Here is a 114,616-nt window from a genome sequence, read left to right as displayed (position 1 = left end):
AGTTTGAAAGCTGAGGGTTTTACTGGATTCTATTACATTTAGTAAGTTATACTGATTGCTGAGCACTCAGCCACTTTCATAAGGGTTGGAGTTTTCTTTTTTCTAGTTAGAGTAGGCAGATCCTCTAGTTTTAGAACTCACTTCTAAATAATACGGTTCATTCAGCAAATATGTGCATGCTAGTATGTTTAAGGGTATTAGGTAATCTTTTGGAAGCTGGCAATCAAAAACACCCTTAGCTGTCTTACAACCCTGCTGTGACAGTTTGGCTAACATAAAGGGGCCCTGCCTATATAAAGCTTAAAGCTTTGGATCTCAGTATAGATCCCACTTACAAGAGCTGGCTGGGGATCTGCTCTGACTTGCCCACCGTCTATTTCTCTTTGCGCACCAGGGACAAAACCTTTCCCCATTCTTCTTCAGGACACCCTGAAGATAGAGCTCATTACTGTCTACCTGTCTGATTTGTCTGTCTTAATTTGAGGAAATTGAACTTGATGGCCCACTCACCACCAGCTCACAGTGAGAAGAGTTATCCTTGCTTGTCCACTGACTAGTGCTGACTAGTCCCCACACCAGACCTTTAACTCTCTGAAAGAACTGTTATTTAGTAACCTGGGTTAATCAGACACTACACAGGAAAAAAAAAAAAAAAAAGATTAAATACCAGTCACTGGACACAGGAATCAAGAGCCAGCTAGAGGGACCAAGCAGGCCGACCAAATGATGTATTGAAAAAAATGAATGAATAAGAGTTTTACAACTATATCCTCAAGTATGAAATTGCATTGTATTGATAGAGTGAGAACAAGTGCTGTGCAAAGAGTAATTTGAGATTAAAATTCTTTGAAATAAACATGACTGTGAAAACAAAATGCAACAGACAAAACAGAATGGACACTGCCAGAATTTTAATGTATTGCTGAGTAATCCATTATATGAGTATCCTGCAATCTGTCTATGCACCTCCTGATGTATAGGTTGTTTCCAGGATTTCACTATTATAAGGCAAGCTGCTGCGAAACTTTGTCTTTCGAAAATAGTTTGACATTTCTTATAAAATTAATTATGTGCTTAACATACAACCCATCAATTTCATTAATATTTATTCAGGAAGAATGAAGACCTATTTCTAAAGCAGTTTATACCATTTTACACTGCCAGCAGTGTATGAGAGTTCAGGTTGCCACAATCTAACACTTCATTTTGTTCTTTCATTATAACCATTCTGGACAGAGAGGGCATGTAGTCTCTGTAGGAGACAAGAGTGGGTTGAAAATTTAGTGACCAGAACGACTGTAGTAGTCATTTGTACTTTTCACCAGGTATTTCTGGCTCAAGTGCACGTGTTAGGATTATACATCCCAACCTCCTTGTGCTTGGCCAGGGCCATGTGACCAGCTGGTCAGTTAGTTGTAACAAATGCTATGTGTCACTTCTGAGCAGAGCATTTCATTGCCCTCCAGAGTTTTCTTTCCCCTTCCATGGAGACCAGTAGCATCTAAATAGAGCTTTTCTATCAGAGTGGGGTCCCCAGCCAACTTGTGATGTACATGCAACGTGAGTGTGAAGTAAATTTTAAGAGCATAAGGTTTTTGAGTTGCTAACACATGATCCAGGCTTTCCTGACTGATAGCATTCCTAAATTCCTCAGCCTGCCAGTAGACATGAAATTGAATTTAATTGATCTTTTTAATACTTTGGAACTAGAACGTCTACTGTTTCTAAACTGACTTCTTTACTATCCAAATTAATTGACAAAGCTACTGATAAATTGGTTGGTGGCATGGTAGGCAACCACTAAGATGGTCCCCAGTGATCTCTACCTCCTGGGCTTCGTGCCCTGTTGTAATCTACTCTCTGTGAGTGTGGGCTGGAATACTTTCATTCTACTCATGTAATGTAGTGAATAGAAGTGATGGGATGTCACTTCCAAAGTGAGATACTGTGGCTTCCACTTGGGCACCCTCTCTTGCTCATTCTGAGAGAAGCTAGCTGGCATGTTTTGAGCTACCTTCTAGAGAGGCTCTTGTGGCAAGAAACTGATGTCTCCACCCAACAGCCAGTAAGATCCTGAAGCCAGAGGAGGTGAGTATGGAACTGGATTCTCCCCTAGTCAAGGCTTGAGCCTCCATGCTTTCTGTTAAGAAGTATCCTGTTGGGCTTCCCTGGTGGCGCAGTGGTTAAGAATCCACCTGCCAATGCAGGAGAGAGCGGTTCGAGCCCTGGTCCGGGAAGATCGCACATGTCGCGGAGCAGCTAAGCCCGTGTGCCACAACTACTGAGCCTGCGTTCCACAATTACTGAAGCCCACGTGCCTAGAGCCCGTGCTCCACAACAAGAGAAGCCACCTCAATGAGAAGCCCGCACACCGCAACGAAGAGTAGTCCCCGCTTGCCGCAACTAGAGAAAGCCTGCACTCAGCAATGAAGACCCAATGCAGCCAAAAATAAATAAATAAAAATTAAAAAAAATATATCCTGTTATTCATATTGTTCTTCCCCTATGGGTAATGTGGTGTTTTTCTCTAGCCTCTTTAAAGATTTTTTTTTTGTCTTTAATTTTCAGAAGTTCAATTATGATGCGACTGAGCATGAGTTTCTTTAGGTCTGTCTTGTTTTGGGTCCATTCAGCTTCTTGAGTCTAGATTATATCTTCTGTCAAATTTGGAAACTTTGCAGCCATTTTTTCTTCAAATGTGATTTCAGCCCTGTACTTTTTCTTCTCTCCTTCAGAACTTTAATGCCATGAATGTTCATTTTGTTGTTGTCCCACAAGTCTCTGAGATTCTGTTCATTTTTACTCACTTTATAGTCTCTATCATTCAGATTAGATTAATTCTTAGTGATCTGCAGGTCCACTGATAATTTCCTCTGCCATCTATATTCTGCTATTGAGCCCATCCAGTAAGTTTTTTCTATTTTGGTTATTGTATTTTTCAGTTCTAAAATTTGTTTGGGTCTTCCGCATATCTCTTACTCAAGTTTATATGATGAGTAATTTTGTACTGGACCCTGGACATTTTGAGTAGTATGAGAATCTTATTCCTATTTAAATCTTCTATTTTATAAGGCCAACTGTTTAGGTTCAGTGGGGTTCAGGCCACATTTATGGTTCAGTGTCAATTTTCAAAGCCTCTGCATTGCTATTCTGGTCCACCTCCACTTGGATGCTACCCAGAAACCAATCTGAAACCTCAGCAGTAGTCCACCCATAGTTCACTTTGCCATGTTGATTATGGTCAGTTTCATGCGTGGTCTGCTTGAGGGTCTGCCCAAGACTTCATTAACAGATTTAAAGGAACCCTTTCTCCAGCTTCTTTCTCTCTGTAATCCTCCCTCAACCTCTAGTTGGGATGGTTAAGATGCTGCCTCTTTGCAGCTGGTCACTCAGTACAGGGCAAGGATGGTCCACAGGGCTCCTCCCCACAGTCTTGGCCACATCTAGTGAGTAGGGGGATGGGTGTTCACTTGGAATGGGGCAGGTATAATCAAACGGATTTTTTATACAGGTCACCCTTTTCCCATCCTTTGGCTTATGAGAGCAGGCTTTTTGTTTTCTTCATCTGTACCCATTGATGTTTTCAGGTTTTACGTTTTTCTTGCACCCAAATCAGGAAAGTAAAAAGGTGGCAAAAGAAAAACCCCAGGAAACTTCCAGGTCATTCCTCAAGTTCCAAAGTGCCTACCCAGGCTACCACCTTTTTTCCACCTTTCAGAGCCTTTTGATAGTTGCTTTATATATTTTGTCCAGGGTTTTTGGTTATATTTAGCAGCAGGAATGAGGTGAAATATATTTACTCCATCTTGTGTGGTACTCAAAGTCCTCCAAGTAGCCTTTCAAAAACGGGTAAAATACTATAAACAAAGCAGACATACTTTCGTCAGTCACCCTGCCCATTCCCCTCCCCCTCCCAAGAAATTATGAGTTCAGTGTTGCCTTTTCAGTTTACTTTTAAACTTAGGTATTCATAAACAAAATACAGTATTTCAAATGTTAAAATCTGCAACTTTTATTTCATTGGACTTTATGCTTTAAGATAGTCTTCTCTTTTAATAGGTAAACTTAGTCTCTTTATGTGTGTTATACTGGAATGTTTATTCCTATCATTGCAGTTTGTTTATTGTTACGGAGGAGGCAGGAGTAATTCTTACCTTTCCTCCGTATTCTCATAAATGAAGAGGATTTGATCCTCCCCGCCCCACCCCTGCCACACACACATGCTGGACTGAAAGGTAATGTTTCTATCATTTTGTGATCATCCTTAATCTTTCAACTTAACTTTAGAGCATATTGATATGATTGATATTTATAAAATGGTCAATAGCTCAGTTTTTTTCTGAATAAAACAAATATATTTTTGTTTCCCTTCAGATTACCTTTTCTGACCTATTAATGTTTAGTATTCGTTATAACTTATTTTTTAAAACTCAAGTTATTTTAAATATGACTTGCTGTTTTACTTGACAAGTTTTGTCTGTTTACTCACTTTCTTGTTGAATACTTCAAGATTTTTTTTACCATGGACTTTTCAGTGAAAGTCTATGAACAGTAAATTTTATCAATCTTTGTGGGTCTGAAAATGTTTTTTTTCACACTGATTTTAGAAAGATAAATTGGCTGGGTTTAGAATTCTAGGTTGCTAGTTATTCTTTCTGTAGCATCCTGTAGCTTTCCATTGTGTTCTGGCATCTTTTATTGCTGAAAAAAGTTGGATGTCATTTTGATTATTTCTTTGAAGGATATATGTTTTTCCCCCCAATAACTTTGGAGTTTCACTAAAATCTATCTAGGTGTGGATTAATTGCTGTTTGCTTTGCTTGGGATTCATTGTACTCCTTTAAATTGAAAATGCAGTTCTGGAATTTTAAATTTTTCTTTTAAAAATAATTGTTCCTCCCATTTTTTTCTATCTCCTTCTTGACCTCCTAGAAGTTTGTAGCAGTCTACCCTCCATACCTTAGTATCTGTTACATCTTTCATCTCTTTACCCACTCTGTGCTATGGTCTAAGTGATTTCCTTATATCTTCCAATTCACTGAATTTTCTCTTTGAGTCTAGCCCACTTTTTAACTAAACCAGTTGTTAATTTTGTTGAATGGGACTCTTTCACCATGCAACTAGTAATGAATTTGGCTTCTGCATTCACATGTAGCAAAGATTCTTGTTAGTGACTTTGTTTCCACCCGTGGCCTGGAAGGGAAAGCTTGTTTTCCTGCTGCGACCCTGAGCTAGAAATACCAGTTTTTCAGTCCTGGTATTGGAACAGAACTTTCCCAATTCTAAGCATACCCCATTCCTGCTTCTTACTATACATTATAACTGCAGCCTCGATTCCTAACATCTCTTCCCTGGCATCTTTGGAATCCCAATTCCTAAGACACATATCCAGTCCAGCCACCTCCATGGGCCTCGTAGTGTCAGGTCCTTTGGGTTCCCTCTTCATTTCTGCCACCTGGAGATTTCCTTTTCTTCCTTCAGAACCTATGTGTGTTTTTTAATGGGGGGAAGAGAAGTATTTCACTGGCGTATCCATGTCTTTGTAGCAGGGATAGCAACAGTTCCCGTATATGTTCATTCTGTGTCCAAAAAGAATTGAGTACCGTTGGTATTTTTCATACCAACTTACTACTTACTACTCGCACACCCTGTGAGGTAAATGCCATCATCTCCATTTTACTGGAGATAAGAGAGTTACTCATCCTAAGTCACTAATGGCAGTCAGGAGCAGATTTAGAATTTAAGCTCAAGGCTGTGTTACTTTCCACTACTTTTTCTGCTTCACTATGTTGTTTGATTATTTACTCCAGTATTTTTGTATTACATCCTTTTGCTCTTTGAAAACCAGGTTTGGACACTATTTTAAAGAGAACCAGCGTGTAACCTGACTGAATTTCATCTGAAAATGTCTGAATGGTTGTTGCATGGCACCTGTTTCTTTTTAGAGACTCTTCTCGTTTTCATAGTGTAAAAACCATGGGCTTCATTCCTAAACGCAACCCGTTTATGGGAAATAATGAAGTTGCTTAAGGATGATACTGAGCCTGCCTAACTGGCTCCTTTCAGCCTCTCATCCCCAAACTGCCCCTTGTTCAGGAGCATTAGACCTCAGACTGACAGCACTGGTGTGAATGGCAGACGCTGTCCCAGGCTAAAGGCTGTCTTTCTGACAAAATGCAGAAATAGTGCTGACTCTCCTCTCTACCCCCCACTCCTCCCCCCCCCGCCCCCCCCCCGCCAACATGGCTGGCACCACACACTATACTCACTCCTTTGCTATTTGCAAGTTTATGTAACAGCCTACCCAACTGTCTCCTTCCATGGAAAGTATTTTCTTCATTGTCTTTTGGAATGCATTGAAGCTGCTTCTCTTAACCAATAAAAACATCTAGTTCTTCTATTTTGGGGAACTTTAATATTCCTATGCAGTTCACGTTGGATAAAATGTCTTGAATGCAAGCAAGTTATCTTTTTCCATTCTTTATGCCAGACTTTTAAGAAAGAATCTGTTTGTAATCTAATTCTACTTTGGCTGCTTCCTACTGCAGTGAGTAGCAATTTTGGATCAAGTTCCCAGTGGCAGCACTGGGGGAAATTCTGCATTTTTTTAGGATGACTGATATCACTCCTGGTGCTGTTGGATTCCACCCTGTTTTCTGGGAATTTATAACTTCGGCTGTTACTTAAAGCACTTAAATCTTATGAATCTCACCAAGTTTTTTGTTTTATTTTTTTCAAATGATCTTTAGAAGTGCTTTTGTAGGAAATTGAAAATGTCATACCCCAAACTATACAAACGCTTTTACTAGTGCTTTTACAGTGCAATAGACAGATCAAAATCACACTAAAATTCTCTTGCATTGGTTCTGAAAACCCTAGACCTCTATAAGAGATCCAGACCCCCAGAGAGTCATGTAGGTCCATTTAAAAAAATAATTTGTAGTTGATTTTTTTTCAACCTTCCGTTGTCCATTGATTCTCTTGAATTCAGGAGAAATTATAGGCAATCTCCAACCTGCATTTCAGAACTTAATTCGTAAAAGAATGATGGCCATAATCTGTGATTTAATGTAGGTTGAAAATGAAATCTCTTCTATGAATTAGTACAAATATTTCCCATAGGAACAGTGATACAGAGGAAAGAGGTAGATTTCCAGGTTAGCCTTCAAAAGCCTCTTAAACCCTAATTGAGCAGCACTGCTTTTACGGAAAAGGTATCCAGTAACCCTTCCCAGTTGCAGGCACCAGAGACTGCCCCCTCCCCTAGATAGACTACATGTTCCAAAACAAACTACGGGGTGGGTGATCTGACAGCAGAGATTGTAGCTTCTTTAATATCAGGGACTTATTCCCCATCCTGAGGAAGTTATATATATGAGAGGTGGGGAGAAGACATGGGAAAAGCTCCAGATGGACAATGTGTACGAAGGCTGGGAAGTTAGTTGGCAAGGTAAAGCTACAGCTGGGAGGCCCCCCCGGAACAGGGAGGGCTAGGAGAGGGGGGAAGGGGGAGATCAAGTACTCAATGAAGCAAGTGATAAGAATTACATATGAACAGGAGAAGGAAGAAAGAGGAAAAAGAACATCATAACTCACCCGCACAGACCACACATCTTTGTTAGTCGTACACAGCAGGGTCCCTGCCTGCTTCTGTGGCCAGTAATAAGCAGGCGGGTCCTCCAGCCCCTAAGGCTCCCTTCCTGGGAGGTTTCCACCCGCCCTGTCCTCAGGGCTTTGCTGCTCTCTGGACTCAGTTTTCAACTTCACAGACATCCTAACCCTGAGGTAGTCACCCCCCTGCCTCTTACTTCCTTACCTCTGGCCTCAGGTTTGGCTCCTGTATGGTTCCCTCAGTTCAGAACTCTTGCCGCCTAGTTGGTTTCTAAGAAAAACTTCCGTGTCCTTCCTCTTCTCTCAGGGTCCTCCCCTCCCACACACATTTCCCTCCGAATCATGGGGTCCTCCCTCTACCCCTTTATTGAGAGGCCTTCCCACTCCACTATGTCTGGTGCCCCCCTCCCAGCCTCTTTCTCATCCAGGGAACTTGGACCCTAGGTCTCTTCTTCCACTCGCCACCCCCGCCTCCACCCAACACTGCTTCTCTCCTCTTCCTCCACCTGCTTACTGCTGGCCTGCCTCCCTCCCAAGCTTGGGCTTCCTCCTGCCCTCCACCCTTTCCTTTTGTCAGACCCTGTGCTCTCAAGTCAACTTCTTAACCATCCCCCTTCCCCATTCTCTTGATTTCTCTCCTCTTCCTAATTTGAGGGAGTTCTCTCCTGCCTCCTTATTTGGGCCAATTGTTCATGCGCTTGACTCCCTTCTCTTCCTTCTCACCCTGGAGAACTTTCTTCCACCTCCCCTACCCCCCCATCTGCCTTTTCTTTCCCCCCAGTATTTCCTTCATCTGCCTTGTCACTGAGCTAATGATGTTCTTTCCTCTTCCGCATCTGAATCCTCCCCATCCCTACCACAGACCCCTACCACCTCCTCCCCCATTTCCTTCCTGTTCCTAACCTGCACCTTCTTCCCACTTTCAGTTCTCTTCCCTCCCTCCTTCCCCAATTACAAATCCTTCCCTCCCTTCCTGACCCAAGGACCGCCCCCCCTCCCCAATATCTTTTCTCCTTTTCCCTCAAAGCCCTCCATCCTGAGCCGGGGTCCCGTTTTTCCTCTCTGGACCCTATTTTCTTCCCTATGATCTCGACTCTAGGCTCAAACCCCTCCTCCCCCTTCTTGACTCCAGAAAGATTCGGACACCTTTCTTCAACCCCAGTGTTTATTCCTCATCTTCTTTCTTCCTTCCCTATTTCCCAGAGATTCTTAAAACCCTTTGCATATGAGATTGAAAATAACCAAATGCTAAATAAGATGGAGAATACAGATACTAAGGCCTTCAAATATGCTTCTCCCTCTTCCTGAACACCCCCTTCGCCCCTTCTCCACTTCTAGTCATGGCTGGCTTCTTTTTGTTCAGATTTTAGCCTGAAAGTCACCTTGTAAGAGAATCATTCCCTGGTCACCTAATATAAAGGATTCCCAAACACCACCCACCCACAGACCATATCGGTTTTTGTTTTCTAAAGAACATTTAATACTGTGAAGTCTTGATGTGTTCGTCCATCTAGAATTGACGTCCCATGAAAGGCCTTAACTTTCTTGTTCATCTTGTATGTCTGTCATTTAGAATGGTGCCTGGTACATAATGGCTCAGTCAGTTTGCTGAATAAGTTAGTGATTTCTAGGTACCAGACACTATGCCAAGTGCTCACGCTGTCTTGTTTAATCCTTACAACAAGGCTGACTGAGGTAAGTACTTTTATTATTGCTATTTTATACCGTAAGTAACTGAAGTGCACAAAGGATAAGTGAATTTGCCTGTTGTCTCAAAACAGTTGGTATATCTGAGAACTTAATCCAGATCCGTATGAAGTCACAGCTCATGTTCCTCCCACTTTCTCTGGTGGTCCAGAGGAAAAGGGCCGTTAGGAATGGAAAGGGAAAGAAGATGGATCTGAATGCAAGGTAAGTCAAACTGGAGTCAGGACTCCTGTGCTGGGACAGGGAGTGCAGGATGTATAGAATAGGACACTAGATCCTAAGTGAAGATGAGGATAATAACAGGAGCTAACACTTAGGAGCACTTACTTTGTGCCAGGTTCCAAACAATATATCGAATTCTGTCTCACCTAGGAGTGGTAATGTCATCTTACAGATAAGGAGACTGAGGCTCAGAGATGCTAATTATCTTCTCTGAGGCCATACAGGTACGATACAGGGGAGCTGGGATACCACCCCAGGCAGTCTGACTACAAAGCAAGTACTCTGGTTGCTATCCTGCACTACACGCAGCAGGAAAATAAACAGACTTACGAGAGTAGTATGCTCTGTGTTGGGCACCAACTCCTGCTTCCTGGATTCTTATCTTCTGGACATTCTGGAATGACCTCAGCTGATGTAACACTCCTGCCTCATGGCTTACCTCTTACTGCTCTCCACAGAGGAGGTGATTGATGATGAACCCACGTTACTCCACTAGCACTGGGGAAGCCCCCCCCTTTTTATCTCCCCCCTTCACCTGGGATCAGCACAGGGCAGCAATTCTGGATTAGCTCTACAGACTGTATCTGCTCTACAGACTCAAGCTTTTTTCTTGAGTGAGGTGTCCCCGGGCTTAGATTGCTGAAGCATGGGGGTAAAAATGGAGAAGCAAGCCCTTCCAGCTAGAGATCTAAAACCACAGTCTCCAATTGGCTTCTTACTGATAATAAAGCTGATTTGTTTTCCAAATGGCAGGAGCGAGCCTAGCAGGCCAGACAAGGCGGAAGCACAGGTGGCATCGGCTCTAGGACAGTCTGCTCCAGTCATAGAGGGATTTTCCTCTCAAAATGGTAAGATTTGCATAAAAAATGCAAGGTTGACTAAGTCCAGCCTCTTCCTCACCCCTACCTGCCTCCCCAGACCCATCCCTTAAAGGCTTAGAGTTCTGGAAATGTCCCTGAAATGTGAACAAAGAAAGCTGAGAGGCAACAAAACCTGGGACTTGTTAGAAATGCAAATTCTCTGGCCCTGCCCCAGACGTACTGACTCAGAAATGGGTCAGGGCTCAGCATTCTGTTGTCTGTAAGCCCTTCTGGTGATCTAGACACACTCAGGTTTGAAAACCACTGCCCTAGGTAACATCCCTAACCCTGGCTGATGTCTGAGCCAAACGTTCTGTCCCAGAGCCCTGCAAACCTCTCAAAGTGCTAACATCTCAACTTCCAAACTGCTTGTCCCAGATGGCTTCTTGCACCCAAAACTGGCACCTACATCCTTTATTTGGATAAAAGGCACCAGTTTGGTCATTGGAAAACACGTTCCCTATATGTATCTAGAGGGTTCATGGTTTGTTTTTGTTTTTTTTAAATTATTATTATTTATTTATTTTTGGCTGCATTGGGTCTTCATTGCTGCGCATGGGCTTTCTCCAGTTGCAGCGAGCGGGGGCTACTCTTCGTTGCGGTGTGCGGGCTTCTCATTGCGGTGGCTTCTCTTGTTGCGCCGCACGGGTCCTAGGTGTGTGGGCTCAGTAGTTGTGGCACGCGGGCTTCAGTAGTTGTGGCTCGCGGGCTCTAGAGTGCAGGCTCAGTAGTTGTGGCACACGGGCTTACTTGCTCCGTGGTATGTGGGATCTTCCGGGACCAGGGCTCGAACCCGTGTCCCCTGCATTGGCAGGTGGATTCTTAACCACTGCACCACCAGGGAAATCCTTCATGGGGTTTTCAGACTGAGCTGGGGCCCTTCCCCTCTATGACACACAGCTGCAAGGCGAGGGTTGTTCCAGGAGTGCCCTGTGGCCTAGCCCAGGGCTGTGAGAAGGCCAAGGGGATGCCCGATTCACAGGATGTATGTGTGTGTCTACATCAGACTCCTCATCTTCAGAAGTGCTCAAAAGGTATATTCTCCATAACATTTTGTAGGTACTTAATGCCCCTGAATTGAATAATTTAAAATGGTAAATTTTATCACAAGGTGGGGGTGAGGGGGAACTACACAAAGCCTGTCCAGAGGCTTGTCTCCAAGGCCTGGCATTTTGTACTTAGCTTTAATAGAACCCTCACAGCATGCATTGGGAATACTGGTTTCCATGGCAGTGTCCCTCTTTGAGATCAAGGATCATTCCTTCATTCATTCAATTTATATTTGTTTGTTGAACACATACGATGTGGAAGACCCCAGCTCAGCACAGGTAATCCAATGATGAATGAGATGTGGTCCCTGCTCTCAGAAAACTTAGTCTAATGAGGCAGACAAAAACCAAGTAAACAGAATAATTACTAACTGTGCAAAAGAGTGTAGGATAACAAACTGAGTGCCAAGCTAGAAAATAAGAGAGCCCATTTCATGGAGATGTGCAGAAGACCTCCTGAAGAGATGCTGAAACATGAAGAACAAACGGGAGCCAGCAAAGCAAAGGTGATGGGGACAAGTGCTCCAGGTGGAGGATACCACACGGGCAAAGACCCAGAGCAGGGAAAGATGGCACAAGCCTCAGGTGAATGCATGAGCGACTTAATAGTGAAGACAAACAGTTTACTTCAACTCTCTAAATCACCTGCTTTTGCCCCTAACAAACATATTCCAGGGCAAGCAGTGGATGACCAGCTGTGGAAACAACTTGGGCACTCGACCATTAACACTTTACAGTCTGATAAGAAAGAAAAGACTTGCTGTTCACTCTGGTGGTTTGTTTACACATGCTTGTCCTTCCTCAGAAGGGGCTACTCCATTTCCTGATGGTCAGTCTGTGTTGAGAGCCTGGTTTCCAGCTCAGGAAGGGCAGAGTCTCCAGGTGTGTGGTGACCACGGCAGTGTGGTACCCAGTTTACACCGGTAGGAACTGGAGTTGTTCAGCCTGGGTTCAAATTCTGGCTGTTCTTTCTCATCAGCTGTGTGACCTTGGGCATCTCTCCATACCTTCCCCCTCGTATAAAAGTGGAATGTTGTGAGGCTCCAATGAAATAATAAACACTTAGAATAGTACCTGAGAAGTACTCAACAGATATTAATCATTTAATTATTATGTAAAAAAGGAACCATGGATCCCATCACTTCGCTACTGCTTAGTTAGGCTGAAATGAACAGTTCTACAAACTTTTAAGTGTGAGAATGAGTAGACCGCTTGCAGAGCATTCAATAGAGCACGCAGACCTTTCGTCCATGTCACTATCATAATAGCTTGAATAATGGTTGGTTGAGTAACAAACAAGGAACCAAGTAGTCAGGGTTAGAGCAGATGCTCCATAACTTTTGGGGAAGAACATATGAAGCATTTGCTATTTCTAGGGAAAAGTTACTTGTGGCAGGCCTGCTAGTTGCCTACCTGAAACTCATTCTTCTCCTTTTCTTCAGTTAACAAACTTCTGGTTTTCTTTGGGGCAGTAACATGCCCAGGTAAAAGACCTTCTCATACTCCCTTGCAGCTAGGAGTGGCAATTTGAAACAAGCCTGGCCAGTTAAAAGTAAGCAGAAGTTACTGGGTGGAACCTCTGGGAAAGCATTTCAAAAGCAGCTGACTTGGATGGAATCTGCCTTTTGTTTTTCCTCCTTTTTCCTGCCTAGAATGGGTATGTGATGCCCAGGTATGCAGTAGCCATCTTAAGACCGTGAGGATGAAGACTATATGCAAAGGGGGCAGAACAGGAAGACTGAAGACTACCCCTTGGCTTATTACCTCTGGACTTACTGTTAAATGAGGAAAAATGAACTATTTAATTAAACTGCTGTGGTTGTTTTTCAGTTATGTGCAGCCAAACACAATTCTATCAGAAAGGGCTAAAGTGGCATTCACTGCTAACCGAGACATACAAACTGTTTCTTTAGCCAAAGACACAACTAATAATGTAACGGTTCTGCTGGGTTGGGTATTCTCATTATCCTTCGAACGCCTCTGAAACTAGGGTACATGGGAGTTAACAATGGAAAGTGGACCAAGAAGGCATTCTTCAAATTGCAATGCTTTTATTAGAATATTATTAATTGCAGATTTTTAAAAAACTACACACATGGAAAAAGGAGAACACTCAGAAATACTATTACAGATTAGGCAAATTAGTAGGATGAAAAAGATTTCTTCAGTGTATACAAAATGTAAACATTTGCCCTGGGATTTCCCACAGATGGCACAGTCCACAAGGACTTATTTGGAATAAAAATATGTCTATCGGATCTCCAGTGTAGTCTCTATACTGCAAACTTGCTACATTGAAGTTAAAGTTACTAGCACACCCCAAATTTTCTACGCAAAAAACTAAGTGGTCCCGATCAAGGCAACTTGAACATCAACTGCTACATGTGAAAGCAGAGGCACCAAAGCAAATCAATCTTCCAACAATGAGCTTCCACTCACTATGCTAATTGTATTTACATTTACCTTGAGAGATATTACAAAAATATACACAGTATATAAAACCCCTACTTGAGTCTGTGGTGGAAAGTGAAACATTTCTTTATCAGGCATTCTAAAGCCATTAAATCAGTCACTTGAACTTAGGGAGAGAAGACTAAGAAGAGGCCCTCTTCTGTTCAGAAAATGGGGACTCGTAAACATCCATGGGTGGGCAGGTACAAACCAGGTGCTGATCTCCATAGATGTCATCAATCCGGGCAATGGTTGGCCAGAATTTGTTTTCTGGTTTCACGAAGGGCTGCAAGGGACAAAAGACAGAAATCTTCCGGGATATTCTGAGAGGTTTCTCTCGGTGGGGAAGAGGAAACTGCAATGATATTCCCACGGCCTGAGGTACCATTAGCCCAACAAGTACTCAAAAAGTATAAAAAGCTAAAATCCAACCTCCTTCATCACTGTCCATCCAAAACCCCCTGTCCCTACTCTGCCGAGCATACCACAGAGCACCTTCACCTAAGAATCAAAGGGGAGAAAGACTGCATTTGGGGCCATCTCTCTGTTGGATGATGGTAGAAAACATCGATCCACTTGACAGGGACTCCCATTTGGTCTTCCTGCACTGTGCACCCTGAGGATTCCCAGGCCCCTGGATGGCATTCTGACTCTGACCTCAAGAGCTCTGAAAGCCAATTCCTGTGTTCTGCATTGTTCTGCAAAGGTGTCCTACATGTGGTCACTATGGTGAGGAGACAGCAAGAGTGGGAGCCCCACAGAGTAGGTGATGGCCCCTCATACACACATGAACGTGGACCAGCTGGCACATCCAGTTTCAGAGGAGAACTTACGAGTGGGAATGCTGCCACCTCTCTGGAATACGGCCGATCCCAGTGGGAGGACGTGACGCAGGTCAACGAGTGTGGAGACATCTGAGACAGAGACATGGATGGGAGATGGGGTCAGAGCAGAACACTGCCTTTTCCTTCCGCACGTCACATCAACCAGTGAGGTGATGGAAGCCCATGGATGGAGGGTGGTGGTTTTGTTTCAGTTTGGGGGGAAGGAAATTTTGGTAGGAAAATTTTTATTTGGAAACATTTTAAATATCAGAAAGTTATAGTAATAAAATAAGCACCCAACATAAATCAACATTTTTGTCATATTTCTTAACCTTTTAAAACAAGAAACATTACAGATACAGTTGAAGCTGCCTGCATATCCCCTTTCCATCTTATTGCTGGCCCTCCTCCCCAGCGATAACCACTACCTTGAATTCGGTTGTCACAATTCTCATCATGTTTTTATACTATTACTGCATATATTAATAAACTGCATAGAGCCTAGTTTGGTACACTTTTAAACCTTATATCATCCTGTGAGTATTACCCTCCACTTGCTTTTTTTTTTTAATTTTTATTTATTTATTTATTTATGGCTGTGTTGAGTCTTCGTTTCTGTGCGAGGGCCTTCTCTAGTTGCGGCAAGTGGGGGCCACTCTTCATCGCGGTGCGCGGGCCTCTCACTGTCGCGGCCTCTCTTGTTGCGGAGCACAGGCTCCAGACGCGCAGGCTCAGCAATTGTGGCTCACAGGCCCAGGTGCTCCGCGGCATGTGGGATCCTCCCAGACCAGGGCTCGAGCCCGTGTCCCCTGCATTGGCAGGCGGATGCTCAACCACTGCGCCACCAGGGAAGCCCCCTCCACTTGCTTTTGTATCTCAGTATTGTATTCTTTAGATGTCTATTGCTATTTTTTAAAAAACTGCCTAAACCCTGAAAGAATCCAGAGAAAAGAGAAATAATAATGAGAGCAAATCATATTATATTCCTCCACTACCCTGTCAAACTCACACTGAGCACGGTGCTGGCCTTCTCCCGCCAGCCATTGGCCCCAGCCCTCCACCTTCAGCTGGGCAGCTCTGGAACTTGTCTGAGCTCCCCTGAACATCTCATACTCCTCTGGCTTGAAGCCATAACAACAGAACCACAGCCTTCGAGGTATACTCAATTCATGATCCCTCAGCTTAATAATGTCTGGACCTAATGCAGAACTTAGAGCTCCGATCAGATATAAAAGGAACATATTTTGGAAGAGGCGAAGTAATGCCTAACAATTTTTTTTCCAGTGTAGGCCATAAACATGGTAAAACATTCAGGCCAAGTACCATTCTGGTTGTTCTAAGAGATAACGACTCTAATAAAAGAATATCTTTATCCAGAGTTTATAAGGTAAATAATCTCAGTAGAGTGCATCAAACAGAGACACAGAATGATAAGATTTCTTCAACTATATAGGGTCCTTCAGCCTCTGCTCCCTCCTTTGGAAGCCAACTGGGTCCTTGTGGGGTAAATAGCTCCCGCAACCACCAAACGTATACATAAAGTTAAAACATATCAGAAATAACCACATTCGGGGCTTCCCTGTGGTTAAGACTTTGCCTTCCAATGCAGGGTGTTGCGGGTTCCATCCCTGGTCAGGGAGCTAAGATCCCACATGCCTCGTGGCCAAAAAACAGAAACAAAACAGAAGCAATATTGTAACAAATTCAGTAAAGACTTTAAAAATGGTCCACGTCAAAAATATCTTTTTAAAAAAAAAAAAAAAGAAAGAAAGAAAAGAAATAACCACATTATACTTGAGTAACCACTGTTGTGTTGATTCAAGAAGATTTAAACTTCCAGGTAATGAACGTATGGTCTGCTCAGAAGAATGGCCTTATCCTAGGCAAGAATATCATCTTCCAGTAAGACTTCAGAGGTTGCCGGCACACCATCCAGACACTGTTTTCTACTCTCTGAGATATTTTAGATAAAGTACCAGTGCCTACGTACCTTCAGTGGATTGACCCTGGGGTCGATGCGGCCCTCCTCAATGTCGGCGATTTCCTGCCGAATGCTGATCATGGCATCGCAGAACCTATCCAGCTCTGCCTTGTCTTCCGACTCAGTGGGCTCAATCATGAGAGTGCCTGCCACTGGCCAGGACATGGTAGGGGCATGAAATCCTGCAAAGGAGATGGAGGAACTTGTGTCACTAACTTTAACCTCCCCAATTTGGAAGACGAGACCCTCCCCATCTTATAGTTTATCCCAAGGAAAATAATCTGATAAATTTGCTACGGTATATATCTAGGGATACATTTTAGCACTATTTATGGAAGAAAAGCTTAGGAAATAACCTAACATCCAACGATAGAGGATTGGTTAGGCAAATTTTACTGGGCTTCCATACAATAAATATGCAACCATTCTTAGTATTTAAATGTATATTTGTTAATATTTTTGAATGTTTACCCAACTTAAGTGAAAAAGACAAGCTACCTAATGATACTGTCTCGTTTCTATTTTTAAAATGACAAAAGTATTTATATATATACACATTTATATATGTGTGTATGTGTATATATATACATACACTTTATATATGTATGTATATTTTAGGAGGGAAGCTGCTTTGAAGAATAAATACTAAAATTTTAACAGGGTTATTGCCAGAAAATGAGACTAGGGTTTTTATTTCACTTTGTTTTAGAATCTTTTTATAATGTTCATGTATTACTTTCAGTTAAGAGAAATTAAAATATTATAGCCTACCAAAAGGTAAATAATGATGTAACAAGCATTAAGGAGGCTGGGGTGAGTGTTACTGTCCCTATTTTACAGATGAGGAAACTGAGGCTTGCCCAGGATGTAGAAAGTCTTCACCTTTACACTGAATACAGCTGAAGGTATTTCTATGTTTCCAAAAGCTTTCACATGTTAAGATGAATCGACAAGACACATGGTCAAGGGAGAGATTTCATGGTCAAGAGAGAGATTTCCTGGACAAAAGCCAAAAACAACTTTTTCCCAATTCTTACACTTTTTCCTGTGAAACTTTAAAAGATGAAGAACAGCTCCCAGGTTGATATTTCTGTCAACTAAGTTGGCCCTGGAGGGCAATGGTTCCCAATTCTGGTGTGCATCATTACGTGGAGTCCTTTATAGAGTCATGCCTGCATTCTTTAAGGGATTGTCTTCTCAACATTTTATTATAAAATTGTTCAAATATACCGATAAGTTGAAAGGACTGTAGAGTGAACACCCATACACATTCTACCTAGAATCTACAATGACGCTCTGTTTGCTTTAATCACATAATCTAGTTATCTATTCCTATCACATATCTAAGGCATCCGTCTTAGTTTTGATGCATTTCCAAGCATGTTGCAGTCATCAGTACACTTCCCCCTTAAACACTTCAGCATGCATATTATTAGCTAGAATTCAATATCTGAATTCAATATCTGTCCCCATATTTTTGTGATAGTTTACTTATTGCGAAATACACAAATCTTAAGTGTACAATTTAATGAATTTTGACAAATGCCTACAACTGTGTCACCCAAATCAGAAAGGGATTTCTTTTTTAAACAACAAGCTGATCTCATTACCCATTAAGTCTGACCTCAATTCCATGTGTGAGCAAATGCAGCCCAGTATTTTCTGCTGTAGTGGTTCCCATATCTGGAACCATCTGAGTTGTCATGGAAACATGGATTCCTGGATTTTAACCCTGATTCAGGAAATCCAAGGTATGAGCCTTTAAAAACTCATATCAGAATCAGGTTAAGTTTGGAAATCTCTGCCGTATGGCAGCATGCCCCACACTCACCTGATAGGACTCATCCATAGAGTGCTTGTAAACACAGATTACTAGGCCTCACCCCTAGTATAATCAGTAATTCTGATTCAGTAGGTGATTTAGACCCAGAATCTGTGCTGTCATTTTCACTGTTGTTTTTTTTTACTTAGCCATTCATTCATTCTCTCACTTATTAAGCACAATTGTTCTGAGTGCCTCCTATGTGCCAGGCACCTGGACAATTCTGGGCTTAGGGCAAGCGTAGCCATCACTCTATCAAACATCAAAATATCAAGGTTGTAGGTAGAGCAGAACTTGGAAATACTGGGCAGTAACCTCAAATACCACTTCCCTCCTACCTCCATCCCCCAGCTCCCTCCCTGCAAATGCTGCTGCAGTCAGATGCGGGATACAGGCCACACATCTCAGAAGGGAAGCCTTAACCTGAATCAGCCATCACTCAGCCATTGCCTGGGAAGTTAAGTCAGGTCATAGGAGCAGCCAACAGGAGATTCTGAGGTAATTGCTAATTTCATTAATGAAAACTGTCTCCGGTTTTCCCATTTATTATCAGTGTAACTCTACATAATAAGATCATTCACGAGAGAAGTGAGTCACACACGTGGGACTCCCGTTATGATACAGTAGTAAAACTATTATTAAAGTTCCTTATTAAAAGAAGTCATTCAAATCATCTTAAAATTCAGATAGGACTCCACATCCATCAAAAGGCAAAGTTCTCCCCAACTTAGCCTTCCTGAGAATTGAAGGTTCTGTGATGTTATTAATAATGTCACTAAGAAAATGTATTTTAATAAGGGCTGTGCTGAGTGAACATCCACTAACAACACACAGATAAAAGACTTCACAGAAAATCACATCATCTCTGTGAAAACAAGGTGCACCTATTCCTTCATCTCTATAAGCAGCTGAAACAGCTATGCCACGACTGAGGTGGCTATAAAACTCAAATGCCACTCATCTTTCTAACACTCCTACAGGATGCCTGCTTCACTTCCTTCACTTTCATGGACCTCTCTGTTTACCAGGAGTCGGGTAGGTGGAAGGATTTACCAGAAACATGGGCAGAGAGCAGCAATCATTTTCTTTGGGATTTTTAACTTTGTTAACTATAAAGACTTCCTTACCTAGCTGTTGATGGATTCAAGATGCATGATTTAATATCTTTTGAAGGACGGTACCAATGGAGTCATGGGGAAAGTTTTTTCTCTATCCACAGCCCCCAGATCCCCATTTAGCCTGTGGATCAGTTTACTATGGTACCTGCACATTCAGTCTGTGGTCCATAGCCAGCATGGGCAGCTACATGAATGTCAAAAACCCAAGTTCCCCTACAAGGGGTCACTCCCGGGAGACCGCTCACCATAATCCTGAAGCCTCTTGGCCACATCGACAGCCTCAATATTTGCAGACTTTTTGAAGGGTCTTGTATCCAAAATAAACTCATGAGCCACATAACCTGTTGAGGAAAATTATTTCAGCTCAAGATTAACATCAGCTTGTTGTTTTACCCAAGCAAATGAACAAATAAACCAGCTTTTTAATGCATATCGTTGAGGACCAAGAAACCATGGGCATTTGGTAAGTTTACAGTTGACAACAAAGATTTCATCTGCTCTTATTACGTATAAAAATTGTTAACATGTTGGGCCAATATGTCCAGTCCTCGGTGCTCAACACACCCATGAGCCAGGAGGCTGGTGGGAGGTGGAACAGGAGCTGGAAGACTTGCTGAGATCCCTGGGGATGAGACCATTTCTACTCAAAGGACCTAAAATCTACTTGCAACAGTTAAACATGTCATCATGGGCCTGATCCTTTTATATAAAGTATTTCTAGAGTTAGAGGTACATTGACACCCTTTTCAACAGCATTGCTCCCAACATCAAATAACGGTTTCTTCTGTGTGTGTGTGTAAATACATACTAAACATATCCATAAGACACAGAATTTTATTTGATTCTTCAAAGGGGCTTTTGAGGTTTTGGTTTCAGGCTTCAGGCTGAGAATTAGAAATAAGGGCTGTCAAACAGCACACCATAAGTGGCAAGGAGCTGATGAGGCCGAAGGCTTGTGGGGGTCAGTTCACTTTGTTCTAATTTGTAAACCAATTGCCTCTCTAGCCTCAGGCTGCCATCTCCCCAGCATGACTTGTTGACCACCCATCCAACATCTAGAATAAACCACAGAGTAAGTCAGCATTTTCTTAAATAGAACAACATTCCCGGGAGCTTCCCAAATTCCATGGCCCACACAACTGATGAATTTCCTTCAAAGAAAGTATCTACTCAGGTGAAAATAACGTACTCCTTCTTAACCCGCTATCCTGACCCTCAGCAAACAGTGAATCTACTTACAGATACTTGGAGCAGACATAACTCCTCGAGCCTGAGAAGAAAAGCTCCAGTCATTAACAGCCCCTGAAGATCTAGTATGTGAACTGCTCTGCTTCTTGTGTGATGAATACATATGAAGGGATTGGCTTTGTTTGAAAACAAAAGTATGAGAACCTGAGACTTTGAATATACTGTCACCGCATATTTTTAAAACAAGCTTTCTAACCGTGATGAGGATTCAATTGTAAGGAGTGTGGTTCAAAAGTAGAAAGGTGTATTCAGAGGTAGATAAACTTAGACCAAAAAAAAGTGCCTAAAAGAAATGACCAGCTGGAATGTTCAGGGGGAAAATCATGACATTATTTAAATCCTCATCAACTATTAATTTCAGGAATGCTAAATGCCCTACGACACTACCCCATTTGGGGAGCCCAACCTCAAGCTTCGACCTTTCTTTTCTGAGGCTCTGGCAGCCATCCCAGCACCATGACAATGACTCAGAGAAGAAGGCTCATGGAGCTCACTGCTCTGAAGAACACTCAGCCATCAGGAGGGGAGGAGGAGACGGACACACAGTGGGGAGGAGTCTCTTGCTGGCGGGCAGACAGCACAGTCTTTCAAGCAGAGGTTCAGTAATAGCTGAAAGGCCGCATCAAGCCAAGCCCAGCCCAGTGCTGCTAAAGCAAGACTTCATCTGCAGAGGCCCTGCCACAGCCAAGTGGTTTGGGAAGAGCTCCATTTTCAAAATGAGGTTCAGATGTTATTTTCTAAGTCCATCTTCTAATACGTTCAAATGGAAACTGTAGTGGGATTTCAGCATCTCTCTCTCTCTCTCTCTCTCTCTCTCTCTCTTTACTTGAGGCTGAAAAGGGGTGAAATTTAAACTTGGTTGTTCTTGGAGGCCAGATCCCAAGATGTTCATCTTTGTTTGCAGTTTTTAAGGAGAAAAGATATACAAATATATGGCATATGGTGAGTCAGAGTAATCTGAAGTAGAAATTGTATAAACTGATCAGTGCAAGTTTTAATTTTCAGTGAGTATGTGTTTCCTCTGGGCCTAACCATGACTGTAGCTGAGAGTCTGAAATGATAAGTTGAAGGAGCAAGGAAAGAAGAGGGGTCGGGGGGATGATAGAAGAGCAAAATAAAAGTGGCTTAGCTCTAGACAGTATGGTACTGGCACAACAACAGAAATACAGATCAGTGGTACAGGATAGAAAGCCCAGAGATAACCCACACACCTGTGGTCACCTAATCTATGACAAAGGAGGCCAGAATATACAATGGAGAAAAAACAGCCTCTTCAATAAGTGGTGCTGGGAAAACTGGACAGCTACATGTAAGAGAATGAAATTAGAACACTCCCTAAACACCATACACGAAAATAAACTCAAAATGGATTAAAGACCTAAATGTAAGGCCAGACAATATAAAACGCTTAGAGGAAAACATAAGCAAAACACTCTTTGACATAAATTACAGCAAGATCTTTTTTGACCCACCTCCTAGAGAAATGGAAATAAAAACAAAAATAAACAAGTGGGACCTCATGAAACTTAAAAGCTTTTGCACAGCAAAGGAAACTATAAACAAGATGAAAAGACAACCCTCAGAATGGGAGAAAATATTTGCAAATGAAGCAACTGACTGACAAAGGATTAATCTCCAAAATATACAAACAGCTCATGCAGCTCAATATCAAAAAAAACAAACAACCCAATCCCAAAATGGGCAGAAGACCTAAATAGACATTTCTCCAAAGAAAATATACAGATGGTCAACAAACATTTGAAAAGATGCTCAACATCACTAATTATTAGAGAAATGCAAATCAAAACTACAATGAGGTATCACCTCACACCGGTCAGAATGGCCATCATCCACAAACAATAAATGCTGGAGAGGGTGTGGAGAAAAGGGAACCCTCATGCATTGTTGGTGGGAACGTAAATTGATACGGTCACTATGGAGAACAGTATGGAGGTTCCTTAAAAACTAAAAATAGAACTATCATCTAGCAATTCCACTCCTGGGTATATATCTGGGAAAGATTAAAAACTAATTCAAAAAGATATATGTACCCCAATGTTCACTGCAGCACTATTTACAATAGCCAGGACATGGAAGCAACCTAAATGTCCATCAGCAGACGCATGGATAAAGAAGATGTGGTACATATATACAATGGAATATTACTCAGCCATAAAAAGGAACGAAATTGGGTCATTTGTAGAGACATGGATGGACCTAGAGACTGTCATACGAGTGAAGTAAGTCAGATATCGTATATTAACACATATATGTGGAATCTGAAAAAAAACTGGTATAGACAATCTTATTTACAAAGCAGAAATAGAGACACAGACACAGAGAACAAACGTATGGATACCAAGGGGTAAGGGGCGGGGTGGGATGAATTGGGAGATTGGGATTGACATATATACACTACTAGGTGTAAAATAGATAACTAATGAGAACTTTGTATAGCACAGGGAACTCTACTCTATGCTCTGTGGTGATCTAAATGGGAAGGAAATCCAAAAAAGAGGGGATATATGTATACATATTGCTGATTCACTTTGCTGTACAGAAGAAACTAACACAGATTTATAAAGCAACTATACCCCAATTAAAAAGAAAGAAAGAAAGAAAGAAAGTGGCTTGGCTCTAAGCTTGGAACATCCCCCCTCCCAACCCCTCATGTGTTAATTATCTTACAAGGCTGAAGATGACATGGGAAAGTGCTACAGAAAGATAAGGCTTCCCAAAACCCTCCTTGAGAGCAGGCACCAGAACTTTCTTATCCTGCATCCTCAGAGTGAGTGCCTAGAAATAAATGGAACTCACTAGCTAATTAGAAAGCTTGGGTGGGCAATCAATGCTCGGTCAAGCTTTTCAGTTGCAACCCAGGGACCACAACTAACAGCATCAAGACTCCTGTTTCCCTGGGAATGAGGTCAAGTAGATGGGCCACCCCCCCTAGGCTCAGGAGGTCACTTCCCAGGCAGGGATGTGAGGGTCCAGCCTCTAAGGCCCATGTCCACCTGCCCATAAAGGCCACCGGGAAACCTCTTCAGGGACAGGAATTTCCAGGCAGAGTTAGGTTTGCCTAAGGTCAAAAAGAGATAAGCATTTAAGAAATTAAAACATAAATAAAACACTGGGCTACTAACAAAATGGCCTATCCACTGACGGGAACTCTACTTGGATCAAACAGTGAGCCTAGCCTCCCACAAGAGCAGACGCCTGTGAATTTTTTCAGTTCCTCCTTTAAAAATGCCTCACCCTACCTGAGGTAATTCCTTTCCTTATCCTAGCAGAATAAATACTACTGATGCTTCCCCATCCCAATTCTTGGCTATCACTTCCTTGTTTCACAAAACCCTAAGCCTCAACAAATTTCACTGGTATTTTCAAATCTCTCAAAGAAATGGTTCATAAAGGGAAGCCTGGAGTTCATTAAAATTATTGCCTCACAGTCGTCCGTAATTCCAGTCTTATTTAGAGCTGGTAAATATGATTAAGATGAGTAACGTCTTCTAATATTGCCATTAGACATTTTGGAATACAATGTGTTTATTAAGAACATTTCTATTTTGGGCTCTCAGGAGGTACGGCGATTATTCTTTTTTAGGCCCTAAAATACTAAGCCTCCAATTGTATAATGAATGTGTTTACCAGACCAAACACAAGACAATTTTTGGTTTCATGAACTTTGGGGTTGGGTAAGAAAGTCTGTAATCACCAATCTCTTTCTGCTTGGGATGAGAAATACAATTCATTATTTAATTCTTGGATAAAATGTCAAAACAAATGGAAATTTCATCCATCTTTCTGTGTTGCGAATCTCCTGGGACAGTCTGCCCGAACCAGTCACTTGTGATGCCAAGCACATAGCAGGCACCTGAGCAACAGGTGCTCATTCACTTTCCTCTCCTGGAGTGCCATGCATCCCCATGTGGTCCACACCACATTCGTTCTTGCCGTAAAGAACTCAGGCTTGCATCGCACAACTCTGTGAGCACACTAAAAACCACTGAAATTCAGTGGGTGATGTGTATGGTATGTGAATCCTATCTCAATGAAGTTGTTAAATAAACTTAATCCTAAGGAAGTATTAAATAAAAAATAACAATTAGAAGAAAAAAACCCTAAACCTTGTAAATTAAAGCAAAAACATTATTTTCACCCATCAAATCGGCAAAGACATTTTGGGTTTGGTTTGTGTTGCTTTCCCAGCCTGGCACTTGGTGCTCACTGGGCCCTAGTGCGATGGTCACTCCTATGCTGTTAGAATGAAATCAATTGCTATTGTCTCTGAGGGGAAACAAGGCCATACATTTCAAGAGCTTAAATGCATTCAGATCCTCTGAGATAACTTCTCTTCTACAACTCTAACCGGGGGAAATAGTCAAGGACGTTTAAAAAAAAAAATCTAGGTAAAAGATATTCATTGCAGCATTGTTACAAATGCAAATAACATGGTGGGCAGGAGGTGGGGGGGGGGAACCCCTACAATTACTTAAATCATGGTATATATGATAGAATCGATGTAGCCACTTTCAAAGCACCTTTAATGACGAGGGAAATAATCGCAATATAAAATAAAGTTAAAAAACAGGATACAGGGCTTCCCTGGTGGCGCAGTGGTTGAGAATCTGCCTGCCGATGCAGGGGATGTGGGTTCGAGCCCTGGTCTGGGAGGATCCCACATGCCACGGAGCAACTAGGCCCGTGAGCCACAGCTACTGAGCCTGCGCGTCTGGAGCCTGTGCTCCGCAACAAGAGAGGCCGCGATAGTGAGAGGCCCGCGCACCGCGATGAAGAGTGGCCCCTGCTTGCCACAACTGGAGAAAGCCCTCGCACAGAAACGAAGACCCAACACAGCCAAGAATGAATAAATAAATAAATAATAATTAAAAAAAAAAAAAAGAGTAAAGCATTTAAAAAAAAAAAAAAAACAGGATACACACTGTGTTTATAATATGATCTCAATTGTCTAAAAGTAAGGTGGGAAGGAATACAGCAAAATATTCAGTGGTTATGTCTGCTTGATGGAACCATGGATCATTTACATTTTCTTCCTCAAACTTTTTTATTGTCCAAATTTTCCACGTTGAGCATATGTACATGACTTATATAATCATACAAAACCAATACTGATGCTAATCCTGAAGGCCAGTACATAAGCAGGATGCATCTCACAGCACAGGAGCTATATTTGAATTAATTAGTAGCTCTTGTAGCTTCTTTCATACCCAACACAAGCATTTCATTGTGTTGCTTAGAGACATATTGCCCACAACTTTCTTTCCTACTCTCTGGGGAGCACTGTTAACCAGAGCTCCCGATTATTTAGTTCTTTTCTATTTTCAAACTCCAGAACCACCCTTTTGGATACATATTTACAAAGCAAGATCAGCCTTTAAATTAAAGATCACAGGTGGAGATGCACACTTCCCTGGGCTGGAGACACTAAGAGCCAAAGAGGGGCCTCGTACCCGTGGCCCTGGGTCTGGGCGCTGGTTACTGACGGCTCTCTGCTCTCTCTGCCCCAAGCTCAAGACCCGTGGCTCCCTGGTCTCAGATTCCATGCCCACAGCCCATGCGCCGCCTGTCCACCTGACTCTTAGCGCCACCCTCCCATCACCTCCAGGGTGACTTGACTCCCCCTCCTATTATTCCCTCTATTGTAGCTTCACTCTCCCCTCTTCACAGCCTTTTCTCTGGCAGCTTAAAATCATCTTGTTCTCTTATTTAAAAACAACCAAAGCTGCATCCTATTGAAGCAGCTCCTGTCCCCCTTTACCACCAAACCCCCCAAACCATGAAAGCTTCTCCCTTCTCCCAACCTCAGCCTACATCTCAGCCCATTTCCATCTAGCATCTACCGCACTGTTGGGCCCTAACTGCTTTTGAAGGGGACCAAAGACTTCCTAATTGTGAAAGGCAATGGTGCTTCTTAAGACTCATAAGACCTGCGTCTTTTTAAGCCACCTGCTCTTCAGCCTGTCCCTGCATGTCACGGAAGACCACCCACACGTGCTGACTGTGCGTGTTGTGCTGACACGATGCCAGGGACCGAGGCAGCCACAGCCTCCGCCGGGCAGGAGCTCAAGGTCTGCGGGAGACAGCCAGAGGATAAACGGAGTGGGAGAATCCTCCGCGGAGGAGGGAGCCAAGAGGAGCAGTTCTCGCCACCAGGAAAGGAAAGGGCAGCCTCAGGGAGGAGGTTGGGCCAGAGCAGAGGCAGGAAGGACAGGCGCTGTGACAAATGCTGGGGGTTGGGAAGGGGGGCATCTAAAGCTGCCTCGGCACAGAGCCCCCCTCACCAGATGCCACTTTTCCTGCACCCACTCCATGTAGCCATCTGCTTCAGGGGTTTTGCTCTGGCTCCTCAACACTGTTTCCTTGGGTCCCACCATTTCCAAGAGCCTGCTCTCAGATTCTGTGCCCAGAGCCACATCTCTGCAAGTCTACCTGCTCCAGCCTCTGCCATCACTTCCAGGGAGACCTTGTTCCTCCATCTCTTACTCCCTCTAAGAGGGAGGCTTACCTAAAATTTCTTCACTCTCAACTAATTAGTAACTAACTCCCCTGATTCTACTTCTAACAGCATGTTCATCTCCTCCCACTGTCTTAATGATATTAACATCCTCTTAATCCTGTCATTACCCTGCTCAAAAACGCTTCTGGCCCAACTGTAGAGTCCAGAGCCTTCCAAGGCCTTCAAAGCCCCATGCTACCTCTCCAGCCTCATCCTCATCTGCTCCCATCCTTCAACCCACCCAACACTCCCGCCACCCAGACAACTCCTTTCTCTCCAGCTTGCTCCTGTATCTCTGTTTACTGGCGTTCTGCTACTCTTCCTTTCAGGCTTATCTCAAATGCCTCCTCCCAGAAGGCTCTCCCAACTATTCTGCCCTGCCTCTGCCCAGTCTGAATTACTCCACTCATTCCCATGGAACTGGAGGAGGTAATGAGTGCATGGTATTTATGTATACGTCTCTCAGTGGTGTGGGCTCCTTGTTGGCCTGCGCTTCAGAGACTAAGTGCATGGCAGAGCCTCGCAAATAGTGATATCCTGTTTACTAAACTGAAGTGCTTTCCAATAACTCTAGGCTTTTCTCTGGTCTGTGCTAAGAAACAGAAGTTTCCCACCCTCTTCTGAAAGCCACATCCACTAGGTCAAACTTGGTTTGGCCAAGGAAGAAAACCAAGGTGAATATAGACTAAAGTTCATACTTGCCTCTTGCACCCCGGAAAAGGACTCTGTAGTGTTTTTCTAATCTCTTGGCCATGTAGTTGGCATTTAATATAGCAATTTCTGTGGCCTGTTTAAGGCCCTTGCCTCCCATCATCTGCAACAGAGGGAAAAAGAGCCGTCAACCACGGAACAGGGAAACCCAATGGACACTAACCAAAGGTATCCCCAGATAAATCCCACTCACAAAGGAAGTCAGCCTACCATCACTCTCTGGATTGCAGATGAGTGAAATATCCTAACAAGGATATCTGTCAATCCTCTCTAAGCCTGAAATAATTTTTGGTTTCCTCCTTTGAACAGTAATTTTATGCTTCTTATTATAGTTACAAAGCTTAGAACAGGGCAAAACTAACTGCTGACTATTGTGTTATCTACCGAAGAAAAAGAATTGTTTTTAGGTTACATGCATTTGGGGGAGGTTTTGTTTGGTTGTTCACTGTGAATTTGAGATGCCTTGATAATTGCCAGGAATCTCATGGGATCTTGGCCAAAATCCCCACTGAATCCATTTTGTATGGTTTGTCTTCCAATTGTCCATATTTGAGGCCTTTATGTTTTAACAACTGCCAGGTTCAATCTTATTCTTTTCTGGTGGTTCATAAGTCCCTGTGATTATATGGGGTGAATGCCATTAGCAGCAAAGAGCTTAAAACCAAGACTGCACCAATTTTTACTCACTACTTTCTTCCCAGAACACCTCATATGATGGAGGCTTGATGTATATTAATACATAACTAACGTAAAGCAGATGAGAAAGCACCAAGTAAAAGAGCAGGGACACCGAAGTCCAAAGTAAGGAGAGGACACATTTTGGTCAAAGAAGGGTTCCTAGAGTAAGAGTTTGAACTTGAGTGGAAACTTGAAAATGGGTAGAATTTGGATAGACAAAGAGAAAGGGGATGACACTCGAAGTGAGAAGAATGGCAGAAACAAAGGTAGGGAATGGAAGGCACATGGCTGCAGCTTGGGAGGTGCTGTAGAGCTGGGTAGGCTGTGACTACCTCTCACAAGCCTCAAACCCTTGCTGGGAAGGACCTGGACTCGGTTCAGCCAGCCACTGCCTCTGGCCTGTGCATCAGAGTCTCTGAGCAGCTTGATGGCCCAAGCCCTAACCTGCATATGCTGAATTTGATTCTCTCTGGGATGGGCCCTAGGCAAGTGCATTTGGGAAGAACCCCCTAAGGATTTTGTGCAGGCTAGGCTAGGGAGATCCAGCGAGGAGAGGATGGAGAGCCTTGGCGGGACTCTAGCAGTCCTGTAGGGAGTCTCCAAGAGGGACTGCAGCAGGGAGAGAAGATAATTCTAGAGTCCAGGTGATAAGTAACAACAGCCTGAAATAAAGAAAGGGCCCAAGGTCAGAGGGGTGGCTTAAACCCTACTTTATTTCATTTTTAAACTGAGGCTCTGTCTGGTGTTCCTGGCATATGGCCAAACCAGCCTTCGGGCATTTATTTTCTATACGTGATTCATCGCCAGCCCAAATAACATTCCATAACAAATAACTCAGGTTTACAGAGACCAAAAGGAAGCTGTAAATTAGATTCTGTTTGCAAAGAAGCAGACCTTTATTATGATTGTTTTTGTTTTTACTACTTGCAAACTAACTCGAGTATCATTTCAAAAAGCAGGTTTTAGTCTCTGGGGTACAGAATTGTTGTTCCAGCTTCCCAGAAAGTTTTCATTAAGAATCATAAATGCTACACTGTTCAAGAATAACAACCAGCCCAAAGAGTCATCCGGTGTGATTTGCATAGCTGAGTTAGGGGTTTATTTCACCAGAATCCTCCCTTCCTCTAAGGAGGGGAGCCAGTTGGGGAAGGCTGCTCTAATTAGCGGCTGAAGAAGTGCTCCTATCCAATGCATGGTCTTCTCAGCTCAGGAGGTAGGCAGGACAGTTTGAACAAGAGCTGTATAAAATAAACTCCGGCCGTAGTGTTTCTTGGAAAAACACAAAGGAAGGAAGCCTGTTCTCTGACAAAGTCTAATTACCCCCGAGAGTATAGTTCCACAGGCCCTAAAGGGCAAAGAGCTTTGGGAAACCACCACATAAGCAAATTTCTGCTATTTTCATCTTATCCTCCAGGCTCCCAAGAAATATAAAGCGAAATGAGATGTATTCCTAAACTTTATCCCAGGATCTCAACCAAGTGTAATAATTAGTATGTGCACTGTTTTTCACTTGCGAGGGGCCGTACAAATCCTACAGGAAACCAAATGACGTGGCCAGAACATCCATATGACTCATGGTACTTAACTCTGCCTGGAAAAATATATCTGGCATGTCAGTTTCTCTGGTGTTAAACCCACTATGAGAACCCAAAGGAAAACAGCCTGATGAAGAAGAGACAAAATGAGTTTTAGCTGATCTCTTTAGGAAGGTTTCTTCCACTCAAGTCATCAGCAATTTTCAAGTCTTCAGTCTCAGTTCCCCACCCACACATCATACCCCCCGGCCCCTCTAACACACATCCATAGGCCTCACCTTAATATAAGCCCATGAAATGGGCAAGATGGAACTGGAGCCCCATGGGGCCGCGCTGACGGTACCCAAAGGCCGGGCATCTTCGCTTGGCTTTACCGAAATGATGGGATGATTAGGCAGAAAAGGGACAAGATGCTTCTTCCTGTATTGTTTTTTTTAATACAAATTTAGAAGCTGTAAAAAGATCCAGTCTAACCAAACAGGCAGGTGCTGGGCCCTCTCAGGAAGCTCTATTCCTAGCAGAGGAACTCTGACATGGGAGGGACCCGGCACCTGCTAAGGGGCAGATGTTCAGGAAGTGTTCCTTCCTTCCTCCTCTGCTGGAGGCATGGCTCAGCAGCCATCAGCATCCCAGCAGCTCACCCAAGAACCGTGGCGGCGAATCTGGCAGAGGCAAGCAGCCTGGAATAGTCCGCAGGGCCATGGGCTCACAAGAATGTGGGGACATCCCAGCCCTACACACCCTCTCCCTCCCAGCCCCTGCTCCCACACTCTTTCCCAAGACATCTAAGGGATATAGAAGGATGCTGCTGAGAAGAAGCCCCATGGGGTAACACATCAGAGGCCAGCCTGTGAACATCAGCCACCCTGCCTCCCCCACAGCTGAGGCACTGGGCCTCCTTCACTTACTATAAATAATAGTAATCAAAAAGGAAAGAAGAGAAAAGCAAGGGGGCCAGGCTCGCAGCATTCCTGAAGACTGACCCCTTTGGCACAGTTTTGGGAAAATGAAGATGCTCAGGAAATGGCTGCTCAGCATCATTTTCATGAGATGATTTGGCTTCACAGTGTAAAGATATCAACTGCTACGAGATACCGCTTTAGTCTTATTCTGACTTCATCCAATTATTTCTAGTAATAAGGTCTGTTTCCTTCTTACTTATCTCAGATGTAATAAGAATTCAGGCTGCAAAGTGTTCAACATCTTACACCCAATTCACTTTTTTTTTTTTGGGGGGGGTGGCATTTAAGTTCTACTCTCTTAGCAAATTCCAATTATACAATAGTGTTATCAACTATAGTCACCATGTTATATGTTAGAGCCTCAAATGTAACCATCAGCTGATTTTAAAAAGAAATAAAGAAAAGCTGCTTAGAAGTCTAAATTAAAGTCTGAGAGGCACTTCTAGGTGCTAATACGCCAGTTCTCAGCCATAATGCTCAGTAAAGCTCCCTATTCATTACTCTGTTAATAATCCTGCTCTGTCTAGGCGTGACTAGGAGCTAAGTGTGGTCACACACTGTGGTTAATAAAATCTAAGTATGTTTCTCCTTAGACATACCCTAAAAGCACCCCTTTCACTGCTCCTCACCCAGCCCCTATAGGCACGCCACATGTGAAGGTATCCTGACACTTGAAGACCTCGATGAGAAGAACAGAGAGTTTGGGGCCAATCTTTGATTCTCAGTCTTCAAAGCCATCCTGAAACCAGGGCCCAGAACTCACACTCCGATGGGCCCCATGCCAGGGCCACCTCCGCCATGGGGAATGCAGAAGGTCTTGTGAAGATTTAGGTGTGAGACATCAGACCCAACGTCTCCAGGACGACAGATTCCCACCTACCACAAAGGGAAAGAGCCAAAAGCAAAAGTCAAGAGCGTGAAGGGGTGTTCTGGAGAGGCGGCCATGCTGTTCCCCTTGAGAGGAAAGGCAGATGGAGCTGTTCACAGAAACATACTTAATAATGCAACCAGGACGCCCCCGCCAGTGTCCTTCACCCTCCATGTGCCCGTGGCCTTTAAACTGCCGGTTCCTCAGCTGGGGGCAGGGGCACTGAGTTTCCCGTTGGGAGGTAAAGTGGCCCCCCTTTACCTCCCAAATGCCGCAAGGAGGCAGGCCTCTGGGCACTAGGTACCCCACCCTCGCCCTACACATGCCGGTGCGAGGCCCTCCCCAGGCCAAGGAGGTGGAGCACTTTCCCCAAGAACGCAGTGAGTGGGACGCAGTGCCTGTCTCTTCTCCCTCCACAGATGAGAGAATTGAGACAAGGAAATTATATGCCCTGCTCGATATAAATACAACTGGATATAAACTTCAGGAGGCCAAAGTATATCATCTCTCTCGTTCACTCCTGTATCTTGAGCATCTAACACTGTGCCAGGCATATGATTGCTCTGGCAGCCCTGCGCCAGCCTCCCGGGCTTCCTCCCAGCACAGCCTGTGAGCGACAGCCCTTCCCTTGCACCTGACTGGGCCTCTGGGGCAAGGAGGTGCTGCACGAAAGGAAATGTGAGGCACAGAGAAGTTAACTGCCTGGTCCAAGATCACGGAACTAAGCTGTGAGACTTGAGTTGGTGTCCTTCATGCATCACGTCTTCCCTTCATTTAAGAAGCCACTGAGATACTTGCATATTTAGCTGTCTCCTACCTGCGGTGTGGCTGACAGGCTCTTGGTGCTCTGTCCTGGTGTCAGGCCTGAGCCTCTGAGATGGGAGAGCCGAGTTCAGGACATTGGTCCACCAGAGACCTCCCGGTCCCACGTAATATCAAACAGCGAGAGCTCTCCCAGAGATCTCCATCTCAATGTTAAGACCCAGCTCCACCCAACAGCCAGCAAGCTCCAGTGCTGGATGCCCATGCCAATGAACTAGCAAGACAGGAACACAACCCATGCATTAGCAGAAAGGCTGCCTAAAATCATACTAACTTCACAGACACCCCAAGACACATCACCGAACGTGGCCCTGCCCACCAGAAAGACAAGATCCAGCCCCACCCACGAGAACACAGGCACCAGTCCCCTCCACCAGGAAGCCTACACAAGCCACTGAACCAACCTCACCCACTGGGGACAGACACCAAAAACAATGGGAACTATGAACCTGCAGCCTGCGAAAAGGAGACCCCAAACATAGTAAGTTAAACAAAATGAGAAGACAGAGAAATATGCAGCAGATGAAGGAGCAAGGTAAAAACCCACCAGACCAAACAAATAGAGAGGAAATAGGCAGTCTACCTGAAAAAGAATTCAGAGTAATGATAGTAAAGATGATCCAAAATCTTGTAAATAGAATGGAGAAAATACAAGAAACGTTTAACAAGGACCTAGAAGAACTAAACAACAAACAAACAATGATGAACAACACACTAAATGAAATTTAAAATTCTCTAGAAGGAACCAATAGCAGAATAACTGAGGCAGAAGAACGGAGGAACGACCTGGAAGATAAAATAGTGGAAATGACTACTGCAGAGCAGAGTAAAGAAAAAAGAATGAAAAGAATTGAGGACAGTCTCAGAGACCTCTGGGACAACATTAAACACACCAACATTCGAATTATAGGGGTCCCAGAAGAAGAGAAAAAGAAAGGGACTGAGAAAATAATTGAAGAGATTATAGTTGAAAACTTCCCGAACATGGGAAAGGAAATAGTCAATCAAGTCCAGGAAGCACAGAGAGTCCCATACAGGATAAATCCAAGGAGAAACATGCCAAGACACATATTAATCAAACTAACAAAAATTAAATACAAAGAAAAACACATTACAAGCAGCAAGGGAAAAGCAACAAAAACCACACAAGGGAATCCCCATAAGGTTAACAGCTGATCTTTCAGCAGAAATCTGCAAGCCAGAAGGGAGTGGCAGGACATATTTGAAGTGATGAAAGGGAAAAACCTACAACCAAGATTACTCTACCCAGCAAGGATCTCATTCAGATTCGACGGAGAAATTAAAACATTTACAGACAAGCAAGAGCTAAGAGAATTCAGCACCACCAAACCAGCTTTACAACAAATGCTAAAGGAACTTTTCTAGGCAGGAAACACAAGAGGAGGAAAAGACCTACAATAACAAACCCAAAACAATTAAGAAAATGGTAATAGGAACATACATATCGATAATTACCTTATATGTAAACGGTTTAAATGCTCCAAACAAAAGACATAGACTAGCTGAATGGATACAGAAACAAGACCTGTATATATGCTGTCTACAAGAGACCCACTTCAGACCTAGGGACACATACAGATTGAAACTGAGGGGATGGAAAAAGATATTCCATGCAAATGGAAATCAAAAGAAAGCTGGAGTAGCAATTCTCATGTCAGACAAAATAGACTTTAAAATAAAGACTATTACAAGAGACAAAGAAGGACACTACAGAATGATCAAGGGATCAATCCAAGAGAAGATATAACAATTGTAAATATTTATGCACCCAACATAGGAGCACCTCAATACATAAGGCAAATGCTAACAGCCATAAAAGGGGAAATCAACAGTAACACAATAATAGTAGGGGACTTTAACACCCCACTTTAACCAATGGACTGATCATCCAAAATGAAAATAAATAAGGAAACACAAGCTTTAAATGACACATTAAACAAGATGAACTTAATTGGTATTTATAGGACATTCCATCCAAAAACAACAGAATACACTTTCTTCTCAAGTGCTCATGGAACACTCTCCAGGATAGATCATATCTTGGGTCACAAATCAAGCCTTGGTAAATTTAAGAAAACTGAAATGGTATCAAGTATCTTTTCTGACTGCAGTGCTATAAGACTAGATATCAGTTACAGGAAAAACACTGTAAAAAATACAAACACATGGAGGCTAAACAATATGCTATTAAATAACCAAGAGATTAATGAAGAAATCAAAGAGGAAATCAAAAAATACCTAGAAACAAATGACAATGAAAGCACAACAACCCAAAACCTATGGGATGCAACAAAAGCAGTTCTAAGAGGGAAGTTTATAGCAATACAATCCTACCTCAAGAAACAAGAAAAATCTCAAATAAACAAGCTAACCTTACACCTAAAGCAATTAGAGAAAGAAGAACCAAAAAAATCCAAAGTTAGCAGAAGTAAAGAAATCATAAAGATCAGATCAGAAATAAATGAAAAAGAAATGAAGGACACAATAGCAAAGATCAATAAAACTAAAAGCTGTTCTTTGAGAAGATAAACAAAATTGATAAACCATTAGCCAGACTCGTCAAGAAAAAAAGGAAGAAGACTCAAATCAATAGAATTAGAAATGAAAAAGGAGAAGTAACCACTGACACTGCAGAAATACAAAAGATCATGAGAGATTACTACAAGCAACTCTATGCCAATAAAATGGAAAACCTGGAAGAAATGGACACATTCTTAGAAATGCACAACCTTCCAAGACTGAACCAAGAAGAAACAGAAAATATGAACAGACCAATCACAAGCACTGAAATTGAAACTGTGATTAAAAATCTTCCAACAAACAAAAGCCCAGGAGCAGATGGCTTCACAGGTGAATTCTATCAAACATTTAGAGAAGAGCTAACACCTATCCTTCTCAAACTCTTCCAAAATATAGCAGAGGGAGGAACACTCCCAAACTCATTCTACAAGGCCACCATCACCCTGATACCAAAACCAGACAAAGATGTCACAAAAAAAGAAAACTACAGGCCAATATCACTGATGAACATAGATGCAAAAACCCTCAACAAAATACTAGCAAACAGAATCCAACAGCACATTAAAAGGATCATACACCATGATCAAGTGGGGTTTATCCCAGGAATGCAAGGATTCTTCAATATACGCAATCAATCAAAGTGATACACCATATTAACAAATTGAAGGAGAAAAACCATATGATCATCTCAATAGATGCAGAAAAAGCTTTCCACAAAATCAACACCCATTTATGATAAAAACCCTCCAGAAAGTAGGCATAGAGGGAACTTTCCTCAACATAATAAAGGCCATATATGACAAACCCACAGCCAACATCATTCTCAGTGGTGAAAAACTGAAACCATTTCCTCTAAGATCAGGAACAAGACAAGGTTGCCCACTCTCATCGCTATTATTCAACATAGTTTTGGAAGTTTTAGCCACAGTAATCAGAGAAGAAAAAGAAATAAAAGGAATCCAAATCAGAAAAGAAAAAGTAAAACTGTCACTGTTTGCAGATGACATGATACTATACATAGAGAATCCTAAAGATGCTACCAGAAAACTACTAGAGCTAATCAATGAATTTGGTAAAGTAGCAGGATACAAAATTAATGCACAGAAATCTCTTGCACTCCTATACACTAATGATAAAAAATCTGAAAGAGAAATTAAGGAAACATTCCCATTTACCATTGCAACAAAAACAATAAAATACCTAGGAATAGGGCTTCCCTGGTGGTGCAGTGGTTGAGAATCTGCCTGCCAATGCAGGGGACACGGGTTCGAGCCCTGGTCTGGGAAGATCCCACATGCCGCGGAGCAACTAGGCCCGTGAGCCACAGCTGCTGAGCCTGCGCATCTGGAGCCCGTGCTCCGCAACAAGAGAGGCCGCGACAGTGAAAGGTCCGTGCACCGCAATGAAGAGTGGCCCCCACTTGCCACAACTAGAGAAAGCCCTCGCACAGAAACGAAGACCCAATACAGCTAAAAATAAATAAATAAATAAAAAATTAAAAAAAAAATACCTAGGAATAAACCTACCTAAGGAGACAAAAGACCTGTATGCAGAAAACTATAAGACACTGATGAAAAAAATTAAAGATATACAAAGAGATGGAGAGATATACCATGTTCTTGATTGGAAGAATCAACATTGTGAAAATGACTATACTACCCAAAGCAATCTACAGATTCAATGTAATCCCTATCAAACTACCACTGGCATTTCTCACAGAACTAGAACAAAAAATTTCACAATTTGTATGGAAACACAAAAGACCCCAAATAGCCACAGCAATCTTGAGAAGGAAAAACAGGGCTGGAGGAATCAGTCTCCCTGACTTCAGACTATACTACAAAGCTACAGTCATCAAGACAGTACGGTAATGGCACAAAAATAGAAATATAGATCAATGGAACAGGATAGAAAGCCCAGAGATAAACCCACACAAATATGATCACCTTATCTTTGATAAAGGAGGTAAGAATATACAATGGAGAAAAGACAGTCTCTTCAATAAGTGGTGCTGGGAAAACTGGATAGCTACATGTAAAAGAATGAAATTAGAACACTCCTTAACACTGTATACAAAAATAAACTCAAAATGGGGCTTCCCTGGTGGCGCAGTGGTTGAGAATCTGCCTGCCAATGCAGGGGACACGGGTTCGAGCCCTGGTCTGGGAGGATCCCACATGCCGCGGAGCAACTAGGCCCGTAAGCCACAACTACTGAGCCTGCGCGTCTGGAGCCTGTGCTCCGCAACAAGAGAGGCTGCGATAGTGAGAGGCCCGCACACCGCGATGAAGAGTGGCCCCCGCTTGCCACAACTAGAGAAAGCCCTCGCACAGAAACGAAGACCCAACACAGCCAAAAAAAATAAATAAATAAATAAAAATAAAATAAGATACAGCTTACTTTTTTTTTTAAAGTAAAGTAAATAAATAAATAAATAAGTAAATAAATAAACTCGAAATGGATTGAAGACCTAAATGTAAGGCCAGACAGTATAAAACTCTTAGGGGAAAACATAGGCAGAACACTCTATGACATCAATCACAGCAAGATCCTTTTTGACCACCTCCTAGAGAAATGGAAATAAAAACAAAAATAAACAAATGGGACCCAATGAAACTTAAAAGCTTTTGCACAGCAAAGGAACACATAAACAAGACAAAAAGACAGCCCTCAGAATGGGAGAAAATATTTGCAAACAAAGCAACAAACAAAGGATTAATCTCCAAAATATACAAGCAGCTTGTGCAGCTCAATATCAAAAAAACAAACAACCCAATCCAAAAATGGGCAGAAGACCTAAATAGACATTTCTCCAAAGAAGATATACAGATTGCCAACAAACACATGAAAGGATGCTCAACATCACTAATCATTAGAGAAATTCAAATCAAAACTACAATGAGGTATCACCTCACACCAGTCAGAATGGCCATAATCAAAAAATCTACAAACAATAAATGCTGGAGAGGGTATGGAGGAAAGGGAACCCTCTTGCACTGTTGGTGGGAATGTAAATTGATACAGCCACTATGGAGAACAGTATGGAGGTTCCTTAAAAAACTAAAAGTAGAACTACCATACAACCCAGCAATCCCACTACTGGGCATATACCTTGAGAAAACCATAATTCAAAAAGAGGCATGTACCACAATGTTCATTGCAGCACTATTTACAATAGCCAGGACATGGAAGCAACCTAAGTGTCCATCGACAGATGAATGGATAAAGAAGATGTGGCACACATATACAACGGAATATTACTCAGCCATAAAAAGAAACGAAATTGAACTATTTGTAGTGAGGTGCGTGGACCTAGAGTCTGTCATACAGTGTGAAGTAAGTCAGAAAGAGAAAAACAAATACCATATGCTAACACCTATATGTGGAATCTTAAAAAAAAACAAAAAAAAATGGTTCTGATGAACCTAGGGGCAGGACAGGAATAAAGACGCAGACGTAGAGAATAGACTTGAGGACACGGGGAGGGGGAAGGGTAAGCTGGGACAAAATGAGAGAGTAGAATTGACATATATACACTTCCAAATGTAAAACAGATAGCTAGTGGGAAGCAGCGGCATAGCACAGGGAGGTCAGCTCGGTGCTTTGTGACCACCTAGAGGGGTGGGATAGGGAGGGTGGGAGGGAGACACAAGAGGGAGGGGATATGGGGATATATGTATATATATAGCTGATTCACTTTGTTATACAGTGGAAACTAACACAACATTGTAAAGCAATTATACTCCAATAAAGATATTAAAAAAAAAAAAATACTGCCACCAAAACCTGGCATCCCACAGGCAGCGTGGCTCGTGGTTTCTATGGAAACAGCAACTGACTTTTTAGCCTAATTTAGATTTTAAAATACAGAATTGAATATACAGTCAATTCCTAATTATTCACCCCAAGAGGGAGAAAAGGAAGTACCCTAGCGCAAGAAAGTACAGTACCTCCGTGCTATCGAAACAGGCAATTTCACCCCAGCATTTCTAGCACCCCAGCTTTGGGTATCATGCACTTTACCAAAGGGCCCCTTAGGGCACGTGGCTATAAAGGGCTGGAAGGCTGTTGAAGAGAATACTGAGCTGCGGGAGAGAAAGGGAGGCTGACAGTTTTCCTGGACCATTCTGGCACCAGCCACAACATTCAACGGGTGTTCCTGCCACTTTGGCACTTGGACTAATTGTGAATGTGGTCAAAGATAAAGAATCCATTTATGCTACTGAAGCAATAGAATCCCTGGACTACTCAAAAGAAATCAGACAGGAGCAAAGAAAAGCAGAGAGTCTGAAATGGTTCAACAAAATTTTTTTTTAAAAAAGGGACTTCCCTCGTGGTGCAGTGATTAAGAATCCACCTGCCAATGCAGGAGACACGGGTTCCAGCCCTTGTCTGGGAAGATCCCACATGCCACAGAGCAACTAAGCCCGTGTGCCACAACTACTAAGCCTGCGCTCTAGAGCCTGCAAGCCACAACTACTGAGCCCACGTGCCACAGCTACTGAAGCCCGCACACCTAGAGACCGAGCTCCGCAACAAAGAGAAGCCACCGCAATGAGAAGCCCGCGCACAGCAACGAAGAGTAGCCCCCGCTCGCCGCAACTAGAGACAGCCAGCACACAGCAACAAAGACCCAATGCAGCCAAAAATAAATAAATAAATAAATAAATTTAAAAAAAAAAAAAAAAAAAAAAGGAGGAGAGGAGGAAGCTGAGAAGACTCTTAAAAACATGATGAGTCCCTGTCCTCCAAAGTCTCCCTAACGCATTTCCTCAAAGGTACACATCACACAGACCACCACCACACCCCCCAAGCCCTGCCAAGAAGTCAGGATCAGCCCTTCAGGGACAGAGCTATTCAGCTGTTTCACACTGATGAAGCTGAAGCTAGTCCAAGGCCATGGGAGATCAACAGCCACCAGGGGCCAAAACTTGGGTCTAAATTCCCTCAGGAAGGGAGTCAGGTGACCTCATTGCCTTTAGTACCCCCAGAGGGATAACACCCTGTGACAAGCTAAGGACATTCAGCTCACTCCCTGCTTCCCTTCAACCTTTTTACCTCCTCCTCAGCATCCCCCATAACCTCCTTAGGATCTGTAATCTCAGTGAAATTGTGGTACATACTTTGTTTGATTTGGCAATATAGAAAGTCAGTCTCTGTTCTGAATTCAGTGTCATGTTTTAAGACAACTGGCAAGAAATCAAAGAAAATGAATTTTTTTTTTTTGGCACTTAACCATTTTCTCAGGGAGCCCTCTCACACTGCCCACCTGAGCGTTCATATTTGCTCCGTCCAGGTAGACCTGTCCTCCGTGTTGGTGGATCAGGTCACACACATCTCCGATGTTCTCTTCAAACACTCCATTGGTGGATGGGTACGTAATCATGATTGCTGCCAGGTTCTCCTTGTGTTTATCCACCTGAAAGATAAAAAAGGGCAGAGGGAGACAATGAAAGGGAATGTTTCTTTCTTAGCCAATCCCTCGCTTTTTATTTTAAAGGATTAAGAAGGACGAAGACTCGTTCTATTCATTTCTGGATCTGTCTCAATGTAGGATGACGCTAATAGAAGATCCACAGCCATTACTCCCTTTGTAAATCATTACAAAGAAATAACAAGATCCCTTCAGGATAGGTTTCCATTGTCAAAACCAAAAAACTGTTCAGAAGATTTTTGGGTATTTTGGGCTCAACTCTCTAAAGTGGTTTTCCTTTGGTTCAAATCATCTCAATAATTATTTCAGATCTTTTTGGTTCCAGACAAGTTGATTCTCACAGTTAATCTCTCTCTGCTCATCTTGCCATATCCACCCTTATCCCCTTTCCCTCCCATTCTACTGAAACTAGAATTTCCACTAGGAGTATTCTGCTCTGATTAAAAAAAAAAATCCATCTTTTTCCTTTTGACAGAAGGCAAGCATATATAAAAGGCATGTTCCTGTTTTTTTGACCAGCAAGTCAGTGAACAGGCTCATGTGGAAATGAAAAAAAACCTTTTTAAGGTCATATCCTATTTTGGAGAGACTTAATAATTATAACTACTGGCCCAGAATATTTATCAGTAAAAACTTTATGGAGCTATGGAAGCAGGAGGGTGGGTGGGAGAGGTGAGCAGCGTTGTGTGTTTTCATCTTCCCTTTGAGGTGGTTACATGAAGTTCTCAGTCTCCATACCTAACAACCCCGACAAAATCACATTGCTATTCAAGTGATTTCCTTCCCTCTTAAGATGCAGCCTCCAGTCCACCAGTGGAAAGCAGATATGGTTGCTAGGCAACCTCTTCCTGGAGGTTGGGAGGTTGGGAGTGGGGATTGGTGCTGCAAGAAGGAAGATGGAATATTGCCTGAAATTCAGCAGGTAACGGCTGGGGCCATCATAAGCATCTGCAGAATCTACATTTATGTTTTAATTCCCAACACAAAGATTGAGAATACCAGTGACTGCCAGTTTGACTGTTAATGGGGGAAGGAGGGGAAGGTTGGGCAGAAGGAGGCAGGTAGATCCTGCAAGGAGTATCCTTACTACCACCATGAATAATTCATTCAGTTTCTTACACATGCACACATTAGATGATGGGATTTCAATGTAAAGGACCTTCTCCCTGTTAGAGAAGGAAGAGGTAAAATAGACTGTGGTCAGCTTTATTCTGGACCAGAAATGTGACTCTTGCTTTTATTTTTCTTATAGAGTCGGCTAGGTTTTCTGATTTTATGCCATTCTCCCTAGACTCATTCAGAGGAGGAACTGCAGTCTTTTAATTAGAATGCAAAAGAAGATAAACCATCCCTGATCCCCACAACTTCTTTCCAACCCAGACCTCCCCCATCTGTTAAGTGGAAGATGAGTACCATAGCCTTGAGGTGAGCTGCATCGATATTCCCGTATTTATCCACCTCCACAGGCTGAATCTTCATGCCTGCCATGTGGGCACTTGCAGGATTGGTTCCATGTGCGGATTTTGGAATGAGGCAAACCTTAGGAATGGAATGAAAGGAAGGAAGGAGAGAAAAATCACCAGGCTCTTCATAATGACAGAAAAGTCCTACAAAATACTTGGAGCATAAATTCAATAGGTGCCACATGCTCTATTTAAATTGACCAGTAGTGCCTTAAAGTTTACTACAATTTCATTATTACTGTATTGCAAAACAATGTCTAACAGGAGTTTACACTTGAATCCCCAAATACTGTTCCCTAAAGACTTTCAGAATATTAATACTCTCCTCCCTTAACCCAGCAACACCAAAAGCAGGCCTAGGCTTATTCTAACCTTGTCTCAGCTATAATATATAGAAAGCACCTTACAAGAACATGAGATTGGAAGTTAAACTCTAGGACTCAAGTGCACACATCACAGCTCCAGTGCTCTGCTCGGCTCTACTGAGACCAGGAGAAGTAATAGCCGACATATTCCAAGGCCTCCCAGTGCCAACACACCAATGACTACTTCATTACTGGATGCTTACTCTGTGCAATGAATTGTTAGTTGCCATGAGAATCATAACTAAGCACAAATGCCGATCAGCCCCTGCCCTGTGCTCACACACTGCGTTCACTGACAAGGCTGGCATCCGTATAAATAAATGTCTAGAAGGACTTCCCTGGAGGTCCAGTGGCTAAGACTCCGCGCTTCCAATGCAGGGGACGCGGGTTTGATCCCTGGTTGGGGAACTAAGATCCCACATGCCGGGCGGTGCGGTCAGATTAAAAAACTAAAAATAAATAAATAAATAAAAGGACCCTTTAAACAGGGACTGCATCACCTCAACCGAGTCTCCTTGGCCAGTGGAAACATCTCCTCCTCCCTTATCTGAGGAAGCCGTTCCTCTCTTTCCAAAGCATCTTGTTGTTGTCAGTATAATTGGGGAAATAAAAATTCTTTAAAAAAAAATGTCTAGAGCCCACAGGTACCAAAGGAAATCAGAATAACGGGGTGCCACTTCAAGTTGAAGAGATCAAGAGAAAGTATTTCAAGAGCTAGAACCTAAGCCAGAGCTTAAAGATGTGTTGAATTCTTATGGAAGGCGGATGGTAGGCACAACGTTAAAATTCCCAGATTTAAATCATTTGCATTTCCTGCCCCCAAATCATGGGAACACAGCTGCTCTGTGTGATCTGATGGTGCCCCACTACAGGAAAGGGCCTCATGGAGTTCCCTCCAACAGAAAGCAACAAGAAGAAGCAATGTTGACCCTGAAAACAATCCTGTTTTTAATTTTTTTTAATCCCAGAACCAATACTGACACCCCTTGAAGAGAAGTGGATGGGCATCATAAAAATAGGCTTATGAAGGGGATATTTAGCTTACAGCTGTTTCCTCAAAAACAGCAAAGCCATCTACTTAAGCAAAATGTATGTGACCCAAAGAGAACTACAAACAGAGGCAAACATGAAATTACTTTGTTGTTCTTCTGCAGACAGAAAGTTAGTGCCTCTTTTGAATGGTTACTGGTCTCATGCTTATTATGCTGTGTTGTCCTCAAATCCTTTTTCTTGTTTAAATGTTTCCCTTTTGTATTAAGTTCTTCTCTTTAATTTCTCAGGACCAAAGCTGGAGTTATTTTTCCTTTCTCACAAGATATTTTTATTCTACCAAAGGATCTTTGGATAAAAGGATCCCTTCTGGGCAGAACACTGATCAAGGAAGGGAAAGGTGAATATTTAAAAATGAATATAAAATATTTGTTAAAGGCCTCAATGAAGAATTCATACCAGAGAAGTTATAAGGAAACAAAAACATCCAAGCTAAAAATGTCACTCATCTTGTGATACACTGAATAGCATCCAAATGTGTCCACATTCTAATCCCAGAGTCTACAAATGTGACTTTATATGGCAACAGGGATTTTGCTGGTGTGATTAAATTAAGGATCTTGAGGTGAGAAATTGAGGATCTTGAGATGGCATCTTGAAATCTGGATTATAGGTTGGACCCTAAATGCATTCACAAGTGTTCTCATCATAAGGAGCCAGGGGAAGCTTTGACTACAGAGGAGGTAGAAGATGTGATAACTGAACAAGGGGTTGGAGTGATGGCAGGAAGGGGCCATGAGTCAAGGAATGTAGGAGGCCTCCAGGAACTAGGAAAGGCAAAGAAACAGATTCTCTCCTGGATCCTCCACAAGGAACGAGCCCTGCCAACACACTGACTTTAGCCAAGTGAAACCAATTTCAGACTTCTAGCCTCCATAACTATAAGAAAATAAATCTGTGTTGTTCTAAGTCACTAAGTTTGCAGTAATTCGTTACAGTAGCCATGGGAAACTAATACACATCCTGATATAAGGATTAGCGGGAAGAAAAGGTCCCAGTGGTTTTGTCAGGGATTTCTTGCTGTTAGACGTTTCTGATTTTCTATGTGGATCCTCACTTTAAAAATTGTGGCGTTGCAAAGGACTTGGAAATAACAGGACCCAGATTTGATATTTTATCAACATTAACCCTCTTTGGTACATTTATGCCAATTTAGGTGGATGCTGTGTTTTTCTAACCCCCCAATGCACCTGGTATAGACCCAACATAGCTAGCTCATCCTCAAAGACTTGCTGGGGGCTTCCCTGGTGGTGCAGTGGTTAAGAATCCATCTGCCAATGCAGGTGACACGGGTTCAAGCCCTGGTCTGGTAAGATCCCACATGACAACTAAGCCCACGAGCCACAACTACTGAAGCCCGTGTGCCACAACTACTGAAGCCTGCGCACCTAGAGCCTGTGCTCCACAACAAGAGAAGCCACCGCAATGAGAAGCCCACTCACTGCAACGAAAAGTGGCCCCCGCTCGCGGCAACCAGAGAAAGCCAGCACACAGCAACGGAAGACCCAACGCAGCCAAAAAACAAATGAATAAATAAATAAAATAAATCTATAAAAAGAAAAAAAAGAAGACTTGCTGAATGAGTGACAGATTAAGGAGGAGGGCTCCTTTGCAAGGGAAATCAATTTCTTACCACAGGTAAAATCCAAAAACAAAAGGCCACTCCTTTGCCTCAGGCAGCTGAGAAAAGAAAAATACATATAGGTTTTGGGGGTGTTTTTTGGTGGTGGGTTTTTTTTTGGTTTTTGGGGGGTTTTTTGGTCAGTGTTTTCCCTTTGTATAGGAAATTCAGTATCTGATCAACAAACCTGAGTTAGTATTTGACAGGCAAATTGAGTTAATAAATATAAAGTGTTTAGGACAGTGCCTGGCACAGGGTAATTTCTATATAAGTGTTTGTTAAATAATTTGTATTCTCTCAAGTTAAACTGGTAAATCAAGAACTTGGCCATTGCATTTTAGGAACCTCTGAAATTTAACCTAAGAGTAAATGTGAAAATAACTTCCAAAACAGCTTGAAATAAGAGAATCATCAGGAACCCGGGAGGTTCTGTAGCACATGACTTCCCCACATTCTTTTTTTTTTTTTTTTTTCAAAAGGATATATATATATTTTTTTTTTTAATTAATTAATTTATTTATTTATTTTGGATGTGTTGGGTCTTCGTTTCTGTGCGAGGGCTTTCTCTAGTTGTGGCGAGCGGGGGCCACTCTTCATCGCGGTGCGCGGGCCTCTCACCATCGCGGCTTCTCCTGTTGCGGAGCACAGGCTCCAGACGCGCAGGCTCAGCAATTGTGGCTCACGGGCCTAGTTGCTCCGCGGCATGTGGGATCTTCCCAGACCAGGGCTCTAACCCGTGTCCCCTGCATTGGCAGGCAGATTCGCAACCACTGCGCCACCATGGAAGCCCCAAAAGGATATATTTTACTAGATTCCATTAGAGTCTGTTGTATGGAAGCAGCTGTCTTAGACATCTCTGATGTTGAAAAATCCTGATTATTTGAATAATAAGTCATTTTCTTTTTCTCTAACTAAAAAAGTCAGGTTTAATTAAAATCTTTAATCTAGAAAGGATGCCAACATTTCAGAACTTAAGAGTTCTGTATTTCTACAAGCTCAGTGACTGGGTAGCCTTCCCTGCCTCCCCTCACCCACCCCCCAAAATGCAGCATCCCACTCCTCTCTGTCCTTCAGTGGAATAACCTCTCCCAACATTTCAGTGATGGTAGTGTGAACAGTGGTGCCAGAAGAAAAGTCACACACAAGGGGACTGAGAGAGAAGGGAGGACTGGAAAAAATAAAGAAGGAAAAGGAGCTAAAAAGAATCCATGAGTCACAGAAGAACTCTGCCCAGGCCCAATCAAAACGTCTCTCATCCTTTTTCCTTGACCTTTCTGGTTTGGTCCCCAACTCCTAGACATTCACAGATAGCTCCAGGTGTCAGACTAAAGAGCAGGGAACCAAGGAGGGATGGGAAGTATCACAGAGTGGACAGCCCTGGGTTTTAGCTGGCCTTTTCTCGCTAGCTGCTCACTGGCTTTCCACAAGCACCACAGTGTAGATCTCGGCAGCCTCTCCATAAAGCAGGAGCAACATGAAGATGGTTACACAGGATGAATGGCTCCCTCCCCAGGAGTCCCAGACACCTCATGGTTAAAGAACCTAACAATGGGGAGTTCCAGGGGCTACTGAGTACATGGAAGCCACGGAGGAAAAATAGAAAAAGCAACTTTAAATGTCAGTCATCTGGCATCCTCTCACTGGAGTCCCAGTGTTTCCTTTCTGACTCTATGACGGTGCTGAGATTCTGAGGTCCAAAGAACAATCGTAATTCCAAACTAACCCTTCCTTAGAAAGTTAAAGAATTCAACACCTAAGCGAAAAAAAAAAGTTGAAATATCAGGGACTGTGTCTGTCTTATTTATCGCTTGATCTCTCTCTGGACTGGCGCACACAGTACCTCGCATGTGGCCAGTCTTCAATAACTTATTCAAGTAATAAATGTCCTGTTTTCCAAAAGGTCTTTGAAAGTCAATTCTATTCCCCAACCAGGACGAAGGCCTGGGAAAACACACCTGTGTAATCAGGATGGATAAGCAAGGGAAGGTGGGAGAAAATTTTTTTTCTCCCCTTTTGTGAAAGGGAAGTGAAATAGTATTTAAATTCTTCACTGCAAAATCCAGGCAACTGGCCATAAACAATCTTCCAGCTTTAATAAAACCAGGAATGGACTAAGATTGGACTACCACCCACTGCACCCCACTTATGTGGGCAGCCAGACCACCCCAGCACCTTTTTCTCTAACTCTCCTGGGCTGGGCAGACACTTCGACCTGCTCCTGGCTCCTACCCACTGCTCCCTCTAACACCACCTCCACAGCTCATGAAGTTCAAGTTTAGCGTGGCCATCACCAAAATGAAGGTCCCAGGAACACAGACCTCCTTCAGCCACAATCTGAAACCTGTGTTGTTAGGTCATCTGCTAAAGGCACTGCCTTTGGGGATTAGTGGAGGCCTGGCGAGCCCATTAGCACCTGCTGGCCGCACAAGGGCCCCCCAAAAGCAGTTTGGACCCTGGAGACTAGACTCTCACCCAAAGCAAACAAAGAAGCAGAACCGTGAACTCTGCTCCATGTCCCATGTCTTCTTTTGTTGCTTAGAGCTGAGAATCACTTAATAGGGAATTTATTTATTCAATAAATATTTTCTGAGCATACATATGACAAGAACTGTGCTCAGGCACAGTAGGAGTTACAGAAGAATGAAAGCTCAGTCTCTGCCCTCTGTCCAGGGCTGAGCCAAGGAGGGAGGCTTGGAATGGCAACATTCCTGCCCCTTCCTCCCTTTGCTCCCTGCGGGGAGCAGGTCCACAGCCAACTGGCTGACTTTTACAGACTGGGTTTGAGAGAAAGCCTTTTATCTCCAAATGTTTTCCCTCAAAATGGTCCAGTGAAACGTCTTGGAGGCAAGGATCGTAATAGCCAGTTCATAGACATTTGTTTCTTGATTATATGTTTCCCCAGCTTCTTCCAAGAAGACTTGGAGGGAGTGTCCCACAGAATGAAAGGGACCCTAAAGCTGAACCTGCAGCCCTCCCCCCACCCCCCGGTGGTGAGCAAACGGTCCACACTCACTGTTCTGTGTCTCTCTCCTTTCCCGTCTAAGTAGGCTCGGATAGTGGCCAGCCCAGCGTATTCCCCCTGGGCTCCGCTGCAAAGACAGGAAGAAAAGGGTCAGAGCTTTATGCCTCTCTGCTTTCATTTACTCATTCAATATTCATCGGGCACAGGCTGTGTGTTCACCAACATGTGACACTAAAAGCTCACCTAGGACCCCTGCATGAGCCTAAAGGCTTGAACAACCAGAACAGTACCTGGTCTGTGCACTAAAGCTTACCCATGCACCTAAAAAATTTTTTTTTATTATGGAAAATTCCAAAATTATAGAAAAGTAGAGAGAAGACTATAAGGAACCATCACATTATACCTATCACCCAGCTTTAAAAATGATCAGACTATGGTCAATCTTGTTTCCACCTATATCCTTCACTCTGAACTAGATTATTTTGAAGCAGAACTCAAGCATCATATCATTTCATCAATTCAATCTTCAATATGTATCTTCCAAAGATAAGAATTATTTTTAAAAGATAACTGTAGGGACTTCCCTGGTGGTCCAGTGGTTAAGACTCCACGCTTCCAGTGCAGTGGGCACGGGTTTGATCCTGGTTGGGGAACTAAGATCCCGCATGCCGCGTGGCGCGGCCATAATAAATAAATAAATAAATAAAAACAAAAGATAATTATTACACCTAAAACAATGAACAATAATTTCTTAACATCACCAAATGTTTAGTCAATGATCAGATTACCCCAAAGGAACTGTACACTTTGAGTGTGGCACCATTCCTGACAGTCTCAGGGTTGGCTTTCCCAAGCCCTAATGATCATGGCTGCTAGAGGCTGGCCATCCCCGTCTCAGCAGTCCTTGAAGACACTACTTTTAGAGAACACTTAATGACTAACATTCCAGGGAGGGATGCTGAGTCAGTCATAAACTGTTACTTAATGTTCTCAGTACTCTCTGCAGGAAGGAAAGGAAGTGAGTAATAGGTTTTTTTAATCCCATTCAAAATGCATATTTCCTCCATTTCGCAAAATTACACCATCTTTTGACTCTGTGGAAGGCGCGGTGGTTTTGGCATTCATCGCTTCTGGTCACCCCGTAATATTGAGATCATACTCTAAAAAAGCACAAGGCTTAAGAATAAATTGGATAAACTGTTTAATTTCTAAACTAAACGCTAAAATTTTGAGCATTGGAAAACATTTTTTGAGAGAACGCTGGGATGGAACCAGTTGGATTTGAAATATCTGCAAACTAGCATAGGGGCATTGATGGTTTGGTGTCAGGAGACGGCAGAATTGACGATTTAGGGCTCAGCATGAGAAAAGGACAGAGAACGGGGAAACATCTGGGTGTGCAGGGCGTAGAGCCTGGCTGGAGGAAAGGAAGGAAAGTGGTGATTTCCACAATGTGGGTGTCACAGAGCAGCAGAAGAGACTAGATGAGTTAAGGAATAATAATAATAACAATAAGTATAAACTGCTCCATTAATTAAGCACTTCCTCTTTACCAGGCACTGTGCACGGAGTAAACACAGGTAAATGGGAAACACTGTTGTTGTCACCACCAAGCATTTTACATCATCTTATTTAATCCTCCTAATACCCCCACAAGATAGGTACCATTGTCTTCATTTTGCACATGAAGAAACTGAGTCAGAGTATTACATGCCCAACCGGCCAACAGTGACAGCCGGAGACACTGATACAAGTTGGCCTGTCTTAAGGGGCCTCGTGCTTCACTTGTAAGCAGTGAGGCTCCTCTGAGCACGCTGTGCTTCCCAAAGGATTGAGAGTCATGGGAGCAAACGCTGGCTTTCCTTCACAGAACCCTTGTCTGACTGACAGAACTAGGAGGTTTAGCTCCATGTAAAAGGCCTGTCCCCATAAGACCTTGGGCACCCATTTCCTCATCACCCACACTGAGTGAGCTTTGCCTCTCTCCTCTCTCTTCCAGGGAGGGAGGCAAACACTGGGCTTCTATTTTTCTGGCTTCTGAAAAACAAGTTCTAGCTCATTTGATGTTCTTTATTTTGAGAACAGGAAAATGAACATGCCACGATTTAGCAAACCACTTACACCACTATTTACTTAGCCTCTCTGTGTTCTCATCTCTGAAATGTGCATAATAATTGCACCCAACTCGAAGGGCAGATATGATAAGACATGAGATGATCCATGGTAAAGGGCTTTTCACAGTGCCTGGCACTAGGTAAACACTCATTAAGTACTGGCAACTATCATCACTATCATCAACGTCATCATCATCATCATCAATCATCACCATCTTCAGGCAGCAACCCTCATCACTCTGTGACTCAGGATGGGCTGAGGATGGGCTACCACAGCATTTGAATGAGCACTTCCACAACCCTCAACCTCTATCACCCTCTCCTTTCCCTCCAACAAGCCAAATCCACCATTCTTCAACTGTCCCAACTCAAGTTCTGCCTCTTCTATAAAGCCTTCCCCAAAGTCACAAATCCAGTTCCTCACCATGGCCTACAAATCCCCCACATGATCTGTGACTTCCACCCACCTCTACACCCGTGTCTTCTACCATCCTCTCCTTGCTCACTATCCTCCAGCCACCCAAGCCTTCTTCCTTCCCTGAAACAGATCAAGCCAATGTCTGTCTTGGGGCTTTTCACTAAATGTTCCTTCTGCTTGGAAAGCTCCTCCTCTAGTTCTTCAAATATCTGGCTTCTTATCAGTATTTAGGCCTCAGCTCAAGTGTCACCTCCTCAGAGAGGCCTTCCCTGAAGGCAGAAATCTTATCTGTCTTTATCAACATTGTTTTCTCTACGCCAAGAACACTGACATAGGGGGTGTTCAATAAATACTGATTGACTGACTGAATGACTGAATTATTCTTTACCTCCTCCAAACTCGTGGAGTATTTTACTCTACTCGTTCTTCTGATAATACCATCCTATTCATACACTATACATTGAAATTATAGATCTCACATGTACTTCGTGTGCCTATTTTATCTCAATTAGGGTATAGGCTTTGAGAATAGGATCTTAGGTATTAGAGTTCTATACATTCACAGGGAATATATAGAATAGTACTCACAGGGAATATATAGAATAGTACTATGCATGGAGTAGCTCTGCAATAAATGTTTAGTCAATTTGTTCAAAATTGAGTTCTTCTCCAGTCCAGACAATCAACATTAATGTCATCCTTTCTCCCATGGAAAGGGACTTCAGCACATGGATTTTGTATTTCTCTCTGTGTTTTTCTCATGACTTCTACTCATCTTGTTTTGTTGGAAGACCAACCAAGGTGTTTAGACTAGGAGTGAAAGAAGAGACTGGAGCTAGGAGCCAGTAATCCAGGAGAAAGGCAACATGCTAAAGACTTGATCAGGAATGCTGGGTGTTTTCTGCCTTAGATACTCTTAAAAATCAGCCATGTTTCAACTCAAAAAAGTACAAAAGATATGTTCTAAATGCCACACAAGTCTTATTCCTAGGGTACTATGGAAATAAGGGGAATTATTAGTGCCACCTGTTGGTGGAAAAGTATTATGAAAAGTAACTGCTTATAAGCATAACCCAGACAGAACCCATCAGAAAAGTACTACCTGTGGAGGGGCAGCTAGGATAGTGGTCTTCTGACATCTATTTAAAATGAAGTGGCTACTGGCCTGGACCTGCAGAGCCAGCCACAGTGAGGAGGATGCCAGTAAATGGGGAGCCTCAGACCCACTTAGAAGTGCCAGGTAGGCATAAGCTTAAACTGTCTGAGAAAAACAAGGCCCCCAGTCACGGCATTTACTCAGGCTGGTGAAAAAACTGCGACATATTGTACTGTTTAACACAGAATGAGTGACAACTAGCAACTTCTTCCAAAACCCAGACTCATTCTACAAAGAATCCACGAGAAATCCAGTAGACTAGACGAAGCTAGAACAACTGTATAGCAAGTACAATGATCCACAAGGTGAAAATAAATTGGAGTTGATGGGATTCAACAGTTTTGTAATGATTTAAACCTAGACCCTATTAGCGTCAGTGTATCATTGTAAGTGTGGGATTTCAGGGCAGCTATTCAATGTGAATTTGGCAAAAAAATTAATTAAAGGGGGGGTGGAATTTGAAGATGGCATGACAGAGCTAGAGTGATAGTTCAGCTCTTTTGCTAAGATCAGAGCAAGAAGGACAAAATAAACTTCAAAGATTTTTATCATTTTACCTTTACCTTTGCTAAGAGCACTGAGCAAAGGTTAAGATTAAGAAATATTACAATTTAGTTCTATCTGGAAAGGTTAAATTTTTAGATCTTTGGAACAAATTTTTATTGGACTATCACACAAAATAAATCCCAAGGGACACTTGGAAACTTCCACTAGATTTTAGAAATATAACTGCAGATACGTCTATCTATGATGAAGAAGGAACATGGATGGCCTGCTCCTACAGATGATTTTGCAGAATGATATGCATGGCCAATAGTCACAGGTGGAAAGCACAGCACTTTTTAAGCATACAATTTAAGCATAAGATTATAAGTGAATTGCATCCTATAAAGAAGGCATTTTGGTCAGTTACTGAGTACCTTTGTCACTGATTGCAGAAGTCATCCTCAACCAGTCATTAAATAACCTCTTTGTTCCACCTAAAGAATACAGTGGCTGACTTTATATACACCATAGGAAATTCTTCAGAAGTTGTCTGCTTGGGAATATTTGAAGATGGATTATTGTAACTGCTGTTTTTAAGAGAAAGATTTCTGCACAGTATATATACTTACAAAAAAGTAACATAGAACCCATTTGCGTGACTGCAGAATACGCTACAATTCATGACTTAGTGTGAACCCCAGCAGTCACCAAAATTCCTGTTGAATTATACTATAAATTGAACTGAGAAAACAGTAGGATGTTTTATTTATACAAGTCAAAGTGGGATACTATATTTATACAAGTCAAAAGGTGTTAAAAATGTGCCCTAGGGACTTCCCTGGTGGCACAGTGGTTAAGAATCCGCCTGCCAATGCAGGGGACATAGGTTCAAGCCCTGGTCCCGGAAGATCCCACATGCCGCGGAGCAACTAAGCTCATGTGCCACAACTACTGAGCCTGTGCTCTAGAGCCGGCGAGCCACAACTACAGAGCCCGCATGTCGCAACTACTGAAGCCCGCGCGCCTAGAGCCCATGCTCCACAGCAAGAGAAGCCACCACAATGAGAAGCCTGAGCACCACAACGAAGAGTAGCCCCCGCTTGCCACATCTAGAGAAAGCCCGAGCGCAGCAACGAAGACCCAACACAGCCAGAAATTAATTAATTAATTTAAAAAAAAAATAGTGCCCTAAAGAAAATGATCATGTTATGGATCATAACATTTAAAATTTTGGGTGCTGATGATTCAAGATTTATACAATTTTTTTGAACTATCAAGTATCGAGATTTACCAAATCTATTCTTGTTTTAATTTTCTCTAGATATTCTTCTGAAAATCATTCAGTAGTTTTTAACACACCATTGTAGTTCACACACTAATGGCCACATTTAGTGTGCAGTTTCAGAGAAGTTTTCTTCTAAGCTGTCTACAAGTCTGTGGGCCTATTTTATTTCTAATAATATCTGAACTTCTTAAGAAGTTTCCTATATGTTTTTAAAATTATTACATTTAAAAAGACATTTATCATGAAAAGGTTTTTTTGAGTGATAAACTGTAAATTTAAATACGAAGTGAATTGTTTCCCTTCAACCACCTATAATATCAGTATCTAACATCTAGCCTGTTGTAAAAACTATAACTTAAAAAAAAAAATTTATTTATTTATTTTGGTTGCACTGGGTCTCAGTTGCAGCAGGCAGGCTCCTTAGTTGCACCTCACCGGCTCCTTAGTTGCACCTCACCGGCTCCTTAGTTGCGGCGTGTGAACTCTTGGTTGCGGCATGCATGTGGGATCTAGTTCCCTGACCAGGGTTCGAACCCAGGCGCCCTGCATTGGGAACGTGGAGTCTTGACCACTGCGCCACCAGGGAAGTCCCAAAACTATAATATTTAAGAGCTAAAATATGCATCATTATCCAATAAAACCAAGATTTTTGTAGACATAAGATTATTCTGAAATTTATATGTAAAGGCAAAGTGACTGAAATAGCTTCATTTTGAAAAAGAAAAAAGCAAGAAGAATCAGTCTGATGCCAAGACTTATTATACAGTTACTGTAATAAATAGTGTATTATTAGTGGAAGGATATACTTGTAGATCAATGGAATAGAATATAGAAACCAGAAATAAATTCACATATATAAACCCAACTGATTTTTGACAAAATTGCAAAAGTAATTCAATAGAGGAAAGACAGCCTTTTCAACAAATAATGCTGGAACAATTAGACTTCCATAGGTCAAGCTAAGTCTCATACCTTACACAAAAACTATCTCAAAATAGATCATGGACTTAAATGTAAAACATAAAACGGTAAAACTTTTAGGATTAAACAGAAGAAAATCTTTGAAATTTAGAGCTAGTCAAAGAGTTCTTTGACTTGAAATCAAAAGCACAATTCATAAAAGGAAAAATGGATAAACTGAACTTCATCATAGTTGAAAACTTTTGCTCTGCAAAAGACCCTGTTAAGAAGATGAAAAGACACGCTACAGATTGGGAGAAAATATCTGCAAACTACATATAAACAGTAAAAACAGTAACAAAGAAACTACATAACAAACAGTAAAAAACAAAGGCAACTCAATTAGAAAATGGTGCTGTGATGATCAAACATGTGAATGTGCTTAGAAATAGAAAGGAAGAGTTACATTAGGATGTTGGAGATTTGCAGGTTCTCATTGTTGCTCTTTTTGTGGGTGTATATGTAGAAATGCTCAGCCTTTCAGTCCCCTTAAAAGGGGAATTTCCCCTTTTGTGTGAGTCTAGGGAAAGGCAGGGTCCTAACACACCCTATGGAAGCAGAAAGGGACCAGATATTCCCAATCACTACCCATGAACGAGGTGCTAGACATGTAACCCAGTCTCAACCTAACGGATACTCCAGCCTGGGACTTCATGAATCTGGAGGGAGTGACCCTAGGAAAAGGGCAGTCACAGTGGTGGTGGTGATGCTTCCCCTGGAGTGACCTTGATTTGTTCTCTGCTGCCAACTTCCCTTGGGTCTTGCTCACTTTTGAAGCCCCACTGTCCAGCTTTTCCATCAATTCTGGGAACCACCCAATATCTTCACCCTGTAAATTGCTTTTCTGCTTAAATTATGCCAACCCATCTTCTGTTGTTGCACCTAAGAACCTTTACTTAATGACGGTGTCATGGGGCGGGAGGGGATTACTAAATTTCTCCTACAACACAGCATTTTAAAGTCACTCATTCCTAGGCAGATCTAACAAAGAGATGGGGCCATCCTGGAGTTTCTCTTGCCCCTAATATCAAAGCCTTCCTTGATTTGCTATCCCTTTTCAAACAATTTTACCCTGAGCTCCTCTGGATCTTACTCTCATCTGTCTCATTGGGATATGCCACCTAATTTACAGATGAATTTAAAATTTGTATTATAAAAGTAATATGTTTGTCTGATTTTTTTAGAATTCCATCAATGCAGAAGGGATGAAGCTTACAGTAAAAAAAGAAAAGAAAGCAACCCCCCCCAAATTCTTCCCAGTCTTACTCCCCAGAAAGAAGCACTATTAATAATTTCTTGTGATACATAATGTTTTGATGTTGGACATTCTAATGCCAAACTGTCCTCATCCAAACCCTTCTTTACTTTAAAAATACCACCAACGAGTGGTTAGGAACAAAAATGATCCAAGTGAAATGTTAGCTAAGAAACTGACATTATGGTAAAACTAATCACAGTAAAATGATCAACAAAACAGCCAGTGTGTCAAAAATGACCTGAATCAGTGCACAGCAACCTCAGAAGACCACTCTCAAGAAAACAAGGTAGAATTAGTGCTGACTCCTATCTTACAGACAGGATAAACATGATATGCTTCCATATCTTAGAAGCAATTCAAATTCAATCAAACTCTTTGTTGCATAACTCAAATATTCCAAACACTACCTAGATCTCTGCTTCTAGTAGCTTAAAATAACACCCCCTCAACATGTTCTTACCAACCTGTATCTAATTTGACATAAGCTAAATTCTATGCTTAACCTTTGAATTCTGGGCAAAAAACATCTGGATGGATCCAGCCACTCTAACCTTTCTGATATCTCAAGAGCACCTTAAAGCAGTGGTTTTCAAACTCGAAATCCCCAAATATCAGCATCACCCGGGGACTTGTTAGAAATATAAATGCTTGGCTTGCACCCCAGGAGTACTGAATCAGAAATTCTGTGGGTACAGCCCAATGTGAGAACCACTTCTCCAAAGCCTTACAAACTGCAAAAATCCAAATATACTCTTGAGAGTCAAGAAAGTTGGGGAAGGGGAGATCTTTCTCATTGCTTTATATTTCCCCAAAAGTGTCTCTTTTCATCCTTCACCCTTCTTTCTCTTCCTGGCACTCTGAGTGTCTCCTTGGGAAATCAGTCACTCATCAGAGAGGGTCTCTAATATCTGGTTTCTCAGAGCTCTCTGTAAGGGAGGGCTCTGAAGCTGCACTAGGCCCAGCAGGAAAGCGAATCAGAAGTTATCAATGAGGTAAGTCTACTCAATGACACTGACCATGAGCTCAGGAAAGAAGGGGAGGGACATGGCCAATATCAGGGGTTTGACTCTCTTTGTTGTAAACAGTGTGATCTGCACATGACAGTCATGACTTGGCCTGCAAAGGCCAGTTTTAAAGTTCACTCCACTAGAAGATATTAGTCATAACTAAACCTCCCTCTTTGGTGTTCCCCCAGGTCAACACACTTTGCAACCCAGTGATGCACATTAGTATCACCTGAGGAGCTTTTTAAAAACTCTGTGATGCCTGGGTACTGCCCCTGGAGGAGATTCCGATGCAGCTAGCTTGCGCGGTGGGGAGGCCATGGTATACCTCAAAGGCTCCCCAGGAATTCTAATATGCAGCCAGGACTGAGAACCCCTGCAGGCCGTGGTTTTCACAGTGTGGTAGCCAAACCAGCACCACCTCATCCCCCAGGATTATATTAGAAATACAAATTCTCAGGCCTCAATCCAGACTCATTAAATCAGAAACTCTGGTGGTGGGACTTAGCAATTTCACAAGCCCTACAGGTGATTCTCATGCACAATAAAGTTTGAGAGTCATTGATTGCGCCCTGTTCACACCTCATTGAAGAACCTTACCAGGAGGAGATTCCAGGAAAGCAACCGCTAGCTCTATCTACACTCAAGATCACAGTTTGCAGTTTTTAAAGACAAAAACAACTCCCTCACTTTTATAAGCCAAGTGAGCTAATAATAATTCCAGCTTGTCTTTCATTTTAGATATCCGTGGAAGGTGTTAAATGCTGTTTCTGTCTGCCTTAAACATTACATCATAATTCTAACCTAGCAATTCCTAGAGTGTATTTGTGTGCTGCTGAATGATTTTAAGAGTGTCACAGGGATACGGGGAACAAGCCGAAGCAAGCTGCGCTGGGCACAGTAGGAAATGGAAAGGTAATTAAATATTATCTGGCTATGTTCTCCACTAAGCTGGAAATGCACTCCGCGTTTATAGATTGAGCAAATAAGTAAGAGAAATGGGGACAAGTTTCTTGACATTTTTGTTTCAAGTCCTTTAAACAACGTTGGGATCTAACTGTCCCAGGAAATAGACCAAGTGAAGGCTTGGCTATACGAACCAAAGATTTCACGCCACAGTTTTTGGTTACAAAATCCTTTATCATCCATATTTATCAGCCATCCCTCAATTAAATCTCAGATCAATAAGGTAGTGTCCCCTTTCTTGCTGTATAGGAGAGAAACCTACATCACAACTAGGGAGGAAGCCACATGACAGAGCTCTGGAGGCCTCACATATCCTGGGTGCTAGCTAACCTCTCCTTTGAGCTGCTGATTTCCCCTCAGAAGAAAGTGCACTGCAGACAAAGGCCCTGTGGCAGTCTCTATCTAGGCGGGAACTATTAGAGAAAGAGAGAAAGAATAAAAACCCTCTGTGGGCATAACACAGAACTGCTCTGGACTGGAAGACATTATGTGAGGGCCCAGCAGCACAGACGAGGCGGAGCCATCAGGAAAACAGGCAGAAACACTCAGGTTTATGCCCGAAAATTGCAGTTTTCCTACTTAGGCATTTTAGAACCAGAGAGTTGTATTTCGAGTCCACTTGATGTTAAATATTACTCTATTCTACAGAGTTTGGCTCTTTTGCCCTTTGTTGCAAACCTTCCTCACTTTGAGTACGGCTTTGCTACAAAGGAAGACCAGTGGTTTGCCTCAACCCCAAGGCAAGTTCAAAGCCAACTTCATTATGCTATCAGCTGATGGCCAAACCCCCTGAGATCAGGAGAGTCAGGGTGGAAATGAATCTGTAAGCATCTTATCAAGAATTTCATTGTTTCATAATATGCACGTTCCCCACAATAAAAGTAACTTATTTTTGGATTGTATTAAAATAACATATATCGTGGTTAAAAAACGTTTTTATAAACTAAAATAGTGTAAGGACAAAAAGTAAAAATCACTTGAAATTCTACCACCTTGAGATAACTATTTCGGTGTCCATCCTTTGATTCTCTTTCCATCTATGCCTCTGCATAGATCTGTAAAACAGCATGGCAGTTCCTTAAAAAATTAAACAGAATTACCATATATTCAACAATTTCACGTCTGGCTATACACCCAAAAGAACTGAAGGCAGGGACTCAAACAGGTATTTGTACACCAACACTCATAGCAGCATTATTCCTTATAACCAAAAGGTTGAAACAACCCATATGTCCATTGATGGAAGAATGGATAAACAAAATGTGGTACATACATACAATGGAATATTTTAAAAGGAGGGAAATGCTGACATGTCACAACATGGATGAACCCTGAAGACATTATGCTAAGTGAAATAAGCCAGACACAAAAGGACAAATATTGTATGATTCCATTTATGTGCTGTACGTAGAGTGGTCAAGTTAATAGTGACAGAAAGTAGAATCACGGTTGCCAGGCGCTGGGGTAAGGGGTAAATGAGGAAATATTGTTTAATGGGTACAGAGCTTCGATTTGGGAAGATAAAAAAGTTCTGGAGCTAGACAGAGTTGATGGTTGTACAATGATGTGAATGTAATGAATGCCATTGAACTGGACAGTTAAAAATGGTTAAAATAGGGCTTCCCTGGTGGTGCAGTGGTTGGGAGTCTGCCTGCCAATGCAGGGGACGCGGGTTCGAGCCCTGGTCTGGGAGGATCCCACATGCCGCGGAGCAACTAAGCCCGTGCGCCACAACTACTGAGCCTGCGCGTCTGGAGCTTGTGCTCCGCAACGAGAGGCCGCGATAGTGAGAGGCCCGCGCACCGCGATGAAGAGTGGCCCCCGCTTGCTGCAACTGGAGAAAGCCCTCGCACAGAAACGAAGACCCAACACAGCCAAAAATAAATAAATAAATAAATAAAAATAAATAATTAAAAAAAAAATGGTTAAAATAGTAAATTTTATATTATGTATATTTTACCACAATAAAAAATTAAGTTATAAAATATTACTAACGCTACTTCCTAAAAATTATGCCATAGTTATCTTTTAAATACCATGCAGTAACAAAAAAGGAAGGGAAATATATTTAGATTCCAAAGTTTTGGTGACTGGACTCTAGAACTCTGTAGACACACTGACCAGTTCCAACTTGTCAGGTATAAATAAAAACACCAGGAAATGGTCCCTTGATAAAAGAGGTTACTACACCCTCTATTTTATGAGTATAACTTCAGTGGCTGACATGGTACACTAAATTCTTTTTCTGTGCAGAGTAGTCAAGAAAACTTGTGTTTCTTCTCACAATGACTATAAAGCCTACATTGGTCCCTGAGATTTCAGTGGACACTAGCCAGCATTAAATCATGACTAATTAACCAGTCAGTAGTTAGCCTTGTGGTAGACTGACTCTGAGACCTGGAAGATAGAATTATAAGACCTGGGATTTATAATCCACCTATGGAGAAAAGAGTACCACAAATAAACCAAGAGGAAGGTTATGAAGAGCTAAAACTAAAGTCACTCACATAGAATATGTGCTGCATCCCTTCCTCTTTTCCCAAATTAGACATCAAATTTCCTTACTCACTGGAAGCATAGCCCCTGTATTTTCCCAACAAAGAGTAAGGTATTTCCCTATCTGTCATAGCAGCCTCTGCTCAGGACCAGAAATATCCCTCTACTAAGCCTCAACACAGCCTCTGTAACACTCAAGTCAGCTCTTGGAAATGGGTGGTATATCTGGGAATCTCTGGAGCTGGAGAAGGCATCACTGCCAGGAGGTACAAAATGATAAAGATTTCTCTCCCTCCTCCAAGACTGGGATAGAGAATGCAGCCTCGCTGACAATCATACAAATGAGGAGAGTAAGACAGAGAAAGAGCATTAGGTAAACTGAGGAGAACAGAGAAACTTCTAAGACGATGGTTTTCAACCTTGGCTGCAAGCTGGCATTACCCGGGGAGGCTTAAAGATATACCCATGCCTGCATCCTTCCCTCCACCTAGTCTTTCCCCATCGAGATTATTATTCTATCTGGGATTGTGATCTGGACATCAGGATTAGTTATAGACTCACCATGTGAGTCTAATTTCCAGGCCTGGGAACCACTGCTTTCCGGGAAGGAGAGCTTCCTCATCCTTCAGTCAGTCTTCTGGAGACCCTGCCTGGGACCTCAATTTACTGCAAGAGCTAATGACTTTAAAAAAAAAAAAAGAGCTAATGACTTTTAAAAGTTAAAATGGTCTTGAAAAATTGCTCTGCAGTACAATACAGAAGATGTGATCATATTCCATCACTAGAGGGCAGTTTCTTCATTGTCAACACTTAATTAAGGTATTATTGCCTCAGGTTAATTTACTCAGGTTCCTCCCTTAATTAAAAAAAAAAAAAGCAAAGCTGCATGATGACATTTTAATGAAGGTATACTACAGCCTGACTTTCATAAACGTCAATTCCTTCCTATTTATGAAATGAGAGTTTGAGAGACTAACATTAAAAAAGCTCTGTGTCCTTTCATCTGTCACATGCCCTCTTCCTAAAGGGTTTGTACTGTATGGGGTATATTGTTTTCACAAAGTGTATGGCTTTGCTGTGTTACCTATGTTTCCAAACAGGAGGTAGGGCTTGATAGTAACTGATTAAGATCTGATTACCTTCTGTCTCAGAAAATGAGACAATAAATGTCTCAGTTTTAAAAATCCTTTGATTTTTGTATCTTGAAATAGAAATCTGGCATTTCTAACAAGCTTCTAGGTGCTGCCAATGCTGAGACTGCTGGTGGAGAACCACACTGAGCAGTGGGAGGTAGAGAACCTCGGGGCAGATACCAGACTCCTCCTCTGAAGGTATCCCCAGATGTTAATTCACATGCTGACGACATGTCTGTCTGTCTGTCTATCTATTCCCATGAAGACAGAAAGATAACAAATCCAGTGGATCCAGGTTGACTATACTACATCAGAATCACTTGGTTGCTTCTTAAAAACAAAGACTTTTAGTCTCAACCCCTGGAGATCGGTACTTCTGGAGTGGGGCCCAGGAATTTATATTTTTTTAACAAGTACCCAGGAGATGCTGCAAGAGCCCTTTGCTTTTGAAAATCACTGCTGCTCAAATGTTTTTACTTTACAGACAGAGACCGAGGACAGAAAAAAGGAAGGGAAACTTTCAAAGTTAGTGACAGAACAAACTAGGATACGGACTCTCCTGGCCTTACTAGATTGAGGCATTACTGCTTATAAGGAGTTAACACGTGTGCTCGACTCTGATTCTTACACTATAAGATGGATGTAGTAACTAGCTTCCAAAGATGGCCTGCAATGAACCAGGACTCTTGACATTCACACCCACGTGTTGTCCCCTTCCCACTTTCAATCTGGGCTGGCCCTGAAACTTGCTGTGACAGATAGAATGCTCTGGAAGTGATGTTGTGTAACTCCAGAGGCTGAGCCTTAAGAAGTTTGCAGCGTCCACGTCCTTCCATCTTGGAACACTCCACTTTGAACCCAGACCCAATTCTGTGAGGGAGCTCAAGCAACCACTGGCGAGGTCCATATGGAGAAGGACCAAGGCCCAGGTCAACACCCTTAACTGAGCTCCCAGACAACAGCCATCACTACCTTCCCAGTTATGTGAATGAGGCCACCTTGGACCTTCTAGTTATCCATCCCAGTGGGTATGATACTACAAGAGATAACTGAAAAGACAGAAGAAGAAATCCCCTTACCTGTTAGGCTGGAAAGAGATTCGGTCATAGCCCGTGAGTTCACACAAATCCTTCTCAAGTTCTCGAAAAAGCTGCTGGTACCCTTGAGCTTGGTCCAGAGGCACAAAGGGGTGGATGTTTGCAAATTCTTTCCATGTGATAGGCTGAAGAGCAAGAAGGGAGGAAACATACACATATGTACATATTGTAATAGTAATAAGACTGACTTTAACAATGATGATGATGATAGCAACAGCTAACACAAAGGGTGCTTACTATGTGCCAGGCACTGTTCTAAGCACTTTACATACATTCATTCATTCAACTCTTACCACAGTCTTATGGGGTAAGTACTATTACTGCCTTCATTTTACAAGTGGGTCACAGAGGCCCAGAAAGGGAACTTATACAAAAGTATAACCATTTCCTATTTTTTCAGGAACAAAAAGGCCCCTGAATAGATTTATATCCATGAAACCCAATGAGTTGTTTCAGGCATGGTTTATTCAAACTCTTACATAGCACATATATCATTCTTTCTTCACGAAGCAGAACAAAACACCAACATAAAAGCAAATGGGGAAAATCCTCCTATTAGAATATAAAATGATTTTCTTTGCCTGATGTGATTTGTCGTTATCAGACTAATCCTATGGAAAAAAGGAAACATCCTAGCCTAGTAGAGATACTTACCAAACACCATAGCAGGGGACACAAATCTTCTGTTGATACAAGAAACAAATTAAAACCTCAAATCTCTACCTTTCTGGCACTGAGAAAGGATTTCTAGAAAGAAGGCTTACGGTTCTTAATTCTACCTGAGCTTAACAACTACAAATTGATAAAAGCTTTCAACATGGCAGGTTTAAAAGGGTGGTGGGGGGAGTTGGGGAAGGTAGGAAGACATAAACACTATATGTTTAATTATTTTAATATTTAAAAATAATTTCACCCATAAATTTAAGTGATCGGGTTGTGATAAAGTTAGGGTTTCTGCCAAGATTGTTGAAGAGCAAGGTAAAGGATTACTAAAGCAGTTATTCAATCACGGTCCCAGCAGCAGCTGTCTCTAGTTATCTGCTTATGTATAAGCCAAGACACTGCCTCTGCTAAGTTCCCTTTTAATAGACGTGACCTACTTACTGTGAGTTCAGATGAACTGTTGAGCTTCATGGTACAGGACCCCTTTAAGAAGCACAGCCAAAGCATATTACGTTAGTGACATGCTATGGTCTATCTGATCGGCCCTCCCATCTCCCCGAATGGTCACCCATTCATCCCTCTTGCAGCATATTAGATGTGACCCAAAGAGCTGGGATCAGGGTGGGGTGGGAAATAGAAATAAAGGCAGTAATTACCAGTGGAATCATGCTATGAACAAGGGAAATGTCTTTGTTTTCCAATCTCTTCATATATCGGACAATATTTGTTTCTGAGTGATAGCTGTGAATATAAAACACACGGTTTAGGCCAATATAGTTAGGTAAGAGCCCATACACATCCTTCTAAAAGGTAAGACACACTGAGATCTACCTTCAACATACAGATCAAATTAGGCCATGGACAACATGCCAGCAAAGCATCAGAGGGAAGGGCATGTACCCCCCATGAAGCGCAGAGGATGCCCTAGGACAAGAAGCTGCCTGTGGGCATGAGAGGAAGAGTTGGAAAGAAGAGGATGTTGAGTTCCTGGGTATGATCTTCAGCCTGGCGACTATGCATCGAAACTCCCATCTTCTTGAGAGTAGAATTAGGGGTTATAGTGTCAAGGGAGCACAGCCACCAGGAAATAAGGTGTGCTTTGCCCAGGTTAGAATTGGGATTTAGTAGTGAGTCAGGCTGAGCCACAATAAACCAGGCCATGTCATAGTCAGAATGCCATAGTAGAAGCCACTCTCTACCGTGCTCCCAAGCCACAGCACACAATGCAGAAGTCACACAAACTACACAAACCTGTTGAACACTTGATGTGTGAGGAATGGACTAGTTCTCTTGAAGGCAGTCCCTAGAATACCTCTCCGTTCCTCACCCATGCTTTCAGCAACCAGCTCCTGCATGGAGAGACCACAGAAACTGAAGGGCAGGAACCATGCCTGGAACCACATGTGAAGAAGGCTTCCATTCAGCATGTATTCTGACAGAGCACCAGAAATTCCCTACCATCCAACCTCCCACCTCCCTGACCACCCACCCCAGGGATATCTGGCACAGTGCAATGACAGATGTCAGGGGTCATGCATTGTGGCAATTCTCCAAAACACTGTTTTTAAGTTCTGTTGAACTTAGCCACAGTGAACAAAGAAAAGTGAACAATCTTTACTGCCAAAGAAAAAAAAGTTGACATCCCCTGCATGTTCCTTGAATAATGAAGCAAGTTCCAGTAAACTATTTTAAAGGGCTATCTAAAAAGTGACGACCATGATAACACTCAAGTAAAGATTCTCACTTGACATTGCTCTTTTATCTTTGAGAACAATTCTAATAAAATACAAGTGCCAAGACCATTCAGTGGGAGAAAGGACAGTCTCTTCAACAATGGTGCTGAGAAAACTTGATATACACATGCAAAAGAATGAAGTTGGATCCTTATCTTATAGAATATACAAAAACTAATTCAAAATGGATTAAGGGGGCTTCCCTGGTGGCGCAGTGGTTGCGAGTCTGCCTGCCAATGCAGGGGACACGGGTTCGAGCCCTGGTGCGGGAAGATCCCACGTGCCGCGGAGCAACTAGGCCCGTGAGCCACAACTACTGAGCCTGCGCGTCTGGAGCCTGTGCTCCGCAACAAGAGAGGCCGCGATAGTGAGAGGCCCCCGCTTGCCACAACTAGAGAAAGCCCTCGCACAGAAACGAAGACCCAACACAGCCAAAAATAAATAAATAAATAAATAAATAAATAAATAAATAAAAATTGATTAAGGGGACTTCCTTGGTGGCGCAGTGGTTAAAAATCCGCCTGCCGGGCTTCCCTGGTGGTGCAGTGGTTGAGAATCTGCCTGCCAATGCAGGGGACACGGGTTCGAGCCCTGGTCTGGGAAGATCCCACATGCCGCGGAGCAACTAGGCCCGTGAGCCACAACTACTGAGCCTGCGCGTCTGGAGCCTGTGCTCCGCAACAAGAGAGGCCACGATAGTGAGAGGCCCGCGCACCGCGATGAAGAGTGGCCCCCACTTGCCGCAACTAGAGAAAGCCCTAGCACAGAAACGAAGACCCAACATAACAATCAATCAATCAATAAATAAATCTTTAAAAAAAAAAAAACAAAAAATCCGCCTGCCAATGCAGGGGACACGGGTTCGAGCCCTGGGGTCCGGGAAGATCCCACATGCTGCGGAGCAACGAAGCCCGTGCGCCACAACTACTGAGCCCATGTGCCACAACTATGGAAGCCCTCGCACCTACAGCCTGTGCTCCACAACAAGAGAAGCCACCACAATGAGAAGCCCACACACTGCAAGGAAGAGCAGCCCCTGCTCGCCGCAACTAGAGAAAGCCTGCGCACAGCAACGAGGACCCAACACAGCCAAAAATAAATAAATAAATTTATTTTTTTTAAAAAAATGGATTAAGGACTTAAATTTACAAGCTATAACTACAAAACTCTTAGAAGAAAGCATAGGGGCAAATCTGCATGACCTTGGATTTGGCAATGGTGTCTTAAATATGACACCAAAAGCATGAGCAACACAAGAAAAAATAAAGCTCACTTTTGTGCATTAAAGGACACTATCAAGAGAATTAACAGATAACCCACAGAATGGGGGAAAATATCTGCAAATCATATATCTGATAAGCATTTAATATCCAGAATATATAATTAGATACATGGCTTGCTCCTCATTCTGCTCCAGGCCGACAGTATGAGAGCCCTCAGCGGTTGCTCCATAAATATTCTTCAAATGCATGGAACAAGTACCTGTGATTAAATTTACTGCAGAGTTCTAGAGGGAAGATATTATTCAGTCTTGTTTATTAATTAAAGATTAAGAGAGAACAGTATAATACTTTTTTGATGATTTACATTTGTTATCTGATACTTAAGTCATCTCTCAAAGAGGACTCAGACAAACAGGGCAGCACTGATCAACGCTCTGGAACCTATTTCTGTTTCCTTTCATTGATTCATTTAACAAATATTTATTAAGTGGCTCCTATGCTCCAGGCCTTATAGAGTGTTGTGATTAACACCTTGCCACAGGTCTAGATAGCTGACGTCTCTCTTCCATCCCACAGACTCTCCTGCTCACATGTCCCTGCTATCTCATCATTTTAGAAACCAACTCAGTCACACTGAACTGTTTCTAGTTCTCATATAACCTCTCTCCTCCTAGCCTTTGTGGCTGCTTTTCCCAGTGTCTGGAACACCTCTGGCCCCATCCTCCTTCTTCTCAACTGTGTCTGGATAGCTCCTACTCATCTTTCAGGTCTCAGCTTAGGACAGTTTCTTCCAAGTGTTGGTGAGAAGCCCCCTCCACTCTGTGCTCAGAGAGCATCTTTGGACAGTGCCCATCATAGTACATCATCTGGATTGCAGTCTTGTGCCTGTTTGGATCCTCATTAGACTATAAGCTCCAAAAGGGCGGGAAGTATGTCTGATTTACCACTAGCCTCAGGGCACAGCATAAGACCTGGCACATATTAGGTCAGTTTTCCCAGAATCAACATAACCAAGATGCCAATGTCATGAATCTTTGTATTAGGAATAGTTTCAATTAAACACCATTAACAATCCTTCCAACTAGCCTTGCTGCTCAGTCCTGGCTGGGGCCCACGGCAGTGACCTCTAACTATCAGCAGTCACAGTGGCAAGGGACAATCGGTGGCATAATTTTAACGCAGGCCACCTAATGTCATTCCTGCGCCCCCTCTCCCTCACACTCAGGCCCATAAGAGGCAAAGCCAACTGTGACACCTCCTCAAATAGTCATTATGAGGAATGTGAATTTTGATTTACTTACTGCAGATGACTCACAGCCGAAGATCCACAACAAGTCATCCAGATCTTTTTCATTGACTGTTTCATCAAGAGAAATACCAAGCTATAGAAATGAAAATGAAAGGGAAAACATCAGCTCTAAATGCCAAGATCAGTGCAGAGACTCCAAGAGAGGTCAAAGGGGAGAAAGTGCTGGACAAAACTCTCAGTTGTTCTAAAATAACAGGGTATCATTATGTCCAAGTTGGCCCTTGGGCAAAGTAGGCTAGACCAGTCCCAAACGTCAAAAGATTGAGAGTTTTACAGCCACTTCTGGACTCTAAAAGAGTCCAGACGGCTGCAGGGCACTCCTTTTGGTACTAGATATGCTCACTTTTTTCTTCCCTTAACTTACCTTATCATATCACTTATCATAGCCTTTACCTTGAACAGTCATATTGTGAACGAAGGAGTATTATGAGCAAAATATGTGCCTAAGAGTCCCATATATGAAAACACAACATCTTAAGGAAAGCTGACAATGGATTATCATTTAATAGGTCACAATGTTCCAAACTGGAAATGAAAATTATTTACAAAGAAGTTGTGCCCAAAGGTCCAATACTGATTTTTTTTTAAATAAAGAGAAATTTTAATGAGAAAAGTCATAAAAATTTATAGAATTTGTACAACAAACAAACAAAACTGAAAGTCTGACTTACTGTGTGATCCTCAAACAGCCGAATATTTATTTGTCGCTGAGCAGCCCTGCCCAAGACCTCCTTCACTGAGCAGCCACACTGAATCTTCAAAGTGTCAAAGAACAAGTCATGCTGGAGTTGGTGTCCTGCTCTCTTGAGACCTAGACAAGATAGGATAGCCACTGGTCTCTATGTAGAAACCAGACCCTCTGCCACTGACGCTTCACAGAAGTAAAGAGGTAAATCCTACTACGGTCTGTTCCTACCCAGTGTTTTGGTCGGTGTTTTTTAAAAAAAAAAGTAGGACTTCCCTGGTGGCACAGTGGTTAAGAATCCGCCTGCCAATTCAGGGGACACGGGTTCGAGCCCTTGTCCGGGATGATCCCACATGCCACAGGGCAACTAAGCCCATGCACCACAACTACTGAGCCTGCGCTCTAGAGCCTGCGAGCCACAACTACTGAGCCTGCGTGCCACAACTGCTGAAGCCCATGCACCTAGAGCCCATGCTCCACAACAAGAGAAGCCACCACAATGAGAAGCCTGCGCATCGCAACAAAGAGTAGCCCTTGCTCGCCGCAGCTAGAGAAAGCCCGCGTGCAGCAACGAAGACCCGACACAGACAAAAATAAATAAATAAATTTATTTTTTTTAAAAAAGGTAAATGTTTATTATTATGCTACAGAAAGTTGTGAAATACATATAAAAATGGAGAAAAAAATCACCATAATCACCATCCAGAAATAACTAGTGGTTACTTCTTGGTATAGATTCCTCTAGAAGAGTGTGTGTATGTGTATGTGTGTGTGTAATATATCACATACATATACTTCTTTACCCTTTTTTAAAAAATTTAATGTATCATGAAGATTTTGCTTTTCTACAGATCAAAACCCCTATCATTATTTTTAATGGCTATATAATATTCAAACTTAAATTATGTACCATAATTTAACTAATTACTTATTATTGGACGTTTAGGCTGTTTCCAAGATTGCGCTATTGTAAATAATGTTTCAATGCACACCCTTTACATCGTTATCTGATTATTTCCTTTAGATACATTCCTAGAATTTCTGTATCAAATTGTAGGCACATTTTAAAAGCTTTTGACACATATTGTTTAAGTGCCCTCATAAAAGTCATACCAATATCAGCATTCTTTTTAATCTCTGCCAATGTAATGAGAGAAACACTATTTTATTCTTTCAATTTACATTTCTTTGATTAATAGTGAGGTTGAAATTATATATGTTCATTTGTATACTTTCTTTTAAAATTACATTTAATGTCCTTTGTCCAGTTTTCTCTCAGGGTGTTCATTCTTCTTGTGTATGGGGTGGGGGAACTGAGGAAGAGCTCAATATATTAAATATATTAACACTCAGTCTGTCATAGATGTTGAAAATATTATTCCTAGGTTTTTATTTGACTTTTAATTTTGCATGTAGTATTAGACATGCAGTGAGTTTTCAATTTTATTTACTCACATGTATCGGTCTTGTTATAACCAAAAGTTTTAAAACAGAAAACTGACTCACCTTCAGACAAAATCAAAGTGGCATTATGTACCCTCCTAGCAATATGTTCCAGCCCGTGGGATCCATGGTAGATTGCAAACATTGCAGCCATATTCGCCAAGAGAGCCTAAAACGACAAAGAGCATTTAAAGAATCAGGTTCAACAATGTGATGGAAGATGACCAGTGGGAGGGATTGTTATTCTGACTTGAGATGCCAAAACTAAAAGCAGGTACAAAGCAAAATGATCAGACTCCCTGCCTTCTCTATGATAGTTGGAGACCATTTATAACCTGCCCAACCATCTGAGGGGTAAATACAGCATCCAAGACACCCTAGAGCCACTATACTAAACCTTTGAATGTGACCATTAGTAAGGCATTCCATCCATGCAACATAATCATGTCACCCATAAAGGGGGAGATCAGGCTGTCATCAGACATGGAGATGCAATATTTAATGTTGGAAGATAGTGGAACAACAAAGATTTCAGGGGAAAAAAGTGAGATCTAAGAATTTTACGCTCAATAATACAGTTCTTCAAGGATAAAAGCAACAAAAATTTTCAAACACACAAGAACTCGGGGAGTATAATTCTCTTGAAGCCTTAAATAAAGCACTAGAAAGTGAATTTCAGCCAATCAAGAGGTGAATGGTGAATCTATGCAAAGGACCACCAAAGATGAAAATGCAGGACGCAGGGGAATAAAACCAAAATGAGTTGGCAGGAGATGTATTAGGAAGGGAAAACCAGAACCTACTGGCTTATTCCCTGCTGACAGTAAGGTCACTTTCTCAGGTAAAGATATCTCTCTTGACCGTTGATTGACGTTTCACAAAAATATTTACAGGGAAGTGTGTATTCTAGTGTGACAGAGAATAGGAAAGAATGGCACTAGAATCTCTCAGAAGACTCAGGGAGGGAATCCAGCATAGGGAGCAAGGAAGGGACCACTGTGGTGGCATCTTGGGTCAGAGAGGAGGACAAAAACAGGATGGCAAGGGTCAGAAACGAAAATGAGTGCCAATGTGGGGGAAAATCATGGAGGCCCACCTCCTGTCTCTCCTCCTTTTGGCCCTATCCCTCATCTGCTTTTCCACCCTAGATCCTACCAACCAGCAGCCTTCTAACCATGCAATATCGCCCTAGGTAAATGACCCAAACTCTAGTCTCAGACTCCTCACCTGCTTAGTCCATTCAATTCTCCCACAGCCCCTCCCATCTCACTGGTCCAGCACCATGGTTTCTATGAGTTTCCAGTCCCACTAAAGTGACTTTTGTCCTAATGTACTAGGTCAGCAGTTCAAGGTCCACCTTCAATGTTCAATCATCCCAAGGTGGGAAGGGGCACATTACAGAACAGAAACACTACTCAGCTGAGAAACACAGTGCTTTAAAGTTGGATGATGTTCAATATCAGATCTATTTTGTTAGGTACACATTTCCTCTGTGAGGCTGCTAGAAGGAATCTCTCTGGGGTCACTGCAAAAATGCCAGAAAGTGAAATCAGAGTCAATAAAGGAAATGAGGAAAAGAAGACATCAGAGAACACAGCAGTAGACTTTCTTGGACCAAGTGCCAGAGAGAGTACAGACACTCTTGTGGACTCTGTATAACAATTAGAAATAAATATGGAAGAACCACAACACGTTATAGCTATGGAGAGGGCATGTCTGAAGTAAAACATCCATATATAGTGTATCATGGCTCATGGCTATACTGCCTGGGAATAAAAACTCAGGCTTGATGTTCACAGAATGCTCTGGAAGCCTCCCATCACAGAAGCCTTGTGGAGGTTGGTTCACGTCACTTTTTAAACTAGAGATCATTCTTTCTACAAACAGGAGACTATATCAACCAACTGACCAACAAATTAATGAAAAGTATAAAGTCACTTTTAGAAATCTTGGTAAGGCATTAGAATATCAAAGGAAGTTCAGAGAAACAGAGAGACCAAGAAGATTCAAATTTCTTTGATAATCTGACAAACAACATAATTAGGATACTTAAAGTAATCAAAAGTGAATCATGGGGACTTCCCTGGTGGCGCAGTGGCTAAGAATCCGCCTGCCAATGCAGGGGACACGGGTTTGAGCCCTGGTCCAGGAAGATCCCACAAGCCTGTGCACCACAACTACTGAGCCCACACTCTAGAGCCCGCGAGCCACAACTACTGAGCCCACGTGCCACAACTACTGAAGCCCACACACCTAGACCCCGTGCTCCGCAACAAGAGAAGCCACCACAATGAAAAGCCCGTGTGCCGCAACGAAGAGTAGCCCCCGCTCACCGCAACTAGAGAAAGCCCACGTGCAAGCAATGAAGACCCAACGCAGCCAAAAATAAATAAATAAAATAAATAAATTAAAAAAAAAAAAAGTGAATCATGAAAGGATGCTCAAAATCATTAGTTATTAGGTCACTGCAAATCAATCCTACAGTGAGATGTCACTTCACACCCACTAGGACAGCTATAACCAAAAAGAGGAACAATAACAAGTACAGGTGAAAATGTGGAGAAATTAGAACCCTCATATATTGGTGGAGGGAATGTAAAATGGTGCAGCCACTTCAGAAAAGAGTCTGGAAGTTCCTCAAATAGTTCAACATAGAGTTACCAACGACCCAGAAGTTCTATTTCTAGGAATATACCCAAGAGAACTGAAAATATATGTCCCCACAAAAACTTATACACAAATGTGCATAGCAGCCTTATTCAAAGTACCCCAAAGTGGAAGCAACCTAAATGCCCATCAATTGGTGAATGGATTAACAAAATATGATATATCCATACAATGGGATATTCTTTAGCCATAAAAAAGAATGAAGTATTGATTCATGATACCGTAGGGGTTCCAAACAGGCCTCCCTAAGATGTGCCACTTTAGCATGTGGATTATTTTGAGTTCAGGCAATAGAGACCTTCTGGGCTCAAGAGAAACTACTGCTCCTCCCTTAACTGCCCAGAAGAATTTAAATTGAGGATTCTTCCCAGAAAAGGAGTTATTACCAAAGATAAATTTTATCTAAGTGGCCCCATCTATATGGCAGAGCAAACAACTAATTACCAAACATCTTGTTCTTCTTATCATCCAGTGAACGGCCCTCCCGTGCTTGGAAGCACCTGGCCCCTATCCCATTCCTTAGCCCAGGATGACATGTATACCTTATTTACTTTTCTGTCCTTTAACCTCTCATGTATGTGGGGTCTCTGAGCCTCTCATATATGTGGGGATCCTGTATGTATGTATAAAGTGTTATTTTATCCTATTAATCTGTCTCATATCAATTTAACTCTTAGACCAGCTAGAAGAACCTAGAAGGTTAGACGAAAAATTTTTTTTTCCTTCCCAATTCTACAACATGGATGAACCTTGAAAACATTATCTCAAACGAAAGAAACCAGGCACAAAAGGCCACATATTGTATGATCTCATTTATATGAAGTATCCAGAATAGGCAAATCCATAGAGACAGAAAGGAGATAAGTGGTCACCAGGGGCTGAAGGGAGGGGAGAAGGATAGGAAGTGACTGCTTAATGGGAACAAGTTTCTTTTAGGGGTGATGAAAATATCCAGAAATGAAATGCTGGTGATGGTTACACAACTTTGTGAAAGTACTATCAACCGTTGAACGGTGTACTTTAAATGGGTGAATTATATGGAGAGTTATATCTCAATAAAAGAGCTAATGAAATGTAAATTATACATCAATACCCCTGGACTTTAGAAAAAGCTAATGAAAGCTTGTGGTGGAAGTTGAGAAATAAGAGAATATAAAGAAGAAGATATGATGCAAATTCAGATACCTGTAGAAATGTCATGAGTTTACAGAAAGATTTTTTTTAAAGAATTCAGTAATGCATTTTCAGAGATTAAAAAAAAAAAAGTTCTGCACCATCAGTGATGCAAAACTAAGAGAAGTCCAGTGTGGACCCTACAACACTCAAGAGGAATGGGGCAGCCCTGAGAAGAACATGGAAGAGGTGCTACAAGAAGAAGGCTGGAGTAATGACATAGAGTGCTCAAGGAACAGCTTAAAAAATATCAGTCATCTCCGAACAAAAGAGAATAATTATAGGCCTACAAAGAAAATGACACTGGCGTCACAAGCAATTGTTTCATGCAACCAGTTATGAGAAGAAACACATGAGATGAAATAGACAATGGAGAGTTAGAAAATCTCCAGAATAAGAAAGTGAAAATCAGAGAAGACAGGGTATGACTATCTCTAAGGCAAACATCATGTTATTCATTGCTGAAAAACAGAGACCTCTTACGATCCAAGTTAAATAATGAAATATCAGCTATCCATGAACTGGAAGGAAAAAAGAAGTAGGAATATAACTTTTGCTCACTGTAGATAGCCCAAGTTAACCTGGAAAATTAATTCAAACCTTGAAGCAGAAAACCCTTAGTGCACTTATGATCAGAGAGACACGTTCTGCAAGAACATGAGCAGAAAGCAGCAGAGGAAGGGAAGATATGTAAGCAGGGAATTCAACAAATGAAGGGTAAACTACAGAAAGTAAAAGCATCACATAAAGATCAATTTGCTGTCAACAGAGGACAAGCTTGTGACAACTGGCTCCTTCCTGCGATACTAGAGGAGCTCTTCCCTGAAAAGCAGCCACCTCCCTGAGACAAAAAAAAATACAGGAAAACCAACTGAGGAAACTATTTCAACAACCAATGGATATGGAGCAAACTATAAGAAGACCTTATCATCTACTCCCTCCCTGGAGAGGCTTTCTAAAAGCTGGTGGTGGTGCTGTGAGCCTATGCCCTAAGGGGAAGAACACTGCACTGCCTACTGAGGTATCTGTGAGATCTCTCCCTTTCCCTGACCCCGAATGGAAGAGAACCAAGAATGGATTATATGCTCAGGGGTGGTCCTCCACCTGATCCTAGGAACTGGCTGGATGTCAGAAAACACTGCTCCCTCTAACCTGAGACCTTGGGCAACGTTCAGGTAACTCCTCCTCTTTTATCCCATACATTTCAGAAATGCCTCTCATGAGTTCCCAGTAAGAGTACCCCATGGCCGCCACCACCGGCTGGCCAATCTGGACTATCCCCTCAGTACAGTCACCTCAAGCACCTTCACCTTGCCTTCCTCACACCAACCTGGAGGGCCTCCATCTCAGCCCTAAGAGAAGGTGCCCCATTCACCACCCATAATGGACCTGCCCTGTGGCCAAGAATGCCAGAGACCCTAACGGGTGAAGGGTGTGCACACATGGAACCACAGTGAAATACATTGTATTGGCGTTCTGACAAGACCACAAGGCTTCTCTACCAACAAGATCTTGACATTTTTGGTGTGCACACTGCTCAGTGGATGAATGAAGCAACAACTCAGTAAATGAACAAGTAGCTCATTGCTGTAGACTGTAAGACATTCAGTGAGCAGGTCAGGTATGTGATCTACCTGAGCTGTACAGATGTTGCTGGTAGCCTTGTCTCTCCGGATGTGTTGCTCCCTGGTTTGAAGAGCAAGACGATACACTTCTTTTCCACTGGCATCTCTGGACCAAGAATAAAACATCTGGTTAGTACAGATCATCATAGCACCCGGAGCTGCCATAAACAGAACTGCTTCTTTCCTTCCCACCTTGAAGTGAATTCAGCAAAATTACTTAGGTGCAAGGCCATAAAGAAACAATTTACAAACCAATCTTCTTCTAAAGGGGACTGTTAATTTTCAGTTTGTACTTTGAGGATTTGAGGCACTGAGATATATACAATAAGCTGGGAACTTTAAAAGAAAATTTTCCAGGAATCACCCAGCCTAATAAAATGATGGTGATTGAGGATTAAACTTCACTCTGAGCTTCTTGGCAGACTCAGAGAAAAGGGAAATACCCGACAAAGGAAACAGAATTTCTATACTAGAAATCTAAAGCAACTATATGGCTATAAATAAAGGATGTTAACAACCTAACACTTGTCTCTAATAAAATTTCTCCTTTAATACAATTAAAAATCTAGATAACCATAAAGATTCAGCAGTCTTAGCCTTTATTTCATCAAACTCTCAGGTCCACTTTCCAGAAAGGTAAGAAGTTCAATACAAAAATCAGAAGATGAGGGCTTCCCTGGTGGCACAGTGGTTGAGACTCTGCCTGCCAATGCAGGGGACACGGGTTCGAGCCCTGGTCTGGGAAGATCCCACATGCCGCGGAGCAACTAGGCCCGTGAGCCGCAACTGCTGAGCCTGCGCATCTGGAGCCTGTGCTCCGCAACAAGAGAGGCCGCAACAGTGAGAGGCCTGCGAACCGCGATGAAGAGTGGCCCCTGCTCGCCGCAACTAGAGAAAGCCCTCGCATAGAAACGAAGACCCAACACAGCCAAAAAAAAAAAAAAAAAATCAGAAGATGATAACTGATATATGAAACTCTTTTAAATTAGAAAACCCTCTGTCTCATCTGGTGAAGAGACATCATTGAAAGAAAATGTAATGTGAGAATACTTAAAGAAACTATTATTTTTTACATTAAAAAGCAAAGTGCCTTTTGCTATCATGTGACAAAGTGAAAGTATTTCAGAACTTCTCATCACCAGCACATCATTCACTAATTCAGACTCCTCACTTACATTAATAGCCCAGCTTTATGAAAGGTCAAAAACAATATGCTAAAGTTCCACAGTAATAATCATGGCATTCATCTCAATTCTTAACCCGAGGATTTCCATCAATGAGAAGCACTCAAGGAAGTACATTTGGAAATTACTCAAATGGCCAAAGGGCAGACCTCTAGGAAATAATGTAGGTCACACCCAATGTGTGCATGGTAATCTCTTATTGCCCTTGTCTTTACATAGCCATGTGGCATGTTAATACTTCTGAGAAAGAAACTAGTTAGATATAAAACACACTTAAAATATTCAGTCTCTCAAGACTTTCATCAATCTAAAATTCATTTCTATGACTTCAATACAAATATGCTATAAATTGTACACATACTTTTCCAAATATGCACAAATTCATGGCATTCAAGAAGAGGTACATGGCATTTGAGAAGGGCCAGGTATGGGATAATGGGGTGTGTGTGTGTGTGTGTGTGTGTGTGTGTGTGTGTGTGTGTGTGTGTGTGTGTGTGTGTTGGGATGGGGTTGGGGGGTAGGCAGGGCATTGATACCCCAAACATTCATACCCCAAATACATTCTGTCTTCTGACTCTATGTTTACATTTCCTTAATCGACCCAAAATGGCCCAGTTAAATTCAAAGAGAAATCAACAACTTCTGTGATCAAGAGAAGGAGCAGGGAAAACCATAACCACAATAAAAGGGAAGAAACATGAGCTGCTTTACCTTGTTACCCCCACCATTCTTCCAGGCATCATCCTCACCAAACTTTCTCTGACAGCAAAAAAGGCTGCATGTGGTCCGCCATAGCCCAGAGGCACCCCAAATCTCTGTGAGCTGCCCAGGGCAACGTCCACCCCAAATTCTCCGGGAGGCCTCAGGATACACAGAGCTAGAAGGTCAGTAGCACAACAAGCCAAGCTCTAGAAAGGAAACAAGAGAAAAGGGACAAGGTTGTGACCTTCCCTGAGACCAGTGGAAGGATAGCAAATTATCTCCATTATAGGCAGACTGGCAGAGTTGGTTCGTATCCTGTGAAATTTATTTACTCATTCATTCATTTAAAATATTTACTGAGTGCCTACCATGTGCCAGGAACCAGTGAAGAAAACAAACTTGAAAAAAAGAGGTTGGAAGGAGGCAGTTTTACCTTACCAAGCGATAAAGGTGTGGAAATTAAAACACAACAAAAAGAGTAACAATAATAGGGCTTCCCTGGTGGTGCAGTGGTTGAGAATCTGCCTGCCAATGCAGGGGACACGGGTTCGAGCCCTGGTCCAGGAAGATCCCACACGCCACAGAGCAACTAAGCCCGTGCGCCACAACTACTGAGTCTGCATTCTAGAGCCCGCGAGCCACAACTACTGAAGCCCGCGCACCTAGAGCCTGTGCTCCGCACAAGAGAAGCCACCGCAATGAGAAGCCCACACACCGCAACAAAGAGTAGCCCACACTTGCCGCAACTAGAGAAAGCCCGCACGCAGCAACGAAGACCCAATGCAGCCAAAAAGAAATTAAACAAATAAATTTTTTTAAAAATCATGCTAAAAAGAGCAACAATAATAATTCAAAGTTGAGACACACCTCCATGGACCCCCCACAAGGAGAGGTTTGCCTACCCCAGCCTGATGGGCTCTCTCCACGAGCTCCGTGAAGTCTTCCACCTTCCCCTCGGTGTCTGGGTACTGGAACAGCATTCCACTGACATCTTTTCCACTGAAGTCCATTTCATGGGGTAACTTCAGCTCAATGAGGACTCCAGCATACCTGAAAAGACAGAAGACAAAGAACCACCATGCTTTTGGTTTACAGGGAAAGTCAAATCATCTACAGTTTCTTTTCCACGATAGAGCGTGCGTATGCTGTGTCCCTCCTCAGTGCCCCCACCCCCTACCCTATCCCAACACGCACACACCCCCATCCCACACCCAGCCCTTCAGTGGTAACTGTGCTTCACACCACTCACCTGCAGCCACCGTTAGCACCTCCCCTCCCGCTTTCCTGTCAGAACCTGTGCCTGAGACAAGAGCAGAAACATGCCTTCCTAGGGCTAAACAACCACCACCTGTAACTGCAGAGCCATTGCCACTTTGACCTTGGATAGGTCTTAGGTGAATGGAAAACCTCAGTAAGACAAGGAAGAAGACCTTCCTTAGGTTCCTGCAACTATCTAATTCCTATCATATGTCAGAAAACCACTTCTGAAGGAATGGTGGTATGGGATCAGGGGGAAAGGCTTTTACAAGGAGAAAGCAAATAAACACACCCACATGTGGTAGTTGTGCTGTGTTTGTTTTATCTGATTACAGCACTTAAAAAATATAATATGCTTTCATCTACATCATACTAAACTAGGTATTATGTGGATTCCCTATGAGCCATGTTTGCAGGAATATATACAAAATCATAACAGTTGTGTGAGAGTTCCATTTTTACCCTGTGCTTTTCAAACTTTTCAAAACACTGTTGAAACAATTTTAATATTCTTAATTTTCTTTTTTAAAAAAAGAACACAAAACAATGTGTTCTTTTTGTAAAATATAAAGCAAAGGCGACCAAACCCACTGTGTATTTTTCCCTGCATTCTAACACATCTTACTTACCAGTGAGGTCACGGGAAGAAAGTGGGAGGGAAAGTAAAATTCAATAACCCCAGCTTAAACCAGGTTCAACTCCAGTCAGTTTGGAAATTAGAGGAAGAAACAGCAGAGATGAGCATAACATTATCCCTGAGTTCAAAATACAAATAAAATTAATTACTTGGCTCGAGTCTGGACGACAGCTATTGTCTGCGAGTGGCAACGAGGGTCAACAAAAAACTTCCTCCTCTTGTTGTGTCTGTTGAAAAGAAAAAATCACAATTCAACATGAACATTAAAGAAATCAGAGTATCTTCTAAGAATGCAAAGCAAAGATGGTACTTAAGGAAAGTCTGAGCATAGGATAAAAAATAATGAGTCATTAATAACTAATAGTGACATTTCCTGATTAGAATATCACTGAAATCCAATTCCCATTCTAACTCCATTTAGCAAAATCAATCTTAAACTGGTTTAAATTTTTTAAAATATACTATGAGGAAAAAGAAAGAAAAGGGTAGTGATTAGGTGCGAGTAGGAACAAAAAACTAAGTCTTCTAGATAAAATCATCTGAGAAGTTTATTGCCAAAGGAGCATTTAGAGATTATCTAAACCGAGTGTCCTCATTCAAAGGAAGCGGAGAAGAACTCAGATAGGCTGTGATACGTGCAGGTACCACACAGCTATGGAAGGAACTGCGTTGGGTCTAAGACCCAAATTCAGGAAGTTCTCTAACAGTCCATAGTTTCAGGAAACAAAACTGATGGGGATGCATAACACTTTGTGTATCACAAGCGCATCTGGGTAAAAAGAAATGAGTGGAGGATACAAGTATATTGTATAAAAAGAAAGATCCACATGACCAGTTAACAGCAAGTTTCTCAATGGAATGGGACTGAGAAACAGCAAGGTTTTACTTGTCATTATATTCTTCTCTACTATTTGAAATTTTCCACTATGAACAGGTATTATTCTTATAATAAGCATAAATTCAATACAGTAAGTAGAGTTGGGAGATACAAAATTAACTGTCCAATGCACAAAGCTCTTCAAAGTCTATATCTAAATAACTCTGGAGAGAAGAGCTATCTAAGTCTAAATGACCTCGGATGGAAACAAAAACAGTGCTATTGAAGAAAACATTTCCTAAAGATAAGAAACACAAGGCTGCTTCTCAAGGGTAAAATTAAATGTAGGATGGAAGGTATGAGAATTAAGAGAGAGGAAGCAAATCAAGCACTTGCAGAGTGTGCGTAGCCCAGTGACTCTATTAAGTTCAGGAGAGAACCCCTGACCCATCAACTACAAAGGTCTCAGCTTCTGCAAGTGTGAGATGAAAGCTCTTACTCAGAAAAAGGGGATGGAGGTGGGGGATGGGAGAGCAGCGAGAAGGTAGATGAGGAAGAGAGAAGGTGAAAAGGAGTGAAAAGCTGAGAGTAGAATAGAAATGGCATTCCTTTCCGGCTGTCCCTAAGATGACCGGAAGAAGAGCCTGAACCCACCCCTGGGACTGCTTGGGAAGCAGATGGGCCTGGAACTTAAGAGGCCTCCACATCTGCCCAGTGAGTTCGAGGTTCACAACTGCAACACTGTGATTTATAGGAAATAAATATTTGATCATTCAGATGACCAAGATATATTTCTCATATATATTTGGTCTTTGTCCACAGTTCCTGGCTCACAGCTCCCAAAACCACTGGAATTTTCTTAAGTGTGAAAAGTGATCAAGGTGTCATTTGTAATGTTAATGAGGTGACTTTTGCATCCCACAGAGGAATGAGGGCTGGCTGCTAAAGGAGCCAACCGTGTGATTAGAGGGTTGGAACTTTCAGTTCTACACCCTGAGCTCCAGGGAAGGAAGAGGGGCTGGAGGCTGAATCAATTGCCAATGGCCAAGATTTAATCAATCGTGTCTATGTAATGAAGCCTCCATAAGAAACCCAAAGGGTAGGATTTGGAGAGCTTCTGGACTGGTGAACATGAGGAGATTTGGGAAGAATGGGGATCTCTGAGGGAGCATGGAAGCTCTGAGCCCTTTCAAGATACCCAGCCCTATGCATCCCTTCTGTCTGGCTATTCCTGAGTTATATCATTTGATAATAAACTGCTTCTAGTAAGTAAAATGTTTCTCTGAGTTCTGTGCGCTGCTCTGAGGAGGGGGTCATGAAAATTCCAGTCGATGAATACAGGTAACAACCTGTACTTGAGAATGGCATCCTGAGTTGGAGGGGGTTGTTGGAACCCCAATCTACAGCCAGTTGGTCAGAGGCACAAGTAACAACCTGGGCTTGCGACTTGTAGCTGAAGTAGGGCAGGGGCGGGGGTGGGGGGGGGCGCGGTTTTATAAAACTGAGCCCTTAACCTGTGGAATCTGATGCCATCTCCAGGTAGATGGTGTCAGGATTGAGTTGAATTCTCAGATACCAGCAGATGTTTGTTCGTTTGTTTTCAGGTGTGAGAGGAACCCCTCTCCCTGACTGGAATTGGTACCAGAATCAATTTAACCACCCCTCAAGACTGTGGAAGCCAAGAAAGAGACTTACATGGGCATTCAGAGTGTAAACAAAGAATGTTGCCCGCCAGTTCCACAAGGATCAAGCCATTAGCCACTGCAGTCACCCAGTCAGCTGACTAGGGCCAGCCCCCCAAAACCTCAGACAGACACATCATCAATGTAGGCAGATTTCCCTACCAGATGACCATCTACATGAGAATTCTACCTGGAAGGTAGGTAAACTCAAATGTATTCTCAAGGCAAAGAACAAAAGAAGATGAGGAGCTGGAGAATGATTATTAACTAAATATTAACCAAAGTTAACCATGACCCAGCAATTCTACTCCTAGAAATGCATCCTCAGGAAATAATCAGAACTTTTGACAAAGATTTATCCTACAGATGCACAAAAAAACCATTAATGACAGTGAAAAATGGGAACAAACAATGTATAACAATAGAGGTGAGGTTACATAAATTATGGTACTTCCATGCAAATGAATATTGCTATGTAGCCAATAAAAGCCACAGTTTAGAGAGCTGTTTAAAGAAATGGGGAAATGTTCACAAAATATTGTTAAATAGAAAAAGAAAGCAAGCTATAAAACATTAAATACAACCTGAGAAGAATATTCTTCATAAAAGAGGGTGATACTTATTTACATATTACATTGCAGATTACTAGTTCCTACCCAATATCCATTCTCCCTGTCACCCATAGTAACAGAACCCCAATATGTAGGGGGCGGCAATGTGCCCATCTGAAAAAAACTGCATTTCCCCAGGTCACCTGTAGGTAGGGGTGGTCAATGAAGCATAAGTAAATTGTTGAGTGGAGGCTTCCAAAGCACTATTTAAAGAGAGCTTATTTCGCTAGAAGTACCCTTTACTTCTTCCTGAATGCAGGCGTCATGGCTAGAGCTCCAGCAGTCATCTTGTGACCAGGAGGGCTGTGGACGGGACTATTGTCTGCCATTGCAGTAAACAAAAAATGTTGCCCGCCATCCCAGTTCTACAAGGATCAAGCCATTAGCCACTGCAGCTGCCCACTGATGGTGCACCCTGAGAGGAATTCAGGATGGAGAAAAACAGGAAGTATTATCTGCTTTGGAGACTGGCCCAAAGATAGTTAAGATGCATTTCTAAGGAATAATTTCAATGAGCCCAAACTCTTGCATCTTCCCATATATTGAAAAGCACTCACATCATTAACCTGAGATGTCTGTTCTTTGTGATTAGCAGTCATCTTTTGATGTTCGACTGCATGGTTTTTTCCAGCAAAAAACTCCTACATGTTCTGGCTCCTCCCTGACCTCTTCGGAGCAGTTCCTCGGAGCTGTGTGAGAGACTGTCTCCAGGGCTCTCATCCTTATTAGTAAGATCCCCAAATAAAACTTAACTTGCAACTTTTAGGTTGTATGTTTTTCTTCAGTCTACAGGATGAAAGCCTCGCACTAACGATGGCAAAGAGAGAGGGGCATTGGTCCTTGATACTATCTCGGACTTGCTGTAACATCCCTGAACTTAACATTATGTATGTGAAGAGCAAAATGTCTTTCTTTCATAATGTTAAACAATAAACAGCAGTGGCTTTTTTAAATGCACTATATTTCACATCTGTTTGTTACCTCAACTAACTGGTATAATGATACTGATACAACATATCTCATAGACACAAATGTGTGTGTGTGTGATAGACAGAAAGAGGGGGCGGGGAAGAGAAAGAGAGAGAGGGAGGGAAAGAGGGACAAAGTCACTGGGCACTGACCGGAGCAGGGGAACCCCCGTCTGCACAGCAGTTGTGAGACTGGAAGACGTCCCTCCCCCTGAGGGAATCTCATGCTGGGCCTCTCACCTGTGGCAGAGCTGCATTGCCTCTGCAGCTGCGGTGGCCTCATCCAGCAGGGATGCATTAGCCATGTCCATGCCTGTGATGTCACATACCATGGTCTGGTAATTGAGTAAACTCTCCAGTCTCCCCTGAGACACCTCTGGCTGGTACGGAGTATACTGGGTGATCCTGTAAGGGACCCAAAACACTATGTCCAAACTGTGAATCCACTATTCAGAAAAAGCTCATGAAATACCTTCATTTTAGAATTCAGTATCTGAAAATTAAGTTTGCCTCTCTTGAGAATCATATAATACATCAATAAGCTTCCTTTTTGTCTTTTGTAAGGAAGCTCAGCATTAAATCATAGTAACAATATTATCCTTTGGGGATAATCACTACTTACTTTTCTATCCCTCTAAATTACTTAATCTTACATTTCTATTTTAATGATCTTATTGTAAGTATGTTGTATTGTAAGTTGGCTCTTAAAATCCACTTGAGACTGCCTATGATATTATAAACAATAAAAAAAAAAAAAAAAAAGCTCACCACAACCACGGTTCACAATAGAAAAGTATCCAAGAATCTAATATCTAATACTCGAAACTTTTGGTTTTGGGGGAGAGGAGCTTTGTTTATACTAACCAGAAGTTCTATGTGCTTCTAAAAAATTAATAGAGGTCTATTTAAGAATTGTTGGGAATTCCCTGGCGGTCCAGTGGTTGGGACTCCGCACTTTCATTGCCAAGGGCCCGGGTTCAATCCCTGGTCAGGGAACTAGGATCCCACAAGACACGTGGCACAGCCAAAAAAAAAAAGAATTGCCACTATCCAGTTATTAAAAGTCTATGGAAGTAGTAAACTCCATACCTATCAAAATTCAAGAATACTAATGGTTAGAAGGCAGCGTAGACATGAATTCTAACCTTAAAATCCTCCAGTTATTAGCCAAAAATGTGTCTTTAGGTATGAGAGTTAACCCACTTAGTGACTTCATCACTTTTTTCATCCCTTCATTCATTCATTCACTCATCCTACAAATATTTACTGCATGTCTACTAAGTGCCAAAAACTATGATAAGTTCTGGTGGCACATCATAAGCAAGATGGGTAACAGTCCCTGATCTCAAGGAAAATATATTGTAGTGGGGAAAAAGAGATAAAAAATACATAAAATCATTTCAGAGTGATAAATATTTTAAAGAAAATAAAATAAGAGGAGAGAGGGTGGCTGAGGGCTTGGAAAGAGCTGCTATCTTTTCACCAAGAATCCACTCCTGTACTAACAAAGTGTGTCAGATTGGGGGCTATGCTCCCACATGAGATTAACACTGTTTCATATCTCTATTGTTTTCATTCTTCCAAGCCTGAAGAGTATTAGGAAAAAAAATTTTTTTCAACCCCTTTTCCTTCTCTCATGATCTGGTAATCACGTTCAGGATATTTCCACCTTTTTTTTTTCTTTTTTCTTTTCTGAAGGCTTTGAAATCAATGTCTTCTTACCTTTGAGGGGGAATAGAGTGGGGGAGATTGCCTTACCAAGCAGTACAATGTCAAGACTTTGAAATAATTTCCCTGAAACTTTCATTGGTATAGTTGTGTGTGTGTGTGTGTGTGTGTGTGTATGTGTGTGTGTTTGTACAGCAGAGTATGTTTTTGCTTAAATTAATTCCTTGAACAGCCTGGCTTAGCAACTGTAAATCAGTTTGCCAAATTCTAAGCGGGTGGTGAACTGGAATAAATGAAGCACACAATACATAATGCAGACAAAGTAGAAAGGGCATCTCAGCAGAAACGGCACACAAGAGGCACAGGCAAGGGGCCACTGTGACCTCAGATCAGATAAGATCTTCATACACAGCATACTCTGCCACCACAAAGACACATGCTTAGATAGCCTGGCTAACACGAAATTTTCATTTTACTCACAATCGTTATTTGGCATACGGACAGACACACAAACTTATACACACACATACACAAACAAGCATGCATATGTATCAGCTAGCCCATCCAAAGAATTCATCACAGCACTGAACAGAATGTTGAAAAATGAGCAACAAACTCTCTATTAAAAGGAAAATGATTAAATAAATAAATGATTAAATAAATAAATGAAATAATAAAATTTAATTAATTAATTAATTAAATAGACAATATGCATATAATACTATGGATTGTGAAAATGATATGTAAAAATATTTTCTGACATAGAAGACGCTCATGATACATTAATTTAAAAAGTAAAATGTAAAATACTACAATCCTGTTTTTGTAAATTTGTAAAAACGTGAACCAAAATGTAAACAGTGATTTTCTCTGGGTGGCAAGATTAACCATAATTTTTACTTTCTTTTTATTATATGTTCTAAATTTTAAAGACATTGGCTACCATTTATTAACCATCTTCTGTGTGTCAGGAACATGTTTACGACCTTTTTTTGCTGATTATGTGATGCATGCTCTTTGTAAAAAGTTGGAAAATTGAGATAACTACTGAGAAAATAAAATCACCCATAATCCCAGAACTCCAAGATAACAATAGTTAACATTTAGGTACATTTCTTTTCAGTCTTTTTTTCTTTTTCTTTTCCTGCTCATTTTTCTGTTGTGTTGTTTGCCCCTTTTCCTGTTAATTTGTGACTTTTCTATATACATTCTTTTTTTTTCTCTAGCTTTATTGAAGTATAATTCATTTATACTTAAGTATAATTCACTTAATATGTGTATATTAAAAGTGTACAACATGATGTTTTGATATATGTATACTTCGTGAAATGACTACCACAATCAGGTTAATTAATTTCAGTCTCTTTTTGACATCACAATCATATTTATACTTCAAAGTAAGATGGTACTCTGTATAAAGTTGCGTCTCGATTTTTTTTCTGTTAACATTATTCCATGGACAATTTCTAATAACTTTAAATATTATTCAGAAATATGCATTTGATTGTTATGTGTTATTAAATCATTTATCATAATTTATTTAACAAATCCCCTCAAGTTGAACATTACTTTTGGTTTTTAAATATTAGAAATAGCGTTAACAGTGAACATCCTTATCTTTGTATTATTTCCTTAGGATAAATTCCTAGATTCCTATCTTTGTATTATTTCCTTAGGATAAATTCCCCTCAAGTTGAATATTACTTTTGGTTTTTAAATATTAGAAATAGCATAACAGTGAACATCCTTATCTTTGTATTATTTCCTTAGGATAAATCCCTAGATATGGAATTTCAAATCATAAGGTGTACGATAATCAATTTCAAATCTTTCGGTACATATGCCATGTTTTTCTCTAGACAGTTCACACCATTCTGTATTCCCTTAAGTAATACAGTGATTCACAGGTTTCCCTGTATCTTCACCAATGCTAAGTATTAAGAAGCTCTGGGTGTCAACCTAAATTCTCTAATTTATTACCTGTGAACTGGGACAAGTCACTAAACCTCTCCCTGCCAATTTCTCTTGGCCATCAATGGAGATAACATCACCCATATCAGATATTATCTTAACACTCAAGTCCAATTAACATACATAAAGCATTTCGGAAATGGTAAAGTCCTTCCCAAATGCTGGTTGTTTTGAAAAGTTTTTATCCTCTGTTCCGGTCTTAGAAATTTTTTTTTTAAACACTCATAGACTTCTCCCAAAGGATTTATTCATACTTCTATTCAGATATTATTAGATATTTCTACATGGAAACAATTTCTTTCTGGAAATTCATCACATCCCATGTCAGCATCACATTCCCTATCCTTCCTCCAACCAGATCGCCAAACAAGGTAGTTTCTTTTCTTAAATATTCTTATTCCTTCAAAGTTGCCACTATCATGCCAATTCTCAAGGTAAAAACTCCAGATTTTTTTAGGCCCAAATGATGACCAATTGCCATTAGTCTTCCTTCCGACGTCCTATATCCACCCCTTTGTTGCCTTACTAGCCTAGCACAGTGCTTAAAATAGGAAATTATCTAATATTTCTGGTGCAAATGTATTTGTTTGACTTTCCTGCTCAAATGGGGATGGCTCCCCAGTTACCTGCAAGAAAAAGCCCCAAACCTCCCAAACACAGTCCTTCATACCTGAAACCATGCTATTCCTTTGCTCACAGACTTTGGGATTTAATATTCCCCCTCCCTTGTTCAGCCTTTCTCTCCTTGCTCAAAGTCCAAGCTTAGGCTGATGCTAATTAGCACTGCTAAAAGGAGAGAGCTTTAAAACTTTTCTTGCAGAGATGACAAATACATGATCCTACTTCTTTTACTTGTAAACTTCTTTTATAATCCACACTTTTTTTTTACACTAATAAACAGACATAAATGGTCTTAAAAATCATCTATTAATGGACAAGGATTGGTGAGTCTCAAGCCTGGAGATACTAAATAAACCCTCATTTCAGGAGAAAAATGCTAGCACAGGGCCTGCCATCCTGCATAAAAGGGTTTAGTTGCCTCAGGCAAAACAGTGATCAAGAAAATGTCCATAATCTACAATTTCTATGTTCCAACTGATATTTAACTCAATTGATTTCTGTTTCTAGATATATTTTAATATTAAAACCCAAAAAGTATCTGCATATCCAAGAAGGCATTCTGTTCCGCTCAAAAAGGATGCATGATATATTCAACATGGCATTAACATTTATTCCAAAATAATCAGTATTCTCTACGATTTTAACCAAAAAAGGCGTGGGGGAGTTGCAGGAAGACAAACATTCATGAGATTCTCTCATTTAATCCCAGTGCCAACATTACACAAAGCAGAAATAGTCACAAGGGAAATGTAAGTGTTTTGATATTAGTTAACTGATATTATCAGCAATAGAAAATTTCAAAAAGTAGACCCCATAAAATATATTCTAGGCCTAATGTAAATCTTCTTGTAAGAGCCCAAATGTTTGTATTCTCTGGAGGCTATGTTACCCATTTATTTTCACCTCACGTCACCGGAATTTGTTGGTTCCATCTCTATGGCAACCATTCAGAAGGGTGATAATGTGAAGTCTACCCACGCTCATGTGCACAGCCCTCCCTATCAGGGCTGGCAAGGGCCAGTATCACCCTCTGTTTCAGATCAGCTTTCGGAGAATGCAAAGGAACAATACTTAAAATGCACCCCAAAACCAGAACTGAAAAGCAAAGAACAACACTGTCTCCCTCTCAAAACTCTGGCGGATCCTAAAGTAAATGAACATATCCACTCATAGCCAGGAAGCAATATGGTGAATACTCTGTGCGGCCACCAAGAGCGAAGACAGCTGGCCAGTATTCAGACGGCTGGAATGCTGCAGCCCATTCATGTACTTAGGAGGCTTGTTTTGTAAGAAGGAGGAGACAGGCCATTTGCTTTTGAAATCAAACTTGGAGTTTACCATCCAAACTTTTACCAATACCCCAGGGGAAAAGAAGCCCTCAGCAATACAAATACCTTCACACGTGTTCACACACACACAAACACACACACACACACAAAGCAGAAAAACTACTTCTTTGACAGTTCATTCCTGTTCTCCTATTAATAAATAAAGAAATGGAGCATATTGAAACCAAAAGCAATGCAGGAGTGATTAGGCCAACAGATCTGGCTTCTATAATGATGAGACGTGAATCACTGCATCTAGGACAAACACCCTCACCAATCAGGACTACCTTTGCACTTATGCAAAAGCAGACAAAAGATGCAAAGGCGCTGTGCCTCCCACCCAGTCTAACCTATGCCCTGAGCTACACACATGTCTTGGTCCTCAGACCTACAGGTCTGGGCTTTAGGCACCAGATGAAGGCCCGCTGTGCTGACGGCCCAACACATATTCACTCACAGACTCAAACACACAGAAACCGCTATGTTTGTTTGACTGTAAGTTCAAACAGAGTGTAAGCTCAGAGTGTAAGTTCACATATGGTAAGTAGTCAAAACAGTACATCTATTCCTAGTACTAAGAACACCTTGTGCAAAGTTTAAAATTACGTAGGGTATCAGGTTTACTCTCTAAAATGTCAAAATTGTCAACGTTTGTAATCTTAGATGGGGCTGCATGTTTCTCTGTGTGTTTGTGTGTGTGTGTGTGTGTGTGTGTGTGTGTGTGTTTTAGAGGTGACTAGATGTTTTAAAGGGAGAATGAGGGAGTGGGGAGGGGAATGAGCAGGGACTCAGTAGAGTCTGGGAAATGAAAATTTACAAAAACAGGAAGGGGGCCGCCCACATGAAACCCATCTGGGTTTGCTAACTGGTGCTCATAGAAGTTAGGCTCCTCCTAGATGATAGTACTGGTCATGCAGGGAATTAAAGGTAAGTAAAAACAGGGCTTCAAACGTGAAATATCATGTCAGAAACGATACTGTGACCAATTTAAAGGAAGGATATTTCTATGCAGAAAAAAAAAGTTCTTAAGCTCCCCAAATATTCCAAAGATATTTATGTTTATTGTTTTAAATTGAAATAGAAAAATTGCATTAGATAGATACAATGTTTGTATTTTAGTGATTCCAGAGTTTAGCTCCAATGTGTGTACCTTAAAATATAAGTATCTGTGATCAAATTTTATGGAAATTTTAATCCTTATTACCTTAAATACTTCTCCAGTAGAAGATGAAACCTGAATTATTTCCCATGCTATGCTCAGGTATAAATTTTGTTTCTAAGAAGCAAAGGAAGTTCATTACCACCAGTAATAAGTTGAACTTTGAGAAGCAAGGGAAGTTTGCTTAAAGAGATAGCATTTAAAAAATCACTTTCTGATGAATTATTTAAAAATACTAAACCAACATTTGATAATATCCCTATTTTCAAAATAAATCTGCCAAAACAGAATCATGACTATGTGCTCCTCATTATAATTTACCTCATTATAATTTATAATACTCTTACATAGAATAAAATCATCAATTTCAGGGGGGCAAACGTGATTGCTACAAGCTCCAGAAATGTGTAATTTGTAAGAAAACTGTATTCCCATGAAATCAAAACACCTGTATCTCTTACCAAATTTTGAACTGTGTAAATATCATACTTTATTATCTGCTATTCTGATTGAGCAAGAATAATGAAGCTCAAAGGATGACAAAATTAGGTTTTATGATATAATAAAATATGTATTATTATTGTTAAAAAAAAAAAAAAAAAAGAAGTTAGGCTCCTACCCAACCTCAGAAGCTGGGAGACACGGACCCCATCTTCAGGAGTTGACTAGAACAAACAGTAAATTTGGGGGGTAGCTTTGAGTCTTCTCAGGCAGGCACTTACTTCTGTTTTTGAGGAAAAAAATGGACTAACAGCTGTCTCAATAGTCTGTCATAGGATGGCAGGTGGACAGCTTCTTATATGAGGCGATTATACTGAAATGAGAATTTTGATCATTTGATTCAAATTAACTCTGATAGAATTTTATTAAATAAAACCTATTTTTAAAACAGATGTGAAGTGTTCAGCAAATGTTTAAGATATATTGCTGTGGAGCACGTGCTTAGTATTTCAAAGGAGGCAATTCCGTGCTTTCCCATGGGGGGGTCCACATTCCCTTTACTAAAGTTGATTTTTTTTCTATATGCTAACCTAAAAGATAGTCTCTGCATCTTGCTATAAATACCTTTGAATTGCAGAGGCAATCACTTTGTCCTTGCATAATAATGGTCCTACTAAAAATTAAATCTACCTCGTACACCAACCAACTTAAAAAAAAAAAAAAAATCACCCAGGAAGTATCAAAGCCTTCCCAGGCTTGGTTTGTTTCTATGCTAGAGATGGTAAGTGCACACATTCCTTTGGAGATAAGGTTATCAGTTGAAATAAAGTTTCAATTCAAAGATGCTGGTGTATACAATGGCACTGATCCAAAAACAAGAGAAAGAAAGGCCCAGGGGTCCCCATCTTTCCTCCTCCATAGTCAGACAATATTTCCCAGTGGGCAGAAGAAGCAGATGCTCTGATCTGCTCTCAGGCACCTTTGAAGCCACGGTCTTTGCCCGTTAAGAAGTACCCAAGGTGTTTTCTGGTTTAGTGTATACTAGGACGTGAACCTCTGTTTCCTTCTTTCTATCATACAGCAAACAGGAATGGAAAAGCAAGATAGCATGGAAGTTTTCCTCAAGCGCAGGAGAAACATTTTCATTTTGTGCAACCTGTGGCCGCCAGAGTGGGCAGGGACAAGAACACCCCCTACCCCACCCCCTAGAGGACTAGGAATGAGTCACCTGATAGGTGAGGTGGAGGCAGAACAAGTAACAGCATTAACAGCTCAGGCTTGTCTTTGATTGTTTCTAGAAGAGCCTGTTCACAGAATGCACATGTTCTCTTTCTCTACAAAGTGCTAAGTAATAAAGCGAACATTTTCATCTCCATCTACCTGATACAACGTCTTCTTTTTTCAGTTGGTCATAAACCCAGAATATTGGTTTGGGGCAGGGGGCAGGGGAGGAGGGTATAATTAACTGTAGCTCCTAAAATCCTGAGAGAAGACAATGGACCAAGATTTTGACTCACTGAGTAATCTCAGACAGCCTAAAATCCTAGTGTCTCCAAAGAATAAAGCCCTGAATCTGCCCACCTGCAGGTTTGATATCTTGCTCAAAAACGCTCACTGAGAACAAACACGGAGTCAGCAAGAGGAAGAGATGCCCAGCATCCACAATTCTGAACTCTAGATTATTTTATGGGAATAAAAGTGGAAAGAAGCTTCTAAGTCCTCTACATTTGAATAAGGAAATCTCCCAAGCCAGAGAAAGCCAGGTAGGTTCCTGCAGGTTACGGATAGCACTAGAGTATGGGTGTCAGTGGGCAAGTTCTGAGGCTTTGGGGGGTGGGGACACAGAAAGAGTCATGCAAAACAAATCACAGCACTCCTGTTTTTCATCAAGAAATACATTACCATCCTGAGTTCTCCAGTAAGTTCCGCAAAATTGTCTGTGGCACTGAGCAGTTATAATAGCCCATGCCAATATATGATCTCCAGATCTGGTTCTTGCTGGAAATGGCATGCAGCGTTGCAAGGATTTCATTTTCACCTGATTGTGGGAAAGAGAGAAATGTTACAGAGAGAAAATGTCTCAAAAGAGAGCTCTAGTTATAGTTTAAAGCCCTAGTTTTGTTTGAATATTGACATGAGGAGAACAGCTATATGGAAAATATAAGAATCATCCGCTCAGCAACACTAAGTACTAGATGCAGGAACCTGAAACATCCCCAAACAGCACTCAGTTACTCCTCAAGGTTGGTTCCTCATAATTTTTTTTGGCTCTTCTTTTTTTGGCTTTGTCAGAATTTCCCAGTTTTGACACCTGCCTCATTCCAGTTTTCTTCTGTTCCTTTACATGTTTTATTTACACCAAATAAAAATTCTGTTCTTAGTAAAATATTTTTCCTTTTATTTTTTTTTGGGGGGGGGTTAATTTATTTTATTTATTTTTGGCCACGTTGGGTCTTTGTTGCTGCACATGGGCTTTCTCTAGTTGCAGAGAGCGGGTGCTTCTCTTCGTTGCAGCGCGCGGGCTTCTCACTGCGGTGGCTTCTCTTGTTGCGGAGCATGGGCTCTAGGCGTGCGGGCTTCAGTAGTTGTGGCTCGGGGGCTCTCGAGCGCAGGCTCAGTAGTTGTGGTGCATGGGCTTAGTTGCTCCGCGGCATGTGGGATCTTCCTGGAGCAGGGCCTGAACCCATGTCCCCTGCATTGGCAGGCGGATTCTCAACCACTACACCACCAGGGAAGCCCTGTTTTCCCTTTTAAATTGCCTTATACCAATAGTTGGTATGTCTTAAATAACACATGACCTACATTATTCTCTAAAATTGCCGTGCTAATTCTGACACTGTTTCCTGTGTGTCACTGAAAGGGCTACTTATAAAAGGCCCTTCACTCAACCAAGAAAATATCAGTTATAATAAAAGACGCAGGACTTCCCTGGTGGCGCAGTGGTTAAGAATCCGCCTGCCAACGCAGGGGACATGGGTTCGAGCCCTGGTCCAGGAAGATCCCACACGCCACGGAGCAACTAAGCCCGTGCACCACAACTACTGAGCCTGCGCTCTAGAGCCCGCGAGCCACAACTACTGAAGCCCGTGCACCTAGAGCCTGTGCTCCTCAACAAGAGAAACCACTGCAATGAGAAGCCCACGCACCACAACAAAGAGTAGCCCCCGCTCGCCGCAACTAGAGAAAGCCCGCGTGCAGCAACAAAGACCCAACACAGCCAAAAATAAAAAATATAAATAAATAAATTTATAAAAAATAATAGTAATAAAAGACCCACATGCAGGGGGTTTTTTTATATTTATTTATTTTCCTTATTTTTTCCCCCTTTGGTTTTATTTTTGGCTGCGTCAGGTCTTAGCTGCAGCACATGGGATTTTCGTTTCGTCATGAGGCATGCGGGATCTTTCGTTACAGTGTACAGGCTCTTTGTTGTGGCTCATGGGCTTTTCTCTAGTTGTGGCACTCAGGCTTCTCTCTAGTTGTGGCGTACGGGTTTTCTCTTCCCTAGTTGTGGCGTGTGGGCTCCAGGGCGCGTGGGCTCTGTTGTTTGCGGCACATGGGCTCTCTCATTGAGGCGCGTGAGCTCAATAGTTGTGGTGCCCGGGCTTAGTTGCCCTGCGGCATGTGGGATCTTAGTTCCCTGACCAGGGATCGAACCTGCGTCCCCTGCACTGGAAGGCGGATTCTTCACCACTGGACCACCAGGAAAGTCTTGACCAGCATTTTCATTAGGGAACTAGGTAATTAAGGAGGAATTATAAAAGTCCTCGGATGCAGATGAGAGCCTATTTTGGGTCATGCATGTAATAACAGCATCTGACATTTTGAGCACTTACTCTTTGCCAGGAATTGTACCAAATGCTTTCCACATCGCTTTGGAAACTAAGGCTTGAAGAGAACCACTCACCTAAGGCTACACGGTTTTAAATTAGCTACCCAGACTAACTCCAGCTTCCACACTTTCCTGAATGGGCCAGATTTCGAACTGCTACATGTATAGCACTTATACTGAAAGATACTTTCTAGATACAAATGACCTTACCTGGTTCTTTCTCTGCCCCTCTGCATATAGTTAGATCATGCTACTAAAATTTAACTGAGATTTAACTACTTAGGCAAATGTCTGCCCCCTTTAAGATCTTACAGACTCAGGAACTTCCCTGGTGGTCCAGTGGTAAAGAATCCACCTTCCAATGCAGGGGATGCAGGTTCAATTCCTGGTTGGGGGACTAAGATCCCACACGCCACGGGGCAAGTAAGCCCGCGTGCCACAACTACTGAGCCCGCGCGCCTCAACTAGAGCCCGCGAGCCACAAACTACAGAGCCCACGCGCTCTGGACCCTGCGCACCACAACTACAGAGCCCGTGCGCCACAACCAGAAACAGAAAACCCGCACGCCACAACTAGAGAGAAGCCCGCGTGCCACAACAAAAGATCCCACATGCCTCAACGAGGACCCAACATAGCCAAAAAAAAAAAAAAAATTAGGGACTCAGTCACTAAATCTTGGAATTGATTGATTTTATTGTTACAGATCTAGGTACAACAATCTCTAAAACGGCAAACTGGCTAGGAAGATGCTTCAGGATGTTTTAATTCTACTGAACTCTGTGACTGTTATTCTCATTAATCCTTCTTTATCTTCACTGAAAACACTGTCACCTTCCATCCTACCCTCCCATCCCACTTGCTTTCACAGTAAATAAATTCACAAGAGATGTGTCATTTTGCCAGACTAACAAAAGAGAGGAGTAAGTATCAGTTTACAAGTATCGGTTTCATGAGTAAATACAACCCTACTGCCTTATGATGGACAATCTTGCCTTCTTCCATGGAAAACTTAGGAACTATAGGTGAGAGTACAATAAAACAATATCTGAGGAGATACGCAAGTACAGCATCCTTAGGAACAATCAGGCAAGAAATCCAATCACTTCCCAAAGTCTTCTTAGGGCAGAGTGATTAAGAAGCCCAGTAGGAGGGGAAATTAGCAGTGCCTGGCCCACACCCAATTCAGCAAGGCCAGCTTCAATCAAGATCCTGTGCAAGACGGACAGGTCCCTGTTCCATATTATGCCATGAGGACAAAAGGTCCAGCTCTCAAATGAGAACGGTCTTTGAAGGACTTTGTCAAATTAAGAGTTTAACCTTTGAGGGGCTTCCCTGGTGGCGCAGTGGTTGAGAATCTGCCTGCCAATGCAGGGGACATGGGTTCGAGCCCTGGTCTGGGACGATCCCACATGCCGCGGAGCAACTAAGCCCGTGAGCCACAACTACTGAGCCTGCGCGTCTGGAGCCTGTGCCCCGCAACAAGAGAGGCCGCGACAGTGAAAGGCCCACGCACCGCAATTAAGAGTGGCGCCCGCTTGCCGCAACTGGAGAAAGCCCTCGCACAGGAACGAGGACCCAACACAGCCAAAAATAAATTAATTAATTAATTAATAAAAAAAAAAAAAAAAGAGTTTAACCTTTGAGAGTCATAGAGTATTGAGTAATATGATTTTTTTTCTACATTACAGAAAGATAATTCTATTGGTAGTGTGGATAGGTCAGAGAGGAGACTCTGGAAACAGGGGGATATGGTAAGAGGCCAGCACAATAGTCCAGGAGGGAGATGGTCCAGGGAGTGTTATGGGTTAAAGGGTTAAACTGTATCCTCTAAAGAGATACGTTGAAGTCCTAACCCCAGGTACCTAAACAAGTACATAAAACATCAGTGGCTGCTACGAGAGATGTTGATATTTACCTGGAGACCCTAAACTCTCAACTAGAATGGTGGAGGAACCTGATTCTTCCTTTTGCGAGAAAACCCATTCTCTCATACCTCCCAGCAGGGCTGAGGATGTTAGTGCAAGTTCGTGTGCCCAGTGAAAGAGCTTCAGTTAGAGCCCAGTTCCTTTCTCGTCCATTCTGCAGCCTATCCTGTCCATATGCCTTCACCACTGCAGACTAGCCAGGAACCCACTGCCACATCCCACATCAGTTCAGGGTGTCCATATATCAATACATATCATCATCCCTCATAGTTGCCAACGTCCTACACACTTGGATAAAACACTTGAAAAAATTTAAAGGCCAATTAGCATAAAAGAAGAGCAAAAAAATTAATTATAGATAAGACCCAGAAGCATAAAAATGTTCAAACTTGAGACACACAAGTTTTTAATCCTGTAACAGAGGAGACTTCCCTGGTGGCGCAGTGGTTAAGACTCCATGCTCCCAACGCAGGGAGCTGGGGTTCGATCCCTGCTCAGGGAACTAGATCCCACATGCATGCCACAACTAAGAGTTCGCATGCCACATATAAGGAGCCTGCTTGCTGCAACTAAGACCTGGTGCAACCAAATAATCCTATAACAGATATACTCTAGTCCCTATGGGACCAAATTTTCCAAGCACCTGTGGGCTCTGCCCCTACCCAGATAGAGCTAATACACATACAGCAGGCCCTCCAGGACCCACAGCTTCCAAATTTGTGGATTTCAACCAAGAATCAAAAATATTCGGAAAAAAAATTTTCAGAAAGTTCCAAAAAGCAAAACTTGAATTTGCCAGTGTTGGCAACTATTTACATATCATTTACATCGTATTTACAACTATTTACATAGAATTTACCTTGTATTAAAACTATTTACATAGCATTTACATTGTATTAGGTATTATAAGTAATCTAGGGATGATTTAAAGTATATGGGGAGGTTGTGCGTAGGTTATATGCAAATGCTGCACCATTTTATATAAGGGACTTGAGCATCCAAGGATTTTGGTACGGTGGAGGGTGGGGGTAAGGGGGCGCCTGAAGCCAATCCCTCCTGGATACTGAGGGACAATTGTATTCCCTGATTGGCCCTCATCATAGCCTGGTCTTGACAACCAATTTTACATTCTACTGGGAACAAAGTGAGTTAATAGAATGAGTAGTCCTCTGTACACCAAGCTAATGGACACTCATGAGCCATCAAGAGTAGGGTAGGGGCTTCCCTGGTGGCGCAGTGGTTGAGAGTCTGCCTGCCAATGCAGGGGACACGGGTTCGAGCCCTGGTCTGGGAAGATCCCACATGCCGCGGAGCAACTGGGCCCGTGAGCCACAATTGCTGAGCCTGCGCGTCTGGAGCCTGTGCTCCGCAACAAGAGAGGCCGCGATAGTGAGAGGCCCGCGCACCGCCATGAAGAGTGGCCCCCGCTTGCCACGACTGGAGAAAGCCCTCGCACAGAAACGAAGACCCAACACAGCCAAAAATAAATATAAAAATAAATAAATAAATAAGACCTGGTGCAACCAAATAAATATTTAAAAAAAAAAAAAAGAGTAGGGTAGGTACTTGGTCATGCTTCTGAAAGTTATAATGGTCTGAGAAACGTTTACCATTCACTCATCCGTTGCTCATCATGACAACCTAGAAGACAGTCTGTGACTTGAAGAACAGAGAGTTAAACTGTTTCTTACTGTGATAAAATCAAGACCTCACCTAGAGATTATCATACTAAGTGAAGTCAGAAAGAGAAAGACAAATACCACATGATATCAGTTATATGTGGAATCTAAAAAATGATACAAATGAACTTATTTACAGAACAGAAATAGACTCCCAGACACAGAAAACAAACTTATAGTTACCAAAAGGGAAAGGGGAAGGGGGGATAAATCGGGAATTTGGTATTAACAGATACACACTACTATATATAAAATAGATAAACAACGAGGACCTACTATATAGCACAAGGAACTATATTCAGTGTCTTCTAATAACCTATAATGGAAAAGAATTCAGTTATATGTATATAACTGAATCACTTTACACCTGATGCATTGTAAATCAACTATATGTCAATAAAAATAAATAAATTTAAAAAAAATCTAGACCTCAGGCTTTACCAGTCACATTTAATAAAAAACACCCCCCAAAAACACAACTTAGTGAGTGTCTGGATTATTTCTAATGTTTGTTCACTGGTCACCATTTCTCATACCTACTAATGAAATCTGACTTTGGTCCAATCAGCAGAAGAGCCAACCTAGTACATTTAGGAGCCCAGAGTTTGAGTTACCGTGTTAAAGAATGCCAAGATCCAATGGACATGGAGAAAAGGGGAGAAGAGGGAAAAGTCCACAATCAGAGGTCTACCGCTGAACCTCTCTGAAATGGAACATAGCAGAAGCAGTCTCTAAGAGCAAGTTTGGGGGCATGATTGGTCTGAATAAAAGCCCAAATCCTAACCATGCAATATCCACCATTGTACTTCATGATAGATTTAGATTCCTTTCTCCCTTGGAAAAGAATGCCTTTCTAGAGAAATAGTGTGGGATCCTTAAGTCCAAAGTGGCAGTCTTTTCCACCTACATAGTAAGAGAAGCATTTTAAAAAGGCAATTGTGTCATCCAAACCCTGGGCAGCACAGCCCCAGGAAAGCTGTGTGAACAAAGAGGAGAGAGGAAAATGATCAGCTTCCCCCCAGAGTGAGCCCCACAGCAGTGCACATTCCTCACTCTTGTCCTTCCAACTTGACAAAAACAGCTTCTTCCTGTTAACAGGCCCAATTCCAGTAACTATCTTCCTGAATATGAAGGACAATGAAACAAACCAGGGAGGAAATGAGACAGAATGAGAAAGGGAATGTCCATTAAAAAACACTTGGATGGGGCTTCCCTGGTGGCGCAGTGGTTGAGAATCTGCCTGCCAATGCAGGGGACACGGGTTCGAGCCCTGGTCTGGGAAGATCCCACATGCCGCGGAGCAACTGGGCCCGTGAGCCGCAAGTACTGAGCCTGCGCGTCTGGAGCCTGTGCTCTGCAACAAGAGAGGCCGCGATAGTGAGAGGCCCGCGCACCGCGATGAAGAGTGGCCCCCACTCGCCGCAACTAGAGAAAGCCCTCGCACAGAAACGAAGACCCACACAACCCAAAAATTAAAAAAATAAATAATAAATAAATAAATTTAAAAAAAAAAAAAAAAAAAAAAAAAAAAAAAAAACACTTGGATGGATAAACAACAAGGTCCTACTGTATAGCACAGGGAACTATGTTCAATATCCTGTAAGAAACCATAATGGAAAAGAATATAAAAAACTATATGTATATAGATAGACAGAGAGATATACATATATATAAAATATGAAAAACTATATATATATATATATATATATATATATATATATATATCTGAATCACTTTGTTGTAAACCAGAAACTAACACAACATTGCAAATCAACTATACTTCAATTAAATAAATAAATAAATAAAAACGAAACATTTGGAGACAAACTGTCATTCTCCAGACGTCTGCCTACAGCCTCAAAGAGCAGCCAGACCTTGCATTAGTGTGCCCTCCCAGCCATGAAAGTCCTCAATCCTTCAGCGATCTAAGCAGTTAAGTTCTTTGCTTGTGGAATAAATACCTGCTTCTGACCTTGTTTATTCCTCTACCTCAGCACGTTGCATAACGCCCTGGTCCTAATGTACCAAGAACAGAGTTCAGTGACCTGGGCACCATTCCCTAAGAAACTACAGGTGGGTCTCACAATGTTCCTGCTTCTCAGAATTCAGAATGAATGCTTCCTCCTTACATAATTCCATATAAGAGCCTTTCCAATAGTAACTCCCTTGTCACTTGCACCTAAAACGTCAAGGAGAATTTTGTACCAACCACTTCCCCAAATATACTTTCTGGTAGGAATAAGCTGATTTAGTTGTTAAATTTCTAGGCCTAGGTTTTAATTTCCCATACATGTGAACTTGGACAAGAACTAGGAGAATGTCATTAGAATAAACAGGCAGGCTACGTGGGTCAAGATACCTGCTACACCCCAACACACACACACACACACACACACACACACACACACACACACACTGTTCCCCACCCTTAACCCATTCCCAAACACACAACACAATTTTTTTTTGCCACAATTATATGGAAATATGTATCCATGCTTTGCTTTTGCTTTTCTGACAATCTAAAAATATTATGCCTAAGTTTCCACAGAGTATATATTATTCTACCATTTACATTAAAAAATAAATATATATGGATATGTTATATATTAACAGAATATCTCTGGGATGATTCTTAAGAAACTGGTAAGTGAGAAGGGGTCTTGCTTACCCTGTATATCTTTTCATGCTTTTGAATTTTGGATAATATGCCTGTGTTATTTATTCAAAAAATTTAAATTGAGTTAAAATGTTACACCCAGAACAAAATCCTGCTTGTGAAATACATGGGTGCGGACATCTGCCGTCCCCACAGTGGCTGGCTGTCCGCAGAGCATTTTCCAGGCAGCCCAGCAACACCCAGCATGGGGCAGCTACTCAACCAGCAACAGAGCCTCCCTCCCACTCCCTGCCCTTCATGTGCTTTGCAAGATTCTCAGAAAAGGGCTCTAAGGAAATCATCAGGACTGAAAACCAACAAACTCGTATTTGAATTTCCCAGAAAAGGCTTTTTCTGCCTGAGGCTGAAGGGAAGAGCTGGGGCTAAAATGGGAGGACAGAGACTGCTTTAGCATTTTTCTTGCCAAAGCTGCTCAGGAACCATGGGGTGGAGTCTGGGGTCTCAAGATAAACAAACCATGGATGATAGCATATATCAGGATTTTCTGATTTCCTGAGTGGAAGCCAGAATTTGCCTACAAACTCCATCCTAATGCGTAGCCTTTTTCTAACTTCGCCTAATCATTTGCAGCACCTCTCTCCCTCCCCCATAAATAAGTGGGCTTAAGCATGGCTTAACCCCACTTACCCAGCCCATTAAACCCTACTCCCTCTTATTTGTCAAGTTTCTTTCCCTAGCAAAGGAGGGTTTCACAACCACAGTCTGTTGAATTATAGCATTTGTTCAGTCCAGGAAGGCAAACCAATCTATAAGCTCTGTTAACGCAGAATAATGACATGGGAACTCTTTGAATTGAAAACCCTTCAAGACTGGCAGAGGGGCGCCCACCCCATGCGTCAGGATGTGGTCTGGGCAGCACCACACAGGCCTGACCTGGGGCTCTGGCCCCCCAACCCTAATCCTGCCAGGCTCTTTCCCATCTTCTTGCTCAGCCAATTAATACCCCAGCTCACCCAGCCCCTCATGAGTCTTGGGAATTAGAACCCCCAGCCAGGCACTTCCAGCCGAGAGGAGCCAAGGCACGTCCAATCCGTGTTTCTGATGGCTCCATGGTCCCTCGTCTCCACAGGAGCGAGCAGTCCCTAGAGCTCTGCCTGCTCACCCAAGAGATATACAGGTTCAAGATCTTTATAGCAGCTGTAGGAAACCCAGAACAGCATCCCATGGTGGGGTAGTGGGGACATGTCTGTTATTTACTTCTTGGACTTGGGTCACACTACTTTCTGTGGGAGACCTCCTCAACCGCCCCTTTTCATTCAATCTATAAACATTTACAAAAGAAGTGTACAGAGAAACATTACAATTTATTATATTTACATGGAACACCAGTTGACCTATGTAAGCAGGCCAAATGGTCAATTTGAAATGAGAATCAGAGTGGAAGTCCTGGAGTGTTTGTTTTTCCTCTTTGCTGCCCTGTGAGTAGCTTGTCATGGCCAGCAGAGCAAGAACAAGAAGGGACAAATATGTATTGAGTCCACCTCAAACAATTTAACATGTTTGCAGGAAAGAGAGAATTTTTATAGATCAAAGGAATACAGGCATATGGAGAAATTTGTAATCCAGCCAAGAATCTCACCAACTAAATTATAATCTCCTTGTGGACAGGGGCATAGTGGTTGCTAGGTACATACTAGGTGCTCAGAAAATACAAGTGAATGAAAATTCACCTCAACTCCCACATATAGTTAGCTCAATATTCACAATAACTCACCCATCACAGAATCCACAATGACAAATCAATGTGCAAGCCGTTCTCACATCCCTAAAGGCATGAGCTTCAGAGAAACATTTCTAAAGGGAAACTTGCAGCTATTAAGCAAGTTCTGTGAAATAATACAGTGCCTACAATAATTTCATATTTTCCAAAATTTTGTTTCCTTATTGTTTAATCAGTTAGTACATTGGATGATATGGACATTGAGAATCCTTACTAAAATTCCCAGTTTGCATTTTTATTAAAATACTTCAGGTTTAACAAGTAAAACAAACCTGAGCAGTCAAAACGAGATCAAAGTTCTTCACACATCATGTAACAGAGATTTCTAAAAGCAAACCACAGTGCCATTTGGTGGGGTGAAAAGAGGACATAAGGAATAGAAGCCACAACACTCACCCTCCTGCAAGCAGCACACAACCTCATTGTGCACCACCCCCCTTCAGGCTCCCGAGCTGACTCAGAGGTTTAGCAGGTCAGGCCCCCCACTCCCATTCCCATAAGGTGGTCACTGAGCTCCCATCCCAATGTGGACGGATGGGACTGCCTCACCTGTCTCCCACCCCAGCCAGCCTGTGTGGACCTTGAAGTCCTTGGCCACCTGACTTTACCAATCCTCAAACTAAGCTAAATTCAGGCACCCCATTTCTCTGTTCCTGCTCCCAGGTCACTAAATGATGCTGGGTGAGGGGATCCTAGCAAACCTTACAGATTCAAGCCATTAAATCTCAGCAGGACTTCCATGCAGGGTGATCTAGGCTCCTCACTACCCAGATGATCACTTTCTCACTTTTCTAATGCTCAGTCTCGCCCTTCCTGCCTCTTACTTAGATCATCAGACAGGCAGCCCCTAAACTCCTCCCACCTCGGAGTGTCCTTATGTCATCATGTGGACTTTCTTCTCTCTTATGCCTAAGAAAGGTCCAGAATATGACACTGAGGTCCACAAACCCCTGACTTAAAATGTATCCTCTGGCCTCTTGGATTACTTCATCTCAGGCTGCTCTGCCTGTGTCCTTTTCCATGCTCTATTTCCCAGTATCCTGGTTTCCACTTTCTTCCCAATACTCCATCCATAGGAAATCTCACTCATTCTCGTTAATTCATTCAGAAGACTCACTAAATCTGCAACTCCATCTCAAATCTCTCTCTTGAGCTCTAGACTCGTTATTTCCAACTACTGATTCAGGTTTTTCAAATGCATGTTCCTGAGCACCTCAAATTCAGTTCTGCTCAAACAACACCCATGATCTAGGCTTCCTCTAGGACCCTCCTCTTCTCCCTGTTTGCTCTCTGTTAATGACATCTCCATCACCCCAAGACACTCAGCCTAGAAACTGACTGACTGACAGTCCTACCTGCTGTCCCTCTGGACCGACCACCATGTTTGTACCAAAACCATACTTCCCACAGGCTGCTCCCAGGCAATTATTGATACTAAGCCCAGCAGGAGAACTAATGCAGACCCATTCCTGTAAGATGTGGGACTCCTCTGATGGGTGACTTTGGTTCAAGGACTCTGCTCAGTCTGACCAAAACTTTTTAGATCTGTGCTGCAGTCTATGATTCTTCTTACCCAATTCTTCCATCCTTCTCCCCCTCCACCAGGGTCAGACCTGCATCACAGTCTAAAGGCTCCCCTGCCTTCTCCTGCTCCCACTCTTACATATCTAATATCAGCTTGGTGACTGCTTCCTGGTAGACACATTTAAAATCTCACCTCTAAAATCTCCAACAGGGCTTCCCTGGTGGCACAGTGGTTAAGAATCCGCCTGCCAATGCAGGGGACATGAGTTCGAGCCCTGGTCCAGGAAGATCCCACATGCCGCGGAGCAACTAAGCCCATGCACCGCAACTCCTGAGCCTGTGCTCTAGAGCCTGCGAGCCACAACTACTGAGCCCGCAAGCCACAACTACTGAAGCCCACGTGCCTAGAGCCTGTGCTCCACAACAAGAGAAGCCACCGCAATGAGAAGCCCGTACACCGCAACGAAGAGTAGCCCCCGCTCACCGCAACTAGAGAAAGCCTTCGTGCAGCAACGAAGACCCAAGGCAGCCCAAAATAAAAAATATACAATAAAATCTCCAACAATCTCCCAGCTGCTCTCCTTGCCTCTATCTCAGAGGCACTCTGCAAAACACAGTTTGAATATGTCACTTCCCTCTGTAATAACTGTTAATGTCTCCCCATTATGTAGAGGAAAACAAATCCTTTATCATGGCTTTGGGCCCTCCATACCTTGCTTTCCATACCTCTCTGCAGCTCAATATTCTACACACATGGTCTACTCACCATCTTCAAATAACCACGTTAGGTTATTTGAGGCATGTCCACACTTCCAAGCCTCTGCTCATGCCATAACCTCAGCTAAACCATTCATCCTATTTGCAGACCTAAGGAGCTATTCAGTATCTATCTCCCTATCAGTTTTAACCTACAGTCAGGGACCATATATTTTTCACCCTTTACTTCCTGATTCTTGCACCCTCAGTGCCTAAAGCAGTATTGTATTTTCCATTGAAGTCTCTCAAGGACTGAAAGTAGATGGAGGAGGCTGTAGACATAGATTTGGTAATAGTGGCTTATAACCCAATGGTGACAAAGGGGAGTAGGTTGGGGCATTTAGTGTATGGGCAAATGGCCCTATGTACCTCAACAGTCCTCAAGAGTAATACCATATTTAAAGCACAGTATATTTTATTTTGATAGCATTGAGTACTTTTAAAAGTTAGATAAAATTCATTATAATTTATGATAGCAAGTATATGCTAATTTAGATGAATGTGGTAGTTTTTAAAATATCTCTGCAGAAGATTTTTAGGGCAGTGAAAACACCCTATATGCTACTATAATGGTGGATACATGTCATTATACACTTGTTCAAACCCACAGAATGTACAACACCAAGAGTGAACCCTAATGTAAACTACGGACTCTGGGTGATGATGATGTGTCAACGTACATTCATCAGTGGTAACAAATGTCCCCCTCTGATGGGGGATGTTGATAATGAGGGAGGCTGTGCATATGTGGAGGCAAGGGGTATAGGGGAATTCTCTGTACTTTCTGCTCAATGTTGCTGTGAACCTAAAACTGCTCTAAAAAGGAACGTCTATTAAAAAAAATTATGTGTGCAATCTTGTTTGCACTCCTCCCTTTAAAAGGTGTAAACTAATTCCCCTTCCCTTGAATTTGGGCCAGTCTTAGTGACTCACTCTTATGAACAGCATATGATATAAATGATACTATAGAACTTCCAAGACTAGGTCATAAAAAGAATAGTTTCTGCCTGGCTTTCCTTCTCTCCTGAATCACTGGCTCTGCAGGAATCCAGCTGCCATGTTGTGAGGACACTCAAGCAGTCTGTGGAGAGACCCATGTGAGGAGGCACCCAGGCCTCCCGCTAACAGCCAGCACCAACTTGCCAGCCATGTTTATGAGCCACCTTGGAAGTGGCTCCTCCAGCCCTGGTTGAGCGTCCACCAATGTGCGACCCACAACCTCATGAGTGACTCAGCCAGAACCACCTAGCTTAGCTGCTCCTGGATTCTTGACCCACGGAAACTGTGAGGATAATAAATGTTCATTGTTGTTTTAAGCCACGGTTTTGTAGTAATTTCTTATAACGCAAGAGATAACTAATACAGTAACTTTTCTAAAAAAGTGCCAATTTTTTAAAATATTGTTAAAGAATTCCATTTACATAAAATCTTTGATGGTGCTGGATGAATTCCATGATCCTTTAAAAAGATGAAAAGGAAAAAGTTGTTTTACATTTTAAGTTCTTTGTCTCAATCACATGACCTATTTGGTCCCTCATCACCATATGTCAGCATGTTTGTATCCTTGCATGTCAAAAAATAAGCAAGTCCTGTGAAAGGATTTCAATCCAAAATGGAACCCAAGGGGAGTTCCCTGGTGGCCACTGCTGTGGCCCAGGTTCAATCCCTGGTCGGGGAACTCAGATCCCACAAGCCATGTGGCCCGTCCACAAAAAAATCAAAAAAAAAAAGGAACAATTTGAGACAGCAGAAACATAAAGTTGAAGAGGAAAAGGATGGGACTCATACAGCCAAATGAAGATAAGGTGCTATCAGCAGAAAAAGGACTACTAAAAAAAAAAAAAGATGGAACCCAAGGATATGAAATGGAGAATCTCACACATGCTCCCTCAGAAGAACAGAACTTAAGAACTGAGAGACTGATTTCCTGTAAACGCCTGATTTACAGAAGACTGAGACTTATCTCTGGACCAATGAGCATCCACCAAGAATCTCTCCATACTCAAGCCAATGAACTTACTGGCTGGGTTCTGGCTGGATGTCCCTCTCTTTGTGCTCCCTGCCCACAAACACAACCTGCCCCAGACCCTCAATAACTTGTTTGCAGCTTCTACAGCACATGTCTCCTAAATTGCAATTCCTCTGCTATTCCCAGATAAACTCAAATTTCTGGTAATTTGAGCTTGTTTCAGTTTACATCCTTACTTAGATTGATAGTTCAAAACATGTTAATGCTTAAAAATGATACTTTACAAAGACTGAGATTTCTCGTTTGGTGTTCTAGTTTCAAAAGGAAGGGGAAAAAACTGATCACAATTTATTTTAGGATTCATCTCTTTTAAAATAAATATTTTCTTTTCACCTCTCCACTTTTATCAGGATATACCACCACATATTTTTCTGAAATATCCCTGTAGTATAATAAGAAATATCTCTGGTCTTTGGTATTTCCTGAGTGACAGGAGTATCTTGTGTTATTCATACTCAAGTCCTTTTGAGCACACCTGAGTATCTGCTAATCAAGTGATTAGGGTGGGGTCCCTAAATAGCCTCAGGATGGGGCTGGTCAGCAAAAACACCAAGTGATTAGAGGGCTGGAACTTTCAGGCCCACCAACTGACCTCTGGGAAAAGGAAGGGGGGAGGGGTTGCAGGATAAGCTCTATAAAAACAGCAGACTTGATGAGCTTCTCGGCTGGCTAATACATCCCTGTGCTGGGAAAGTGGTCCACCCCAGTTCCATGGGGACAAAAGCTCCTGTGCTCGGGACACTTCCAGACCCTACCCTATGTACCTCTTCATTTGGGTGTTCACCTGTATCTCTTATAATATCCTTTATAATAAACTAGTAAATGTAAGGAAATGTTAGTGTTCTGTGAGCTGCTCTAGAAAATTAATTGAACCAGAGGAGGGGGTCCAATTTATAGCCTGTTGGTCAGAAGCCCAGGTGACAACTCTAACTTGTGATTGTCATCTGAAGTGGGGGCAGTTTTGGGGGACTTAATCTGTGAGGTCTGATGCTATATGCAGGTAGACAGTATCAGAAGTGAGTTAAATTGTAGGACAACCAGTTGGTGTACCCTGAGAACTGAAAACTGCTCGGTGGTGTTGGAAAACACTCCAGAATCCCCCAAATCATTGACAGCATAATTATTCTATTAAGATTCCATCCAGGGCTTCCCTGGTGGCGCAGTGGTTAAGAATCTGCCTGCCGGGCTTCCCTGGTGGCGCAGTGGTTGAGAATCTGCCTGCCAATGCAGGGGACACGGGTTCGAGCCCTGGTCTGGGAAGATCCCACATGCCGCGGAGCAACTGGGCCCGTGAGCCACAATTACTGAGCCCGCGCGTCTGGAGCCTGTGCTCCGCAACAAGAGAGGCCGCGATAGTGAGAGGCCCGCGCACCGCGATGAAGAGTGGCCCCCGCTTGCCACAACTAGAGAAAGCCCTCGCACAGAAACGAAGACCCAACACAGCCATAAATAAAAATAAATTAAAAAAAAGAATCTGCCTGCCAATGCAGGGGACACGGGTTCGAGCCCCGGTCTGGGAATATCCCACATGCCGCGGAGCAACTAAGCCCGTGAGCCACAACTACCGAGCCTGCGCGTCTGGAGCCTGTGCTCCGCAATGGGAGAGGCCGCGACAGTGAGTGGCCCCCGCTTGCCACAGCTGGAGAAAGCCCTCGCACAGAAACGAAGACCCAACACAGCCAAAAATAAATAAATAAATAAATTTATAAAAAGGACAATTTAAGGCATAGGGGTTTACTCTTAAAAAAAAAAAAAAAAAAAAAAAATTCCATCCAGGATGAGACTATAACAATACTCAAATAATTCCGTAATTATGCTTCACACGTTGCATTTTGCCGTTTTCTTTTTCTCAATGAAGGAGCTGCCTTTTTGAGTTTTTCCCTTCTTATAATAACATATTTACACACAAAGAAAACATAGTCAATGTAAAGATTTTGTCTTTCTAACAGGAAAAGATATACTTAAACTTTTCACATTGTTTTCAGAAATCCCTGTTTTGCTATCCAATTTCACATCATTTCTGTACACTCACAGCATTTTATTCATATTTCTTATGACATCTTGGACACTAACTTTCTGAATCAATTTATGTTAAGATGGAAGCTCCCTGAGGATAGTGACTGTTTTTTCATACATTTATCCTCACAGTTCCTTGCCTATAGTAAATAGCCATAAACACTTACAATTTAGGCAATAGGTTGACTGTCCAAGGTATCAGTCAGATCAGCAGGGGTCTGCCTAACAAGAATTTATGACAAAAATACAAGGACAACAGACTGCTGTGAGCGTCTAAACATATAGATAAGGAATAGCCAGACCACAGAACTTTCACCCACAACCTGCAGCAACCTACTCAGGAAACCAACCCTCTTATCTACAATAAACCACCTCTGAAGTCAGCCTGCTACAGATTAGACTTGCAGAAAGCCATCTTTTGTTATCTCCAGTGACAATGGAGGAAAATGAATGATAACTTCTATAACAATTGGCCCAAAAGGGCCAGGACTTGATTAATAACTGACAGCTTCCCTACTCTTGGTCCTTGCTTCCAATTTAGGACCAACCAGACAAAGCCAAACAAGCACCCCTAACCAATCACATAGGAAGCCCTGCTTTAATTGGACCACCAGCTTGCCCAGGCCAACAGGGCACACCTGAAGCCTTTCCTTTATTTCACTATGAGGTCTTCCCACTCCTCTGCAAAACAGAAGTCTGACTCCTAGAGCAAGTTCAGAACAAACAGCCTTTGCTTTTCTCATTTGGCTGGTCTTTATTTATTTCCACAGTTGTATAATGAAAATCCATTGGAATTATCCTAAAGATGAAATAATAATTCATATGTGCTGGGAACTGAAGGAGCTAGGAATGGCCAAAGGAGAGATTTGTCACAGACTGAAGAGTTTACAGGTTGCACCTCACAACAGACTTAATCCAGCTGAAAGATAATTGACGTCCACAGCCAGGGGAACAACTGCCCTGTAGGTGTCCTTGGGATCAGTTCAGAAGAGTGCTCATGGACTTCCCTGGTGGCATAGTGGTAAAGAATCTGCCTGCCAATGCAGGGGACACGGGTTCAATACCTGGTCTGGGAAGATCCTATATGCTGCAGAGCAACTGACAGCATGTGCCACAACTACTGAGCCTGCACTCTAGAGCCCACGAGCCACAACTACTGAGCCTGCACACTGCAACTACTGAGCCCACACACTGCAACTACTGAAGCCCATGAGCTCTAGGGCCCACCTGCCCCAACTACTGAGCCCGTGTGCTGCAACTGCTGAAGCCCGCACGCCTAGAGCCCATGCTCTTCAACAAGAGAAGCCACCGCAATGAGAAGCTTGTGCACCACAACGAAGAGCAGCCTCCGCTCGCCGCAATTAGAGAAAGCCCGCACGCAGCAACGAAGACCCAACGCAGTCAAAAATAAATTTAAAAAAAAAATGGAAGAGTGCCCAACCCCACCTGGGTGACAGAGTCACCACATGCAGCTGCGTTACACAACACCCCCTCCCTCTGCTCACTGCCCTCCATTAACCATTTATTAAAATCACTCTAAACGATATCTCTTAGAACACTAAGTTCTCACAAGACCGTCAAAAGTCTCATTCCGACAGCTCAGCCGCTCAGTTCTGGTTGAATAACTTGAACATTAAAGGGTTTAGTGTCTCCTCTCTCTTCCTAAGCATGTTCACAATAAGCAACGTGCAATTTTGTGTAAACTTTAAACCCTGCTTCTGTGAAGTTACAGGCTAGTTCAGTCTGGTTCACTTGAGATGGCTTCACTGAAAATACTATACAGACAGGCATAGCATAGCCGAAAGTGATTGGCATGGTTCATAAAGTATTTAAATTTTGTATTAATAAAATAAATACATAGTTATTATAGAAAATCTAGAAAAAGCAAAGGAATAAAAAGAAATCTAAAATCATCCATAACGGCACCATCCAGAGAAACAAATGTTCGCACTGACATATAGCCTTCTAGTTTTTTGTTCTTTGTGTATGTCAGTGAGGGATGGAGAAGTCACTTGACTAGATGAATCTGATAGGGTTTTGAACTGAATATCTTTGCTTGTTTCTCTAAAGTATGGCTTACTGTGAAGCCAACTAATGATCAAGGTATTCTTCTTTCAAGGCACTTCCTGAAGTGTCCAAGGGGAGGGGGAGTATCCTGCGGGACAGCTGAACTGTCTGTACCTCCCTGACTCTGTCAGGCCACTCTGTCCTGTACAAGCTGGTCCCTTTAGCTCCAGCACTCTCCCCCAGCCTTGTCCAGCAGAGCATAACTACTCATCCTTCAATACCCAGCCCTAGTCCTGAACTTTTGTTATCCCTTCCCTCGCCCTGGCAGTGGGCCTGAGTGTTCTCACACCTGTGCTCTCAGCCTGCCGCTGCATTTCCACTAGGGCAGTTGGCAAATGGCAGAGTGATTCCAGTGTGATTGGCCTTGTGCATACCCATAAATTGGATGCTTTGGAAGAGTCAGGACAGGAGTTTTCTACTTTATACACCCACCCCCTTGCAGAGGACACAACGAAGACAATGTAGACTGATGGCTGGAGTGTGAACAGCAGCTGGTCTGTGTGGGATGAATTTTGCCTTCACCGCTTACCAGTGGTGACCTCGAGCAGGATTCTTACCCTCTGTATGCCATGGTTTCTTCATCTTTAAAACAGAGTTGTTAATGGTAGTTACCCCTCAGGGTTGTAATATGGATTAAATTAATACATGAAATGCACTTTAAAAAGTGCCCAGTACATGGTAAGCACTACATAAAGATTTGAGATTATAAAGTTATGCATAAGAACTAACCCAAGTATCTCCCTGCTGCTTACAGCTCTCACAATCTTCTTTTTACTCAGCAATGAGGGATTTAAGACTCATCTAACTAGCTCTTATTAGTTTTCTCTGTATGCAGTGAACAAATATTTGGTCTAGAATTCCTCTGACTACAGTAGAACACAGGCATTCAGCATTCACGTGAAACCAAGTTTGGATAATGCTGCTCCACTGTTAAATGAAAATGCTTCTACTAGAGGTTACCTGTACCAATTTGCTCTCCGCACGTGGAACACATTAATTACCCATGACGTGTGCACAGCTCAGAGTAAAACACTGATGCCTTTCTGATGCATTCTGTGCCGCCCACCACCACCTCCCCCTCCCCCTCCCCATCCTCCCCATTTCCGCCCCCAGCTCACTTCCAAGTAGCAAGCTTTGTTGGAGAGCCAGCCCACTTCAAGGCAAGGGGGGGACTCCTGACTGTGCAATATTTTCTGAGTCACCTCAGATTAACCAGATGGAACCAGCCCCAAGTCTCACAGAAGCTGGGTTTAAAGTTTACACTTAAATTGCAAATTACTTATCAGAAGTCTGCTTCTAAAGAGAGGAGGAGAAATGGAATCCCCCAAGGTTCAAATTAGTCAGCTGGAAACAAGCAGCTGAACTAAAAAAGGCTAGATAACTTTGACATGGTTCCTAGACGCTAATTTCTTCAGGAATATTTTATTTTAGAGTATACAGTAAAAGGGCTGACCTAACACGTCCTGACTTTGAAAGTCTCAGGAGGGCATTTACTTGTTCAAATATTCACCGATGGCTTGCTTTAAAAATATATAACTCTTCACTCTAAACATTCAATTAATCAGGATTCTGATTTCCTAAAACTGAAGTAGATAAGGCTTCCAGCTATCCCCAAGTCTCACTCAGTTCAATTGGACAAAAAGAGCGTATCTTCTTCTATGAACAAGGTCCCTGCCGTCAGGGGAAATGGTTCAGATTTGAAACTAACAAAGGGAGCAGTCCTCAGCACACCCTGAATTACAGCATCAGCCAGCTGGAGCTAGACCTGCTTCATACCTCAAGTTGTATACTTTAAAACAAAATAAAGCTTGCCTTCCACATATCCCTTCTGTCCTAAAACCTAAAACAAACCAATTGTCTTCTCTTCACCTGACTCCAGAAGTAAGAGATAGCATTTTTATGATTCAAAACCATGAGAATTCTTTCCTGTTTATTAAAAAAAAGAAAAAAAAGCTCTTCAGCTCTGCCTATTTGCCTTTAATTTTTTTGTGGATTCTTGCTCAGTCCATGGAAGTCAAATAATCTTCAGACCATTAAAGATATTTTAAATATAAAATAAAATTCTCTTTCTGTTTGAATTTTAAAAATAAATAAATAATAAAAATAAATAAATAAAAATAAAATTCTAAGAGAGTCTATGGGTAAACTAAGATTTCTTAATCAAGCATGAATCTTATTTCTGTTTCTCTATAAAAATCATTCAGGCTTTAAAAGTACTGCTGCCTTTCAATAAGTATAAATAGTAAAATTTGGATGTAAGAGAGAACAATCTGAATATACTGTGGTATAAAGAACCTTGGGGTAGGAGGCCAGATGTCTGGGTTTCCCATTTTTGTCACTTCCCTGTTTGCATGACTGTAGGCAATTCCTTTTCCCTTCTGAGTATCCTGATCTGCAGAGAAGTGATGACACCTCTCAAGCCAAAGGATGGGAGAACCATGGCCTGGGACAGGTGCCTGGAAAGTTGGGAGTCCTCTACACGTGTTTGTGCACTGCCTTCCCCTGGAAAGTCTGCTGTGTCCTCACTGAGATAAAGAACTGAATTATTCCACCCTCTTCCGCCCCGTGAGGTACCCAACGCTGATTTATTTTCATAAACATTCTCCCTCCTGAGCAATCCTAACCCACAGCTGGACTTTCAAAGACCATAGAAGACAAATAGGCCGGAGCAAGCGGAGTCTCCCGGTCACTTACAGACTGGGTCATCCATTTTCAAGGGTCTTTTCAAGCGGATGCTGGCGGGGACGGTCTTCTCGATCAGTTCATCAATGCTCTAAAATTAAAACGCAAGTCCGTGAACACTAAAGGCAGAGGAAATTGCTTCTCAGTTAAAAGTCACCTCTGTATTTTGCAGCTACAAAGGCTTGTGGGAAACTTCATTTAAATTGTCTAATTAGGGTTTCTTTTTAAAAAGAACTTTGAACAAACCAAAAATCACTGGAGAAAAAAAATAATGAGTCGGGGTAGTGATTCGGCCACTCCGGGTTGGATTTCAGTGGGCAACGGGAGATAATCGGATAAATCAGGAGGTCCTCCTCTTGCAAAGTGAGAGCTCATCTGCAGGGCGACTTAGGTTGAAAAATATACGGTTTTGAGGCGCGAAGAGCGGGTGGAGAAAGTAACCTGGTGGGAGCAGGCTGGGGCACGCGGACCGAGCACGCGTGCTTGCTCCCACACCAGGGGCCCCGGGCCAGGGTGCGGGTCCCACGCCGAGCGAAGCAGAGCTCCTGGCGGGGGCCGGGAGGCCGTACGGGCAGAACCCGGGTGGCGCAGGGTGAGGCCTCTGAGGGCCGGGTTGGGGTCCTTACCGCCAGCCCCAAGGCCTGTAGCATCTCCCTCTGGTCTTTGTCCCCAGGGCCGATATGCCTCCTAGCAAAGTCGTCGTGTCTGGGCAGGAGGCGCTCGAGGAGGCGCGAGGCCCCAGCCCCGCCGCTATCCCCGCCGCCGCTACTGCTGTCACGGCCCCGCGGCGCCCAACAGGGCCCCGCGCCTCCAGCCAGGCGGCGGCCGCCCCCGACTCCGCAACCCAGACGCAGCCCCCAGGCCCTGGCGCACGTCTGCATGGTGGTGGTCACCGTCCCCTGCCGGGCCGGCGAGGGTCAGCCGCGCTTTCGGCTCCTCTTCTGGTCGCGGTCCCCTGGGTAGCGGCTGCCCCCGGGTGGCTGGAGCCCCTCCCTGCTGGACGACCGAAGGGACGGATGGATGGTCAGAGGCAATGAATGGGTGCCGCGCGGAGCCCGGACACCCGCGCAAAGTTGTTACTCCACTCGAGGCACCTGCTTCGCACACTTTAAGCGTCGTTCTGGGGGTGGGCAGTGGGATACGGCCAGGAAACGCTCGGCCAATGGGAGTGAACGGAAGGGCGGGGGCGGGGTCTACCCCGCCCCCGCCCCCTTTCCCTACCCCCTCCTCAGGCCATCGGCTGACTACTGCTGCGCCTCGCCCGGAGTCTTCCATTCTCAATTACTCCTACTCCATCTCTGGTTGACGCGGGGTGGGGGCGCTCCATGCGCTCGGTGCCAGAGGCC

General features: G+C 42.4%; 1 protein-coding gene across 1 annotated transcript; it reads right to left on the bottom strand.

The window, feature by feature from the left end:
- Window positions 1–13,273: 13,273 nt before the first annotated feature.
- Window positions 13,274–114,369, bottom strand: GLDC (glycine decarboxylase). The gene is made up of 25 exons (XM_036855462.1): window positions 113,897–114,369; window positions 113,283–113,361; window positions 92,265–92,400; window positions 83,415–83,579; window positions 79,246–79,323; window positions 78,105–78,252; window positions 77,212–77,408; window positions 75,326–75,422; window positions 69,915–70,020; window positions 68,395–68,534; window positions 67,716–67,796; window positions 64,710–64,807; window positions 64,115–64,199; window positions 63,900–63,941; window positions 62,778–62,920; window positions 48,474–48,549; window positions 42,375–42,500; window positions 40,797–40,946; window positions 32,060–32,172; window positions 30,613–30,754; window positions 28,113–28,224; window positions 19,891–19,986; window positions 16,715–16,887; window positions 14,734–14,814; window positions 13,274–14,186 (listed from the first exon to the last, which is right to left on the bottom strand). Exons 1-25 carry the CDS (start codon window positions 114,149–114,151, stop codon window positions 14,043–14,045), a joined length of 3,063 nt encoding a protein of 1,020 aa, XP_036711357.1. The 5' UTR covers window positions 114,152–114,369; the 3' UTR covers window positions 13,274–14,042.
- Window positions 114,370–114,616: the final 247 nt, after the last annotated feature.

This window comes from Balaenoptera musculus, chromosome 6, assembly GCF_009873245.2.
Source record: "Balaenoptera musculus isolate JJ_BM4_2016_0621 chromosome 6, mBalMus1.pri.v3, whole genome shotgun sequence".
NCBI lineage: Eukaryota > Metazoa > Chordata > Mammalia > Artiodactyla > Balaenopteridae > Balaenoptera > Balaenoptera musculus.
The sequence above is the reverse complement of the archived record's forward strand: the minus strand, read 5'-3'. Positions and strand labels throughout refer to the sequence as shown.

Excerpts from the sequence above, each read along its gene's own strand:
- GLDC (XM_036855462.1), bottom strand. The coding sequence starts at position 114,151 with ATGCAGACGTGCGCCAGGGCCTGGGGGCTGCGTCTGGGTTGCGGAGTC. Across the intron at positions 79,324-83,414 it reads GCAATGCAGCTCTGCCACAG|ACACAACAAGAGGAGGAAGT; the intron begins GTGAGAGGCCCA and ends TCTTTTCAACAG. Across the intron at positions 30,755-32,059 it reads GGCATGGGGCCCATCGGAGT|GAAGAAGCATCTTGTCCCTT; the intron begins GTGAGTTCTGGG and ends AAAACAATACAG.